The following is a 144,179-nucleotide window of genomic DNA, read 5'->3' as shown; positions in this document are numbered from 1 at the left end:
TGTTTATTTGGTACTGTAACTGGTATTATTAAGGCAGAAGAGGAGATCATGTGCGCTCCGCGCTGCTGCTTGGTCCGGGTATCGTTCGTTCATTTGTTTTTGCTTTCATATATGAAAACGAAAAAAGTAGAAAACAACTCCTTTTTTCGTTTTTTCGTTTTATTTGAAAAACGAAAAAACGAAATTATGACTTGATTTTTGGTTTTCTCGTTTTTGCACGGAAATCAGAGAAACCACTTGATATTCCGATTTCCCCCTGTGGGTGGGGCTAAATCTGATTGGCATGATATGCATTCATTGTTTTTCAAATTAAGAGTTTTCCAAACACTGTATTTGTTAGCCTGTAAAATTAATAGTCTATATGCATGCCATTTGTCACCCAATTATTTGGCTTCACTGACTGAAAAAATCTATTGAAATAGCCTAAATTCAAGCCAGTGTTCACGCACTGACAGTTGTCATTATACAAATTTAAATAATATACATTTATTATTTGTTTTAGATGTTTTTTATTAACTTAAATACTCATGAATAATATATTTTTTATATTTCTATTTGTTATGTATGGCCTGTATGCACATACAGGACTTAGGGGGCAAGATTTAGGGGGCTGGGAGCCCCTGGGCTTGAGTTAATGTTTGGGCCCTACAACATCATGACGGAGTAGCAAATTAGACAAAAATGTAAATATGCTTTGAGGTTCCTAGAACAAGTAATAAGCATGCCTAGGCATAAGGTCAAAGTTTAGTGGTAGGCTAATATTACATCTCATTATAATACAATATAATGCAGGATCATTGTCATATATCTGTCCTCTTATGACAGATTCTTACATTTAGTCAACAAATTCAATCAGAATGCAAAGTCACAGTGTATGGCTACTATGACCAAATGAAAGTCGGTACCAATAAAATAAATTTTTGGATTGACACAGGCTGTTTAGACATGGCATGATGATTTACACTGCAAATTATAAAGCCGCGTTTCCACCGCAATTGCCCGGAACAATTTGTCCCAGGAACTTTTTTCCCAGGAACTTTTTTTGCCCCAGACCGGTAGCTTTCTGCGTTTACATCGCGGTCTAAAGTACCGGGTAAACTGCGCGCGACTGCTCATTGCTTGCTTGTGACGGACAGTAGACTGTAAAAGACAGTAATCAGTTTTGAGCGCCACATTTATAATAAATATGGAAGAGATTCACACTGTGCTGCAGTTGTTTGAGATGTATTGGTTTACTAACCAGGTAATTAACAAAACGGCAGAAAAGAGACGAGCACTGATACTAAAGCGTGTTCAGAAAGCTCGTAATGCTAACGTTAGATCTAAAATTAGACAGCGTATGTTATCAGCTATTGCGGACATTGACCGTGAGAAGGCTGGGACGAACGCGCAGAAAATTTCTCTTCCGCAAATACGCTTAATAAAGCCTGAATCTCGTCGTCGGTCCAGCTGCCTTTTTTATTTTTATTAAATTCCATATTTGCAGACAGACAACTCTTACTGCATGGAACTTCATTACTGCATGAAGCCACGAACTGCAATAGATTCTAAAAATTCCGGTTAAAATAAAATGCTGCGCGGAGTTATCCAATCATAATGCGGCGTGAACACAACCAATCAGCATGTTCAGCGCACAAGCCCCACCCGCGAAAGTTCCTGAACTTTGAAAAAGTACTACCTCGCGAGCAGGGACTTTCGGAGGGGGAAATATCTACCCGGAACTTCATTTAGACCCTGGTTCCTGCGGTGTAAACACACCGAGTACCAGGCCAAAGTTCCTAGTTCCTGGGTAAAGTTCCTGCGGTGGAAACGCGGCTTAATTGCATAAATTATGTTAAGAGATTAATGTTTTAAATGTAAAACAATTGTAGGTAGAATAGAAATATGAAATGATTGAAAAAAAAAATGAAACGTCTATTTTTTAACTATGAAACTAACACCGCCAGGCGCCAGTAGGTGGCGGCAAGTCTCCATCTTAATGAGGGAGTTGAATCCTTTATTCAAACGAGTCGTTTAAAAATCCTAATTCGCTTAACCTAACAAACGACTGTATTTATGAATGGGTAGTCTACATGAATCATTTACTCGTCTAATTCTGTAAAAAATGCAGATATTTTGAGGAACAAAACCATAGAACAAAACGCGTGTTGCTCGGAGGCGCAGCGGTTCTGCTGTTTGTTCTGTTTTCTTGGACGGAGCAAAAAAAGAATGTAGCCTATCTATAAAAGTTACTCAGTAACTTTATTGAACTGTTGTATCATTTCCCATTTGCGATTGTGCAGATGTTCAGAAAATCAGCACTTCTGCTGGTGTGATAACTCACATAGGCAAAAAATTTTTCGTTTTTTTTTTTTTCCATTTTGATGACATATAGGCCTATGCTTATTCTATTGTGGTGGCAGTGGAGAGAGCACTCAAACCCCTCGAGAGCACATCATTTAGTGAACAAATTTATAGAAATAATAATTCTCTCTAAAGCAATGAGACGTGAACATAATATTTTTTTCTAAATGTGCGCTCTTTTGGACTAAAAGCGCTCTTCATTCATTCCTCAATAGAATAGTAAAAATCAGCTTCATTGCACCTAATTTTTTTTTTTTTTTTTTTTTTTTTTTTTTTGTTATCGCGCTGCTCCCCCGGGGAAGAGGCTTATGTCGCCAACCGACGTCTATAGGCCTACAATATGAAATATAGGATCCGATATTGTTCTCGTTTTCTGGCCTAAAAAAATATATTCTGTTTACCATAGTTGTAGTTTTTCGTCCTTACTGTTAATTGACATTAACCCCGCTTACATTTCAAAATGCGGCAATTGCTGCTGTTTTGCACAGTATCCATTTGCGCCACCTGGAGGTCATTTCGCGAAGTAGCCTACTTGAAATGCGACTGGTTTATTTTTTCTGCGGCGAGAATAGGCATTCTGGTTGACTACTGTAGGTGTTTGCCAATGATTGTCTTGAAATGCATCCTCTAAACTGTAGTGAGCAGGAGTATAGGCAAGGCAAAAGTAACCTATATTGCGATGGAATGCAATATAAACAATAAGAAGGGCCTTCTCTCCATTCTGCCTTTTGTTTGATATTTGTGTGATAGTTTAAATTTGTATAATGACAACTTCAATGCGTGAAAATGTTTACATTTAGGCTATTTCAATAGATTTTTTCAGTCAGTGAAGCCAGATAATTGGGCGACAAATAGCATGCATATAAACTATTAATTTTACAGGCTAACAAATACAGTGTTTGGAAAACTCTTAATTTGAAAAATAATGAATGCATTTCATGCCCAATCAGATTTAGCCCCACCCACAGGGGGAAATCGGAATATCAAGTGGTTTCTCTGATTTCCGTGCAAAAACGAGAAAACCAAAAATCAAGTCATAATTTCGTTTTTTCGTTTTTCAAATAAAACGAAAAAACGAAAAAAGGAGTTGTTTTCTACTTTTTTCGTTTTCATATATGAAAGCAAAAACAAATGAACGAACGATACCCGGACCCTGCTTCTCTTGAGCTGAGCGGCGCCAGAGCGATCTCACGCCACAGCGTCAATACACGATTTATGTTTTTGAATTTCGTAAGAAAATTGACCTAATTTGAAATCTGAGACTTTGTTTCATATCAATAGTAACAAAGCACAAAGATTATTGCGATTTATTGGATGGGATGCTCGCTACAATGTTCCATTCATTCATCAACTGAAAACAGCATAGCCCAACGGTTCGTAAAAATCAATTAGAATCGATTAAAATCGAGAAATCAATATTTTTTACCTAGTTCAAGTAGCCTACATTTTTAAAAGTTTCTTCGTCGTCTGTTTTCCTGCGTTTATTTAGCTGATGCTGCTGATTGCCGTAACTGATTCTCTGGTGCTCAGGTGACAGGTCGCAATTTATTTCAATCACACAGTCAGCACGGAGCATTTTAGTCCTACAGGAATATCTGAACCACAGCCAATCAGAGGCAAAGACCCGCCCAATCTCTATCTCTGATTGGTTTAGACCACGATATGATCCAACCATGCGTGCAAGGAGAACAAAATACTCGTTTGTGGAGAGGCAGCGGATGCGATCATGCGAGAACGTTAGGTGCACTGGTGCGACCTAGGAAAAATTCTTGTCGCACTCTTACAAATTTTGGTCGCATGTGCGACCAAATTGGTCGCACTCTAGAGCCCTGGCCTAATAAGAAGCAAATATAGCTGGATTTACAAATGCACATCTTCATTGTTGCATGCAGCACACATATGTCGAAATAAGACATAACCACAACAACCATCGAATTGTCCTGGTTTGAGACTGTTAATAACACAAAATATTCTTTTTATTTTTTTTCGTGTTCGCATTTATGAGGGAATTCTTTTTTTACTGACGTGACAGTTCTCCGTTACGGACATGACCGCTCTGAAAGTGACTTTTACAGATAAATATATAGAAAGCTTGACATGTCTACTTTTTAACAGAATAATTCAAAACGAAAGAAAACAGACTACAGACTCTGCTTCTGTAATCCGTAAATGTGCATTTCTCTCTGGCGCGTTCACTACTGCGAAGATCGCGAGTCAGCATCATCACCTTTATATTTGCAGCCACACTGACAAAGACTTGTTTATTAATAAACAATTAAAATGTCCCCTTGAAATTATTCATAATCATCACTTTTGCCGGTTCTTTGTGGCAGCTTTAAGATACTGTATTGGCAGCGCCACCCTTACATTTTACGTAGGCTACATGAACGCGTCACCACGGCATCAGCACCGAAAACATGATTTTTAAAAAAAATTATTTTAATTTTTTTCAAATCAAAAATCGTGATACGAACCGAATTGTAGGTTTGGTCTATCGTTACAGCCGCAAGATGAGAAAACAGGAGTTTAGTCGTTTATCGTGGAATGGCTATCTGAACATCTTTGCCAAAACCAGTACAAAAGTAATTAATAAATTATCGGGGAGGGTCATGCCTTTTTTCACAATCATTTTGGAGGGTCAAAGAAAAAATTATTGCTGGCGAAGGGAGGGTCAAGTCTTTTTTGACTACAGATCTCAAATCTCCTCCGGTGGCCCCTTAAATAAAAAACGAACAGTCCCTAACGAGCTAAAACGTTTTTTTTGCTATTTTCTCCCATATAAGTTTAGCTTTAATTTAATGTAGATTACATTAACGGAGATGTAGTCTACTTTATTTTCAGCTTACAGTGGTTATAGAGATTAACGTTTGCTATAATGTTGTTTTTGCCTTTTTTGACGTTGTGGTTTTTTAGATATTTAATAATTTTCATCTGCAGACATGTAACGTTATGTTTTTCTTTATGTTTATTAATTCTTGACTGTTTTTTAAATTTATCTATCCTTATCTATTATATAAAAAAAATCAATACAATGATATGTTGTCATTGTTATATTATATACGATTATATTAAATAATAGCTAACGTTACTGTAGTGTAAAACAAAGTGGAAAGATGTGGCTAGCATTCGTAGAGTCCATTCCCCGTGTTTACATCACATACATTAACCGCATTAGTAGTTAGCTGCTGTTTGTTACACAAAATATAGTAATAAAAACACAGTCTTACCGTTTCAAATTCAGGCAAGTCCCTGATTGTTGGAATGGCACCTTTTTCCAAACGTAGCTTCGATGCCAACTTCGCCATATTGCCCCAAATTTGTAAAAGATTATTTTGTGAAATGTTTAGCGCAGACACCGTTGAGCAAGTTGAGATGGTTGTTGGAACAGCGTCATTAAAAATAATTTTCATCCACTTGTCCCTTATAGTTTGGTCAGTTTTGGGTAAAGAAAAAACATTAGAATGTGGATTATGACAGTCAACCACAGAGCACGTGTGCACTACGTTTCTGCATCTTTCTTGACTGAATATGATGGGGAGAGGGGCAGGGCGGGCCTCCTCTGCGGTGTCCATATATGGTATATCCGGCCCCGTCTTGACGTCAAGTCGGGGGAGAAATTGAAATCTCGTATTTGAGTGCGCGTGCACGTTGGCTAGTTTAAGAACCCTGGGGTAAACAAACGCTTCACTTTTGAATATCGGCATCCCGGCCAATGTATAATCGTTAGTCAATCATAACATACATTGATTCTCATGGAAAAGTGAAAATTGCACATTATGACTCCTTTAACAAATTAATACATTTCTGTCCAAATATCAATTCACAAAAATGTCACAAAATTTGGAACCTTGAGACACAGACCTTTCTGACAATGTGTTTTGTCAAGATTAGAAAAGGTTTTGATCATAAATTATGAAATATAATGATGCCCAAAAGGGGAGGAGCCTGATAAAATAATTTAGAGTACCGTTTCTATGGTAACGCAACGTTCAATTATAAAACGGTTTTCACAGGATGAATTCTGAGTTTATAAGCTTTCAAATGATACCTAATTTATGATAACTACTAAAATATGATATAATAAAAAAAGGCGATAAAAAAGATATTATATTTTAGAGGATAATATATATATATATATATATATATATATATATATATTATAATTTTTAGAGGATAATATTATATTATAATTTTTTATTGAAAAATACTAGATTATATGTTTTATTATGAACTTTTAGCATAAAAACAGAAGTTTCAATGATTAAAAGTGGGTGCATCGACTTTTTGTGACAAAGGTCAGACCTCCTGTTATGATGCAGATTTTTTGAGGTGCACTCTTGTCATAAATTCATCAATTACTCTTCCTACATAATTTGTAACACAAAACAGGGGTAGAATATCTATTTAGAAGTTTTAGACCTTTCCAACGATATATAATTTGTCATATTTAGATTAGGATTTAATAGAAATATAGTGAAGTAAAGTTAGGCGTCCCGGTAGCGGGACGGGTGCATTGTGTAATATTTAGGAGGATCTGTTGATAGAAATGCAATATCATATACATAACTATGTTTTCAGTGGTGTATAAAGACCTTACATACAGGCCAGCTGACAGTCTTGCCTGGGCCCGGGACAAGATAATCTTAGATGGGCCCCCCCACGCCCAGATCTCTCCTTTTCCCTTGCTCTTCCTCTCCTGTTCCTCTCCTCTCCCGTGGCGTCTGTCGTTGCTATGCAACAATGAACTTAGGCGCGCCTGTAAAAACGAGCGCGCCGCGTCGCTATTATGAGCTAATATCCAAAATATTTCCATATGTGTCTCTTTCCTCCTTTCTTATCAACAAGTGGATTTACAGCCACCACATCAGCAGCACCGCCGGTCGCCATGTCTCAGCGCTTTTATGAAGAGGACGCAACTGCACGCGCTTCGGGCATGCACGCGCATCAAGTACCTGGTTTGAGAAAGGTACCGGGTACCGAAGTACCGGGTCTTTGACAACACTCATAAACGTTGGCTGCGCTGTTTCTTACCTTGCTCTACGTTGACTTGACTAACGTTAGTTCCAGCTTCACCGTCACCACCTTTTTAAAAATATTTGTTTAGGACATCTCGAAGGCCTCTATTTTCTTCTTCTCTTCTTCTCTTTTCTTTTCTGAGCCACCCCCCCTGTCGGCGGGCCTGCTTACATAATGAACGGTTATGTTTTTATTACCTTAGAATGAGCCATTTCTATCTACATACACCGCGGGTCCCCTTACATTGAAATGTGCCCTTTTGCACCAACATGTTTCCACAGTGGCCCTAAACGGACAACCGCATTTCGTTACTATGTTGTTCTTCGTGCAAAGAAGCTAGCTAAAGTCAGCAAATAAAACACTGACATAATTATGAACAAGTAACAATAATATTCGCAATAACATATCGTTTTACTGAATAATGAATTAAACCTAATTACTTAATTTATCTTTGTAAAGATGCCTCATTGCTGAACTGGCTACTCTCTGCTGTCTCAGACGATGACATCTTTTCCTGTCGGCCACCGTAACTTCTGTTGGTTGCAATTCGCAACCTCACCACTAGATGCCGCTAAAAATCACACACTGCACCTTTAAAACGTCCTCCTCATTATAAAAAAAGCATTAAAAAATCAAACTCCAAAAATGGCTCATTTTGATATTGCGGGATCTGTGACGTCACACATGCAAGTACATTTGCATATGACTGCCTCCAGAGCAAGACATCGACCAATGGTATACATCATTGCACCATATAGGCCCTGCCCATTGGGAGTTCAGTCATTTAACAGCTGACACATGCCTACACGGATGCGAGCATCATGTCGCGCCAAAAGCAAAAAGAACCCATTATAATCATAGGTACTGTGGTATACAGATGAACATTCAGTTTGACATGCATACCAACTTGAATCTGTCGACAACAGGACAAATTGATAAAATTTATTGAAGAAAAGAATGCTTGCTTTTACGTGCCTGGTTCAAACAGCTTGTTTGAATCTCTGCATACTTCAGAAGGATCCCAGAGTCAGAAAAAAGTGGATGGTTTATTTTAACGTTGTCCTGGAGCGGATTATATGTTTGTTCGGATCATTTTGTTTTGTAAGAGAGGCACAGTGTAATCGAGAGTTTGCAAAGAAACTTTTGTTAAAAGATGAAGCAGCCAACTGTAATTGAATCTGACAGCAGCTGCATCACAAACTGCAAGTAAATAATTTCCTAATGCTTTGTCTGTACACTAAATTGTTGTATGGATAATGTTTCCAAAACACTTACTCACTTGTATTAGTGAGTGGGCAGTGATGCTATACAAAGACGTTTACCAATCATAATAGTGCCTGTTTACTGACAGCCAGGCCTTAAAGGAACCACCCCTTAAAACAGTTGAAAAGAGAAAGAGAGAAAATTCAGTAGTTTAAGCAAATTAATTAAACTGAAAAGTAATGGGCATTACAATTTAAAATAAGTAGCTCAAATATTAATTTGGTAATTTATAAAGTAATGAGTTACTTTACTCATTACATCAAAAAAGTAATCTGATTACATAATGCATGTAATGCATTACCCTCAACACTGTACACATATAAACACACAACCTATTATGCTACTGAAAGCATGTTAACTAACTCACTATTTCCAATCTTGTAGAAACTGAGAGAGTGCTCTTTTGTGTGGATTGTAAGTGCTATTAATCGAGCAAGCACTGACAAAGACCCCTGGGGGATTTTAAAGCACTGCATTGAAGAACTGGGACCAGGAGGAGAATGCAAAAGCATCAACTTCATCTGTACAAAGACAGATGATATCGATGCAACAGTCTATAAAAGGTTAGAATTAGAATCTCTTTGCCATTAAAGGTGCAGTAATTTTTACTTGCAGATGTCACTGAAGTAGTTCCCTTTCGAGGGAACTCGCACTGCGTCATTGAAAACGACTCTTTGGGGACGCTCCCTTAGCGTGCGCCTCTGAAGTATGAATGAAACTATTCCAATCCTGATTGGTGTTGCGTCATGACGTAACATGTGACGTCATAACCGGATGCATAAAAGTGACGCCGGCACACACACACATTATCTTTCGCTCTTCAGCAAGCGCTCTCTGTTGTTTGTTTGTGAAAAGAGTTATATATATATAAAATGGCGAGTGAGCAGTTAAAAAAATTTGTGCACCCCTGCCCTATAGATATATCACGGGTGGGGACACACATCCGCTGTGTGTGAACTGTTTGGGAGTGCAGCACACGCGGGCAGCTCTTGAGGGAGCTGCTTGTGGTGATTGTGAAGCACTTCCTATGAGAGTGCTGCGCTCCCGCCTAGGTTTATTCGATGAACACGGCCAGGCTCGCGCTCCCCACGGTTCCGGTCCCGCGTCCGTTGAGGCGGCGAGGCGATTGAGATCGTGTGGTTTGCAAAGGGATCTTGCAGACGAGAATGAGACTGCTGCGGCACCTTCTCATTCTTCGTCTGAAGATTCTGAGGCTCCTGTTGATGCAGCCCCACTGGGGTTGGATGCCATGGTGCTACGCCTGTACGCTTTTCCCCCGATCGCTCTGCTCCCGGGAGTCCTGGAGAGGGTCCGTCAGGAGGGCATCGGTCTACTTCTGGTAGCCCCAATGTGGCCGATCCGAGTATGGTTTTCAGACATAATATCACTCCTGAGAGGTCCGCCATGGCAGATTCCTCTGAGGAGGGATCTGTTGTCTCAGGTGGAAGGCACAATATTCCACCCTCGCCCAGAGCTGTGGAAGCTGTTGGTCTGGCCTCTGAGGGGGCTCAGTACCTAGATGCTGGAATATTAGCTGGAGTGGTTGAGACCATACTCAGCTCCAGGGCTCCGTCCACCAGGAGATTATATGGCCTCAAGTGGAATGTGTTTTCCACTTGGTGTAGAGAACATGAGTTAGATCCAGTTAACTGCCCAGTGGCTTCAGTCCTGGAGTTTCTCTGCGGGTCTCTCCCCTTCCGCACTCAAAGTGTACGTGGCTGCCATTGTGGCTTTCCATGCACCACTGAGTGATGGGCCTGGGGAGGCACCAGCTGGTCATTCGTTTTCTCCGTGGTACTTGGAGGATGAGACCGACAACCAGGTCCAGGGTTCCTGCCTGGGACCTGGCAGTGGTTCTCGAAGGGTTATCCCTGGCACCCGGTTATACCGTCACATGTTACGTCATGACGCAACACCAAGAATAGTTTCATTCATACTTCAGAGGCGTACGCTAAGGGAGCGTCCCCAAAGAGTCGTTTTCAACGACGCAGTGTCTTGTTCCCTTCTCAGGGAACAAGGGTTATAGTCATAACCCGAGACGGTATCCACCAGGACCGGGTTTGGACACCCCTGTTTTGGAGAATGGTGGCTGGATGGTGGACTAATTCAATCTGTAGGGAGTTAGCAAAATGTTACAAACAGCACCCCTTTATACAGATTCTGTTTGTCACAGCTATTTTGTACAAAAAAGATCAGATTAAAAAAACAAACACTTTGTGTCTTTTTAATATTTCTTTTTAGATCTACACGGCTTCCTATCTCAGGAGACAAGGTTTGGAAAATCTTAAACTGTATAGGATATATTTCTTATTATATATTTCAAGTTTTCCTTGAAAGTTTGTATTGAAAGAATTTTATATTCAGATTAAGCCAAACACATACCTTTAGAAAGTTCTGAAAATAATCAAATTTTAAAGTTGCCATTTCATAGGCCACAAAACATAACATAACATAAAATATCCTTGAGTGTAATAAGTACAGTGTTCCAGCTCTGAGCTGAGTTGATGTAAAAAGTTGGTTTTACATATACAGCTAGTTTGAGTACATTCGGTAATGATATACAGCTTGTATAATCAATCATTGTATTACATTTCACACTGGTATTATACATTACATTGACATATTGTTGTTTTTATCATTCTTATAAGGATCAGGAAAAAGTGTGTATACTTCATAGAAATGAACATGCCAAGAAAAGAGTCAAAGAAAAGTTTGAAAATTCTGAAGTCAAGGTAAGTTCTGGTAATATGATTATAATATATTTATATATATGATACGATATATAATCAATTTTGTTTTTTAGAAAAGATTCAGCACTGATGATCATTTTCTTAATGTCTTCACTGTAAGTTCCAATGCCTTCTTCGACCGTAATTTAAATATGGAATCTACTGAAACAGGTAAACTATCCTGTTTACCAAACTACCTCATTCATGTTCAAAAAATCCATACATGAACTAAACACTAAATTGCAGTTAAAGGACTGACCAAAATCACCCCCTTCTGTAGAAATCCCAAAGCTACAGGATTATCTGAGGATTCTTAACCAGAACATTAACAGAGATCTTACCATAGATTATGTCAATGAAGCAAAGGGAGTTTTGTCCTTGATCCAAAGTGTCCAGCTGGATACAGAGCAGAAAACGGTATGGGTCTGAATTGCTGATATACAATTCAGTATATGTCTTCAGAATGCTTCCAATATACATTGTCCTGTAATTCACTGCTGTTGTGTAAATGTGTTTCAGGTTGAAACAAAAGTCAAAGTCTACATGGAAAAGAACCTAAAGAAGGCACTGAATGAATTGGACAGTCGTTTTGACACCATTTATACTGATCTGGAGCAGTTTCTCTCAAAGGGAGTGGATGAATCAGTGCAATTATGCGTTGCATCCACAAAAGCAGTTATAGCCCCTGTAAGTGTGATTGTAATGTGCAAAGTGAATCACAATTTTCTTGCCCTTTTAATGACATTGGTATTTTTGTTTTTGTCAGAATATGGATAAAAGAGGATTCCATAAAATCCTTCAAGCTTTGTGCAAGAACGGTGGATGCTATTGGTCAAAAAATTGGGATGTAATCATAGATCTGAACAGGCAATTGACCAAACACTTGCACGAATATATTAATGAATATTTCAATCAGATTTTTCCGTAAGTTCTATTTTATTTTTCCATTTAACCTGGTAACCGGTAACCATTTTGAGCATAGATGTGAAAATTCAGAACTTAAATGGTTGTAAGTCACGAATGCTTTAAAATACAGACCTAAGGTAGCTCTCTTTTAAAGGTGCATTGTGTAATATTTAGGAGGATCTGTTGACAAAAATGCAATATCATACATAATTATGTTTTCAGTGGTGTATAAAGACCTTACATAATGAACCGTTATGTTTTTATTACCATAGAATGAGCCATTTCTATCTAGATACACCGCGGTTCCCCTTACATTGAAATAGCCATTTTGCGTGGCTAACAACAATGGCCGTTGTTCTTCGTGCAAAGAAGCAAGCTAAAGTCAGCGAGTAAAACACTGACACGATGAACAAGTAACAATAATATTTGCAATAATATATAGTTTTACTGAATAATTAAGTCCTAATTTCTTAATTTATATTTGCAAAGAAACCTCATTGCTTAACTGGCTACTCTCTACTGTCTCAGACGATGACATCTTTTCCTGTCGGCCACCGTAACTTCTGTTGGTTGCCATTCACAACCTCACTGCTAAAAATTACACAGTGCACATTTAAGAAGACACTCAGCAGATAATTGGAGAAGTGAAGAGCATTGTTTTTTCCTGATTGCAAAAATGTGAAACTGATTTATACAACAGTTGAATAAACAAGAAGTTAATATTGAGGGAGTTTTAAACACAAAATTATGAATATTGTTCTTTTTGTTCTATTTTGCTAATGAGCTACAGCAGAACCGTGTAACACAGCGGTGTTTCTTAACTAATTAATTCACGATTTGAATGAACCGGTTGAGTAAATGATTCACTGCTGACAAGCTGTCAATTCCAGATTTCACACAGCGTTAGACAGGACCGAATATATAATTGGGTTTATACCGGTTATTCTTGTATTAGGTTATATCATTACAACAATATTCTGAAAACTGTTTTTAAATGAAACTCTATTATGTTTTCTCTTGGCTTCAGTGTGACTGGAACAACAGGGAAATCAGTGCAAGAACAGATTGACAAGTTCAGTATAATCCAGAGTGACTCTGCTTCTCCTGGATCTCCCATATTACATCACATTCAGAACTTCATCAAAACAGAGGTGAGTTCATTTGTCCTCCTGTGGTCACTCAGGGGTCTTAAAGGGATAGTTCACTTTGAAATTAATTTTTGGTATGTTTTAGCTTACCTCAAGGGCATCCAAGATGTAGGTGTCTTTGTTTCCGCAGTAGTTTCAATTTTGATATTTTTAGGTCAAACCGTTCTTGTCTGTCAGTCATATAATGCAGGTCTATGGTCACTTCCTCAAAGAGCATGCACAGAGAAGTCCAAATTAAACATGATTTAATGACTCGTAAATGTAAGTACACATTGATGGCCTAAGACACGAAACGAGCGGTTTGTGTGAGAAAAGTATTTATATCGTTTTTACCTCTTGTAACGCACAGACCGAAGCGCCCGCGCCCTCAGATCACTTGGACGTGGCTGTGTTTACAAGAGGTAAAAACGATATAAATACTGTTAGTTTTCTCACACAAACCGCTCGTTTCGTGTCTTAGGTCATCAATGTGTACTTACATTTACGAGTCATTAAATCATGTTTAATTTGGACTTCTCTGTGCATGCTCTTTGAGGAAGTGACCATAGACCTGCATTATATGACTGACAGACAAGAACGGTTTGACCTAAAAATATCAAAATTGAAACTACTGCGGAAACAAAGACACCTACATCTTGGATGCCCTTGAGGTAAGCTAAAACATACCAAAAATTAATTTCAAAGTGAACTATCCCTTTAACGTGACCCTGGGTTAGTCTTTACTCCCTCTGAAGTCAGTGTCCTCAATCCTCATTACTGAAGTAAGCAGGGACATTGAATTTTCTTTTTTGTTTTTTAGTGTTTTGACACTTTTCTGACTGTGTTTTTCCCCTATTTTAAAAGGAAATTAATCTGAAGGCATCGCTCAAAAGAGACGTTGTTGATAGAAAGAAGGACATCTACTCCTCAATCCAAACAACCATTGAGAAGGAAATGTCTTCTTGCTATGAACGTAAGCGAGCATTAAAAGTTACATTAAAACACTAACTATTTATATTAATAGTTATGTTGGCTTGCAAAACAATTATTCTAATCACTAGGTCATTGTATATACAGTAAAAGGGAGCATTTGGAAACAATCACTACTAGAGACTTGACTAGAAACACAAGGCCATGATAAAAAAGAGAAACAGTAACAAACGATGTGACTAGTTGGAACACATCAACATTTCCTCTTTCCCCACCACAAAAAAGAGATACATTTTATTATTATCACTGTATTTTAATGTTAAAGAAAAAAAATATTTCATATAGTTTTTTTTTTTAAACTTCAACACACAAACAGGAACAGATACATGCTGAACAAACATGTGGCTTCTGAAGGCAAAGAAGGTGACGATGCACATTTCTGATTAATGGTCTTGGTGTATCGCCATGTTCAAATGTTCGACCAATCAGATTGCTGTGTTTAGACATAATGTTCCCATAATGTCAAGACCATGACCCAGCGTCAAAGATCCACTTCTTGGGGAACCAAATATTTAAGTTTGTAAGGCATAAAAACGTGTACTTGATCAATAAATTCAAGAATGGAGACTCTCCAGCACTGACCCAGTGCTGGCGGGCAATCCTCAATGTTGAGCTCTGATTCACTAAATCATTTAAAGCTGCAGTCCGCAGTTTTTCCTCTTTGTCGCCATCTCTGTTCGAAATCTGCAATTGCAGTCATTCGCGGAATTATCAATTTTACGTGAGTTGTACTTCAACACCCTCGACACGGCACAGCGCGAATGAACACAATGGTTGAGGAGACTGTGAGGCTGTCAGTCACTGCGCCGGTGTGGATATTGTCATTCAGAATCACAGATTATTCTTTTTGGAAGTATGACCAACATAAGAATTTTCACCGGAAAATGTCATCTGAACTAGTAAGAAACATCCACTTTTGTTCTGGTTCTGACATTGCAGTAAATCGCGCTGATTAAATCTAACAATTGCTTATAAGTTATCATATCACGCAAAACCGTGCAAATTATACTTTGTTCTCAAATTGTTAATGTTAACAACGTCAGCATTGCGTGACTACATGTAATGTCCTTCCGATATGTATCCTTGTTTTCGCATGGTCCGGTTGTAGTCTCTTTTTTTCTGTAATGTAACGTTTTTTCCGAACGAAGTCTTTTGCATTTTACAGTGGGTGAATCTGTTGTCACTGGTGATTGTCGTTTGAACCTTTCTGGATCCGCCATCAAATTGATAAGTTTAATTATATCAAGTGCTGTGAGAAAAGGCTATAAATCTCCACCTCCAGCATCCTCACACGCAATATAGCCTACTAGCCGAGACTCCTCCTTTGTGTACAGATGTGACGTAATGACGCAAAGACATGCTCGAATCTCCCGCGGAAATCCACCAGTACCACTGGAATTAAAAACAATAATACAAGCTTACCGTTTTGAATCGAGCTAAGGCAAGCAGATAGTTTTGAACACTGGCTGGTTATGTATTTTCTCAAATATGTATTTTGGATAATTTTTAACCCCAAAAAAGCTACGGACTGCAGCTTTAATAAACATATTCATAAGCCACCAATGCAAAATGGTACAATATTAGCAGTGTTAACAGTTTTATTGTAAACACATTTTCTTGTTCTAATGTGTCCTCATAAGAAAGAAAAACGCGTGTTTCTTATTTTAGAAGCTGCAGCTGTGACTGGAATCGGATCCATGAAGAAAAGGCAGGAACTGCTAATAACCACAGTCGATGAAATAAAACATGACATGTTCAACAAGGCAAAAATTGAAATGCTTAAAAATTTCAACAATTTAAAGGTACTGATATCATATTTATTAAGAAAAACATATACCTATAGTTGTAAAATGACTAAAGTCAAGCAGAATCTTCTCTTGTTTCCGTGTAAAGCTGCAGATAAAGAATGCTCTTGAATCAGAACTAAAGAAATCAATGAAACTCTCACTGTCAAAAACCAGCAATGTCAAATTGATGGGTAAGAAAGAATGTCATCCTATTTTACCACAGAAACAAGAGTTTAAAGTAATCAAATAATATTTTGCGATGTGAAGTGTTGACTAATTAATCTCGATCACTCTCTGATATGTATCTTTAGATGTCTCGAGAGAGATCGAACAGCTGGAGAGACTTGCAGAGCAACTGTCAAACTGAGGTCATCAAGCAACAAAAGGCCCAAAAGGTGAAGAATTAACAGATGAACATACTGTATGTAACACATTTCAGTAAATGTTTTCACTAGTTTTACATTATATAGATCTTATTGCTTTACTCACATTATTGTGTTGGTATTTGTAGTGGTTTTAAAATGATTCACTTTCATCAAATTTCATTTTAGGTGAAAACTGCATGATACACAAACTGTGTGTTGTTGATTTATTGCCCTTTTTTATTACCACTTTTTTTATCGTGGCAGCTTACAGCAATAAATGGTAATGCCATTTAAAAGTACGTGCAGCTGTCCTATTTTCTAGAAACTTTATTGGTGATGCATTTAGATTGGAATGAAGCAAGGGTCTTCTTTCAATTTAGTTTTTGCAATTAAAATGTCTTTATCTTATTTAGCATAAAAGTAAATGCATTTCATCTACTGGTGATTTTTAGGTTAGGAATGTTCATTTAAGGAATGCTTTGGAATACTCTTCTTGTATTAAATCATTAAAATCTTTTACTTTGAATTGAATTGTCAATAAATAATAAAAACAGACATCTACTTTGCATATTATTTATTCATAATGACTGCTTACAAATATAAATGTGAAATGTCTTTAATCATAAATATTTTGCTTAGAAAGCACACAAAATGTGTCCATGAATATAATTTTGTATTTAAATCATTAGTGTTATTACAGCGATATTGGCTTTGATACTTATCATCCACCCATAACATTCAAGCCAAAGCACACCACCTTTGCATTAATGATGTTGAAAATCATCTGGTCCTCACAGTCACAACTGTCAAGATTGATCTCTTCAAACATTCATTATTTGTTGAATGGTTAGCGTTAAATCACATCCACAATGAGCAAATAAGACTACATACTTAGAAAAAAGTTCAATAGGGTTCAGTGTACACTTTTCTTACCCCAGTATGTTTGTCTGGTTTCCAGTCCAAATATCTAAAAATTCTTAAATCAAGATGCATTTACTAGATAAGTAAAATTAGATAAGATATTATGTCTTGTTTTCCGGGGGAATTAATCAAAATTAAGGGAGTTTTTGCTTAAAACAAGCTAAATTATCTGTCCATGTGGTAAGAAAAATAATCTTAATTCAAACAGATTATTTTTCTTACCCCATGGACAGATAATTTTGCTTGTTTTAAGCAAAAACTCACTCAATTTTCATTTATTTCCCTAGAAAACAAGACATATCTTATGGCATTTTACTACTTTAGTAAATGCATCTTGATTTAAGAATTCTTTTAATATTTGGACTGGAAACAAGACGTAAGAAAATCATTTTTTGCAGTGTAGAACTGTCACATTTTGAGTTCTGTGTATGTTTAAGTTTCTCAGTTAGTCTTCTAATCTGTCAATTGCCACTTCAGTTCCCTCTTGAAAGGGAACTCGGACTGCGTCGATGACGCTATGGGGAATGTGAACCCGTGTCTGAAAAGCTATCCAATAACGACAATCAAATTTGACCAGTGACAGCCTATGATTGTGCAGAATGTGAGAGTCTTCCTCTATGAAAACTCTGCTCTCGTCAAAGCCCTCTTCTCCAGGGAAGAGGTACAGGAATCTGGGCCCAGTGGTTCGGGTCCCGCTCTTGCTGAGGCACTGCGGAGACTCGGATCATGGGGTTCCCAGATGGAATTCGCTGATGAGTTTAAGAGAGGTGTTTCTCTTTAACGCCCATCAGAAGCTCGCGAGGGTGAGCTGCTGGACGAGGATGTGTTATCTCTTGCATCCTCTGATCCAGCAGCAAGTGCTCTGCTGGCACCTAGCCCAAGAGAGCAGGAGATGGCTGATGAGGGTGAAGAAGAGGTACAACCTCTTCCAAGTCTGCAGATGATACAACTGTAGTAGGCCTCATCAGCGGCAACAACGAAGCAGGATACAGAGAGGAGGTGGAACAACTGTTAAGCTGGTGCCACAACAACAACTTATCTCTGAATGTAGATAAAACAAAGGAGATGGTTGTTGACTTCCGCAGAAGGTAAGCCGATCACATCCTCTTACTTCTGAGAGTTGTTATGAGACTATAGCTTTGAACTTCAGACATAGGATATTAAAGTGCCATCCCCACGAGGGCTGCCTTAATATCTGGCTTAGGCATGTGTACTAGGATTTTGTTGGAGATGATCTGCTTGAAGCTTTTTTGTCCCGAGTCCCTCAGTCGGGGGGAAAGCTGAGCGTATCTGAGCAGTAATGCAGTAATGCAGAGGTCTCCGCTTTCAGAGCTGTATATTGTTGCTAGAATTTCCCAGCTAGTCTTTAGGTTGGTTATCTAGGCCCCTCAAATACATTTTCAAGTCATAAGGTGAAAATGTCGTTGGCCTCATACCTGAGGCCTCCATTTCCCTTAGGCTTAGTGATTTTCTGGCTACCCACAGCTTTAGTTTATTCACCCTGCACCACTGGGGCTCACTTTAGCACTCCCTCCCATTGGGACGAGTTTTAGTACACTCCCTTAGAGCCGAAGAATGCCATGGGCTGACGCTTTTGATAATTGAAGTTGTAGGCCTTTCTATAGGCCTCCTCAATAGTCAGGTAGCATTAGATTGTACTCCCCTTGTTTAAAGGGTGGATAGCGCTCTAGCTGAGTACACTGTCCATTGGTTATGTAAAGTAGGAAAAAATGGGCCCACAGTATTTCTGTGAGTACACGTATGATATTTGAGTCTAGTTCTGCCAACAAGTATCGCTATCAAGGAATAAATAAGATCATCACGATGTAGGCTCCCTTTGACCCTCCCTGATTCTAGCCAAGAGCCTGGTCAAATATATAATTTACCTAGCTAACCCTTAAGTCTAGTTAGAAGGTTGAAGGACTCTCATGAGGCCTCCCTGCTAGATCATCCCTTATCTAGGGTCCCTTGTTAGAGTGCCCAGCCTCCACAATGTTTTAAAGCACTGTGTAGATACAGGATTGAGTAGAGTTACTCCCCTCTGTAACGAATTAACTCTATGAAATATGAATAATCAATAATAACTGGTTATAATTGATTATGAACATTTGGATCAGTTAATATAATTAACTTAATAGTAAAATTAATATTACAATCAACCCACCTGTTCGTCCCGTGAACACTCAGCGTTGATTGTTTATTAATTCTAAGAAATATTCATTTCTGGGGAAGGGAAATGTCTTTCTTACTGTACAGTAAATTCATTACATTTATATAGCGCTTTTCTAGGCACTCAAAGCGCTTTACATAGAGGGGGGGATCTCCTCAACCACCACCAATGTGCAGCATCCACTTGGATGATGCGACGGCAGCCATATTGCGCCAGAACGCTCACCACACTAGCTTACTGGTGGAGAGGAGACAGTGAAGAAGCCAATCAGTATATGGGGATGATTAGGAGGCCATGGTGGACAGAGGCCAATGGGCAGATTTGGCCAGGATGCCGGGGTTACACCCCTACTCTTTCGAAAGACATCCTGGGATTTTAATGACCACAGAGAGTCAGGACCTCGGTTTAACGTCTCATCCGAAGGACGGTGCTATTTTGACAGTATAGTGTCCCCGTCACTACACTGGGGCTTTAGGACCCACACAGACCACAGGGATAGCACCCCCTGCTGGCCTCACTAACACCTCTTCCAGCAGCAACCTGGTTTTCTCAGAAGGTCTCCCATCCAGGTACTAACCAGGCTCAGCCCTGCTTAGCTTCAGTGGGCAACCAGTCTTGGGCTACAAGGTGATATGGCTGCTGGCAAAGCAGCCATATCACCTTGTATATCACCTTGTATTTGTTAAGCAGGAAGTGGTATTCGGGGGAGGTGCAGGGTGGTTAGAAGGTTGGGTACGTTGTGCCAATGTTCTGTGTTAAAAGATACAGATTTTTTGGAGCCCATGTTCCTCCATGTGGCCGACTCTGTCGATTCTTTTTTTTTTTAAAGGCAACTCAAGACACTGTTATTTAAACAAGCTTTTAGTTGACTGGATTTTATTTGGGGCTTTTAATTTTTTTACATTTTTGATTTTATATTGTTTTATTATTTTGGTTGCACTTTGTAAAGCACTTTGTGATTTTACTAGCCAACTAGTAAATTAGTATTACTATTGTTACTATTAAAGTGTTGTTTGGATTTCATCTTCTGAGTCTTCAGCCTGTTCCTGCGTACATCACAGCGTTACAGGTTTATTGATATTATGCATACTCTGCTCTGTAAGAATCGAAACTTGTTAAGCAGGAAGTGGCATTTGGGGGAGGTGCTGGTGCAGGATTTCAACACTGGAGGTTTTACTGTGCACAATCTTAGCCTAAGGGCAAACACAGAGCTTTAAAAGGACAGATGAAAGAGAAATGCAAACTGTAGTGAGTGAACAACAAAACTACAGCTGATGATGTTCATTATGTTCCTCAAAAAGTGGTGAGAGGTTGTGAAGTAACCTCTTACAAATAAAAAAAACACTTGATAAAGAATCAAGTTTTTTTTTTAAACATATTACACATTGAAGTAAAAATAAATAAATAGAGGTTGCACACAACAAAATGGAATACTGCCAGTAACAGCAAAAATGGATGGTGGTGAAATGAGTGTACAACAGCATGAAGCTACCCCGTCTCCAGACCCAGAATTGTTTCAAAACAACCCAAATAACCACATTAAATTTCATGAAAGTAAAGACATTTTTATTTACACATCAAGCAAAAGAAAAAGAGGGGTATCAGATTCAAAAGCGGGTATTGCCCAAACAAACATACGGTAATCAGTCTAACTTCTTATTAACCAAAGTATAGTATAAGTAAAAGTAAAATTGCTGGGTATTTTTATTAAGCACATAAATGTGACCCTGGACCACAAAACCGGTCATAAGTCGCATGGTACATTTGTGGCAATAGCCAACGATACATTGTATGGGTCAAAATTATCGTTTATCATAATCTTCATGCACGCAATATCAGCCTAAGTGCAAACACAGAGCTTTAAAAGGACAGATAAAAGAGAAATGCAAACAATATGCCAACTAGAGTGAGTCAAAAACAAAACTACAGCTGATGATGCTGAGAGGTTGTGAAGTAACCTCAAATAAAAATAAGCACTTGATAAGGAATCACGTTTTTTTTTTTTACATATTAGGCTACACATTAAAGTAAAACACTAGACTAGGCTACTGCCAGTGACTCTTGTGCATCAAAACTTTACCCAAACGTCATTATGCTTACACTTCAGTAAATGCAAATATATTATTAACTGATAAATTGGATAAAAGATAAAAACTCTCAATCTTTAATAGTTTCAGTTAGAGGTCATATTCTTTCTTAGTATGCTACATTTAGCAATCAGAACAAGTAAATATTCTACTGATTTTAAAAGTATTCTGTGCAATATAGGCTAAAGTGAAATAAAAGGAGAAAAGTGTCCCTCTCTCATATCTTTCTCTTTTCCTTTTATCACAACAAGACACACCTACAGTTGAATCAGATCTCACGTCAGAGTTCTTACTCAGACATTGGACAGCTGAATCGACTGCAGTGTTGAGCCGCACAGACATAAGGTACATTTTCCTTCAAAATATTATGGTCCATTAGGTTAGCTATTCTAAAACGTAGTTAATGTCAAAGACTGTATTTGATCTTATTCACAGGTAAGTTTTTTAAAACAATCCACAGAAATACATTTGACATCATCATCTATAACAGTGTTTCTCAACCAGTGGGTCTCGACATCATTCTATAGGGGTCGCGAGACTTTCTCTGTGTTCTCGGTGTTACAACGGCACACCCAAGTGCGCTTCACAAAAGGCACTTATTGGGTGTGCCGTGGTAACACCGGGGACACAGAGAAAGTCTCGCGACCCCATATAGAATGATGTCGAGACCCACCGGCTACCTTACATGCATGATGCAACCAAATAATTCGTTAGTAAACGCATTGACGGCTGTAAACACCTTAATCGATCCTAATGAGCTCGATCCGAATGAAATATCGATCGGATTGAAAGGGGTTGTTTCCCAGCAAACACATTAGGCTTGTTTGAGATGAGCAAAATCTGCTATATGGGGAGGCTGCAGACCTGGAGCCGGCAGATATACGCCCCTAGCAGTTTTACGCACCAGCAGTTTTAGGACCCTGTTGTTCCTGATGCGTCCAGTAGAGGGATATACTGCGAAATAACATCATTAAATCGACGCTTACACATTAATAACCCGTCTTGACAATTTTGTGTTTTTTGTTAATTTAAATATAAACGTTACAGTGTAGATCTGCACGGATTAAATTTTCTGTAGATATTCAGTTGGGCTTCACTCTCTTCACTCAACCTACAGAAGACTATTTGTTTTTGTGAATTGAAAAATTAAAAATACACATAGTTGGATCAACTAGTGTTATGACAGGTGATGCTATGACCTACTGCAGTTATAGGCCAATTCACCGTAGGTTTTTATATACAGGAGACTGAGTGAAATATGTTTTTGTGAATTTATATAAAGTCACATTTAGATATGAACTATATTTAGCCCATTAGACATGCAGTACCGTGTAATAATATGGATCCTCGATGAAATATCTGCTGTACTATTCTATTGGTCATCATAGCTACAAAACAGTGTCCTACACAACATTTTATGAAGACAAACACAATTTATCCCTTTTCTAAAATTCCATGGGCCATTAAGAAGATAGGGCCTATAGACAATATTGTTGTTCACAAAAAAATATTTATTAACACCATTTATGAATTATGATGACTCCCCTATGGTTTGCCACTCTTCTTTAACTGTTTTTTTTCTTTAACTGCTCATGCTCACTGATGAAACATTTAAAAATGAAACATTAAAAAAGTTAAAAAGGACATCCATGGTGAATTTGACCTTATCCCTGTGTGTGTGTGTGTGTGTGTGTGTGTGTGTGTGTATTTCCTTAAGTAGCTAAAGCAAACACACTTTTATGAGATCCAAGTTAAAGAGAACTTGGTAAAGACAGAGTATGATAAAACCCACATTAAGTGCACATACCCTACATTTGAGTCCAGATCAGTAAGCTATTTTAAGAAAAAATGTATATTAAGATATAAATGAGATAATTAGATCATCTCATTTATATGAAACAACTCAAACCAGAATCTACATTCAAACCATATGGGGAATTTTTTTTATGTGTTTTAACGTATTTGAGTGAGTGTGCAGTTTAACTCTTTACTTAGAGAGAGAGAGAGATTTACATACCTATTATAAATGTGTCTTTTGTGTGTTCACACCATAGACAGTAAAAAAATTTAACATATTTCCATTATCTACTGTAATATTGCTCTATAAACCATGTGGAGTATGTTTTAATGCAAGGAGTAAACAGAGTCTTACCAGAAGAGGCCAAGCTAAAGACAGGCAACAAAAGAAAATTAAAAATTTAATTTTAATTTTAAATTGAGTAGAGAAGATAGGGGAAGCTAAACCTACACGTGGTTAGCTAAGTTTAAGCCAGATAGAACAGAAACCTGTCAAAATACATTATAGACCCATCCATTGATATATATATGAATTGATATCTACCTACCCTGTAGCTCTATCGAGCTAATCGTTTATAAATAATAAATGTTGCATCATTGCTAAAAAACAATAACTTTAGCAGATTATTTAACATACAAATGACAGAATCTATTTTTGTCAGATTTTAATTCTAACGATGTTAAACTTGCTTATACGGTATTATTACTTTGTCTTCTGGGCAAGTTTCATCTTCATAAAGACAGAACCATTCAAAGTAATCCTGATTCTAGAATATTCTCCTCTGATATAAAGTTCGTTTTTTTCTTCCTTTAAGAAAATGTCAGAACCTTTAAACTCAAAGGTTTATAAAACAAATAATATCATTGAGTCTGTTGTAAAGAACCTTACATGTTTTTATATTGACAAAATGTAATATTGCATTTGTGTAACCTAATTCAATCTCTTTGATGTCCGTTTACCCCCCTTGTTTTTTTGTTAAACAGATAATTTAATCCGTGAAGATCTACACTATAACGTTTATATTTAAATTAACAAAAAACACAAAATTGTCAAGTCTATGGACGGGTTATTAAGCGTCGATTTAATGATGTTATTTCGCAGTATATCCCTCTACTGGACGCATCAGGAACAACAGGGTCGTAAAACTGCCGGGGCGTAAAACTGCCAGGGGCGTATATCTGCCGGCTCCAGGTCTGCAGCCTCCCCCTACTCAAAATCTGCGCAGAACCGATCACCGGTGATCAGCGCGAGATGCATGCCGGTTAGAAATGTGTCCGAGAGCGGTCCGCCTTGCTCTTATGTCATGCCGACGTATGTCAAAAAACTCTCGCGACCGCAAGGCGCACCTGTCGGATTCTGCAGTCGCGCGCAGTTGCTCTCCACCGACTGCGCTGCTCAAAAGCACGATGGGAAACGACTTGCTGACGACACAGCTTAATGCTTATTGGTTTAAACAACCTGTTGTATTGTTCTTTTTTAAAATGTTTGATTTTAAAACTCTGATATCATGTTTTATGTGTATAAATTATGTGTATATTCCCAAACTATCTGACAGTGCAACATGTGATGCAATTTTTATTTATTTATTATAAAAACACATGTCTGTATTAAAGAAAAATTCTTTAAAAAACACCTATTTAAAATGGAATTAAATAAGTACTTTGGGTGTCTTGTTCATTATATTTATTTTCATATAAAAGCAACAAAACTTAAATTACATCCAGTTTATTAGCAACACCGTGCACGGGCGTGAATCCCGTGAATCCCGCGATATCCGCCTTTGATCTCACAGGTGTCTGATCCACTGCGAGAACATGTGCGAGAAGCGAGATCTGTCCGGCTTGCCTGCGCTTTTTTCACTCCTCCCCTCACTGCAGCCGCCTACTCTCGACTACATTTCAGGCGAGGCAAGGCGCATCTCAAACAAGCCTATTAACGTTGTGGCAACGTCTGTGGCACCACGTTGCATTTCTGCTATGGCAGAGGTTGCACACAATAAAATAGACTACTACCAGTGACTCTTGTGCATCAAAACTTTACCCAAACATCATTATGCTTACACTTCATAATCAACACCTGCAAGCCTACACTTTGGAGAGTAAAAATGACATAGAAGGTTAGCTAATTCAACTTTATTAAAACTGCAAATGGTAATCAAATTGGCTTTATGCCACAGCTTCACTACTTCCTGAACTTCAGCCAGCCCTTTGTTTCCTGTCTGTCATTATTGGACAAACTGATTAATCCAGGTGTGCCTGGCATCAGTAACAATAATCAGGCACACCTGGATTAATCAGTTTGTCCAATAATGACAGACAGGAAACAAAGGGCTGGCTGAAGTTCAGGAAGTTGTGAAGCTGTGCATAAAGCCTATTGCACTTCCAAAAGTCATACATTTGTCAGAAAAGAAAACAAACATATTATACAGGGAGTGGACTAATGTTAACTAGCATGAGCAGGCATGAAAAAATCTAGCAAAGAAACGAATGAGACGACAAACAAAGGAAAACAGGTGTGCGAGCAGTTACATTCCCCCCCCCCCCCCCCCCCCCCCCCCCCAAAAAAAACAACAACAAGAAGGCTACGCGCCTAAAGGACAAGTTCGGTATTTTACACTTAAAGCCCTGTTAAGATCGTTTCTGATGAAATAGAATGGTTAAGATTGAAATTTGGTGCTACCACAGAAACCGAAAATTCTCGGGCCAGCAGCATGTGTCCAAATTTCAATCTTAACCGTTCTATTTCATCAAAAACGATCTTAAAACAGGGCTTTAAGTGTATAATACCGAACTTGTCCTTTAAGTCGCTGCCCGTTCAAGGTGTGCTGAAATCAATTACTCATCATTAAAGTCATTTTGGCTTCATACTTTTGGCATACAGTTAAATATTTGTCATACCTGACCAGAAGATGTTCAAATAAATGTCATATAAGACAAGGAAGTTGTAGGTTGTTTGAAGAATTACATATCTTATTTAGCTGAGGTAAATTAAACGCAATTCTCACGTGTCCTTGCTCGATGAAGAATGAGACGGCCTAACGGTCAGTTGAAGATTTTCGCGCTTCAGGGCAACCTCAGGGCAACTGTACCTCAGTCTACGTCCAGCGTGACCTTTCCAACGTGATTACGTTATGCCTGGCGCGTCGCAGACCAGCGCAAGACGAACAATTGTGGTTAAAAAGTATATACATTTTTTTTTTTTTGAAAATGATCAATCGTTTCGCTCGATAAGACCCTATTCCTCAGCTGGGATCGTGCAGAGCCCTTTGAAGCTCTTCAAAGCCCTTTGAAACTGTATTGATTTGGACTTCAACAATGGTTACCGTTGAAGTCCATTGTGTGGAGAAAAACATCTTGGAAGGCATTGGGGTGAGTAAATTATAAGGAAATTTTCATTTTGAGGTGAACTAATCCTTTAAAGGGACATTAAGTAAGAATTACTCCCATCTATAGCGGTGAAATTGTATTTTGCATTCAAACGAATTGTGCTCTCCAGCGCCTCACGTTTTCAAATGTGTGTTGCATCTACGGTAGCCGTTATGTACCAAAAAGCTATGACAGGATGTCTTCTAATAGCACTTCGTCGAGTTTTCCTTCGGGTGAACAGGTTTGTTATTTCAAACAAACTTCAAATTGACACAACGAACAAACGAATGTTTGTATTATTTGTATTATTCAATGTGAGGTCACAGTATAAATGATAAATAACAGAAAATATCAGATAACATAAAAATTGAAGTAGACTTAGCTATGCAAACAATGCAAGAACAATCATATAACATATCTATTAAAATATATTTGTATCGAATTTAAACTTACAAACTTTTTTTAGCGCCTTTTCTACTTTACTCTATAGCTGCTATTCATAAAGAGCCTGTTTAACTTTTAACTGTAAATGTTCTTCTGTCTATATAATAAAGTAAACAACCAAGCAATTAAAAAAAAGCTTGCAATTAAGACTGTAACATTGACTTACCTGTCGAGGAGAAATCAGGCAACTTCAGCGTCTCTTTTGAATTCTTTCTCCTGCATTAGCTCTTTCCACCGGAAAGCTCTTTTTCACTCTTGTTTTTTGTATCCTCCGGTCACGTTTCCTTTTACGATCATTTTTGGTCTGTTTTGGCGAAGAGGATTTCTTATCCAGTGGCTCGGCATAGGTATGGTCCGCCATTAAAAATAAAAGTGACAAGCGCCTCTCACTGCTCTGCTCCTCCGTTTCTGCTGCTTTCAGTTAGGTCACGGTGGCTCTGAACAAAACGCGTTGGCGTACTTTTTGTCCCTCTCTGCTATTATAGTTTTTCAAGATGGCGGAACTACATGGAAGCCTCCGTGGACTTACCCGTCCCATGTAAATAAATATAATAAATTCTTCGTTTACAAGGATAAATCAGATAATTGGCAGAGGTATTTGCACCATTGGGGACATATTTATGAATAAAAATATTGATTTTAGATGATAAATTACCTAAAAAGTTTCTTATAGTCTCTTTAAGTAATGGCCCTGAACGGTGGTTCAATGTCAACACTGTGACAACGCTGTAACAACCTTCACCACACAATGTAGTTATAGCAACCTTTTGGCAATGTTGTTAAAACGTTTTTAGAAGGTTGTTGTGCCAACGTTCTGTGTTAAAAGATACAGATTTTTTGGAGACCCTGTCCCTCCGTGTGGCCGACTCTGTCGATTCTTTTTTTTTCAAGGAAACTCAAGACACTGTTATTTAAACAAGCTTTTAGTCTACTAAATTCTATTTTGGGCTTTTAATTTTTTTTAAATTTTTGATTTTATATTGTTTTATTATTTTGGTTGCACTTTGTAAACACTTTGTGATTTTACTATTACTAGTAAATTAGTATTACTATTGTTACTATTAAAGTGTTGTTTGGATTTCACCTTCTGAGTCTTCAGCCTGTTCCTGAGTACACCACAGCGTTACAGGTTTATTGATATTATGCATACTCTGCACTGTAAGAATCGAAACTTGTTAAGCAGGAAGTGGCATTTGGGGGAGGTACAGATACGTGGTATCACATCTAACACAACACTGCTGCCAAACCAAGCAATGAAATTAAGAATACAACAAGAAAGTAATATTTGTGGACACCACAATGTTTAGAACCGAAAGGAGAGGAAAATAAAACTGGGCATGATACTTGCAGCCAAGGTCATGAGTTCCCAGGGAATGCATGACCTGATAAAAATGTCAACTTTGAATGCAAAGCATTGAAATCAATTTGGATAAAATGTCTACCATGAAAATCTCAGTAATTAAATTAAAATATGAAACAAAATGTTCCTACCCTCTACTTTTTGTTTTGACAGGGAACTTACTGAGCTGAGGATTTTTGGTCTGTGAGAGCAGATCTATCAATGGCTTCAAATACCATAAACTTCATTACTTGGAATGTAAATGGACTTAAGCGACACAGAGATCAGAAATTTCAAGAACTACAAAACGTGGATGTTATTTTATTTCAAGAGACGCACATTGGAGGAGGAGATGAAAATATTGTAGAAGACTTTAAAGATGAGTGGCATATTTTCTACACAAAGTTTACCTCTTCCAGCAAGGGATCAGCCATACTAGTGAGGAAAACACTAGATTTCAAATACATAAGTGATGAAAAAGATAACAGTGGAGCTTATGTTGTGTTGAAATGTAAACTGAAAGGTCAGCCGTACACTCTTGTTAGTGTTTATAATCATCACACAGACACAAAAACCCTTGATAAACTTTCAAGGTACCTGCAGTCAATGACCACAGGGCTGCTGGTGATTGGTGGAGATTTCAACACAGTTCTCAATAGATTTATTGACAAAAAATGGAACAATTTGACAATCAACAGTTCTCATAGTAAACTGCTGTTATTTGTAGAGAAGTTCATGAAATCTCTTCAGCTGGTTGATGTCTGGAGAAGAAAGAACCCCATAAAGCAAGATTATACGTTCTACATTAAAGACTCTCCTGTGTCCAGGCTGGATTACTTCTTTGTTCCAGAAGAATGTATGTGGCTTGTCGGAGTTTGTGAAATAAGAGACTCAGGGAAAAGTGAAAACAAAGACCACCGGCCTGTTTCTTTAGAGATCAACATCCCTGCGATGCCTATTCAGAAAGATCCACAGGTACAAACAATCTTCCAATGGCTGAATCTAAAAAAGGATCTTTTGACAGATGAGACTGGTTCATCACTGGGTGAAGAGAGCTCAAATGCAGTCAGTGAGGTTGACATTGTGTCAGCTGTACAATCTCTTCAAGTGTCAGACACACCAAGACCAGATGGCACCCCAGCATCCTCCTATAAAGACAAAATTCAGGATCTAATTTTATACATAAAGATGCTCTATGACAGAATCCACAGCGGTGCGTTTAACTGCTCTGAGACACACTTTAATGAAACTGTGAAGAGTCCACATGATGATAGTCAACACTTTTTTAATGTCGACTACCTCATCATTGCAACTATTCTAGCAAGACGCCTAGATGATGTCATTGAGTCCCTTCCAAAGGGGCGGATACAAAGAGAGTCAGCTGCTGTCATGATCACTCCCAAAACACATCATGCTTTAATAAGTTTGAGCCATATTAAGGATGAGCTAGAACAGCAAAAACGGTCAAACCCGACTCTGAGCCAGGATCTTCTCATTATAGAAAATCTCCTCAGTGATGCAAAAGAACATTTTTCAGTTGAGAAATACAAACTGCTACATCAGGGCTGCCCTTTGACCCCAGGACTCATAATGTTGGCTCTAAAAAGCTATGCCTCACAGTTATTTGGACATTTAGAAAAGTCTGGGGTTTTCATTTTCAAACAAAGTGTGATAGTTTGCTTTCAACCCGAGGACCTAGAAATGGTCAAAGCTACTGTGGAGAACAATACTACTGAAGTATATGAAATAGAGATATTATCCAAAGGAAATGGTGAACTGCTAAAATTAAACTGCCTAGGAATTTATGCTAAGGATGAGGACTGGGACAAAGAATCAGAAGAAAACTGCTCTAAAGCAGATGAAATGGATGATGGGAGTAAGGTGTATCAAGAGAGTGAATATGAGTCTAAAATCTCTGAAGAAGATGAATCAATGGAAGTTGATGTAAGGTGAGGATAATGAATAAAAGGGCATGGGCATTTGGACAAAGAAACCTGAAGTACTCTGAGCACATGAGTTAAAATCCTTCCTAAATTCTGACTTTCCCCATATACATAATATGCTTTAAACATACTTTGATGAAGATTAGGAGATACTGTCATTCCAAAGTGACTCACAGTTCTTGTGTTTTGCTCAGGAACAAAAGTGGTGAGCTGGAGCAGAGAAATGTTCCCAACTCGATTATTAAAGAGGCTCATTCATTGCACCATGAGCCATTTAGGCTATAACTACTATCAACCAGTTAGCAAAAAATAAAATAAATATATATATATATGTATATTTTTTAGTTTACATAATTGGGTCTACTATTTTCCTGTTGATCTCTGTGAAGCTGCTTTGACAATCTGTATTGTATTAAGCACTATCGAAAAAAGGTGACTTAATTGAATTAACTTATGGAAATACAATATGCAGTATCTGTTGATTTGGGACAGTAGTTATATACATATTTGGAGGACATCGTAATTAGTAAAGCTGTACATTTTATAATTAATGATTTTATTTTATTTTTTTATTTATTTACTATAATTAGTAGATCAGCCATTTCTGGACCACTGAAAGAAGAGATGGAAACATTTCATGGGATGAAGAAGAATACACCTCCACTTCTTCCTGTACCATCACAATCTTCATCTTCCTCTGATGGTGAGCAAATATATAAATTATAACAAATATAATTATTAGTTGTAATTAGAACTAAATAGTTGAAAAAAATTGGTTGGTTAGAAAAAACAATAGATCTTTATAAAGAATGTATGTTCTACTTTCCATCCATCCCACAATGACTAGCCAAGGTATAAAAATTAAATATCCTTGTACAGTCTTTGATTGAGGGAAATAATAATAATGAGTGGAATGAATTCTCTGATAGGTACTAAAAGAAAGCGTGATCATAAATCATCCGACTTGAGTATAGAGTCACCGCTGACAACAGGCAAGTAAAACCTGAACCCATCCTCTTACCTGCCACTTGTAACTAATCACTTGGTTGCCTAATAGTCATACATGTATCACATTCATTCATCCATCATTCATCCAAACTGTTTGTCCTAACTGTGTGTTCAAACTGTGTATCACAGGGATGCTGGAGCCTATCCCAGCATCTCAGGCCGTAGTCAAAGAAACACCCTGGACAGATGGCCAGTCCATCACAGGGATAATTCACACAGACAGACAATTTAGAGTCTCCAATTCACCTGTCCTGCAATTATTTTGATTGTGGGTGAAACCGGAGTGCCCGGAGGAAACCCACACCAACACAGAACAGGGAAGCATGTAACCTCGATTCCCTGAAGAGGGAATAGGAATAAAAGTTGATTAAAGCTGTGGGAACGCTCTGCGTGATTAAGTCTTGAAGCACATGTGAAATCAGTCCAATGGTGTGGCAGAACGTCTGAGGCGGTTGACGATATAAACCAGGAAACTATAAAGCCTGCCCTAACAAAGCAGCGCTAGCTTGTGATAGGCTGAAGTAAGTCGCTGACAGGCATGTAGGATTATGGCAGGGCGACGCAACTTCTTGTTCCTTCTTCAAGGAACCGAGGTTATAGTCGATTGACGCTGTGGAAACAAATGTTGTGATGAGAAACTACTGACACAAGAGATTTAGAGGCCGCCATACTCTGACTCTATACTGACCTACTCATAAGCGAGTGAGATAGCCTCAACTACCCAATTGCTCATTATCTGCTTTGATGCTGGGAACCCTTTGTTAGAGGGTCCAAAACATATGAACAGTTGTTACGATTTACACCACAGGGCAGCTCTGTGGACATAACCATCCAGTGCCCTAACTGGACACAGCAATTTATTCTTTTCTGGATCATGAAAGGGAGGAGGACAGAAGAAACATTCCTTAGGAATAAACCTTTAAAGTAGACAGGGATAGTCCTGCAGTGAAAAACTCTTGCAGGAACTCCAGCACTTTACCAAAAGAGCAGTTAACTGGGTCCAGCTGACGATCACTGCACCAAGAAGTGAACATTCTCCACTTCAAGGTGTACAGTTTCTCCGTGGAGGGAGCTCTGGAGTGAAGTATGATCCCAACAACCTCATTTAAGAGACCAGAGTCTATGAGCTGGCCCCGGCCACTAAAGGGGCCATCAAAAGCAGATGAACACTCTCTAGAGCCCCCGGGAGCAGAGTGATTGGGGGAAAGGCGTACAGATGCAGCCTCAACCACGTCTGTACCATGGCATCGAGTCCAAGAGGAGCTGGATGCGTGAGGGAGAATGGGAGTGGACAGTGAGACGTCTCTCGAGACGCAAACAGATCCACTTGGGCCTGGTCGAACACCCTCCATTTTTCTTTACCACCTCGGGGTGGAGCCTCTATTCCCCGGGCCTCAGCCAATCAACCAAACTCAACCAATTGTCGATGTAGTTCATGATGCGAATACCCTGAAGGCGCAGTGGCGCTAAAGCTGCATCCACGCAGTTTGTTAAAGTGCGTGATAAAGCTAGAACAAAGGGAAGAACTTGATATTGGCATGCTTAGCCTCCGAAAGCAAACCTCAGAAACTTCCTGTGATGTGAAAGGATGGAAATGTGAAAGTATGCGTTCTTAACGTCCTGCTTCTCGGCTGGCAAGTCAACATTTAATCTAGTACACCAATCAAATGTAGAGGTTTTCAGTCGGGAAGGATGATTTAGGTTATAGGGCCCTACCTGTATCTTGCACCTGTTTAAAGACTCAGTTTAAAGACTCTATTTGCCCATTGTTTATTTCTAAAGAAACACGACAATGTATAAAAGGCTCCAGCTCCATTACCTTGTATCTTACGTTATGGCCCCGTAGAAGCAGTTTTTGTAAAAATAGGCTAACGATTGCGTCATAACCATGCGACTCTCTGTCGCACAGTAGAGAAATTACCGTATAGACAGGAGGAGAAGCTCGCGGGCAATCGGGTGGACGTGGAGGCATAACATCCGATAAGGTCAAGGGAGAAGCCCATAGAGAGTCATAAAGTTGCTTCTGTTGCTAGCTCATGGACAGCTCCTACTCACGCTCTCCGTCTCTGCAAGATTCGGAAGGGAATGATTCAGATTCCTCTTGGCACAGCTACTAGAAGACTTACAACTCTGCCGTGCAAAAGCAAAAGACCGTAACTTCGTTTTTGGTCGAAAATGAGTTATTGATATTTTTGGCACAATTAAGACCTCCTTTATCATGTGGATAAGTATCTTGAGTCAATTCCGTTGTTTTTTCGAGAAAATAATGATTTGTCTTAACTGTAACTTCCAAAAGCCCATGAGAAACCAAGGCAGAACACCGTAACACCAGTTACGGCTCTTTGGCTTAGTTTTGGAACGCTCATATTGAGTTACGGCACTCTGCCTTTGTTTAGCCGCGCGTCAATATGATGTCACGGTGCTGGCGTTCTATCAAATAATGCTACCTATCAGATTATACGGTGTTCTGCCTTTGTTTTACTCTCCATTAAAATTGAAATTACGATGTAGCCTGTGTATTTTGTACAGCTACCATCCGTCCCTGTAACTTTTGATGTCCTCAGAGCTTTGTCCTGCTCTAATGCAGTCAGAACATTTAGCATGCTCTTAACCCGCTCCATCGACAAACGTGCGATATCGATTGCGAAGGATATATATGCAGAGTTGACAGAAAAATGTTACACATGCCGAATCAGGTCAATACAACAAACAACTAAAGCCCCGCCTCACCCAGTTCGGGTACCGGACCAGTTGAAACAATCATGCATCTAGCTGGTAGAGTGCCAAAACTTCGCCGGCGCCTTCAGCTCCGCCCTGAACACGGTCGAGCCGACACGGGACTAATATCACACAGAGTGATAATAATGAAGGAACAAGGGTATATTGGCGCATACAACATAATGAAGCAAGAAGTGCTGGTGCATAAAAAATCAGAACAGCTGTTAAACGCATGCATACAAAACACAGCGTCCGGAATAAATCCGCGGGACGAGCGAAGTGCACGCACAATAATAGGGCAGACAGCTGAAACCAACGCATACTGAAAAGACGCAGAACACAGAAGGTTGTGCTATAAATGCATTAGTCGTCTAAGTAGTCCAGAACGCGCTCCCTACTGAGTCCTAAGGGGTAAAGCACTGCTTAGGCTACTTTTCGTGAACGGAGCGTGACACCTTCGAACACGAATCTCAGTAAACGCCTGTGAAAGTATGCGTCTTTCAGATCCACCGCTATAAACCAGTCTCGGGGTCGAATATGCGCGAGGATCTGTTTTATCGTGATCATTACATTACATTATAATACGTGTTAAGCAAGTCTTATGCCACTCCACTTGAAGATACTCTTTAGTCTTTACCGCTATGGAGGTATTTTGTCATGTCTAATGTATTAATAAGGCCACCAGAATGCAACCAAAGCACAATAACTAGAAGGCTAGGTAATTTTAAATCATACAAAATAAATGCCACGGTCACTAGATTTTATACAGGTGTTACTATAATGATTTTGTTAATGGTGATCAGTAACCAAATATTGATAATGTGGAAGTTACTGCCTTTTGCCTTGGCATGACTTCTCACTTTTTGCTGACAATACAAAGGCAGAATACAGTTACTTTAAAATAGTGGTCAAAACTCAAGTTTGAGCTCAAAATTTTGTCATGTAGATAATTTCCATTACTTAAACATCTAATTGCCAGATTTTCAGTGTCCTACCTATAATTAATTTAGCGGGACAACTAAAAATCTTTAAAGTCATTTTTCTCAGTTCCACACTCTAGCAAGTTAAGGTCTTTTGCCTTTGTAGGGCAGTACTGTCAGACAGGTTGCTCACGTCACATCTACGTCGTCAAGCTCAGTTTGAGCCTGCGCAGTGCGCTCAGCCATCAGGAAGTGAGTGCTTCTAATTGACTTCACTTTTCTCCGTTGAAGTCTATGGGGTCGCTGTGTCCATTTCTTTTACTGTCTATGATTATTACAAGGAAAAATATTAACACACGAGGGAAATCATTGTGGTGTCCATGAAGATGTGAAAAAATAGGCATAAATCTAGCTTACACATTTACCCAAATTATTATAAGCCTGTTTAACCGAAGCTAATTTGGGTGGGTTTCTCCCATCCCCATATAATGTCACTTCTCTGTGTTTTACGGCCCTGACGAGAACGTCTGTCTCCTCGGCTGTGAACCACTCCTGGCGTGCGCCTTGCAAATCCGCCATTATAATAGCAATCCGCCATGGAACAAGCGCGCCTGCTCTTAAAGGGTATGTGAGAAGACGCTCTGATTGGTTTATTGCACGTTATGCCCAAACCACACCTATGAGTAATGTAGATACGTCAGACCAAGCCATTTTAGATTTGCGTCGGGCGCAAGAGTAATTTATCCTGCCGGTACTTACTTGCGTTTCGCGTTTGATACTTGCGTTTCAGATCGTTAAAATAGGGCCCATACAGTTGCAATGAAGTATAATGGAAATCCATACCATCAATAAGAAGCAAAACAAGCCCAACAAAGCCCAGGGCCAGCGGTCTTAATTCCCGGAGAGTTATTTAATAACAAAAAATACATATCTTTGCACAGTTTAAGACAGCACTCACAGAAAGGTACGTAGCTACGCCGTGAGTTCGACGCAGAAGTATAAATTGGGCTTTACATCTGTTTAATGTAATCTAGTGTACATGGGAAACCATGTCATGACCAAACCTAAGCTACTATCAGAGAAGTAACGTTGGTCGACTTATATCTGTAGTAGTGGTCATGACCTCTGACTACATAGACTGTTTCTGTTGCTCCCTGATAAAAGATACCTGTTGATACCTGTTCAGAAAAAAAACAAGAAAACTGGACTCGTTTTAACAAGCTAGATACAAGGTAATGCCCTGGCAGTGGCATAGCTTTGTTTTAATATTTGATTTGATTACATTAATGTTTAAGTTGAGATTTACAATAAATATTTTATTGCTACTGTGTAAAGGGAATACTGCTGGTATAAAGCAGCTTATTTATTTAAAGTTTTGTCAAACCACATGTTATTGCACTTTTGTGTATATAGCAGTACATTTAAATCAAAAGTGCGCAATACACTACTTTAGAATTCATTATTCACTCTTGCGCGTAACAATGCGATTAATCGCGATTAATCGCAATAAATTCATGCGATTAACCGCAATTAAATTTTTTTATCGTTGCCCAGCACATGTGCTTCATGACGCAATCACCCAGGCGTTCCCACAGTGTTTTGACGCAGCTCGAGGTCCCTTGAAAGGGAAAAAAGATTGTGTGCAACCCCACCCGTGATGTAAGGTGGGCAAGGATGAACACACAGTCTGAACTGCTGCTTGCTCGCCATTCTTATAATGGAGGTAGACCGACAAAACCAAATATGACAAACAATTTCACAGAGGCCGCTTACTGAAGAGACAACCTAATGCTGCTTTATTTGGGCAAGCTTACTTTGTGACATCACTCGTCTCTGACGTTTGCCACACCATTGGATTGATTTCACATGTGCTTCAATACGTTATCACGCAGAGCCTTCCCACAGCATCACTCGACACAGCACGAGTTCCTTTGAAAGGGAACATCATATTTAACATTTTGAGTCAAGCACCTGTGCTGTAAATGCCACTTGACTGAACAATATATATTAGAAGCACTAGTAAAACATGTAAACAATATAAAACAATATGATTAAACATCTGTCACTTATGTTGCGTACATAAATGTTATTAAAGCAGAAACACGGCTGCTCTTTGTCTTCTTTGTTTCACACAGATGAGATCATGGAGAAGGCGAGGCAAATTATGAATAAATTTCCCAAAAACGTAGATCAAATAGATAAAGGCAGCAGGAAGAAGGCAACCATTGGGATTTTTGGAACATCAGGAGAAGGGAAGAGCTCCCTATTAAGTGCAATATTGGGGATAAAGTATCTACTGCCATCTGGTTGTTTTGGTGCCTGTACAGCCGTTGTTACTCAGGTGGAAGCCAATCTGACTGACTCCAACTACACAGCAGAGATTGAACTCTTCTCTAAAGAGGTATCCTCATTTGTATTCATCTGACTATGCTTTTAATCAGAGTTCTTTATACATATGTAAATAATCCGACTGTAGGGAATGGAACAATGCCATATTTTTCACTATATTGTGTTTTGTGTGCCTCTGCAGGAGTGGAAGAAAGAGCTCGAAGATCTTTTCAGAGTTTTGTCAGGTGAAAGTGAGGACAGGAATGATGACTTGTTTGAAATTGCTGTAGAAAAGATCACTGCACTGTATGGAGCTGATGCAGACAGGAAAACATTAGAAGAGCTCCAGAATGATGACAAATTTGCTGAGATTGAAAGGTTCACTAATAAGGAAAGATGCAGTTTCTCAAAAAGTAATGTAAGTTTTAGGAGACTGTTTAATATTTAACATATTAAATGTACAGTATAATGCATTCTTAATTTGCTTTACAGCCAAGTAAAACAAACCAATTTATTATCTCAACAGGTCTCTGAATTTATCAATGATCTTGCAAGTTACATACAACACAGCGAGTCAAGTTTCGGTGACTGGTACTGGCCGCTTGTGAAGAGTGTGACGATCAAGATTCCAGATTGTCGTGAACTTCTGGAGCACATTGTGCTTGTTGATATTCCAGGATCTGGAGACTGCAACAAGATTAGAGATGATCTGTGGAAATCTGTAAATATATTACTATGCTCCTTTAAAAAGACCAGTTGCCAGATTAACCACACAATTAATATATTATAATACTAAGAACAAGTCCCCTAATTCGCGGTTATATTTGAAATCCTGTAGAAACTGACAGAGTGCTCTTCTGTGTGGATTGTAAGTGCTATTAATCGAGCAAGCACTGACAGTGGCCCTTGGGGGATGGTAAAGCACTGTACTGAAGAACTGGGACCAGGAGGAGAATGCAAAAGCATCAACTTCATCTGTACAAAGACTGATGAGATCGATCCAGTAGCCTATATGAGGTATTTTGTGAATATTACATATAGGTAGTAAATGGCTGGGAAGTGCTATAATTCTTGTCTAAATCTAATAATCTTGCATCTTTTATTTAAATATTTCTTTTTAGATGTACACGGCTTCGAATCCCAGAAGACAAGGTGTGCAAAATGCACAGAAATGTACTAGCTGTATTTGTGAAGTATTGCTCCTTTGTTTTAATAGATTAGTTGTAAGCTTGTACTGCTGGTTCTGAGTAAATCTGCTGGTTTTTTGTCGGTGAGAACTTATATCATTATGACTGCAATTTCATGAATGTAATAATTTACTGAGAGGAAAAAGAGATAGTACACAATCAACCACTGAATCAGATTTTACTATAAACCTGTGTACAGCTTATGTGTGCGTGCTTTGTTAATCATTTAGGATGAGAAAAAAGAATGCATACTTCATAGAAATGAACATGCCAAGATGAAGGTCAAAGAAAAGTTTGAAAAATCTAAACTTCAGGTACTACTTTAACTATTTTTTTTATTGTTACATTACTTTAAAAAACTAGATATACACGATGTATATGGTTTTCTTGTAATTTTATTAATATTGCTTTACTTTTTTCTTTTTAGAAAATATTCAGTACTGACAATCAGTTTAAAGTTTTAACTGTAAGTTCCAATGCATTCTTTGATCCCAGTTTAAATCTGGAATCTAGTGAAACAGGTAAACTATCTTCTGTCTATTGCTTTCATTTTACCACTTTATTCATGACCAAAAATAATCATGTCAAACTGTTGCTTGTGTGTTTTTTTTATTAATCTGAAGTTAAAATACTTTATTAAGTGATATAAAGCACTGACCAAATGAGTCCAAATCACATCATTGTCTTTTTTTCTAGAAATCCCTAAGCTGCAGGATGAACTGAGGAGTCTTAACAAGAGCATTCATAAAGAACTGGTCAGAGATTATGTCAGTGAAGCAAAGGGAACTTTGCTCTTAATCCAAAGGGACCAGCTAGATGCAGACAAGAAAATGGTACAATTCAGAATTAGAATGACTAGAATTAGAGTGTATTTAGAATCCTGCCAATATGTATTATTCTGTGATTCACTGCTCTTGTATGGATGTGTTTTAGATGAAAATGAAAGTCATGGAATTTGAGAAGAACCTAGTGACGTCACTAAATGAACTGGGCAAATATTTTGACGGCATTTATAGTGATTTGGACCAGTGTCTCACAAAGGGAGTGGGAGAATCAGTGACATCATGTGTTGATTCCACAAAGCAAATGATAGCAGTGAGTTTGATTAATATGTTTTGCATAATCACTATTTTCTTGTCCTTTTAACATTTTTTTTTTTTTTTTACTCAGAATAGAGATGGAAGTGGGTTCCATAGAATCCTTGGAACTTTGTGCAAGAACTATGGATGCTATCGGTCGAAAAATTGGGCTAAAGTTTTTGACCTGAACAAGACATTGGCCGGACATTTGCATGAATGGATTGATAAAGATTTCAATAAGATATTTCCGTAAGTTTGGTTTCATTATTCAATTTCTAGTCTTAGAATAAAATCTAATGAAAACTTTTTACAATGCTTTTTGTTGATTTTTAGGGCATTAGCATGATGAAGTTAATTTTATCTTTTTAAGTACGTTTAATTAGCATTGCTGTTAATTATATTGTTGGCATTTTGTTTACAAATTATCAAAGGGATAGTTCACCCCAAAATGAAAATTCTGTCAGTAATTACCCTCATGTTGTTCCAACCCCGTAAGACTTTCGTTCATTTTCGGAACATTTTTCTATCTGACCTGAAGCTATAGATGCCTGCAACGTTGAAAGCTCCGGTCTCTGTGTTTAGTGCGAAAGCTCACGTGATTGCCGCCGGCTCGTAATAAAATTTGTGCAGGACAGTCGTGCCGTGCACCAGCTGCTTTGACGATATTATCAAGTTAACTGACTCGTAATGTTTGCAATATCTCACGACCTCCCGAGTGTACAAACTCGCAACGTGTACGCCCGCCTTAATTATTTATTTTATATATATATTTTTGCCTACAGTGTGACTGGAAAAACAGGGATGTCAGCGCAGGAACAGATTGAGAAGTTCAGTATCATCCAAAATGACTCTGCTAACACCACACCTCTCATAAATAACATTCAGAACTTCATTCAAATTGAGGTGAGTTCAATTGTTCTCTTGTTCCTTTTCAGTCTGTCTCTCGACGTAACTGGACCGACGAATATGAATCTGCGTAGAGAGCCAATCTACTTTGAGTGTAACCTTGTTTATGTTTTTTTGTTTTGTTGTTGTTGTTATTTTTGGTTGAATTTTTTTGCTGCTTGAATAGCTACATAATCGAGGTTAAATAAATAAATACTTGTCAGTGGTCACTTTGATATGTGTAGGCTATATATATTAGGGGTGTAAATATTAATCGATTCGTATCGATCCATCGATTATACAGCCAACGATTCGATGCATTGATGCGTCCGCAAGAGTATCGATTAATGTGTTTATTTTGCCGCCTGTCTGTTCGCCTGTCTATTTTCAGCATCCGCTCCGACATACGTACAACCCAGAGCCATAGAGAGAAAGAGTTGCAACACTCCCATAGACCGCCATAGGAACTTTGGAATGCGGAAGTAACGCGTGTCGTGGAGCAGCCAATAGTTCAAACACTGATAGTTTCTCCATTAAACCCCATTCATTTTCAGTGCTTCCGAAGTACGCTCGCTGGTAAATTAATGAAATTACTGTATTTTTTTTTACTTTTACACACATTAGCCGACCTCTCGTCAACAACAACAAATTTTTTTTGCCTTTTATTGAGAATACAGAAACACTACGGTTTCTGTATTCTCAATAAAAGGCAATTTTTTTTTTGTTGTTGATTTATTTGAAACTTAATAGATATATCATGTAAAAATATCTAGTATTGAATCGTATCGAATCGTATCGCGGGAAATTCTGAAGTATCGAAAATAATCGAATCGTTGGCTTAAGAAATCGGTATCGTATCGAATCGTCATTAAGGCTCCGATTTAAACCCCTAATACATATATATATATATATATATACATATACAGTATATGTATATATGTACAACATAATAATAATAATATACAAATTGTTAATTGAAGGAACGTTAGAATTAAAGGGGTAGGAGTAGGCCTACATAAGTTTTACTTCTTCCTACTCCTTTTCGCACATGTAATAGAAGTATGTTAACAGGAAAGAAGGGTACTTTGTTTGCTACTCATCTGTTGTTTTCTTCTCCTATGTTTTTAAACATTGTTTTATTTTTTTATATACTTTCTCTTCCATGTTCGAAATAAAGATTTCAATTCAATAACTAAATGGACCAATGGACATTGGCATGCAATTATTTGCAGCAGCTGCTCTGCCACTCAGTGTGGGTATATAATGAGTAGCAGGTGCAATCTTTAGCTTTTTGCTTCAGAGCAGAGCGTTTGTTGTTCCTGCTTCTGAACAGTTTATTTGTGAAAGAACAGTCACAGGAAGAATCTACACACCAGGCTGTAACAGGCTCTGGTTGTGTTGTCACATCTCTGTGAGCTGCATAAATCAGGGCTGCACTAAATCCCTGTCTGTTCTGAGGTGGCATTCCCCTCTGCGCTTCAGCACCAAAGGGCGTTTTTCCTAAAAGAGCTTGCACGGTTGAGATCATCTTTTCAAGTTGTCAGATTTCAAGCCGTGTGTTTCTGGATGTGGTCGGCTGATGGTCACGATCGTTGCCTCACGTGCCTGGGCATTAAGCACGCTGAGGCTGCGTTCGTGAATGAGACATGTTCTCACAGCGGGAACATGTCCATCACGGTGTTGAGATCTAGACTCCAATACCTCAAGAGAGGTGGAGTCCCCTCACCCCTGATCACAGGTGCCAGGAGAGGTCCACTGTGCCGGGTAGCTGGGGTGACTCAGGATAACGGTGAGGGGAACTTCGGAAGCCCCTTAACATAACGTAACATAATGTAACATAACGTAACAAAGGTGTCAGGTATAGCAGCTCTAGAATAAAGTTATTTTCCAGGTTAGTTTTGATTGATTCACTTCCGTTGCAACTATTAACTTCGGGGCCGCTAACACGACACCGTTTTTAACAGAAAACTCTTAGGTTCTCTCTATGCAAACTTTAAATACACGAACCTGTGAGAACGCTGATGGCGTGCACATGCGTATTAAGAGTTAATTCTATAGGTATGCGTGTTTGATAATATGTGCGCCTTCCCTTAATCTATAATACAGATTTTTTATCGCTTCGGCGTAGCCACGTGAACCAGAATTATCCCGACAACGCTTTATCTGTAGAGAGGTAAGGGATGGGAGGGAGGCCTTCACAGGGGAGGGACTAGTTGATACTTCAGGACTGCGTTGTCATTGCGTCCAGGCGCAGGTCCTTTATCAGATCTGGATACGGCCTGGATCCGGGGGACTGCGGTAAACCTCGGGATAAACAGAGAGACGTGGATAAACTAAACTTCTTATGATGTAACGAGTACATCAGGATTCATGGAAAGTGTTCCCGGTTCTGGCTGACCTAATCTATACGCCGATTTCACGCAGCCGCCATATTGAAATCGAAAGCGAGGCTCCGGTGGGAAGAACCCCGGAAGTACAGATAGACAACAATGCCTTGGACTACCAACCTGAAGCTGCTGCCGCGATTTACACTATTGGATGTTAATATCCAATATAGGATATGTATATAGTTCGTTCCTGCTTCTTTTTTTACGTTCTGAATTATATATAAAAAAATATTTATAAATGAATTTCACTGTATATAGTCTAAAGTATGAAAGAAATGTATGTACATTTTTAGAATAACTAATTTCTACATTAAACACAACAATACGCCATCGCATTCGTGACTCTCCTATGATTACAAGCGACACTTCGGGTTTTCTTCCCACAGGAGCGATTTCAAAATGGCGGCTGCGTGAAATCAGCATATGGAGCCTAACATTGAATTATATAAGTCTTTAGTGTGTTATGTGTATACTAGGTCAAAGAGATGTGTTTTTAGTTTAGCTTTGAACTGAGTGTGTCTGCTTCCTGGAAAATGTTAGGAAGACTGTTCCAAAGTTTTGGTGCTAAATAGGAAAAGGATCTAAAGCCAACAGTCAATTTTGATATTCTAGGTATTATTAACTGGCCGGAAATTTGAGATCGCAATAGACGTGACGGACTATAATGCATTAAAGGGGTCATATAATGGCATTTTTGTACAAGCTAATATGATTCTTTAGGGTCTAAATTAAAACTTTGTAATATACTTTAAATAAAAATTCTCATTAGTATTGTAAGAAAACACTTATTTTACCTGGTCAAAAACAGCTCTGTTTTCAGCACGCCGTTTCAGTGCATATGACTTTAAATGATAATGAGCTTTGCTCACCCCGCCTCTCTGTTCTGTGTACACCGTTTGTAACACAATAACACAATAACCATAACGCGTTGTTCAGTATAAACGTGGGATTATGAATTATATTGAGAACGTCGTACATAGAAAACATGCCGTAATGTACCCTGAGTGTAAACCTTAGCCGCATTCATTGTGAAGTGTGCAGCTAGCGATTTGCAAAGATATAAATATTAATATAAAGTTTAATAAAACGTTACACTCACTTCAGTTCTTCTGGAGATTCAGCAGGAACACGAATATCTGGTACCGATCCTTTATTCGAGCAGCTTCTTAGCAAATCCAGCTTTATACTGATCCTCGTTTATAAAGCAGTCTGGTGTGTGAAATGATTCGCGCAAACATGAGAGCATTGACGTTGCTCGTGGGGAATATTCCCTTCCCTGCCACTGCGTCTTCAGCGGTTCGGATTTGGGAACATTAAAATGACTGCTGTGTTCGTTATTACACCCAAGAACAGAACACCACAATCGCTTAGACGCCATTCTGCTCATAGACAGTGCTCCAGCATATCAACAATGACCGCGCCGGTCCGCGCAGACTATGATTGACAGCTCTCACGAGCGAGGGCGGGTCTGTGTTGGAAACACTCCTGTCAATCAACAATCGTGGGAGGGGCGTCCGTTTTATTGACGTCACAAAAACGAACGGCTCAATTTGAGGCAGGGGAAAACACATAAGGAGATTAAAACAAAAACACTGGATGGATTTTTATCATTATATGATGGTTGTGTACAGGCACTGCCAACACACATTTCAGTACAATCAACTTGTAAAAGTGCATGTACCATTATATGACCCCTTTAAGAGCTCGCGACAGGGCACTCTGTGGCACTCGGGGCCAGATCTCTGGAGACTACATGTGTGATTCCTGGACGGGACGTGGAGATTCTAGGTGACCTACCTCAAGCTGTAGTGAACACCATCACTTCAGCGTGAGTCCCGTCTACGAGACAGTTGTACGCCTTGAAGTGGAACCTTTTCGCTGAATGGTGTTTTCTCACCAAGAAGACCCCCGAACTTGCTTAATCAGAACTGTGCTTTCCTTCTTGTAGCAGGGGTTGGAGAAAAAACTATCTCCCTCCACCCTGAAGGTCTATGCTGCTGCCATCTCAGCCCATCAAGACTTGGTGGAGGGTAAATCAGTTGAGAAGCATGACCTGATCATCAGGTTCCTTAGGGGGGTGAGGAGATTAACTCCACCCAACCCTCCTTCTTTACCCTCTTGGGATTTGTCTCTGTTGTTCAGAGCACTCTAGAATGCCCCATTTGAGCCCTTGCAATCAGGAGACTTGAAAATCTTGTCTCTAAAGCCATTGCCACCGGTTGCACTGGCCTCCATTAAGAGTGTACGGGACCAGCAGGCTTTTTTGGTTGATGAATCATGCCTAGAGTTCAGGCCAGATGATTTTCTCAACCCAATGCGGTATTGTGCCCAAGGATCCCACCACTCCCTTCAGGGACCAGGAGGTGAACCTGCAAGCACTGCCCGTGGAGGAGGCAGACCCAGCCCTGGCTTTGCTGTGTCCCGTACGCGGACTGCGATGGTACATACATAGACCTCAGACCAACTCATCGTCTGTTACAGAGGCCAGCAGAAGGAAAAGGCTGTCTCCAATCAGAGGATGGCAAACTGGTTGGTGGATGCCATCGCCTTGGCTTATGAAGCATAAGGCTCGCCTTGCAAAACAAAAAAATTTAATGCAGGATTTAATGTTTCAAGACTTTTCTTGTGTTTTTCCTCATATGGAAGGAAACCCAACTGAAGAAATTGCTTATTGGAGAGATTGTTACCATGAAGAAGCTGATCTACTCATCAATACAAACAACCATTCAGAGTGAAATGGCTTCTTGCTATGAAGGTAATCTACCATTAAGAGTTAAAATTCATCACAAACTATTTTGATATAAAGTGTACTTTTTATTTAGTACATGACAAAAACATTTTCATTAACTTGCAAAAAGAAGTTTATTAAAGTGTGCTATTAGTATAGTTCTTTTCAGGCCCGGCGTCGTATGGGGGGGGGGGGGGGGGGGGGGACTTTATACCGAGATTTTTAAGATTTTATACCGTCCTCCATGCGGTGCCAACTCACACCAGGAGCATTTCAGAAACAAAGCGACTGGATGCGCGAGACCATGTGATTTGCCTGTCCAATGTGGTTTTTCTTGATTTTTGAGTTTCTACCAAGGATATATTGGTGTGCAATACAATTGGGAGTCCTTAGGGTGTTTATTTAAAAATGTACAGTGTTTTTTTAGTTTTATTTTGTATTTACGGTGCGGCTTCGACGTGGCGTCCGTCGAAAATAGACTTAGCACCTATCTTTAGTGAAGCGGTGCGGAGAGCTTCTGGGATGCTTCTGAAATGCCGCGTTGGTGTAAACACAAGCATTGACTAGAGTGGGCGTGATGAGCTCCGGTAGCCGTGTCGCAGCCGTAGCGCGCCGCAGACTAGTGTTAACTAGTTTAACACTAAATAATTCTTATTTTTTTCAATATGGGGCACAAGAGAAGGCCCCTCAATAGTCAATAATTTCCAGCCAGACCAAGCTGTTTGTTCCCAAACATAATAAACTCGTATCCTCATTTAATTTAAAAAATAGATTTGCTAGCCATCCCTTTACCTCAGTCAAGCACTTATAAAAATGAGTAAAAGATGTACAGCCATCACACTCCAAAGGAAAGTACAGTTGTAAATAATCCGCATACAAGTGATAATTAATATTATGCTGCTTTAAAATGGAACCATGGGGTAACATGTATAATGAGAACAGAGTCGGACCAAGGATTTATCCCTAAGGAACCATCCCAAGAAAAAGTCGTGGATGCAGGGACATAATTTCCAATTTTAACAGAGCATGTCCTGTCATGCAAATAAGAAGAAAGCCACTCAAGGGCTACGCCATTGATTCCTACATAATCTCTGAGGCGTTCTATTAAAACTGCGTGATCTAAAGTATCGAAGGCTGCACTTAAATCTAACATTATTAAGGCAACACTTTTCCCGGAGTCAATACTTAATATTGACAAATACTACAAAATATAATTTGTAATCTTTAATAATGCTGATTCTGTGATATGTTTGGTCCTAAATACAGACTGAAAAATATCCATTATGTTATTTACAATCAAAAAGTCTGTAAGTTGATTATGGACAACTTTCTCTATAAGATCTTATTCATAAAAGGCAATTTCGAAATAGGTCTGAAATTGTTCAAATCCTGTGAATCCAAATTCATAAAAAAAAAAAAAAAGATTGGCTCAATAACAGCATGCTTAAATCCTGATGGTACAGCTCCATAAAATAAACTACTTTTGATAATCGATAATATACTGGAACCAATAGTCTACAACCTCTTTAAACAATCGCTACGGGAGAACGTCATAGTGAGGTTGTCGGTTTTAAATGCAGTAGATATTTTCTAAGAATATCATAAGATACTTGCAATTTATCTTTTAGCCACTTACGCTCTGCATGCCGACAAACCCGCCTCAGATTCCGTGTTACATCATTTAGCCACGGTTGTTTTTTTAACTTTATAACATCTCATTTTAAAAGGCGCAACATTATCCAAGATCTCAGAGCAAACCTGATTAAAAGAATTTACCAACTGCCCATGATCGTGTGTTGGTCCAGAGACACTTTCAACAGGCAGTAACTTGCACTTCATCATGTTATTAAAAATAACAGCCGAGCCTCCACCCCGACGATTACTCCTCAAAGTACTTAAATAGCTACATCCCCTTGGTAAAAGCTCAGCAAGAGGGCTTGTATCAGCATCATTTAACCAAGTTTCAGTAATAAAAATAAAGTCCAGCCCATATGTTACATAATAGTCATTCAGGATGAATGTTTTGTTGACAACCGAGCGTGTTTATCAAAGCCATAAACACTGTGGTCGACTCAACGGACCGAGAGGAAGAAACAGCACTTAGCTTTGTTGCCCCAGCTCGGAGCGCAAATTCGAATACACGCCTCCGCGTCTCGTCTCTCTCCGCATAGTCCAACAATTTCAATTGAATTGTATACTAATATTAGTATGCTAACATACTTAAAAATGTACCCCCGGTTTCAAGGCTGAAGCCTATTTCCAGATGAAAATGCATGTTTGAGCTGTTTTAACTGAAAGCAACTTGCACTGGCATATCTTAAAATATGTCAGTGCAAGTCTCAAAGTTTTTAAAACTTTTTAAAATTATTATAAGGCATGTTTATAAAAGCCACTTAAATATCCTAATTGAACTAAGGCCCAATTCTGGCTTAATCTAAGCCTACCTGTGAAACCAGGGCATTATATTATTTTCTTAAGTATACTTAATAAAATTAACTTGAAGTATACTTCTTTTTTGTAAGGGTTAATAAAAAAAGCACTTTTCATTTATACATTTCATTTATGAAACGCACAGCCAATAATTGATTTATTTTCATGGTTCTTATGTGTTCTTATTTTAGAAGCAGCAGCAATGACTGGAGTCGGATCCATGAAGAGAAGGCAAGAACTGTTAATAAACAGGGTTGATGAGATAAAACAAGACATGTTCAACAAATCCAAAATGGAAGTGCTTAAAAATTTTAAAAACTTAAAGGTATTGATCTCATATTCATAAAAGACAATCATTTATTTAGTTGTACAATATAATACTTTATTTGTACAATCAAATATAATCTTCTCTTGTTTCATTGTAAAGCTGTGCATAATGGATGCTCTTGAAAAAAAAATAAAGCAAGCAATAGAACGCTCACCATCACAAACCGGCAAAATGCGCAGAGAGGGTAAGAGAGAACGTCATCCTATTAAGCAAGAGTTTTAAAAAAAACACAAATCTTTTGCAATGTCAAGTGACTGATTAATCTTAATCGTTGTCATTTCTAGATGTCTCCGGGGATATTGAACAGCTGGACAGACTGTTGGATCAACTTTCTGACTCATGGGAATCAAGCAATAAGAAGCCAAGAGTGTAAAATAAAGTGTAACTTTTTAAGTGTTTTCTTTAGTTTTATAACACATATTTTATTTCTTTACTCAAAATAATTTGTCCATGTAGTTTTATTATTTTCTATATGTTTGTTTGGTGGAAGAAGTATTTTATCTTAAGTTGTTAACTTAACAAATTTCTTGGAACTCTGATTTTTAGGATTGCATGACACATATACATTGTATATTGATTTGTTGCACTGTTTTCATTGTAACTGTTTTACAACAAAACTTGGAAATTACATTTAAAAACTAACTGTAAGAATAAATCAGCTTGCAGGAATTTTAAGGTTACATGATGTAAACTCCATCTCACTTCTCTATTCTGTTTTTCTGTGTTATCTTAAGATTATGAGGATCATGAAAAAGTATGAGCATCCCATTCAGGAAATATCTGTTGTTTTTAGAAAAGTGTGGAACAAAATGTATTCACTTTGCCTTATCTGGTATATTAAGAAACTATGGCCTTGAAACTGGTAAAAACATTTACATTTATGGTAAAAGCAGATAGGAGGCCTTGGTGATAATCTGTCCATTTCTTTTATCCAATTAACTTTGTAATTCTTTGTTCCATGATGCATGAATATGCATTAAACGAACAGTATAAAACGGAATATCTGACAATAAACTTTTAAATAGTTTGACCATAGAACTTTGTGTCTGCAATCATTTCTTCCAGCAGCTGTGCATTCCTAACTGAAAGGATAAAAGGCACCAAGAGAAATAATACAGAAAATGAAGCTGTCCTATTTCCATGAAACTTTATAGTAATACATTTAATGTCCGTATAGACTGTTATGTAATTTCAAGGGCATACAATTATATGAGTATAAAGGTATACAGCAATTGCCTTTTAATGTGGAACATTTTTACATGTTCTAAATTATATACTAAGCTTGTATTTTCTATAAATCACTTATCTTGATGTTCAGTGTTTGTTCAATTACTAATACTGTAAATGTGCAGGTATTCTGTACTCATACATTTAGCTAATTTAACAGAAATTGACTGTAAATTTGCTATTTTTAAGTACTTAATTAGAGATTGGTCAAAGTTGTGAAATTGGATCTGTACAAATAACAATTAAAACTAAATTTACAAACATTTGTATTGAATTTATGTACTTACTGAATTTTTATACATAATTCCATAGTTATTTTACACAGGAAAAACTATATCTGGGAAACGCACCCCAGATAAGCTCAGTCCACCTTTGGAGCATTGTTTTTGTGCTTATAATCACACTCAGCAGGATGCAAGTACAGCACACTTCATTAAATAAACTCAAAACTTGACAGAGTCAGACTAGGGAACAGAACTCAAGAACAGAACAACAAACATACAACATCAAGAACTCACAAAGACTGAACTAGACACAGGGCTTAAATACACAGGCAAACAAGCTAAACAATATAACAAGGGGGCGTGGTTAATCAGAGACACCTGGGGAAACTAATAGACATTAAACATAACGGGAACTGTTAAACATGGGACGAGACAGGGGAACCATTGAAGTGCGTCTTCCAGAGCTGACGTAGACATGGTGTGAACAGTCTCTGACTGGGCCGGCCTGACGTGAAGAAGCTCAGACATCTTAAGGAGCGGATTCTAGACGCTCCTCAATAAACAGTCCAGGGGATGGTGGAGCGGAGGCCTGAGGCAAAGTTTTGTGGAACACAAAAGAAGATACTTTGAAAAATATTTTTGTCAAAAAGGTTTAATGAAGTTCAGCTACTAAAATATAGGTTACATCTCTGTAAAGCTGTTTTGAAACTATAAGTACTGTGAAAAGTTCTTTTTGAACAAACAAACATGACTTGACTTGACAATAATTTTAATTACTACGTCCTTTGTAGAACCGTTTGCCCCGTAGGCCAAATGGAAATGATCCAAACTGAACTGGGGTGAGTTTCCCTAAAAGCATCGTTAGCCAATTACAGTCGCAAGTTCCGTCATTATCATTATCAGTTTAACGAGTTTGTGTTTCCCGAAACCATAGCTCAAACGAACATTCACAAGCAGCATCAATCACAAAGTTGTGTGGTTGGAACAACAGCTCTCGACCTGTGGTTTGAAGCATAGTTTCTTGTTTGCACACCATGTGGACTGAATAAATTCTTGAGCAAAATAAGCAAGCTGTCATTCAGTAAAATCGGTATCTTTTATTTGGAATGCATTAAAATGTCATTTACGTCTTTTAGTTTGTCAAGACATTTAAAGCACCTTTTTTGAAGAGTGTGCATGTGCGTATGTGCTCTAGTATTTAAGAACAAGCCTCTGATTTAATTTGAAAATTCTAAATAACTGAGAAAAATGAGAAATAGTCCTCAGATGCCATGTCCGTAATTTATAGCAAAACATCTAGCATTAAGTCAATCTCAAACTGATTCATTAAAATAAATCATTAGGGGGTGACCAATTTGTGACAATATGGTTTCGAGAAACAGTCTTGACTAGCTTCTTGATTTCTTCACCGATGTATCATACTATGGTAGTGAAGCAGCGAGTTACACCGCTGTACGGGAAATGCACATCTAGATGGATGTTTGCATATCAGACACTTTTTCAAAGGTAAAGGTGTCAGGTCTGTTATCATTTAAATGGTGTTACATTATGAGACTGTGTTATCTGAAACAATGATATTTTCAGGACAAAGTTTTTTGTGTGTGTGTGATTAAAGCAATATATACCACTGAATAATTATTCACATTTAAAAGTATTACCATTGGCATATGGGGTTGATGAGGTCAATTGCAGTTTTTCCATTTTTTCCCTTCTTTATTTAATTTTACAAATGAATTTATAACTTCTTAATATTTCAGATATTTTTGAGGATGGTTACTCAACCAAACTAGTCGGTTCTGTTTTGACTGATATTACGAACATCATCAGCAGTCAGGGACGTCCAGTCATATTTAATATTTAAGCCATGTGCCCTGTTAATTTTTGCCTGGAGCCGAAGCTTTTCATCGACCTTCTCAACAATAAAATTATTAATATAACCCTCCCTCCAATGCATATAAGGCCCTTTTGGTGACTTCGAGATGATATATAATCTTTCTGCCTCCAAAAATCATCAATTGCGTCCTGTGAAATGTCTCCTATACTGTGACAGCTGCCATAGCGCCTGTCACCAAATGTTGACAGTTTGTCGAGTGAGTGGAGGGGGCGTGGCTAAGCCATAGGTGAATCTGGATCCGCCATCAAATTGATAAGTTTAATTATATCAAGTGCAGTGAGAAAAGGCTATAAATCTCCACCTCCAACATCCTCACAGGCAATACAGCCTAGCCGAGACTCCTTCTTTATGTGTATGTGAGGTAATGACGCAAAGACATGCTCGAATCTCCCGCGGAAATCCACCACTGGAATTAAAAACATTACAAGCTTACCGCTTTGAATCGAGCTAAGCCAAGCAGATAGTTTTGAACACTGGCTGGTTATGTTTTTTTTTTTTTTTTTTTTTTTTGGATAATTTGTAACCCCAAAAAGCTACGGACTGCAGCTTTAACTTTAAGCATCATAATAATTATGATTTCTTATATATTTGCAGTATATATTATTTAAAGCTTTTCACATTTTACAGAACTAAGCATCATAATTATTTGAAGGAAATTTTACATTTTATCTCAGGGTAATGTGTGGGACAGTAGACTGTCGTCGATTCAGCTGTCAAGTTGAGCAGAGTAGATTTCTGACCTTGTATCTTCTTGGGTGTTGTCAGGATTATGTTTTGTTCAGTGTGTTCTATACCCTCCTCCGGAGCCCCCGCCTTCCCCGTCTCCTTTGTCATGTGCTCTTTATACAACAGCCACACCAGGGCCGTGCACAGACCTTTTGAGGGGCATGTGCTGAAACTGAAAAAGGGCACCCCCTCCCTTTTTTTTTATATATCAAGATTATTTAGTAAGCCTACATTAAAGGAGGAAATGGTCTCATCTTCATGACAAATTCAATTAAAAAAATAGTCTCAAAAGCTTTAGATTTATTCACTATTAATAACCGTAATAATAATAATATAGATAATATAGATATACAGGGTTTCGGGGCTTCTTTAAACCTAATTACAACAGCAACCTTCTGTGAGCCATGCTTGAAGATGTTTATGACTTCACTGTGATCCACTGGGATGTCCCTCTCTATGGCTATGGGGAGAAGGTCTGAGAGTCTCTTCGGAGTTGGTTCTTAATTAACCTCATTTTGGAAAAGGATCTCTCCACAGTTGCAGTTGATGGCAAAAACCTGATACTGTGGAGGATCAGGAATGTTGGTCTCTTGAAGGTCTCTTTATTCACTACACTTCCCATAAAATAAGCCAGCAATGAAATTTTTTTTTAAATAGTGTGAAAAGTACAGTTGCAGTGAAAAGCATTTCTGAAGGATCATGTGACACTGCAGAGTACTGAACTAAAGATGGTAAAAATTCAGCTTTGGCCACAGAAATAAATTACATTTTAAAATATATTCAAATAGAAAACAGTTATTTTAAATTGTAAAAATATTTCACAATATTACTGGTTTTGCTTATTTTGGATAAAATAAATTAAGCCTTGAAATTAATTAAATCATGAATTACATTCTGCATGATAAAATATAAAGATTTCACAGTGATCTTCTGTAATGTTTTTTTTTTTTTTTTTTTTAGTTACTACTACAACATTACTGTAGTAAAACCATGTTTAACTACATTTATACATGTGAGGACGACCGGAGAGTAGGTATAGAATACTGTAGATTCAAAAATTAGATAGCGAATACGTGCATATTAATTGACTTGAATTAACCATAATTTAATATTATTACCATAACATTAAATGTTAAATGATTAAATGTTAATAAATTAAGTGTTTTAGCAATCATAAATCAGAGAACACATTTCTTAGGGTGTATTCACACCAGGAAAGTCCGATAGTTCACTTGCTTTGGTCCCGACCAAATATATATATATATATTTTTTTTGGTACGGTTCGCTTTCACACTGCTCTTTTTGCAAGTGAACCAAAATTTGTCAACAAAACCACACGTGTGCTAAGGTCGTCCATTCATTGGACAAGGATTCTCAAGTAGGGAAATCAGGAAGTGCAAAAAAGGCTCAGCATGGAGATATTTCGTACTGCAATATTTGTTATTTTACTAATTTTGTGTTGTTCTGTACAAACGCAATATGAAGAAACTGCGCAGAAGACGGATAAGGTATAAAGTTTTGATTCATAGAGAGGGGCTTTGTTCACACATTTAAATAATGAGAATCTTATTGAATATAGGCTACTGCTAACAAGTGCTGTCAATGTTAACGCTTGCGATTTAAGTTTGTCCAGTTTAATGCAGCGTCATCCTTGTATTGTAACTATCGTTCCCTTTCGTTGTCACTCCGAGTTCCGTCGGATGACGACGAATGGGGGTTTCGCTTAGAAAGCCTATCGACTTCGAGTATACAAAAACGAGCCAATGGCAAAGAAATGCCATGGGTCTGCGGAATTTGCCTAGTGTAACTCCGCCTCACCTCGTGGGAATTTAAGGAGAACGCTCCAGCAAATAGGCATGTTTTTTCGCTTCGGAGCCAAGAGTATCTCTTCACTCCACAGCCATTTCTGACTTCACTCTACGAGACGAGCCACTCTCTCCGGTGTTGGTGTGACGGCGATCTGCAGCGAGTTCACATTGCCTGCTGATCTATGCAGTGATCTGCCAATGAGTGTGTTTCTCCCTGCTCGCTTCAACATCGCAGAGTTTTTTTCTCCTGTCATAAAAGAGCTCGCACGCGGCACGTCTTTTTAAAGACGGCTCGCCTGTGCATTTCTAGTTGCGGTCGACTCATTTCCGATTTTGATGGGCACATTCTCTGCTCTGCGTGCTTGGGCTTGATCACGCTAGAGCAGCGTTTGTGGATGACTCACGTTCTCCCCGCGGGAACGTGACCATCGTGTCATTACGGTCGAGACTCAATGATCTCGTTAGAGAGAGAGTCCCCTCATCCAGACCCCGATCTAACACTCTCCACGTGAGGTGCTACTTCGGCTGGTGGCCAGGGTGACCTGAGGGTGTGAGTGTGGAACAAATCCGCCGACTGTTAAGAGACCCCCGTGGAACGTTCGTCCTTCCCTGGTCTCCTCTGTCAGGACGCGGTCTATGGCTGTACCCCCACACCGGGCCGCTATGCCGTCCACGTCTGGGTCAGCCATACCGCCTCGCTGCCCCACCGACGGGAAGTCTGCGGTTCGCATGACCCCGCTGGTACAGTCCTTGGGAGCCTGGCTAGAGCTTCCCAACCTGTCCCGCTGGGTCGCGCGAACGATCAGGCTCGGCTACGCGATTCAGTTCGCGCGGTCTCCTCCCCGCTTCAGGGGAGTCCGCTCCACTATGGTCGGTGGCAATGCCCCTATCATGAGAGCGGAGGTTGCCACCCTGCTGGCGAAGGGTGCGATCGAGACTGTCCCTCCAGCCGAAATGAGGACCGGCTTCTACAGCCCTTACTTCATTGTCCCGAAGAAAACCGGTGGGTTACGGCCAATCCTGGACCTGCGCGTTCTGAACCGCTCCCTTCATAGGCTGCCGTTCAAGATGCTCACCGCCAAACGCATTTTCGAATGTGTGCGGCACCAGGATTGGTTTGCAGCGATCGACCTGAAGGACGCCTATTTTCATGTCTCCATCCTCCCTCGACACAGACCGTTCCTGCGGTTTGCTTTCGAGGGGCAGGCATATCAGTACGCAGTTCTCCCATTCGGGCTAGCCCTGTCTCCTCGCGTCTTCACGAAGGTCGTCGAGGCAGCCCTTGTTCCCCTCCGGGAACACGGGGTTCGCATTCTGAATTATCTCAACGACTGGCTAATTCTAGCTCACTCTCGAGATCAGCTTTGCGAACACAGGGACTTGGTGCTCCGCCAGGTAGCCCGTCTGGGCCTTCGGGTCAACTGGGAGAAGAGCAAACTTTGCCCTGTGCAGAGGATCTCTATTCTCGGTATGGAGATCGACTCGGTCGCCATGTCCGCGCAGCTTACGAGCGAGCGCGCTTAGTCACTCCTGACTTGCCTGAGACAGTTCGAGGGCAAGAGTGCGGTTCCACTGAAACTTTTTCAGAGGCTCCTGGGGCAAATGGCATCTGCAGCCGTGGCAACACCGCTCGGATTGCTTCATATGAGACCGCTTCAGCTTTGGCTTCGCGACCGAGTCCCGAGGTGGGCATGGCAACACGGCACTCTCCGAGTACCAGTTACTCCGACCTGCCGTCAGACCTTCACCCCGTGGTCGAACCTCAGTTTTCTACGGGCCGGAGTGCCCCTGGAACGAGCTTCCCGGTATGTTGTTGTAACGACAGATGCCTCTGCCACGGGCTGGGGTGCCATGTGCAATGGACGTGCTGCCGCGGGCTCCTGGACAGGACCCCACCGCCTATGGCACATCAATTGCCTCGAGTTGCTGGCTGTACGTCTTGCTCTGCGCCGCTTCCGGGCCGTGCTCAAGAATCAACACGTACTAGTCCGATCAGACAATACCGCCAGTGTAGCGTACATCAACCATCAAGGTGGTCTACGCTCCCGCCGTATGTCGCAACTCGCCCGCCACCTCCTCATATGGAGTCAGAAGCATCTGAGGTCGCTTCGTGCCATTTATATCCCCGGAGCCCTGAACTGTGCAGCCGACGAGCTCTCACGGCTTCAGCCCCTCCCGGAAGATTGGCGACTACATCCCCAGTCGGTTCAGCTGATTTGGGACCAGTTCGGGGACGCACAGATAGATCTGTTTGCCTCTCACGACTCGACCCATTGTGCCCTGTATTATTCCCTGGCCGAGGGCACGCTCGGCACGGATGCACTGGCGCACAGCTGGCCGCGGGGCCGCAAATATGCGTTTCCCCCAGTGAGCCTTCTTGCGCAGACCCTGCGCAAGGTCAGGGAGGACGAGGAGCAAGTCACTCTGGTCGCGCCGTACTGGCCCACCCGGACCTGGTTCTCCGAACTCATACTCCTCGCGACAGCACCTCCTTGGCCGATTCCCCTGAGGAAGGACCTCCTTTCTCAGGGACGGGGCACCCTATGGCACCCTTGTCCCGATCTTTGGAACCTCCACGTGTGGCTCCTGGACGGGACGAGGCAGGTTTGAGTACCCTACCACCAGCGGTGGTGGCTACCATCACTTCCGCTAGAGCGTCGTCCACGAGACACGTCTATGCGTTGAAGTGGAACCTCTTCGTCAACTGGTGCTCTTCTCACCGAGAAGACCCCCGGAGATGTTCGATCAGTGTCGTGCTTTCCTTTCTTTAAGAAGGGTTGGAGCGAAGGCTGTCTCCCTCCACAGCCTCCAAGGTCTATGTCGCCGCCATTGCCGCACATCATGACCCAATAGAAGGTAAGTCAGTGGGGAAGCACGACCTGATCGTCAGGTTCCTGAGAGGAGCGAGGAGACTGAATCCTCCTCGCCCTCCTCTCGTACCCTCTTGGGACCTCGCAGTGGTCTTAACTGCCCTGCGCAGCGCTCCCTTTGAGCCTTTGCAGTCGGTCGAGCTTAACTTCCTGTCAATGAAGACAGTGCTTCTGACTGCATTGGCCTCCATCAAGAGGGTAGGGGACCTGCACGCATTCTCCGTTGACGAAGCGTGCTTGGAATTCGGGCCGGCTTACTCTCACGTGATCCTGAGACCCCGGCCTGGATATGTGCCCAAGGTTCCTACCACTCCCTTCTTGGACCAGGTGGTGAACCTGCAAGCGCTGCCCCCGGAGGAGGCAGACCCAGCCTTGGCACTGCGCTGTCCAGTACGTGCTCTTCACATCTATGTAGACAGAACGCAGTGTTTCAGGACCTCAGACCAGCTCTTTGTCTGTTATGGTGGGAAGCTGAAGGGAAAGGCTCTCTCCAAGCAAAGGTTGTCTCACTGGATAGTGGACCCCATTGCTTTGGCATACCAGCAGCAAGGTCGACCGTGCCCCCTTGGTGTGACCGCCCACTCCACCCGGAGTGTGGCGTCCTCTCGGGCTTTAGCGCATGGCGCCTCGCTAACAGACATCTGCAGAGCTGCAGGCTGGGCGACACCTAACACATTCGCCAGATTCTACAATCTCCGAGTGGAGCCAGTGTCCTCTCATGTACTCGCTTCAACCAGCTAGTGCCGGACCCGCTCAGGTGTCTTCGCTTGCTTGCCATTCCACTCCGCGGACTGGATACGTGCGATATTCTCCTCAGGTGAGCTTCCCCGAAAGCCCTGAGTTCCTCCAGCACTGCTGACGCTGGCGCCAGTGTCTATTGCCTGTGCGTCGGCTAGGTGCCTTCCGTGTGCATGGTACCTCCTCTGAGCTACCCCCACATGTGTATTTCCATTGTAAGCCTCTCTGAGCATGTGTCTTTCCCTTGGCAAGCCACCTTGCCACCCCTGGGGTTGAAATATTCCACCTGCGGCTGGACACCCCAGTGATTCCCCATATGCATCCCTCGGGTCATATGTGTATTCTTAAGTCCCCCCCCTCTGGGTTGGCAGTAATTGCATATTCCCCCAAATCTGGGATATGCTCCCCAGTGTACCTTGGTATTCCTGTGCTAAATAGGAGTCCTTCGTCCGTGCTAGTCTCACAACAGGGATCTCAGATTTACGCAGAGCACTGGAAGACAGCTGAGAAGGTGGCGTGATTAGACTGGTATCCCCATTCGTCGTCATCCGACGGAACTCGGAGTGACAACGAAAGGGAACGTCTCGGTCACGGATGTAACCCTCGTTCCCTGAGTAGGGAACGGAGACGTTCCGTCTTCCTGCCACTTTCCGCTGTACCGCGGGGATCGCCTCAGCTCAGTCTTGGCTCCTCAGCGAAGAAACATGCCTATTTGTTGGAGCGTTCTCCTTAAATACCCACGAGGTGAGGCGGAGTTACGCTAAGCAAATTCCGCAGACCCATGGCATTTCTTTGCCATTGGCTCGTTTTTTGTATACTCGAAGTCGATAGGCTTTCTAAGCGAAACCCCCATTCTTCGTCATCCGACGGAACGTATCCGTTCCCTACTCAGGGAACGAGGGTTACTTCCGTAACCGTTACATTATATGAACTGCAAAAGCTTTTTTTGCATCTATGCGCGATTAGACTAAAGAGAACGCGCTGTATGTGAATGTCCTGATACACACACTCATTTATTCATTCCATTCCAATGACGCACACACGGCGCGCAGAAAGAGCGCAACAGTATCATGTGGCCAGACAGCGCGCCGGAATGGAATTCTCTTTCGCACTTAAATAACAATAACACAAACCATTATGCCAAAATCTCCGACTACGGAAGCCTTTTAACTCAAAGGCGCAGTGCTTTCTTGCAATTGGGTCGGTTTATGTTCACACCGTAAACGAACCGTACCAGAGTTCGTTTGGAACCGTACCGAGACCACCTCTTCAGCTGGGTCTCGGTTCGGTTGTTTGGTCCGCACCCGAGTTCGATTGCTGTATTCACACCTGCCCAAAAGGTCCGCACCAAGGGGGGAAACGAACTAGAGTTCGATTCAATCGAACCAAACAAGGCAGGTGTGAATACACCCTTAGAAATATATGTTACCTAGGCGACGAGGATCACTTTGTAGTTCCAGTACGAACAGCGCGGGGGCGCACCTGTGCTTATGATTCTCCTATGGAAACGGCGCCGGCGGCATCATTACATTTTCATCAACAGCTTACCAACTAGATTGTTATAGCTATATATAGGCGCTCAGTTTTTCCTGTTGTAAAATACATTTGGTCAAAATCGCATTTTTATAAAAAATGAAATGCTACTGTATGCACAGGCTATTTAAGTGTAGGCTATGTATTGGCTATAACTATGGCAAATGCTAGCATAGCCCTCTCTCTCAGGTCCCACATGTCTCAGACATCAAATAAATAAAATATGCGCTTTTATAGACAACGTGTTTAGTACTTATTCAAACAACAAGATCTTTGTTTACCCTTGCAAAACTTCGTTCAGCTGCTGTCTGCTGTGCGGCCGCTGCGGAGATTCAGTTCATTCAGTCAAGATAGAGGGGGCGGAGTTATCAGCTTTACTGACCGTTTGAGAATCGAACAAGATTTACACAAGCTCTTTTTAAGATCTTTCATTGGCTAAATATGTTTAAAACAGACAGATAGACTTAAAGGGTGACCAATAGCATTCATTTAAAAAACAAAAACAAAAAAAAACACCACCACCAAAAAAAAGGGCACTTCGGCAAAAAAGAACATGTGCTCTGCACAGGTTGAGCCCTACCTGTGCACGTGCCTGAGCCACACATTACAGGTGTGGACTTATTGGTGCGTTAAGCAAATGGAAAGAGAAATTTTCCTTTGTAAATTTAATTGAATTTATATTGCACAGAATAATTGTAAAATCAGTGGCATACATACTCTGGATGTGTACAGTAGCCTATATTTGCTCGTGTTTCATTTATCCATAATTTTTAATAATAAAGCTTATTAACCTTTTACACTTTATAATTATTTTCTTAAGAAGTCTAAATAACTGTGACATAATTTTCTTCAGCTTCACTATTAATGATTAAATTCTGAACATAGTCTTCTGAATGGAAAAGGAACTGGTTTAGAGGGAAATTAAGGTGAAAGCACATGAAGTGAAAGCAAATAGTGCTCTTTGTGTCTGTTTGCCCTGAAGGCGGATCAGGGATAATCAAACTTGTTGAATGAATGCATTCGTTCCTCCTTTGCATGTTGCCTTTTACATCTCTGTATCTGATTCACTTTTGGGTGTTGTCAGGATTATATTTTGTTCCTGTTCCCTTTCATAGTATACCAGGCCTCATACACACAAACACACACACATAAACATAAGGTGTAAAATGTAAATATTTTTGAATGATAAATTCAAAAAGCTGTTTTAGTAGAAAAGTTGTAAACCTCATGTAAAGAGATATTGATGGAAAAGTTACCTCTCAATTGAGCATAACTCGTTATATTTACATTTCTACAGCTGTCACAAATTATTTAATGTTATTTGTTTTGTTTTATTTTGACCATGTAAAAGGGAAACAAACCGAAGTCATCACTAAGTAGAAAGGTGGTGGATAAGAAGAAGGAAATGTATTCATCAATCTTAACAATGATTCAGGAAAACATGTCTGCTGGCTATAAAAGTATCAGCATTTATTTTTTCAGTCAGAAGCCCAATAGATCATAGACTATTATTATTATCATTATTACTGTATTATTATAATCAACACAAACTGAATGATTGTTTCAAAAAAAGAAAGAAAAAATCCTTTAGCCTGATCTGGTTTTACAGGGAAAAAATATTCACACTGCAATAGAGTTGTGTAAAGATTTGTTTCATATTTAATAATCTAATTTAATACTAACATGAATTGTCTCACCGAGAGACATTGTAACTATTCACATATTATTTGCAACAGTATACTGTAAAAAAAATCAGTTGCTGCATTACATTTTTAAGTACAATCAAATTGGCTGCATGTTATTTCAACTTAAATTATATTAAACCGACTTGAGTCGAAATGAAAGTAAAATTATTTTGATATGCTTAAATAATGGAAAAACATGTTACCATGCTTATTAATCATATCACAACCTGCATAGCAAAGAGAATTTTTTTATTGTAGCGTTTGCATGTCTCCATGTTAAAGATGAATGCTAATACTTATTTCAGAAGCCACAAATGCAAAAGGAGATGGATCCTTGAAAAAAATGCAGAGCATTCTGACATACACAATTGAAAATTGTTATTACAAAACTGGCAAAACCACTCTGACAGGTAAGTATAAGCTTTATATTAAATCACATTACAAAATATTAAATCAGTGATTTAGTAATGTTCCAAGCTTATTTTGAATAGGCTATCCCTCTGAAGCTAAGCACGATCGAGACTGGGTAGTACATTGATAAGAAACCCCCTACACTAAGGCATTGTCTGGTCTGCACATTTTTTAGGTCTAACATGCTCAGTTCAGTTCAAGGAAATTTCTGTTAAATGTACAATATGTAAGAATTTTGTAATAAAATATCCAAAAATCACTTGCACAGTGTGATATATTTCCTGCAGTTGTGTACTTACAATATCCCAAAAGTCTCCAAAGATTTTTTTATTACAGAAAAATTCCAATTTTAAATAAGTGGCCTTCCCGGAAAAAAATGTCGCCTGTCAATGACGCAATATCCGCGCTATCCTCAGTTTCCGTTCATACTACCATAGCCATGACGTAACCATGGCGACAGACGTAGACAACTGCGTAGTGCGTAACGTTTAGCGGCACGCAGTTCTTGTTTCTTTCAAACATATGGCAAGCAGACTTTGGGACAAACAAGGAGAACAAAAATGAGGATCAATATCAGCGTGGCGTTTTTGAGATGCGTGGCGACTAACTTGGACTTGACAGAGCTTCACGAGTCACGATTTACAGCTTTATTAGACAGGTGAGCAAATGTACATAAAACAAATCAATGTTATATAACGTTAGCTCAACATGATGAAATGTTAGAATATGGTCAGTATGTTATTCTAATGTTGATCTAGCTTACTGCTAGTTTCGTATAGCAAACGAACTAACACGTAACATTATAACTTTCAACACACATTTAAATGCCGTTTTAGTGTGATAGTATAACGTTAGACCAAGTGAAGCAGCGCTGCGTTACCTCACAAGTTTAATTCGTCTAATACACTGACCTGTGTGAGTAATCCAGCACTTGCGGGTAGTTCGGTAAAATTAAATGTCCTTATTCCTTTATATCCGCGGGACTCGCATGTGATATCTGTCTCTTTAGCAATCGCGACCTGCTTCACATTAAAAAACATGAATGTTTGCACTCATCCATAAACATTATTAGATCCATCAGCTTGTCAGCAAGTCCCATCATTCAGCATCATCTACCTACACCTTTGTTATTGTTGGAAACTGCGCCCTCTTGTGGCGAAAGAATCTTACATATTGTGCCTTTAATGAGCTGATGATCTGAATCAGGTGTTTTATGGGAGACATACAAAATGTGCCCATGCAGGGATGGGTGACCATGACTATAAGGAACACTCTGAATATCTCTGTATCACTGTTTCATATTGGTAAATCCTCTGTTTGACTAAATTAAATACAAAAAAAACAAACAGAATCACTTTGCCTTTAGGTACTACCATGTCAGTTGTACAACCCAATTTCCAGAAAAGTTCAGGAATCAAGAATCTGTGATTTATCTTTAACCTTTCTTCAACTGAAAAAAAGCACAAAAATGTTTCCCAATGTTTTCACTGACCAACAGAATTGTATTTTGTAAATATATCATTTATTTTATTTTGATGGCTGCACAAAGTTATGAACGAGGCACGTGTCAAATCACCTTTCCTTTAAATGGGAATTGGGAATTGGCAGCTAATGTCAAAAAAATCAATATCAAATTGATGGGTAAGAGAGAATGTCATCCTATTTTACCACAGAAACAAGAGTTTAAACAATCCTTTGCTATGTGAAGTGTTTAATCTCAACGACCACTCCCTAATATGTAACATCTGTCTTTATATGTCTCAATAGAGATCGAACAGCTGGAAAGACTTGCAGAGCAACTGTAAAAATGAGGTCATCAAGCAACAAAAGGCCCTAGAGGAGCAGAATTAACAGATGAACATATGTAACACTTTTCAGTAAATGTTTTTCATTAGTTTTACATTATATCTTATTGCTTTACTTACATTAATGTGTTGGTATTCGTTTTTGAAATGGTTTACTTTTATCAAAATTGTGTTTTATTTTAGGGTGAAAAGTAAAAACTGCACGATACACAAACTGTGTATTGATTTTTTTTTTAGCGTGACAATTTACAGCAAGAAATGGAAATGCCATTTAAAAGCTTGGTGAAGCGGTCCCATTTTCTAGAACCTTTATGGGTGATTTGTTTAGATGGGAATGAAACAATGGTCTTTTTTATGCACTTGTACAAAACAGATCTGTTTTTTTTTATAGGCCTATTGTTAGTGTAAATAATTTAGTTTTAGTTTTTATCTCATGTACATCTTTGAAATTTCTTCATTTTATTTAGCATGAATGTAAATGCATTTCATACATTTTAAATACTAAATCTTTTAGCATTACTGTACACAATTTCACCACTGACCTGAGCACAAGCAGAAATGCTGAAACGGCATTCACAGACAGAGCTCGCCTCATTCACAGCACTCAATTCAAACAGAAAGAGCTGTGGTGACTTGGTAACAACAGAAAAATAAACATCCTCTGTAGATATTTCATTTTCATTTCTTGTTTTGTATTTGTATAATTGCAAATGAGTTGTTACATAAACAAGGTGTTACGATGCGGCTGAAGCAGAGGCAGAACCAGGATCCACGTGCAGTAGTGTCTTTATTTAAATAAACTAGAACCTAAACAAATACAGACTCAGGAACAGGACAGCCAACATTCAAAATTACAACATTAAGAACTCATAAAGACTGAACAAGACACAGGGCTTAAATACATACTGGACTAACAACGAGACAAGGGACACCTGTGAACATTTAAACAATCAACCAATGACAACATGACACAACAGACAGGGGAACACAAGGCAAGATCACATGACTAAAACAGGGGATCACATGACAGACAAGAACCAGGAACAAGAAACAAAACCCAAACCGTGACATAGCCCCCCCCCCTCTATGGGCGGCTCCCGACGCCCATCAAAACAAAACCAAAAACACAAGTTCAGGAGGGTGGTGAGTGGAGGCGGTCTTGGGGGAGGGACGGAGGGCCAGGCTCACACTGGGACCAGGAACCAGGACACAGGGATGGCGAGCCTGGGCCACGGAGCATGGGTGGACCTGGCTCGTGAGCGACCAGGACGGAGCAGGAAGCGCAGGCGGCGGCCGGGGCAGTGAAGAGCCCTCGGGCGGCCACGGCGGTGAAGACCCTTCGGGCGGCCATGACGGAGAAGACCCTTCGGGCGGCCAGGGCGGAGCAAACAGTCCATCGGGCGGCCAGGGCGGTGAAGACCCTTCGGGTGGCCACGGTGGTGAAGACCCTTCGGGCGGCCACGGCGGTGCGGACCCTTCGGGCGGCCAGGGCGGTGAAGACCCTTCGGGTGGCCACGCCGGTGAAGACTCTTCGGGTGGCCACGGTGGTGAAGACCCTTCGGGCGGCCACGGCGGTGCGGACCCTTCGGGCGGCCATGGCGGTGCGGACCCTTCGGGTGGCCATGGCGGTGCGGATCCTTCGGGTGGCCATGGCGATGGAGGCCCTTCGGGCGGCCATGGCGGAGCCCTATGGCCCCCCCCAAAAAATTTAATGGGGAGAGTGACAGAGTCATTACTAGTCTCTGGGCTGGACGGAACCAGCGGTGAAGGGGTCTCTGGGCTGGACGGAACCAGCGGTGAAGGGGTCTCTGGGCTGGACGGGACGTGAACAGTCTCTGGCTGGGCAGACGGGACGTGACGCTCAGTCTCTGGCTGGGCAGACGGGACGTGACGCTCAGTCTCTGGCTGGGCAGACGGGACGTGAAGCTCAGTCTCTGGCTGGGCAGACGGGACGTGAAGCTCAGTCTCTGGCTGGGCAGACGGGACGTGAAGCTCAGTCTCTGGCTGGGCAGACGGGACGTGAAGCTCAGTCTCTGGCTGGGCAGACGGGACGTGAAGCTCAGTCTCTGGCTGGGCAGACGGGACGTGAAGCTCAGTCTCTGGCTGGGCAGACGGGACGTGAAGCTCAGTCTCTGGCTGGGCAGACGGGACGTGAAGCTCAGTCTCTGGCTGGGCAGACGTGACGTGGACGGCGGTCTCTGGCTGGACGGCGGTCTCTGGCTGGACGGCGGTCTCTGGCTGGACGGCGGTCTCTGGCTGGACGGCGGTCTCTGGCTGGACGGCGGTCTCTGGCTGGACGGCGGTCTCTGGCTGGACGGCGGTCTCTGACTGGAGGGGCATGGGAGTGATGGTTCTCTTGGTAGCACGAGCTGACATCAGCGGGGGGTCAGCCACACTGGAAATAAGTCCTGGATGGCCATAGACCGATCCGATGGCTGGGTTGATGGTTGGCGCGACGTGGGGAAACTCAGGCTCTGCAAGTGCCGAACCGCCCAAGGAAAGGGCCAGATCAACAAACCCTTTCAGGGTCCAGCCACTATGATCATCCGGCATAACTTGAGCGATGTGCCAATCCAGCCCGCTACAAAACAGGTCCACGAGCTGGGCGTCATTTAGCGCTCCCAGATGACAACACGCCAAAAAGTCCCTCACATACCTCTCCAAGGGCTGGCCATCTTGAGACAGAGATGATAGAAATTTCCCTAAGGCCTGATTGCTAACAACTGCTGGATCCATTGGCGATGAGTTCTTCTGTTACGATGCGGCTGAAGCAGAGGCAGAACCAGGATCCACGTGCAGTAGTGTCTTTATTTAAATAAACTAGAACCTAAACAAATACAGACTCAGGAACAGGACAGCCAACATTCAAAATTACAACATTAAGAACTCATAAAGACTGAACAAGACACAGGGCTTAAATACATACTGGACTAACAACGAGACAAGGGACACCTGTGAACATTTAAACAACGAGACAAGGGACACCTGTGAACATTTAAACAATCAACCAATGACAACATGACACAACAGACAGGGGAACACAAGGCAAGATCACATGACTAAAACAGGGGATCACATGACAGACAAGAACCAGGAACAAGAAACAAAACCCAAACCGTGACACAAGGTATGCAAAGAGTGCTGTAGAAAGTAAAACCCACTGATGCTTTTAGTGCTTTGGACTGTAATCTTCTTGTATTAAATAATTAAAAAAATATCTAATTGAAATTTCTATTTTGATTCAAGTATCAATAAATAGTAAAAACATAATTATGTAATGTTTATTTATAATGATTGCTTACAAATATAAATGTGAAATGTCTATTCATTCCAAAAATGTTAAATTTGCTTTCACTTCATGTGATTTTACCTTAATTTTCCGCTAAACCTGTTCCTATTCTTTTTAGATAGGAAATTGATATGGAAAGTAGGAATAGTGTGTATGCTATAGGAATAGTGTGTATACTGATTCTTACAATTATTCTGTGCAGTATAATTTCAAATGACTTTTACAAACGAGACATTTTGTCTTTCCATTTGCTTAACGCACCAATAAGTCCACACCTGTAATGTGTGGCTGTTGTATAAAGAGTGCATGACAAAGGAGACGGGGAAGGCGGGGGCTCCGGAGGAGGGTATAGATAGAACACTCAACACACTGAACAAAACATAATCCTGACAACAACCAAGAAGATACAAGGTCAGAAATCTACTCTGCTCAACTTGACAGAGCTGAATCGACAACAGTCTACTGTCCCACACATTATCCTGAGATAAAAGGTCAATTTTCCTTCAAATAAGTATGATGCTTAAGTGAGCTAAAATTCTAGTTTGCGTCCAAAATGTATTTTGTCCTTTTTTTGAAAATAAATAAATAGTATTGTTGTTTTAATTGTTGTTTAATTTATCTTACAAACATTTGACTAAGCAAGAAAGGCACCCATGAAGAGAGAAAAAGCCATTATTAAAACTGAAGTGTTGTGATATTTATTTATTTATTTTTTCTGCAACGTGATGTCATGAGAATTCCTATGTTCATAAAGTGTGGGTCTTCCACACATACAATTAGACATATTTTTTTGTTGTTGTTGACAAAATGATTATGTCCAGGCATGGGGGTTGGGATTCATATAAATAAATCAGTTAAATGGTAGAAAAAAAAAACTATTCCAATATATTTATGAAAGATTTGTAAATATCATCTGTTTCTATAGCTGTAAATAGCATACGTAATATTTACATTTTACATATCGTCAATGTGGCCATATTGTCAGCATCTATTCAAAAATCAGCCCACTCTCAAGAAAGTGCGTATCTATACCACGAATATTATTTATCGTGCCATTTATACGCCAAAAATAGTTTTTGCGTGCACATTATACGCACTTTATGGTAAATGGTAAATGGCGTGTAATAGCCTACGCACGCTCTCCACACCCCTAATCCTAACAAAGGGGTTTACAGTGCGTAGCATATGCACACAAAAAAAACATTTTTGCCGTATACAGTAAATGGCACGAGAAATTAAATTCATGGTATAGATACGCACTTTCATGAGATCATGTTGTCAAAAATACCAAAAAAAAGTATGTTTTGTCCCTGTAAATGTATAGGCCTCCTTCTGTGGTAAAGAACACAGTAGGTTACTGTGGTGTCTGAGATCAGGACTTTTATGTTGAAGTGTGGTTTTGCCTGATCTTGACATGTCTTGTCTCACCTTGTGTTTTAAACCAGTGGGTGCAGTTCTCAGAGTAATATGACATGTTGTGCTCTGTCTCAACTGCCAGTATCCACTTTTGTGTCCTTAAACACTATTTTTGGGGGGTTGACAGCTTATGAAAACTTAGTTCTGGGTTTTAGCTTTTTTGCATGGTTTTTAGATTATGGCGCGTGTCGCTCTGTCTCTATTGTGGGTGTAACAGATACATGATAACCTGTCTAACAAGTATCAGATAATACCATACTCACGACTCAATATTACAAAGACAAATAATACAACAAGGAAACAATTTTTTTTGGCACACCAGAATGTTTAAAACTCAGTCTCAGTAATTCTCTCAGAATGCAAAACAAAAAAGTTCCTACCCTCCATCACCCTTTGTTTTGACAGGGACCTTCTGTGAGAGCAGATCTGTCGATGGCTACACAGACAATACATTTTGTCACCTGGAATGTTAATGGACTTAAACAAAGGCGAGATGAAAAATTTCAAAAACTACAAAATGCGGACGTTGTTTTCTTCCAAGAGACACATATTGGAAAACGAGATGAACATATTATTGAAGGTCTTAGAAATGAGTGGCATGTTTTCTACACAAAGTTTACCTCCCAAAAGGGAACAGCCATACTAGTCAAGAAAAGACTAGATTTCAAATGTATAAGTGATGAAAAAGATAACTGTGGAGTTTATGTTGTGTTGAAATGTACACTGGAAGGTCAGCTGTACACTCTGGTTAGTGTTTATAACCATGAAACAGACACAAAAACCCTTGATAAACTGTCACGTTACCTGCAGTCAATGACCACAGGGCTGCTGGTGATTGGTGGAGATTTCAACACGGTTCTCAATCCATTTATCGACAAAGACAATTCAAAAGGGGTGACAGACAGGCCAAACCACAGAAAGCTGCGCTGTTGTGTGAATAAGTTCATGAAATCTCTTCAGCTAACAGACATCTGGAGAAGAAAGAACCCTGTAAAGCAGGAGTATACATTCCACAGTCAAGTTGCGTCCAGGCTGGATTACTTTTTTGTTCCAGAAGAATGTATGTGGCGAGTCAGAAGTTGTGAAATCAGAGACTCAGAGATGCGTGACCATCGTCCTGTGTACTTGGAGATCAACAATGTTTCCACAACCCTTTTTCAGAAAGATCCACAGATACAATCAATTTCCCAAAGGCTGGATCTAAAAAAGGATCTTTTTACAGGTGAGACTGGTTCATCACTGGGTGAAGAGAGCTCAAATGCAGTCAGTGAGGTTGACATTGTGTCAGCTGTACAATCTCTTCAAGTGTCAGACACACCAAGACCAGACGGCATCCCAGTTTCCTTCTATAAAGACAACATTCAGGATCTAATTCCATACATTAAGATGCTCTATGACAGAATCCACAGCGGTGCGTTTAACTGCTCTGAGACACACTTTAATGAAACTGTGAAAAGTCCACATGATGATAGTCAACACTTTTTTAACGTTGACTACCTCATCATTGCAACTATTCTAGCAAGACGTCTAGATGATTTCTTGGAGTCTCAGTCAAAGGGTCTTGTACCAAAAAATTCAGCTCCTGTCATGATCACTCCCAAAACCTTCTGTGCTGAGATGAGGTTGTCTTGTATTAAGGATAAAATAGAAGAGCAAAAACGGCCAAACCCAAATCTGTGTCAAGATTTCCTCATTGTGAAAAACCTTCTCAGAGATGCTCCAGAAGCAGACACTGAATCTGTAGAAGCTTCAACTGAGAGAGACAAACTGCTGGATCAGGGCTGCCCTTTGACCCCAGTTCTCATTACACTGGCTCTGACATGCTTTGCTTCCGCATTAGCTGGGCATTTAAAACAGAATGATATTGTCGTTTTCAAAGAAAGTGTAATACTTTGTATCCAACTTGAGGACCTTGAGGAAGTAATTACAGCTGTAAAGAGCAGAGATAAAGAAGTGTATTACATTTCGGAATTATCCATAGAAGAAGAATCAGAAGCCTCTAAAAAATACATTTTGGAGTATGGAAGGTGAGGATCGTGAATATGACCAAGATCTCATTTGCAGATTTTTAAATTAATATATACATAGATATGTCTTGCATTCAGTGTAGAAATTTTGCTTGTGCCATAAATTGTATAAACAGAGGTAGTTAAAGTCCTTGTAAAGGCAATTTAAAAAAAAAATTCTAAACACATTATAAATGTTAGAAATGTATTGCTAAAATATATTACAAAGACTGTGAACTGTGAAGTACTGAATTGTGGAGTTAGACCGTTAAACAGTTTTTCACCATTGCTATTTTCCGGATTTTCTGGGCGGGGCTAAAACAGGGCTCGATGACGCACTGGAGCCCTTGAGCTCCTGGACACGCCCCTACTTGATGACGCACTGAGGCCACTGAGGCTGGCCGCTCCTAACAATATAATAGAGCACATTCACATCAGTTTGCCGCTCAATCGCGAGTTACTGTCAGTACTATTATTAGTAACACAGCCTACAGATTGCTAGCTACTAGCTATGCCTTCGTCACGGAAATGCGTTCTACCTGGATGCGATCACCGGATCACGTACAAAACAGATCGGTGTCCTTGTTTAAATTTCCGAAAAACGATTACATCAAGAAGAAGTGGATTAATTTTGTGAAGAGCCAACCTTGATGGAGAGCTGAGAATCACCGCCAAAACCCGCCTCTGTAAGTAATCATTTTACACGGGATAGTTTTATAAACTTTCGTCGGAGATAACTGTCTGGGATTCACTGATAATCCGCTGTTACTGGTGAATGGGGCCGAACCGACTCCCGCCTCAGCCTTCATCCTCCCGTCGCGCGGACAACTGGTGCCATTCGGCAGTGCGTGCCCACCGTGCGAGCATCCATTCCGGCTGTAGAGTTGAGTGTGGCGAGTCGACGACGGCAGCTTTCCCGCGAGTGGGCGTGGTTTCAGCGCAGCCAGTGGACACGCCCCCAGCGTTTGAGAGCAGAGATTACTGCTCATTTTTTCAAGATTTTGATAGCTTATTTTATGTACTTGCTGGCTTTTTTTATCATTCAAATTTGGCTGGGTGGCTAATAACACATTTTTCTGTGGTGTGACAAACTCAAAACACATACTTAATTTTGACTTTACAGGGACTTCAAACCTATATGGGGAAAAAATACCTGTGAATTGGTTTTGTGTATTTTGTCAGAATTTCATCAATCCCATGACTTTCAGATGATTTGTTTGGTTTACTTTTCAATTTACTATAAAATTAAGCATATATTTATTTTTCAATCAGAGCTAAACATAATTATTTCCCCCTTCACTAGACAGATCATGTATGCAGTTGTTACCTTGCAAGACTCAGATGAGGTGATGGTGGTCGCATCAAACTGGTTGAGCCCAGACAAGAAACAAAGTTACTGGCCCCCATTCAGATCAACGGAGAAGTGCATGGAAGCTGTTAAGAACAGACTTAAACCTGAAACAGGAGGAAAAACATGGGAGAAAATAAAAAATGGATTTAATAAACAATATGGTAAGGGTCACTCTTTTAAAATAATCGTTTAAATGTAGGATTTTTTTTTTTTTTTTAGTTCTCAAATGGTATAATACAATTAAATAATTATCTTATTGCAGTCTTTTTTGATGAGGCAAAAGAGGGGCAAAAAGAAATTACAGAACAGAAAGAACAGTACGTAACAGATACTTGCACTTTGTTTCCAAAAACAAAATTTGTTTAAAATGTTTGACCTATTAAAAGATCAAATAATTAATTTGTACTGTTTTGTTAAAGTATTGTTTGTTTTCAAATAAAGATTTCTTCTATCATCCCAAAGATTCACTGGAAAAGGCCTACTAAAAAGACAAAGACCTGAAAGCACTCAAAGAATTCCTGATGGTGAGTCAACTTCTTTTGCCATAATAACAATTTTTTTCTTTTCTCTTTTTTTGTAATTGCACAACTCATTTTACACAACAGATAAGGATGATATCCTCCAAATGCTGAGAGACATCAAGAGCACAGTTCAGGAAAACTCTTCTATGTTAAAGAAACTACTGAAAGACAATCCGGCTTCTGAAGCCCCCAGCAGCAGTACCAGCTTACCCACGAGAGATGTTAAAACAAGCCTAAATCTGCCTCTTAGAACCATTGAAGATGTGCTCAGGACTGAAAAGGAGCTCAGTAATACAACGAAACGCCAAAAATATGTGAGTCAACACAGCATTTCAAGAAAGGGATAATGTACACTCAGTTGTAATGCAATAATGATAGCACATTATCCTGCTTGTATCACGGCTACTTAATAAATAAATAAATAAATAAATAAATAAATAAATAAATAAATAAATAAATGTGCATTAAATACAGTGTTATAATATTTCTGCAGATGCATTATTAATCTGCATTATTGTTGATTTCTTTTGATAAATTAGCATAACACAGATTACTATTTCATGTTCTGTCTCACCCATCTCTGGTTCTTTTGTTCAACTTTAGTTGGTGCAAATGAGCTATATTCTACACACACAGTTTCATTAAAAAAAATATTTGACTACTCAATGCTGTGTTTGACCAATAAGTCATATTGAAGTATTTCAAGACATGTAATAATAATAAACAACACTTAATAAAATATTTAAAATATTTTTGGTAACACTTTATTTTGATGGTCCCTTTTGAATATTTTGTTGACTATTAGTAACTTTGCAACTAAATGTCAACTAACTCTCATTAGTAATTATCACTACTAATTATAATATTAGTAGACTCTCTGCTTAATGTCTGCTAACTCTTTATTGTGATGGTCCAACAGGCATCCTACTGACCATAAGTAACTTTGCAAGTACATGTCAACTTATTTTAACCCTAACCCTACCAGTCTACTAATACTCTACTAACACTCTGAGAGTTAGTTGACATTTAGGTGCAATGTTACTTAAAGGGACGTGTTAAAGGGACCACCAAAATAAAGTGAAACTGCATTTTCTTTACAGGTACAATATCTGTCAAGGCTTGGAGGTTTTGGGCCCAAGGATGTGATTAAGAATATTATGAAGCAAGTCCTAACAGATGATCTGGCTAAGGAGTTCAACTGGCAGGGGAGAGGAGATAAAAAGCCCTTCTCTAAGCGTATTTTAACAGATGTAATCCGAGGTAAACTCACTGCTGCATGAACACTTCCACATACTAAGAAAGTTTGTATTTTACTTAGCCTAAGTTTTGTCTGTATTTGTAAATTCAATCACTTGGTGACCTCTGTGATGTCTGCAAATTTGATCCTAAGAGTGTAAGAGCAGTTATGAGTTTGAAGGACTACCATTCAACATGTTTCCAATTCATTCTTCGAGTTTCTTATTTCAGATGCTGCATCAAAACAAAGTGTAATGAGGGTAGACTGTGAAACTGAAATAAAAAAATATCTCTGGCACTGAATTGATCAAATTGGTCAGAAGAGATCAAGAGTTTGAGGAGGTAAGTAATAATGATATTATGAGCAAGTGATATGTAATATTGTCATACTTCATAGGTCGATCTTCTATGATTGTTTAGTCAAGACATCAATGTTAAGAAACTCACCTTCAGTTGTTTATTGATCATTGTATAATACTTTGTATAAACACCTCCTTCCCCTGCAGGTGTGACTTCAGAAGTTTCTTCAGAGAGTTGACTTCAGAAACTTCCTTGACTTACAGTGCCTTCCAGTCAGAGATTGGAATGCCTTTTCTTTATGACTTTTCTTGATGAGTTTTGGAACATTAACTCATATGTCATGTAAGCTTAACTGCTTACAGATTAAACATTCATTTTGTATAAAACTATAGGCTATGTGTACTAGCATGACATTGTGTGCTCCAAATATTGGTTCTGGTGATAAAATGCTTACAATGTTTCTGTTTTGTTTTTTAAAGCTAACTCTAATTTCTCCTTAGCTAACTGAGGAAATAATTACATACTGGAGAATCTGTTTGACTGTGGTATATCTGCATGCATGGACAGGTTTTCAGGTGTATAATAGTAGTGGTTTTAGAATGTATGTACAGCAATAACAAATAACTCAAATGCATTCAATTTTTAAATAGTTTTTAATCTTTTGGCTATTTCTGTCTTTTTCATTGGTACATCAATAAGAAAAAGACAGAATTTTATTCAGTGTATTTGCATATAATATTCACCCTGATTTTGCCTTTTTTTCTTACAAAGATGCCAAACATGTGACTATTGGATGACGTTACAGTCCTCAGGGGAATCTTCAACTGATGATGTACAAATTCGCAGACTGTACAAATACTTAACTTTTTTCTTATAATCAACAGGTTGGAGTAACATTGTACTGTAATATTAAAGTGTAAAAATCAAGTGTACTTCTTTGCTATGTCATTCATCCCTCATTATAGTTCAACGCCTAATATAAGATCAGTATCTCTTATAAAGAGTTTCAGTATACTTCACAATAAATGAAATAGACTATTATATTTTTTCAGCACGCACAGAAGATGAATAGCTGCCATACACAATGCTGACAAATGCCTGATCAGTTTTATATGCTGAATTAGTTAAATGAATATGACCTTATCTTTTGATGGTGTGTCTTTAGTTCTTTTTTTGTGTGCATATTCTAGGGTTTGTATTTTTGAAAGCAAAATATGCTGATTACAAATATCATTATTAAAAATACATACTGAGTTACTAAAACAATATTTGTCATAAAAGAAACTTGTTTGTTCACAGTTTGAACTTTGCTTCCATTTGTTTAAAGTCCCCCTGTAGTCAATAATTTTATCCTTAACTAAAATAAATTTCTTCCCTTAAAACAAAACCTACTGTTTGTATAAATTTATGTTTCAACAGCTGAACTGGTTTTTGATTTAATCAAAATTGTTTTAAAACAATATCTATAACACTTGACTGATAATGTATTAAAAAATGGCAATTTTGCAATTCTCTTTAATGGCGTACAAATTACATGCCTCTCTATTATGATTGTTTCTGTTTTATGACAAGCATTAATACATGGCTGTGTGTGTGACCACAATGGCCACAAAATGCAAACTACTTTTCCATTGTACTTGAATACATATTGAGCTGCATAATCCCATTGTATTGTTGGATCCAGACTTGAGTTGACTTTTGATAATTATTATAAATGAGTGGTGATGGCGCAGTGGATAAGACACATGCCTTTAGTGTGAGAGACCCGCGTTCGAATCCACTGTGAGACACCAATGTGTCCCTCAGCAAGACACTTAACCCCTAGTTGCTCCAGATGCGCGTGTGACCTCTGACATATATAGCAATTGTAAGTCGCTTTGGATAAAAGCATCAGCTAAATGAAATGAAATGGCAGTTTTTAAATGTGTTTTCTGTCATAAAAATGTAGAAACCAATGCTATATTGATCAAACCATGCAGTGTTTTTACTAAAAATACCAGAGTAAGAGCTATGCTAAAAATTTACAAGGGTTTAACTGTTACGCTCTGTTTTATTAGCAAAGATCTGGGCAACAACTGTAGGGACATTTTACTATTATGTCAAGAGACCCCTGAATACCACCAATATTTATTGCGATAACAAACTATGTCATTTCATGCATATTTTGCATGAACTACTTACAATTGTCAATGATTCTTATGTATTTTACGTATGTGTCAAAAAACTCAACTAGCAAACAACACCCATTAAGAGAATCTCTAGGTAGTAAAGGATACTGCATCATTCGACTCACTTGACTATATGTTAAAGGTTTTTGAGCAGTGAAGCATAACAGTAATGCTGAGGCGTACAGTATAAGTATATGTTCTTTGTTTGCTTCAGACTATAAGGGCAAACAGGGAAAGGGAAGACAAACAATATGCAAACTTGTGTTTCCTGATTAACACTTGCATTTATGTTTACAACAAGATAAATCAAGCGTTCTCTTCTGAACAACTAAATAAAGATCTAAATCATAAAAAAGTTAGAAAGAAAAGAACAAATCAATTAGGAAAAACTGCTGGCCACAATTCACGAATTATACCACACATACACATCCTGTAAGCTGACATATGTACCACATCCTGTATTTAGGGTGCAAAAGACATTGTTGTGTTTGTGTATGAAACGGGCAAATAAAATTATGTAGAGAGTTAGGAATGAGATGCCTAGAAAGATAGTCAGAAATCTGATAAAATGTACGATAAAAAAGGGAAACGTGTATTACCATTTAATTACCTTCGCAAACAGTACATTGATACAGGAAACAGGAAATGCATTGACGCAGGTAGTATTACACATGTAATTGCGTGCGTAAGATTAGGCCAATTGTGTTTCAGCACCTCACACACTGACTGCATAAGAGGAAGTGTTTTGTAGCTCACTATCTTTAATCTTGAAAGAAGAGCACACAAACATCTCGACGAGCAGCAGGAAGAAAAAAGCAGCTCTTCAAATCCAATCTTTAAGATACACCTATAACCTTTCCTAGAGGCACATACACAGACGAAGGATAGGGTAAGCTTTACCTGTGATTGTACATTCTGATCCACAGATTTCCCAGATGAAATTATGGCATAGAGTGGTGTATTTAGCTTTTTCCTCTGCAAGAAATAGTAATATAAGAAACACCCGCATGATTTTGTCCCAGTCTGTTCATTGCCGTTTAGTAAGAATCCATTAGGTGTGTAAAGACCACCCATTGGCCCAATGACGGATTCCAACGGTGTGGGCGAAGGTATAATGTGTGTATGTCTTTTCAGCGCTCCAGTGAAGTTCACTTTATTAGGGCCCAAGCCTTGAAAAGGCGAAGGCCCTATTGTTTTCCTTAGGATTATTAGGGCCCAAGCCCAAAGGGCGAAGGCCCTATTGTTTTCCTTAGGATTATTAGGGCCCAAGCCTTGAAAAGGCGAAGGCCCTATTGTTTTCCTTAGGATTATTATTATTATTATTATTATTATTATTATTATTATTATTATTATTATTTTATCGACTATTCGGGCACTTTTGGGGCTCTTAACGTGCACGAAAACTCTTGAAACTTTGCACACTGGTCAGAACCCGCGGCCATCAGGGCCGGGCTGAAGCTGGTACCCGGGCGTGGCAGGGGGGCTCGACAGCGCCCCCTGGAACGGGGTCCGAAAACTTGGTCCATAAATCAAACACGCTTCCATGTAATAATATGAAACTCGGTACACATATAGATCTCATCGGTTCATATATCCTTTGTACTTTTACTTTTTACCCCAGCCCAACAGGAAGTCGGCTATTATGGTTTGTTTGGAAGCGTATGCCCCTGGAATTCGATATACTCCTCCTAGAGAATTCAACCAATCGCAAGGAAACTCGGTCAGCATGATGTCAAGACATTGAGGATGAAAAATTGCCAGGGGATTTTTCATATCTCGAACGGTTTGGCCGTGGCGAGGAAACAAATTTATGGCGAATAATGGAAACAGGAAGTGTGTTATAACTTCTGCATACATTAACTGATCTTGATGAAACTTCAACAGTATGTTCGCTGTAAGAGGCCGATCACATGGATGTGACTATTGTGAGTCAAAGTTATAGCGCCACCAACTGGCAGCAGGAAGTGTGTCACTTTCTAAATGCTTTTGACAAAAGTGGGGGGGTTAGTTTTATCTACAGTTACAAAACTCAGCGTGTATATTCTTCTCCTCAAGCCAAACAACTTTCTAATTTAAAGTAATTAGCTCCGACCCTCAGAAAGTCAGATATTGTGGTTTGAATAGGGTCATTTTCTCTCTCTCTCTCTCTGAGCCAATATGGCAAGCCGCTTTAACATTTAATCATTTTAACCTACTAGTCTCTATTTTCATGCTACTAGTACTTATTTTTAGATACTAGTATCTATTCCATTAAGTACTGGTACTTATTCATTAGCGACTAGTGCTTATTCTTTAGTACTAGTGCCTATTCTTTAGATACTAGTGCTTATTCTTTAGATATTCTTTTGAATACGTATTAGTAGCTAATGAATAAGTACTGGTATCTATTTAATAGGTACTAGTATCTAATGACTTAGTACTAGTATTTATTGAATAAATACTAGTATCTATTAATAGGTACTAGTATCTAAAAGGTCATTTTCTCTTTCTCTCTCTCTGAGCCAATATGGCAAGCCGTTTTAACATTTAATCATTTTAACCTACTAGTCTCTATTTTCATGCTACTAGTACTTATTTTTTAGATACTAGTATCTATTCCATTAAGTACTAGTACTTATTCATTAGCGACTAGTGCTTATTCTGTTTAGAATATTCAAAGTGCTTATTTAATTTTTTTGCTTATTTATATTTTCAGAGCAGAAAATCCGATTTTTCTGCTTATTCAATATTGCATCTAAAAATGTAAGTGACTTGACGTGTGTGTGTGTGTGTGTGTGTGTGAGAGAGAGAGAGAGATGTGTCTGTTACAGTGACAAGAGTTTAACCCTTTAAGGCCTTGTCTTTTTGGATATATATTTTTTTTATTAAAAAAAATGTGCATACAACCCATATATTTTAAATGTATTGTTTGCTTTAAATTAAATTAAGATTGTATGTTTGGTAATTGAACCTAAATAAATTTTAAATTAATGTGCTATATTTCAGATCAATATATTTGTTTTCCTTCATTTTAATCAACACTAACTTTATTCTCATCTGAATTATAAAGAATTTATTTCTGTATAAAATAAAAAATCCCGAATAATCCAGACCAACCAGAGCGCACTATTTCTACAACATCATCAGTGCTGAAGCGAAACTACCAGAGCCGTTCGGCAGATAGCAAGCAGATATTTTGTGTCACGTCGTGCACAATAACCCTAAAGGCACCAGGGTGGCGGTGCCACCGGCTTTATATATATATATATAAATATATATATATATATATATATATATATATATATATATATATATATATATATAAATATAGCTGCGAGCAGCGATGAAGGGCCCAAGCCGGCGGCACCGCCACCCTGGTGCCTTTAGGTAACTAAAGGCACCGGGGTTGCGGTGCCACCGGCTTGGGCCCGTAATCGCTGCTCGCAGCTATATATATTTTTTTTTTTCTCCTCTTTTATTTTTCTTACGACTATTCGGGCACTTTTGGGGCCCTTAACGTGCCCGAAAACTCTTGAAACTTTGCACGCGGGTCAGAACCCGCGGCCATCAGGGCCGGGCTGAAGCTGGTACCCGGGCGTGGCAGGGGGGCTCGACAGCGCCCCCTGGAACGGGGTCCGAAAACTTGGTCCAAAAATCAAACACGCTTGCATGTAAGAATATGAAACTCGGTACACATATAGATCTCATCAGTTCATATATACTTCATACTCTTACTTTTTACCCCAGCCCAACAGGAAGTCGGCTATTTAGGGTTGTTTGTAAAACGCATGCAATGGAATTTAAAGTACTTCTCCTAGAGAATTCAAAGAAATGCCACGAAACTCGGTCAGCATGAAGTCAAGACATTGAGGATGAAAAATTGCGAGGGGATTTTTGATATCTCGAACGGTTTGGCCGTGGCGAGGAAACGAAATTATGGCGAGAAACGTGAAACAGGAAGTGTGTTATAACTTCTGCATACATTAACTGATCTTAATGAAACTTCAGCAGTGTGTTCGCTGTAAGAGGGCGATCACATGGATGTGACTATTGTGAGTCAAAGTTATAGCGCCACCAACTGGCAGCAGGAAGTGTGTCACTTTCAAAATGCTTCGAAATCACCCTCTTATTTTAACCCAATTTGCTTCAAACTTCATCTGTATAATGTAAACACACGCCAGATGTAGACCTGTGAATGGATTCTTGATATCTTTGATACTGTTGCCGTGGAAACACATCAAACTTTAAAATTCTTTTTTGATGCTTTTGAGACTCTTAGCATGCTTGAAATTGCATGAAACTCGACAGACACGTCACATTTATTAGCCAGTAGACATGTGCAAAGTTTCAGAAACGGGCGTGGTGCAGGGACTCAGTAGCGCCACCTTTTGACAAAAGTGAGATGGTTAGTTTCATAGTTTTACCTGCAATCTTATAACTCGGTAGGCATATTGTTCAGATCAAGCCGGACAACTTTCTAATTTACAGATTTTGGTTCCGAACAACAGGAAGTCAGATATTTTGGTTTGAATGTGGATGCTTTGGAGTAATCTCTGTCCCTCTCTCCCTCTCTCTGCGTACCTCTGTGTCTGTGGGGGGAGGGGGATGTGTCTGTTTGAGTGACAATGCTTTTAATTATTGTTGATACAGGTTTCGAGGGCTTTTGGGGCCCTTAACATCCTCTAAAACTCTTGAAACTTTGCACACGGGTCAGAACCCGCGGCCATCAGGGCCGGACTGAAGCTGGTACCCGGGCGTGGCAGGGCGGACCGACAGCGCCCCCTGGACTGGGATTCGAACACTTGTCCATAAATCAAAGACACTTGCATGTAATAATATGAAACTCGGTACACTTATAGATCTCATTGGGATGAACAACTTTCGTGCTCTAAGTTTTACGACATCCCAACAGGAAGCCGGCTATCATGGTTTGTTTGGAAACGCATACCCCTGAAATTATATTTAATTCTCCTTGGGAATTGATCGGATTTCAAGCAAACTCGGTCAGCATGAAGTCAAGACATTGAGGATGCTAAATTCCGGAGGGATTTTTGATATCTCGAACGGTTTGGTCGTGGCGAGGAAATTAATTTTATGACTAAAAAAGGACACATAAAGTGTGTTATAACTTAGCTCGTTTTACCTACAGTTACAAAACTTGCCACGCATATTGTTCTCATCAAGCCGATCAATTTTCTAATTTAAAGTCATTAGCTCTGAGCAACAGAAAGTCAGATATTGTAGTTTGAATGGATTTATTGTCCCCCTGCCATTCTCTGTGTGTTTGTGTGTGTGTGTGTGTGTGTCTGTGTGGGGAGGGAAGGGGAGGGGAGGGGAGTGGAGGGGAGGGGAGTGGAGGGAGGGTTGGTGTCTGTGTTTATGTGTGTGTGTGTGGCTGGTATGATTTTTCCTGCATTAAAGGATAAAGAAATCTCTAAGTCCTTGTCTTTTTGCATAACAATTTTGTATTTCTTTTTAAATGACAAAATATGCATATAACCCCCATCTTTTAAATGTATAGTTTGCTTTAAATAAAAGTAAGATTGTATTGGTAATTGAAGCTGAATGAATTTAAAATTCATGTGCTATATTTCAATATATTTGTTTTCCTTAAAATTTTAAAACACTAACCTCATTCTCATCTGAATTACACATATTTTTTTTTCTGTATAAAATAATACTCTGACTAAAAACACATTTGATGTTTATTTTTTAATCAATGTAGAATGTGTATCTTAAAGGGGTCATATAATGGTACATGCACTTTTACAAGTTGATTGTACTCAAATGTGTGTTGGCAGTGTCTGTACACAGCCATCATATAATGATAAAAATCCATCCAGTGGTTTTGTTTTAATCTCCTTATATGTTTTCCCCTGCCTCAAATCAAGCCGTTCGAGCCTGTGACGTCACAAGCTCGCACGCCCCTCCCACGATTGTTGATTGACAGCCGCGTTTCAACACAGACCCGCCCTCGCTCGTGAGCTAGCTGTCAATCATAGTCCGCGTGGACCGGCGCGGTCATTGTTGATATGCTGGAGCTCACAGCGCTGAGAGATCCAGGGAAGAAAACATTTGAATTCGCCACTGAAGTAATGACATCGCTGCGAGATCTAGTGAGAAGCATTCACATTTCTCCGTTATTAACCGTAGATCTCTATTAGATCAAACAGCGCTGACGTGGACACCAGGAGAAATAGTGTGCCGTGAATGAACTAGTAATACTTTACGTCCACAGACCAGCAACATTCACCATGGATTTAATATAGTAACACTAAATGTAACCAGTTTGGCTGGAATAGTGAAATGAAATGCTTTCAAGTACTTCACACATCTTTTTCCAGCACTTCAAAACTCAAATATTATATAAATAAATATATGAAGAGTTCAGATGCAAAAGCCATTTGAAATTTTCTTCTAGAATTATCATTTTTATGAAGCTTGTATATTTAAGTTCAGTAATTTCACTCAAATGACAATTAATAGGTAATCTTCATTGCCATTTAAGTGAAATTACTGAACTTAAATATACAAGCTTGATAAAAATGATAATTCTAGGAGAAAATTTCAAATGGCTTTTGCATCTGAACTCTTCATATATTTAAATGTTATTTTTAATGTGATTACCAAAACATTATTTGTTCATCCTTCAAAGATGACACCCATTTATAAACCTGAAAGTTTCAAGATGTAGGAAAACTCACACTTATTTAAAAAATATTTTTTCTTTTAACAAATAGGAAATTTCTCTGGCATTTCTTACTTTTTGCTGTATCGAAAACGTACCGAACCGTGACTTTAAAACCGAGGTACGTACCGAACCGTGATTTTTGTGTACCGTTACACCCCTACAGGTAAAATAAGTGTTTTCTTACAATATTTAATTTTTAATTAAAGTATATTACAAACTTTTAATTTAGACCCTAAAGAATCATATTAGCTTGTACAAAAATGGCATTATATGACCCCTTTAAAAATAAACAGATTAGTGCTCTGTTTGAGGACAATCCTGTGTGGGGAGGTGGCAGGGGGATTTCTCTTTTGGGTGAGATTTAATTTAAATTATTGTTTTTCAAGGTAGCATTCTAATCAGGTAAAGCAAGTAATATTCTCTGTATCTTTATATAAATATACACACACATATATATATATATGTATATATATATCACTCTTCGAGTGATAGTTTAGTTTAAACACCAACTCATACATAGGGCCATACTGCCCTCTTGTGTCCAAAATTATATACATATTTGGTATGTGACTGAGGACCGAGAGCTTTTAAATACGGACGTCCACATGGACATTGATAATGGTGGCGCTTGCAGAGCGCTCGAGGGAATTCCTATGGAAGTAGGAATGAACTAAAAAACGTTCGCTCTTCTGCTCGCTCATCGCCGTGGACGCGCACCACTATGAATGCCCGTGCAGCCGTTAGTTTCATTTCAAAATTAGCGCCTTTGGCGCCTCTGGGGCTGATTGCTTGAATTGTGAGTTCAATAGCCTATTAGTCTTCATGGAAAACACTTCATCAAAAGAGTGTAATGATTCTATTCGCGTTTGGTGTGAACGCAGCATAATGAAGAGGCTGCGATGTCAAGATTGCAATGCTGCGCTGAATTGTGTGTGTGTGTGTGTGTGTGCGCGCACGAGAGAGAGAGAGGGAGGGGTGCGCGGGCGCGATCGAACGGTGTGTGTTATGAATGCCCGTGCAGCCGTTAGTTTCATTTCAAAAATAGCGTCTTTTCTGGGGCCGATTGCTTGAATTGTGAGTTCAATAGCCTATTATTCTTCATGGAAAACACTTCAACAAAAGAGTATAATGACAGATTGGCTTAAATAGGCGCTTTTACACAAAATATTCCTTCATCATCTATTCAGTCTAAATAGCGATAAATTTCGCTCTATTCACGTTTGGTGTGAACGCAGCATAATGAACAGGCTGCGATGTCAAGATTGCAATGCTGGAGTGTGTGTGTGTGCGCGCAGGAGAGAGAGGGTGAGAGATAGAGAGAGAGATCTTTTGCTTTTAAACTGTGTGTGTGTGTCTGTCTGTGTCTGTGTGTATATATATATATATATATCTTTTTTTTTTTCTCTCCAAAATATTCATATAACCCATATCTTTTAAGTGTATGGTTTGCTTTAAATTAAATTAAGATTGTATGTTTGGTAATTGAACCTAAATGAATTTAAAATTAACGTGCTATATTTGAGATCAATACAATCAATGTTTTCCTTCATTTTAATCAACACTAACTTTATTCTCATCTGAATTATAAATAATTTATTTCTCTATAAAATAAAAAATCCTGAATAATCCAGACCAACTAGAGTGCACTTTTCCTACAACATCATCAGTGCTGAAGCGAAACTACCAGAGCCGTTCGGCAGATTTTCATTCTTGTGTGCTTATTTCATGTGTCCGTTAAATCCATGAGACCGTCTGTAGGGCGTTTCATTTTTCATTTTAGGTTTCAGAAGGTTGCTCATGCATACATTGTGGTTGATATGTGCCCTCGATGCGCACTTTTGCAGAGCCCACACTGATGCAAGTTCTACAGCACACTTCTTTTCGACAGTCAAAGCGGGGTTACGTTTATGCACGACGTGCACAATAACCCTAAAGGCACCGGGGTGGCGGTGCCGCCGGCTTCTTTTATATATATATATATATATATATATATATATATATAAATATAGCTGCGAGCAGCGATGAAGGGCCAAAGCCGGCGGCACCGCCACCCCGGTGCCTTTAGGTAACTAAAGGCACCGGGGTTGCGGTGCCACCGGCTTGGGCCCGCAATCGCTGCTCGCAGCTATATTTTATTATTCTTCTTATTATTTTTCTGCTACCTTTTGGACACTTTTGGAGGCCTTAACATGCTCAAAAACTCCTGAAACTTTGCACACATGTCAGAACCCGCGGCCATCAGGGCCGGGCTGAAGATGGTACCCGGGCGTGGCAGGGGGGCTCGACAGCGCCCCCTGGAACGGGGTCCGAAAACATGGTCCATAAATCAAACACGCTTGCATGTAATAATATGAAACTCGGTACACATGTAGATCTCCTCGTTTCATATATACTTCACACTCTTACTTTTTACCCCAGCCCAACAGGAAGTCGGCTATTTAGGGTTGTTGGTAAAACACACGCAATGGAATGTGAAATACTCCTCCTAGAGAATTCAAACAAACGGCACGAAACTCGGTCAGCATGAAGTCAAGACATTGAGGATGAAAGTTTGCGAGGGGATTTTTGATATCTCGAACGGTTTGGCCGTGGCGAGGAAACAAAATTATGGCGAGAAACGTGAAACAGGAAGTGTGTCATAACTACTGCATACATTAACTGATCTTGATGAAACTTCAACAGTGTGTTCGTTGTAAGAGGCCGATCTCATGGATGTGACTATTGTGAGTCAAAATTATAGCGCCACCAACTGGCAGCAGGAAGTGTGTCACTTCCTAAATGCTTTGAAATCACCCTCTTATTTTTACCCGATTTGCTTCAAACTTTATGTGTATAATGTAAACACACGCCAGATGTAGACCTGTGAAAGGATTATTGATATCTTAGATACTGTTGCCGTGGCAACACATCAAACTTTAATATTCTTGTTTGATGCTTTTGAGACTCTTAGCATGCTTGAAATTGCATGAAACTCGACAGACACAGGTATGCATATGGTTCAGATCAAGCCGGACAACTTTCTAATTAACTGTCATTAGCTCAGACCAAGAGGAAGTCAGATATTTTGGTTTGAATGTGGATGTTTCTGAGAATTTTCTCTCCCTCTCCCTCTGACAGAGAGAATGCACCCTGCCATTCGTGTGTGTCTGTGTGGGGAGGGGGGGAGGGGCTCTTTTAGTTTAAACACAAAATTATACATAGGGCCATACTGCCCTCTTGTGTCCAAAATTATATTTATATATACATTATACATATATTTGGTATGTGACTGAGGACCGAGAGCTTTTAAATACGGGACATTGATAATGGCCACGTGCAGAGCGCTCGAGGGAATTCCTATGGAAGTAGGAATGAACTAAAAAACGTTCGCTCTGTTCTGCTCGCTCGTCGCCATGGACGCGCACCATTATGAATGCCAGTGCAGCCGCATACTTTTTAGTGTCACTTTAAAATTAGTGCAATAACGGGGCCGATTGCTTGAATTGTGAGTTCAATAGTCTATTATTTTTCACGGAAAACACAACAACAAAAGAGTACAAGGATAGATTCGCTGAAATAGGGGCTTTTACATAAAATAGCCTATTCCGTCATCATCTTTTCAGTCAGCTCTTCACTCTCGTGATTAATGAAATTTGACTCCTGTTGCTGATATTTGCTGCAACTTTCGTTCCGCTCACAATTTAGTAAGCAAACACGCTTCAAATGTGTTTTTATTTTATTTTTGTGTATATATATGTGTGTGTATATATATGTGTGTATATATATATATATATATATATATATATATATATATATAGCTTATGTTTCAAATATGAGTTAATTAACAATCGTTGGAAAGAATGATACTTTTAATATCACTAAACCGTCATTAGGTGTCGCCAGGCGACCGTCTTAATGAGCGAGTCATTGATTCATTCGTTCAAACGATTCGTTCGAACGGCTGAGTCATTCATGAATGAGACAGATTATGGATTGGTCGTTGAATCTTTGAGTCAACCGATTCGTTCAAAATGCTGAATCATTCAGTAATGAGAACGCGTTGCTGTGAGATGCGCGATGGTTCTGCTGTGATCTTTGTTTAACTATTTTCGCTGCTGAAACAGAAAAAAAAGTCAATATTGCATCTAAAATGTAAGTGATTTGACGTGTGTGTGTGTGTGTGTGTGTGTGTGTGTGTGTGTGTGTGTGTGTGTGTGATTGTGTCTGTTACAGTGATTGTTTAACCCTTGTTAAAGTTTAGGCCTTGTCTTTTTGGATATATATCTTTTTATATAAAAAAAAATAGCATACAACCCATGTATTTTAAATGTATTGTTTGCTTTAAATTACATTGAGATTTGTATGTTTGGTAATTGAACCTGAATGAATTATAAATGAATGTGCTATATTTCAGATCATATATTTGTTTTCCTTAAAATTTGAACTAACACTAACTTTATTCTCATCTGAATGATAGATTATTTATTTCTGTATAAAATAAAAACACATTTGATTTTTCTTTTTTAATCAATGTAGAATGTGTAACTGAAAAAATAAACAGATTAGGGCTCTGATCGAGGACAATAATGTCAAAAAAAGAATCAGGGCATGTCTCATATCTTTCTAAAATGTAATTATACACCATTTATTTTTATATAAAATTATACAAATATTAGAACTAAAACCATTTTATTCCTTTTTTTCAATTTAAGAATTATTTTTAAGTTTAAAAACAGCCAGAATGGTTGTTTAGTCAAAAATAATAATAATCCAAATCATATATAGTGCTATACTGCCCTCTTGTGTTCAAAATCAGGTAGGCCTATTGAATTTATATATATTTATATATTAGGGATGTTACTATGGGAATATTTTCCCACCGGTTAATCAACGTGTGATTGTGTAAACAAATTGTGTAAACCTCCCGCTGGGGGGTTTAAAAACACTAACTTGAAAGCGAAAGTATAATATGGACGTCCGCACGGACATTGAAATGGTGGCGCTCGAATGAATTCCTATGGAAGTAGAAATTAACTAAACGTTCGCTCTGTTCTGCTCGCTCGTCGCCATGGACGCGCACCATTATGAATGCCAGTGCAGCCGCATACTTCTTAGTGTCACTAAAATTAGTGCAATTTCGGGGGCCGATTGCTTGAATTCTGAGTTCAATAGTCTATTATTTTTCACGGAAAACACAACAATAAAAGAGTACAATGACAGATTCGCTTAAATAGGCGTTTTTACATAAAATAGCCTATTCCGTCATCATCTTTTCAGTCAGCTCTTCACTCTCGTGATTAATGAAATTTGACTCCTGTTGCTGATATTTGCTGCAACTTTCGTTCAGCTCACAATTTAGTAAGAAAACACGTTTCAAATGTGTTTTTATTTTATTTTTGTGTATGTGTGTGTATATGTATGTATATATATAAATATAGCTTATGTTTCAAATATGAGTTAATTAACAATCGTTGGAAAGAATGATACTTTTAAACATAACACTAAACCGTCATTAGGTGTCGCCAGGCGACCGTCTTAATGAGCGAGTCATTGATTCATTCGTTTGAACGACTGAGTCATTCATGAATGAGATAGATGTTTATGGATTGATTGGTCATTGAATCTTTGAGTCAACCGATTCGTTCAAAATGCTGAATCATTCAGTAATGAGAATGCGTTGCTGTGAGATGCGCGATGGTTCTGCTGTGATCTTTGTTTAACTATTTTCGCTGCTGAAACAGAAAAAAAGTCAATATTGCATGTAAAATGTAAGTGATTTGACTTGTGTGTGTGTGTGTGTGTGATTGTGTGTGTGATTGTGTCTGTTACAGTGATAAGAGTTTAACCCTTGTTAAACTTTAGGCCTTGTCTTTTTGGATATATATCTTTTTATATTAAAAAATAGTCATACAACCCATATATTTTAAACGTATTGTTTGCTTTAAATTACATTAAGATTGTATGTTTGGTAATTGAACCTGAATGAATTTTAAATGAATGTGCTATATTTCAGATCATATATTTGTTTTCCTTAAAATTTGAACTAACACTAACTTTATTCTCATCTGGATGATAGATTATTTATTTCTGTATAAAATAAAAACACATTTGATTTTTCTTTTTTAATCAATGTAGAATGTGTAACTGAAAAAATAAACAGATTAGGGCTCTTTTTGATGACAAGAAATGAAAACCAATGCGATATGATGAATGTCCAAAAGATGGCTCCCACAGACTGTTTTTAAATAGGATTGTTTGATATTTTTTGCTTTTAAACTGTGTGTGTGTGTGTGTGTAAGAGATTTTGGTTGGGTGACAGTTGTAGTTTACAGTTTGACAAGAGTTTATAGTTTGACAAAAGCACAATGTTGTGTTTTATTGCGAGTGTACACAAATATAAGTAAACACTTTGCAGTTTGAATAATGTCCTGTATGAACAAAAGGACGGAGTATGTCTTTATGTCTACATTGTTCAATTACGCCACACACACACACACACACACACACACACACACACACACACACACAAACACTATTTTTCTAATCAGATCAGGCAAGTAATATTCTGTCTTGTCTCTTAAAAAAACAATATATATATATGTATATATATATATATATATATATATATATGTGTGTGTGTGTGTGTATATATATAAATATAGCTGCGAGCAGCGATGAAAGGGCCAAAGCCGGCGGCACCGCCACCCCGGTTATAGCGCCACCAACTGGCAGCAGGAAGTCTGTCACTTTCAAAAAGCTTTGAAATCAGCTGATTGCTTCAAACTTCACTACTATGATGTAAACACACGGCAGATGTAGACCTGGATGTAGACCTGACCTTTCAGAAGGTTGCTCTCGCATACTTTGTGGTTGACATGTGCCCTCAATGCACACTTTTGCAGAGCCCACACTGATACAAGCTCTACAGCACACTTCTTTTCGACAGTCAAAGCAGGGTTACGTTTTTGCACGTCGTGCACAATAACCCTAAAGGCACCAGGGTGGCGGTGCCACCGGCTTTATATATATATATATATATATATATATATAAATATAGCTGCGAGCAGCGATGAAGGGCCAAAGCCGGTGGTACCGCCACCCCGGTGCCTTTAGGTAACTAAAGGCACCGGGGTTGCGGTGCCACCGGCTTGGGCCCGTAATCGCTGCTCGCAGCTATATTTTATTATTATTATTCTTATTATTTTTCTGCTACCTTTTGGACACTTTTGGAGGCCTTAACATGCTCAAAAACTCCTGAAACTTTGCACACTGGTCAGAACCCGCGGCCATCAGGGCCGGGCTGAAGATGGTACCCGGGCGTGGCAGGGGGGCTCGACAGCGCCCCCTGGAACGGGGTCCGAAAACATGGTCCATAAATCAAACACGCTTGCATGTAATAATATGAAACTCGGTACACATGTAGATCTCCTCGTTTCATATATACTTCACACTCTTACTTTTTACCCCAGCCCAACAGGAAATCGGCTATTTAGGGTTGTTGGTAAAACACACGCAATGGAATGTGAAATACTCCTCCTAGAGAATTCAAACAAACGGCACGAAACTCGGTCAGCATGAAGTCAAGACATTGAGGATGAAAGTTTGCGAGGGGATTTTTGATATCTCGAACGGTTTGGCCGTGGCGAGGAAACAAAATTATGGCGAGAAACGTGAAACAGGAAGTGTGTCATAACTACTGCATACATTAACTGATCTTGATGAAACTTCACCAGTGTGTTCGTTGTAAGAGCCCGATCACATGGATGTGACTATTGTGAGTCAAAGTTATAGCGCCACCAACTGGCAGAAGGAAGTGTGTCACTTCCTAAATGCTTTGAAATCACCCTCTTATTTTTACCCGATTTGCTTCAAACTTCACTACTATAATGTAAACACACGGCAGATGTAGACCTGTGAATGGATTCTTGATATCTTAGATACTGTTGTCGTGGCAACGCATCAAACTTTAATATTCTTTTTTTATGCTTTTGAGACTCTTAGCATGCCTGAAATTGCTTAAAATTGCATGAAACTCGACAGACACATCTCATTTATTAGCCAGTAGACATGTGCAAAGTTTCAGAAACGGGCGTGTTGAGGGCTCAGTAGCGCCACCTTTTGTCAAAAGTGGGGGGATTAATTTTATCTACAGTAATAAAAATCGGTATGTGTATTGTTCTCCTCCAGCCAGACAAGTTTCTAATTTACACTCAATAGCTCCAACCAACAGGAAGTCAGATATTTTGGTTTGAAAATTGTCATTTTATGTCTCTCTCTCTCTCTGAGCCTACGTCTCTGTGTGTGTGTGTGTCTGTGAGTGTGGGGAGGGGGAGGGGGGCTAGATTAACCATTTGACTGCTGTGTTGTTTGGCCTGCATTAAAAAAGAAAATAAATGTCTTACGCCTTGTATTTTTTAAATAAGTTGTATTAATAAGTAAAGGCATATAACCAGTTGAATTGTAGTGCATTGAAAATAGTTTTATATAATTAGTTTATTAATTAAATTAACTTGGTCCATAAACTTCGTCAGAAAATTTGGTCCATAAATCAAACACACTTGCATGTAATATTATGAAACTCGGTATATAGATCTCATCGGGCCAAACAACTTTAAGCCAGCCCAACAGGAAGTGGGCTATTTTTGTCTTAATGTGGATGTTTTGCAAAACCAGGCTCTACATTTTTACCCACTCCTCTTAAGTGGTTTATTTTATTCCCACCAAACTTTTTCAACATGATGAAAATACATTAAAGAAGCATAATTGTGAATATCTATTGAATATCTCTAATTGTTTTGCTATGGCGAGGGATTAAAATCATGTAAAAAAAAAATAAACACTAAAAGCCTCATATCTTCTAAAAATTTAATTATACACCATTTATTTCTAGATAAAATTATACAAATATCACAACTAAACCCATTTTATTCTTGTTTTCAATTTAAGAGTAATGTACAAGTTTAAAAACAGCCAGGATGCACTATTCAGTTAAAAAAATAAATATATCAAATAATACATAGGGCTATACTGCCCTCTTGTGTTCAAAATCAGGTAGGCCTATTGTATTTAAATATATTAGGTAGCCTATGTGACTCCGAGAATATTTTCTCACCGGTTATTTGACGTGTAAAACGTGTTAAATCGCTAAGTTAAAAGTGAAAGTAAAGTAAGGACGTCCGCACGGACATTTATAGTGGTGGCGCTCACAGTGCGCTCGAATGAATTTCTATGGAAGTAGAAATGAAAAAACATTCGCTCTGTTTTGCTCGCTCGTCGCCATGGACGCGCACCGTTATGAATTCCAGTGCAGCCGCATACTTTTTAGTGTCACTAAAATTAGCGCCATATCGGGGACCGATTGCTTCCGGTTTTCAGGGAAAAGACAACAACAAAAGAGTAAATGACAGATTCGCTTATATAGGCGCTTTTACACAAAATATTCCGTCATAATTTTTCCAGTCAGCTCTTCACTCTCGTGATTAATGAATTTTGACTCCTGTTGCTGATCTTTGCTGCAACTTTCGTTCTGCTCACAATTTAGTAAGCAAATACGTTCAAGTTTTAATTGTAGTGACTAAATGATTTTATTATACACACACCAAATTGACGGTGGGGGGCCATGGTATATTTAAATCTGCCAATTGTAATATCTGCTGGGCACCCCTAGTCTAGTCTTATTAAATGTATGCTTCATCTTTCATTTTTAATTTGTAAATTTGATCAATAAATTCAATTATTTAGAATAATAAGACACTATATGGCTGTTACTCTAGGTAGGGGTGATCAAATTAAATCGTTTACACTGAAAAATAACAATGCATTAAATAATGTGAGATTGTTTTAAATATGAGTTGGAAAGAATGATACTTTTAAACATAACACTAAACCGTCATTAGGTGTCGCCAGGCGACCGTCTTAATGAGTGAGTCATTGATTCATTCGTTCAAATGATTCGTTCGAACGACTGAGTCATTCATGAATGAGACAATACATGTTTATGGATTGGTCATTGAATCTTTGAGTCAATCGATTCGTTCAAAATGCTGAATCATTGTGTCTCTTACAGCGACAAGAGTTTAACCCTTGTTCAAGTTTAAGGCCTTGTCTTTTTGGATATATATCTTTTTTTTAAATTCCAAAATATGCATACAACCCATATATTTTAAATGTATCCTTTGCTTTAAATTAAATTAAGATTGTATGTTTGGTAATTTAACCTGAGATGAATGTGCTATATTTCAGATCAATATATTTGTTTTCCTTAAAATTTGAACTAACACTAACTTTATTCTCATCTGAATTATAAATAACTTATTCCTGTATAAAATAAAAACACATTAGAATTTTCTTTTTTAATCAATGTAGAATGTGTAATTGAAAAATAAACAGATTAGGGCTCTGAGGACAATAAATGAAAATCAATGCGATATGGTGAATGTCCAAAAGATGGCTCCCACAGACTGTTTTAAATGGGGTTGGATAAATATTTTTTGCTTTTAGACAGTGTGTGCGTGTGATTTTAGTTGGGTGACAGTTGTAGGTTACAGTTTGACAAGAGTTTATAGTTTGACAAAAGCACTTTGTTGTGTTTTATTGCGAGTGTACACAAATATAAGTAAACACTTTGCAGTTTGAATGATGTCCTCTATGAACAAAATGACGGAGTATGTTTTTATGTGTAACAGTTCAATCGCACCCGCACCCGCACCCGCACCTCACCCACACACACACACAGACACACAGACACACACACACACACACACACACACACACACACACACACACACACACACACACACACATATTGAAACCTGAGTGAAGTACAAAGCCCATAATGAAGAATAGTTTAGCATCCAAATACATCGCAAATGTTGAAACAGTTTGATTCTAATGAGAGAGTTACGTGAGCCAAACACCACCTACTTTCACTTTCGCTTTCAATTATTTCGGTTATTTCTTAATTATAGTTTTTTTTTATTCTTGTTCTGTTCTGAATATCATTAAATTTAAAGAATTGCTTGTGTAATATTTTGAGTGTATCATCAAAACAGATTAATTCTCTCGGTTTAGTGATTCCCTAGTTATTTTTTTATTGTTTTCATTGTTCTAATCCGGTAAGGCAAGTGATATATATATATATATATATATTTTTTTTTTTTTATATATATATATAATTTATATATATATATATATATATATATATATATATAAATATAGCTGCGAGCAGCGATGAAGGGCCAAAGCCGGCGGCACCGCCACCCCGGTGCCTTTAGGTAACTAAAGGAACCCGGGTTGCGGTGCCACCGGCTTGGGCCCGTAATCGCTGCTCGCAGCTATATTTTTTTTTTTTTTTTTCTCCTCTTTTATTTTTCTTACGACTATTCGGGCACTTTTGGGGCTCTTAACGTGCACGAAAACTCTTGAAACTTTGCACGCGGGTCAGAACCCGCGGCCATCAGGGTCGGGGTGAAGATGGTACCCGGGCGTGGCAGGGGGGCTCGACAGCGCCCCCTGGAACGGGGTCCGAAAACTTGGTCCATAAATCAAACACGCTTGTATGTAAGAATATGAAACTCGGTACACATATAGATCTCATCGGTTCATATATACTTCATGCTCTTACTTTTTACCCCAGCCCAACAGGAAGTCGGCTATTTAGGGTTGTTTGTAAAACGCATGCAATGGAATTTAAAGTACTTCTCCTAGAGAATTCAAAGAAATGCCTCGAAACTCGGTCAGCATGAAGTCAAGACATTGAGGATGAAAAATTGCGAGGGGATTTTTGATATCTCGAACGGTTTGGCCGTGGCGGGGAAACGAAATTATGGCGAGAAACGTGAAACAGGAAGTGTGTTATAACTTCTGCATACATTAACTGATCTTGATGAAACTTCACCAGTGTGTTCGCTGTAAGAGGCCGATCACATGGATGTGACTATTGTGAGTCAAAGTTATAGCGCCACCAACTGGCAGCAGGAAGTGTGTCACTTTCAAAATGCTTCGAAATCACCCTCTTATTTTAACCCAATTTGCTTCAAACTTCATCTGTATAATGTAAACATACGCCAGATGTAGACCTGTGAATGGATTCTTGATATCTTTGATACTGTTGCCGTGGCAACACATCAAACTTTAAAATTCTTTTTTGATGCTTTTGAGACTCTTAGCATGCTTGAAATTGCATGAAACTCGACAGACATGTCACATATATTAGCCAGTAGACATGTGCAAAGTTTCAGGAACGGGCGTGGTGCAGGGACTCAGTAGCGCCACCTTTTGACAAAAGTGAGAGGGTTAGTTTCATAGTTTTACCTGCAATCTTAAAACTCGGTAGGCATATTGTTCAGATCAAGCCGGACAACTTTCTAATTTACAGTTTTTGGTTCCGAACAACAGGAAGTCAGATATTTTGGTTTGAATGGGATGTTTTGGAGTAATCTCTGTCCCTCTCTCTGCATACCTCTGTGTCTGTGGGGGGAGGGGGATGTGTCTGTTTGAGTGACAAAGCTTTTAATTATTGTTGATCAAGGTTTCGGGGGCTTTTGGGGCCCTTAACATCCTCTAAAACTCTTGAAACTTTGCACACGGGTCAGAACCCGTGGCCATCAGGGCCGGACTGAAGCTGGTACCCGGGCGTGGCAGGGCGGACCGACAGCGCCCCCTGGACTGGGATTCGAACACTTGTCCATAAATCAAAGACACTTGCATGTAATAATATGAAACTCGGTACACTTATAGATCTCATTGGGTTAAACAACTTTCGTGCTCTAAGTTTTACGACATCCCAACAGGAAGCCGGCTATCATGGTTTGTTTGGAAACGCATACCCCTGAAATTCTATTTAATTCTCCTTGGGAATTGATCGGATTTCAAGCAAACTCGGTCAGCATGACGTCAAGACATTGATGATGCTAAATTCCGGAGGGATTTTTGATATCTCGAACGGTTTGGCCGTGGCGAGGAAATTAATTTTATGACTAAAAAAGGACACATAAAGTGTGTTATAACTTTGCTCGTTTTACCTACAGTTACAAAACTTGCCACGCATATTGTTCTCATCAAGCCAATCGACTTTCTAATTTAAAGTCATTAGCTCAGAGCAACAGAAAGTCAGATATTGTAGTTTGAATGGATTTCTTGTCCCCCTGCCATTCTGTTTGTGTGTGTGTCTGTGTGGGGAGGGGAGCAGAGGGGAGGGGAGGGAGGGAGGGTTGGTGTCTGTGTTTATGTGTGTGTGTGTGTGTGTGTGGCTGGCTGTATGATTTTTCCTGCATTAAAGGATAAATAAATCTCTAAGTCCTTGTCTTTTCGCATAACAATTTTTGTATTTTTTTTTAAATGACAAAATATGCATCACTCCTCTTAAGTGGTTTATTTTATTCCCACCAAACTTTTTCAACATGATGAAAATACATTAAAGAAGCATAATTGTGAATATCTATTGAATATCTCTAATTGTTTTGCTATGGCGAGGGATTAAAGTCATGTAAAAAAAAAAAAAAAACACTAAAAGCTTCATATCTTCTAAAAATGTAATTATACACCATTTATTTCTAGATAAAATTATACAAATATCAGAACTAAACCCATTTTATTCTTGTTTTCAATTTAAGAATAATGTACAAGTTTAAAAACAGCCAGGATGCACTATTCAGTTAAAAAATAAATATATCAAATAATACATAGGGCTATACTGCCCTCTTGTGTTCAAAATCAGGTAGGCCTGTTGTATTTAAATATAGGTAGCTGCTATGTGACTCCGAGAATTTTTTCTCACCGGTTATTTGACGTGTAACACCGGGGGCTTTTATATCGCTAAGTTAAAAGTGAAAGTAAAGTAAGGACATTTATAGTGGTGGCGCTCGCAGTGCGCTCGAATGAATTTCTATGGAAGTAGAAATGAAAAAACGTTCGCTCTGTTTTGCTCGCTCGTCGCCATGGATGCGCACTGTAATGAATGCCACTGCAGCCGCATACTTTTTAGTGTCACTTTAAAATTAGTGCAATATCGGGGGCCAATTGCTTGAATTGTGAGTTCAATAGTCTATTATTTTTCACGGAAAACACAACAACAAAAGAGTACAATGACAGATTCGCTTAAATAGGCGCTTTTACATAAAATAGCCTATTCCGTCATCATCTTTTCAGTCAGCACTTCACTCTCGTGATTAATGAAATTTATTGCTGATATTTGCTGCAACTTTCGTTCCGCTCACAATTTAGTAAGCAAACACGCTTCAAATGTGTTTTTATTTTATTTTTGTGTATATATATATATGTGTGTGTATATATATATATATAGCTTATGTTTCAAATATGAGTTAATTAACAATCGTTTGAAAGAATGATACTTTTAAACATATCACTAAACCGTCATTAGGTGTCGCCAGGCGACCGTCTTAATGAGCGAGTCATTGATTCATTTGTTCGAACGATTCGTTCGAACGGCTGAGTCATTCATGAATGAGACAGATTATGGATTGGTCATTGAATCTTTGAGTCAACCGATTCGTTCAAAATGCTGAATCATTCAGTAATGAGAACGCGTTGCTGTGAGATGCTCGATGGTTCTGCTGTGATCTTTGTTTAACTATTTTCGCTGCTGAAACAGAAAAAAGTCAATATTGCATCTAAAATGTAAGTGATTTGACTTGTGTGTGTCTGTGTCTGTGTCTGTGTCTGTGTGTGTGTGTGTGTGTGTGTGTGTGTGTATGATTGTGTCTGTTACAGTGATTGTTTAACCCTTGTTAAAGTTTAGGCCTTGTCTTTTTGGATATATATCTTTTTATATAAAAAAAATAGGCATACAACCCATATATTTTAAATGTATTGTTTGCTTTAAATTACATTAAGATTTGTATGTTTGGTAATTGAACCTGAATGAATTTTAAATGAATGTGCTATATTTCAGAGTTTTCCTTAAAATTTGAACTAACTTTATTCTCATCTGAATGATAGACTATTTATTTTTGTATAAAATAAAAAAGAGATTTTGGTTGGGTGACAGTTGTAGTTTACAGTTTGACAAAAGCACAATGTTGTGTTTTATTGCGATTGTACACAAATATAAGTAAACACTTTGCAGTTTGAATAATGTCCTGTATGAACAAAAGGACGGAGTATGTTTTAATGTCTACATTGTTCAATCACGTTTCACACACACACACACACATACACACACACAAACTTTTTTCTAATCAGATCAGGCAAGTAATATTCTGTCTTGGCACACTTGATTTAACTTTCAATCTTGTGTACTTATTTCATGTGTCCATTAAGTCCATGAGACCGTAGGGTGTCTCATTTTTCATTTTAGGTTTCAGAAGGTTGCTCACGCATATGATATGTGCCCTCAATGCACACTTTTGCAGAGCCCACACCAATGCAAGCTCTACAGTACACATCTTCTCAACAGTCAAAGCGGGGTTAAGTTATTGCCCGTCATGCACAGTAACCCTAAAGGCACCAGGGTGGCGGTGCCACCGGCTTGTTTATATATATATATATATATATATATATATATATATATATATATATATATATATATATAAATATAGCTGCGAGCAGCGATGAAGGGCCAAAGCCGGTGGCACCGCCACTCCGGTGCCTTTAGGTAACTAAAGGCACCGGGGTTGCGGTGCCACCGGCTTGGGCCCGTAATCGCTGCTCGCAGCTATATTTAGAATTTGGTTTTAATATTACTTTAGCTCTACGCTTAATCTGACTCCAATTTCAAATGATAATACAAATTTAGATTGTGTTTCTTATTAAAAAATAATCATAAATATTGATTTAGATCTTTGATTATTCTGGGTATCCCATACTTTCAATTATTCGTTCATTAAATGACCCGGCGTCGTGAATGTACACTCACGATCACAAACTATAGTGAAAAACTATTCAGTTCTGAAATAGTCAGAGGATGCAGTGCTATCTATTTTACCCTTAAAGATATCATGACATTTTCACTTTCCGAGGTTTTTTAACATTAATATGAGTTCCCCTTCCACTGGTCCCCCAGTGGCTAGAAATTTAAATCGGTGTAAACCGAGCTTTGGCTATCTTCCTCTGCCTTTGAGAAAATGAAAGCTCAGACAGGCTGATCTATCTCCTCCGTCATACGTCATACGGAGGAGATTCAAGATCAGCCTGTCTGAGCTTTCAAGGTAACCTCCCCTTTCTCTGCTTTGCCCGCCCAGAGAATTTCACACGCCCATGAGAAAATGAGCTAAGTTTTTGAGTTTTTCCTCGAGATATCATGGCTTGCAAACGAGCGAAGCATGACAGTTGATCAGTGTTCGGATGTACAAATGAACACAAAAGTATTTTTTAGTTCCTTCATCCGAGCCTCTGAAGAAAGACTTTTCTCTGGAAATGCGCCGACACAACTTCCCAAAGTTTTGTATGGTCCAAACATTTCACCGTTTCCTCAACTTGGGCCAATACAGAGCTGGCCTCGATGAACGTCTGAAAATAAATCGATCGAGCTACCAAGCAACAATTTCTGATGTGTAGCCTAGCTGTTCAAGTTCAGACAGGTGATCTCTCAAAATAATCGTTCAATACTGTTTATGCATCAGTGCCCGTGACTAAAATATCAACTTCACATCGTTTCTTTTAGTAGGATGAAAATAATCTTATTTAAATTGTGAACAAATTATATACAGAAAGCAGCCAAAGAACAATCTTTCCACACAGCGCGAGTTTATCTGGACAACTCGTTATGAAATCAATGACGCACGGCACGTTACACTGCACAACGAAGCTCTTACTGTATGTACATCATCGTGTTTGCATTGGTGAAACCTTAGAGAGAGTGCAGAAACTGCGTCATCTGCTTGCTCATCACAGCAACATTTTATGTGATGGGAATAGATCTAAATACTTTAAAAACTTATCACGATTCGTTAATCTCGATAGCTGTAATAGTAAAAATGTATAATAGCTGTAGTAAAAGTATTCGAGAGAGTTTCAAGTGTAATATGTAGCTATTGCATATGCAAGCATGTCAGCCAATCACAGCAGTGGCCACGGTTACACTGAATCCCACAGCAGACACGCCCCTTCAAACAGAGCGTTCAAATTGGAGGCTAAAATCAGGCTAGGAAAAATGCCTTTTATTTCTAAATTATGACTATTTTTGATCTAAAAAACATACTAACATTATAAGGGCAACCCAGGAAACATTATAAAATAATAAAATAACCCCATGTCATGGGTCCTTTAAGATGCCGCTCAATGCTGACTCATAACAAAAGGTGTAATTTTTAATAGTAGCAAGATGCAACGTAAGTCAGTGATAGACAGAAATCAGAAGGTCTCCTTAATGATGTGCTCCATGCTCCATTCATTAGTGCCTCCAGTGTGATCTATCCTGGAAGAGATTTGCTGAAACACCAGACTACACATTAATCCATACTAGAAAAATGATTACAGAATAATGCAGAATAAATCAAATATAACATTTTATTTGCCAGGTAAAAATGTATCATGCCAATTACACAGGTAAATGATTAAAAGCCAATTCAGAAAATAAGAAATACATAACATCAATTGCTCAAAGATGACTCTAAGAGTAAGAAATGCATTCCTAAAAAAAACACAATGGTGTGTGAGTGTGTTCCGACGGGAAAACCCTGACACAGCATTGCATGGGGGTTTTCTGGTTATAGGTTCCCAAAGACTGCTCTGCCACTTATATACCCACCAGAACAAAAGGCTCTTGTTTTTTTTTTAGTTGTTTAGGGTCAATTCATGTACCCCAGAGGGTAACACCTGGTTTCGGTGGAGAGGAGAGAATTATCAGATATCTTGAAAAGACACCACCCAAAGAGGAGAACAGGATTCACCTAAGTATTCAATCTTTCTCATAATACCAATGACTGCAATGAAATTAAGGCTACGTCTACATTAATCCAGATACATTTGTAAATGGCATTTTCGTTTAAAAACGCTCTCTGTCCACACTAGCGTTTTCAGGCGTTTTCCGACGTTTCAGTGTGGATGAGAAACTTTTAAATTCACCTTACTGCGCATGCGTGAAACCTCACAAAAGCTCACTGAGATGATACAGATGGAAAAATAAATAATAAAGTTATCGGTCAATTCTTCTAACAGGATAATTTTATTTAGCAAAGTATCTCACCATTTACTGATGCGTCCAGCTCACACTCAGTCACCATATGTTTGGTCTAAAACGCAACTGCTCTCCTGTATTGCCTCAGGACAGCAAATGTGAGTACATTTTCTGTCATCTTTGGACTGTGATATGAAGAGTGAGCAAAGTAAGATATTTTAGCAACAGTGTAAAAGTGAATAGCACATAACAGGCACAATACCGGTAAACATGAATATCTATTGGTACAACATGGATCACATGACTAAACTTAAGTCATCGTTTTCAAATACCTCCGGCTTCACAGTCCACACTACAACGCGAAAACGGTGTTTACAAATTTATCCGCTTTGGAGAGCGTATTCCAAAAGAAACGTTTTCATTGACTTAAAACGCAGTGTGGACGGAAGGCCAAAATATACGTTCAAATGAAAACGTATTAGTGTGGAAATGGCCTAAGACCATTTCACCAATCGCACTGAGACATTTAAAATGATACCATGCAAACATGGAAGGGAAAAACAATAGATTCAAAAGATACATCATATGTGATATGTAGACATTCTCAGTGAACTTTTAGTGACTTGACTTGAATCAGGGGGAAAGGAAGGGAGGAGGGAGAGGGGGATGCAGAGATAAGGAAGGAGACAATTTTGGACAAGACAATGTCCTGTGCTCTTTCTTTGAGATCTTCTGCAGGGTGCATTTTATTGCTTTATTGCAGGGTGAGTTTTATCTCAGCTTCTGGTGGTACCAGGGTATACCGACCAGTCACCATAGAGTGGGCCGTGAGGGTGCATAGCAGGACCGAATTTGGTCCACTGAATGTGAGAATAACTCACCCCACCCGGGTAGGCATGGTTATTATCTGGACCGTAGGCATAGGGAGGTACGATAGTGACCAGAATAAGTTAGCCCTGAGATAATAGTCTAGAGAGAGGATATTATACAGCATGTCTTTTTGAGTCTGACAAAAAGGGGCAAGGAATTGAGAGTTCTAGACGTACTTATGTTTGAGGTTGAAAACACCCAGGGGGGATGCAGCACATATGACCTGAAGTTTGATGAAGTAATTAAAAAAAATGTGAACACGTATAGAAAACATTCAATCAAGTTTAAATTAAATGTATTATTTCTACACACTAAAACAAAAGGAAAATCTGGAGTTGCAAATAGACAAAACAAACTGAAATGGCACATTTCATCTCAGTTCATTGACTAAACAGACCTGAATCATTTACCTTTGTCTTTGAAGCATAGTCTTTAGTTTTTCATCTCCATTTGGCCTAAAGGGCAAATAGAAGGCAAATAGAATGCAAATAGAATGCAAATATAACGCAAACAGAATGCAAATAGAACACACACACACACACACACAATAAATTTAGTACAATATGAAATGTACATTTATAAAAAATTACTTAATTGTCCTAATTAAACTAAGGCCTAATCCTGGCTTAATCTAAGCCCTGTCTGTGAAACCAGGCCTTAAAGTCAGAGCTCAACTTGATAGCTGAATGGACAGCAATGTCTTGCTCTTGTTCCACAGGCATTATCCTGAAAAATACAACACTTTTCCTCAAATTATTATAGTTCTTAAATTTGGCTAAAATTTGAAAACCTAATGTCTATTAAAATTAAAATTAAAAATCTGATTTAGGATTAAGTTAACGGTGTAATAAAATAAATAAATGTAAGCTAAAAAATGTATAATGTTTGATAATGAAACAATGTTGAAGCAAAACATTTTAGAGTCATCACAGGTCTCCCTTTTAGCTGTAAGTTGAATAAAGAATCTCTGCAGTATAACTGGATACAATCTATGAATAATAGATGAAGGCTAAATAATGTTTCTGAAATAAAAAGCAGCATGTTAACAGTGGGGTAATAGGTTGGTAAAAAAATTATGTAGACCATGTGCTTGATCCGAGTGTTTTTTCCCCTCCAGGACTTTCCATCTATCTCACAATGGCTAGACGTCGACGAGGTATGAAAATTTCTCAAAAAAATGTGATTGTGTGTTTGCTTTACAGTCAGTGATAATATAGGAAATATAATGAGTATAATTAATTCTCTCACAGGTACTAAAAGAAAGCGTGATCATGAATTGTCTGACTCGAGCAGAGAGTCACCGCTGACAGGCAAGTAAAATCTGAATCTGTCAACCCTTAATCTGGCACTACTAGAGTAACTAAGGTCTGCCCACATTTTCTTTATTTAATGTGTGCTTTAAATAATCCCCATTGTGATTCTCTTCTTCATTGTGCAGATATGAAGATCATGTTGAAGGCAAAGCAAATCATGAAAAGAGTCACTGATAACTTAGTCCACACAGTCATTATGCACAGAGACATCATGTCAAAGATAAATAAAATGAATAATGTCATCAGGAAGAAAGCAACCATTGGGATTTTTGGAAAAACAGGTGAAGGGAAGAGCTCCCTATTAAGTGTAGTACTGGGGGAAAAGGATCTACTGCCATCTGGTTGTTATGGTGCCTGTACAGCCGTTGTTACTCAGGTGGAAGCCAATCTGACTGACTCCAAATACACAGCAGAGATTGAACTCTTCTCTAAAGAGGTTTCTTCATTTATCTTACCATTTAATGCAATTTTTTAATAATTATGCAAATAAATCAGACTGAGGGAAGAACATAACGCCTTATTTTCTCTATTGTACCTCTGCAGGAGTGGGAGGAAGAGCTCAAAGATCTTTTCACAGTTTTATCAGAGGCGAGGAGTGAGGACTGTGAGGAGGACCAGAATGATGACTTGATCACAGCTGCTGAAGAAAAGATCACTGCACTGTATGGAGCTGATGCAGATAAGAAAACATTAGAAGAGCTCAAGAAAGATGCCAAATTTGCTGAGATTGAAACATTTTTGTCCACCAGTGAGAACCCAAAAACAATCTCAAAAAGTGATGTAAGTTTCTAGGACACTAATTATATCTAAAATTGTAATGTTTCATAAAACAACAACAACAACAACAACAACATAACAACTGTAACAAACAACAACAACAATAATACTACTACTAATAATAACAATAATAATGCATTTTGAATGTGTTTGTCAGTGAAGTTAACATTACTTATTTTCTCAACAGGTCACAGAATTTTCCAATGATGTTGCATGTTACATACTTCACAGTCAGTCCAGTCCTGGTGGCTGGTACTGGCCACTTGTAAAGAGTGTGACAATCAAGATTCCAGGTTGTCACGAACTCCTGGAACACATTGTGCTTGTTGATATCCCTGGGACGGGAGACTGCAATAAGACTAGAAATGATCTGTGGAAATCTGTAAATATATTACCACACTTTAAAATAAAAAATATATATACCAAGTATACATTATATAAACACACAATTATACATTATGCTACTAATGGCAGCATGTCATCTAACTCACTGTTTCAAATCCTGTAGAAACTAACAGAATGCTCTTCTGTGTGGATTGTAAGTGATATCAAGCGAGCAACCACTGACAAAGACCCCTGGGGGATTTTAAAGCACTGCACTGAAGAACTGGGACCAGGAGGAGAATGCAAAAGAATCAACTTTATCTGTACAAAGACAGATGATATCAATCCATCAGCCTATATAAGGTCAGACTTAGAATCTCTTTGGCTGCGTTTACACTTGGCATTAACATGCAACCTATATGCGGATGTTGTCCACATACACATTGAAAAGACAAGTGTAAACGCACTTCTGATTGGAATGTTATCCGATCAGCGTGTCCAGGGGGCTGTTCCATAAATGAAGCTTAGAAAAGCGGGGATTAAACTCCAAAACGGGACTTGAATGAGCCTAACAAATAAGTTGGGGCTAAAGTGGTTCCATAAAAGGTAATTGAAGTTCACGCAATCTCACTTATTTGATCCAGGTTTATCTAGTCTAGATAATTGCGTGTGCACGCGTTTCTGAAGCAGCCCTAGAGGTCGATCGTGCATGGATCAAATCGATCCACCATCAAACAGCGTATATTTTGTGCTGTTTAATGCGTTTGTGACATGTTTCCCCCCCCCTCAGTGCAAACATTAAATTTTACAGTTATATTCTCCATCTGTAAATGTTAGAAAGTCGTGCAAATGTATCCATTTTGCTGCTAATCTTCATATTGAACGAGCGCTGCTGCGCGCATGCGCGCCAAATAGGAGCGCAATAATTCTGACTAAAATATACATTTTGCTTGGAAAATTAATATGCGATATTTTATAACACTAGAAATATCTTCTAATTATAATAATTTCTCTTTAGGATGTTGGATACGTTGCAGTGAACTTCTAGCTCATTACACTCATATATTTTATACTTCTAATTAAAAAAAAAGAAATTGAACAGAAGTAGCCTAACTCAGGGAAGATTTTTTTAAAGAAACTAAATATATAAAGATACAAAATATAGTTTTGGGTATAGGACCTATGCTACTTTATAAAGATGATATATACTTATTTAGAATGCTGAGAATTACAGCTTTTTATGCAATAATTTTTTTGAGAAAGCAAGAATCCCCAGTTTTAAATGAGTGGTTAGATTTAGTTTCTAAAGTACATTATGGAGAGGATAACATTAAATTAAGAACAAATGTATACATTTTGAAAAGATATGTGCAACTCTAAAATCAAAAAATATTCCATAAAATAAAGGAATATATATTGGCCTACATTAACTACATTTTTATGTAACCTTCCCTTTTATTTCTAGTTATTTGTTATTTTATTTATTTACTTATTTAATATTGAATATTTGATATTTAAATAATATTACTTGAATAACTATTAGGAATTATGTGTCATTCATTATAAGAGTTTGATATATGTGAATGTTATATTTTTATTAATATGTATTTATTGTTTTATTTATATGTATGTGTTGGTATTATCACAAAAGAAAAAAAAGTAGAAGGAAAAATAAGGAATATTTATTGGGGGGAAATATGATGTCTTTAAAGGAACTGTCCATTTGTATAATTGTGTTAAATGTGTTTGAATTGAAAGACATAATAAAGTACATTATATATATATATATATATATATATATATATATATATATATATATATATATATATATATATATATATATATATATATATATATATATATATATAAGAGACAGTGTAGAGAAAGAATTCTCTGATAACCGAGGCACTCCTTAATTAAAATGTCTTTATTACAAAAATGGCATGTCCTAAACGGACAACTTTAAAACGCCTTATATATGTGTCTATAATATATTGTCTATATTGTAGCCTTATTTAAGTTGATTTTCTGTATACTGTGTATTTATAAAGTCCAATAATGGTATTAGAGACTGTCAGTGGTAATATCATTGTGTTCTTGTAGGTCAGTGTTGATCTGTGTAACAACTGAGGCTTAGCCTGACAGTTAGCCTGCCCTGGACCAGGCTAGTTTCCCAGCATAAGTTGCCAGGGTCACTGAGTTTGAACTTTTTTAAGTTTGATTTATGAAACCGAATCTACCAAAAATAAGCCTGACTAACCGAAATAAGCCTGGCTTATACTCTAATCTTGGTTTATGGAACAGCCCCCAGGTTCGGAGGTAGTCGAGGACGCATTGTTATCGGATCTCAGTGTAATGTAAACGCAATCCAGCCATTGTGTCTGCATTCGCAGGCAGGCAGGCAGGCAGGGTTAAAGTGTTTAACACTAAAGTCAGTGTTAAAAGTCAGGTAACATTAACACTACGTAACATTGACGAGAACCGACAAGGACTGACCAGAGGGAAACTATACAGATAGGCCTACAAATGAACACTAACGAGGTGAGGACAGGTGACACGGATGATGATGATGATGATGAACAGGTGTGTAATGAGGGAGTGAGTTCAGGTGTGAAGACAAGAGGGATTCTGGGAAGTAGTTAAGACCTAGACAGAATGGTGCAGACAAATGCCCTGTCCCAAATGGAACCCTAAGCACTCGCGGTCTTCCTCTGAGTCCGCACTTTCGCGACGTAACGCCGCTTTGAATGTCGGGAAGAAGTCTGCTGTGGAGTCCGCATCAGCGCGGGCTCGGCAAAAGTGCGCATCAAGGGCGCAAATCGACCGCAGAGGGGGCGCTCGCGAGCACCCTTCTGAGATCTAAAAATGACAAATGGGACACACTGCGGTCTCACGGACTTAACGGACACGCGCACGCGGCAGCCATTGTAAGTCCACAAGACCGAAAGTGCACATGAAGTGTGCCATTTGGGATTGGGCCACACTCATCGGCCCTGTCCCAAATGGCACACTTCATGTGCACTTTCGGTCTTGTGGACTTACAATGGCTGCCGCGTGCGCGTGTCCGTTAAGTCCGTGAGACCGCAGTGTGTCCCATTTGTCATTTTTAGATCTCAGAAGGGTGCTCGCGAGCGCCCCCTCTGCGGTCGATTTGCGCCCTTGATGCGCACTTTTGCCGAGCCCGCGCTGATGCGGACTCCACAGCAGACTTCTTCCCGACATTCAAAGCGGCGTTACGTCGGGAAAGTGCGGACTCAGAGGAAGACCGCGAGTGCTTAGGGTTCCATTTGGGACAGGGCCATAGACACACAGTCAGTCATGAGATCTTAATAAAGAGCTGCACGCATGCTTTGCAGAGGAATAATCGGACTTTTTTAATGTTTTAAATGTTGAATGTGACTTGTTTAACATGATCAACCCAGTTATTTTTGTATGATCAACTCTGGAAGTATTCCTTTGTTAATTTTTTTTTATTTGATCTAAGGCTGGAGATTGCACAGGAAAGTAAAGTGAGTGAGTGAAAGCAATTGGTACATAGTTTAATTGGTATCATCTTTACTCTTAAACTGGTGTCGTGCCACAGACCTAATTTAAATATTATGCAGGAAACAGAAATCCGATCGGTTATCCAGATACAGAGGCTTAATGTAAACAAATGTAAACGAACCATGTCATGATTGGCTAATGATCCGACCTGCTTGATCGGATCACAGTGATTGCATGTTAATGCCAAGTGTAAACGCAGCCTTTGTCATTAAAGGTGCTGTAAGCAATAACATATTATATTTTAAATTTTATGCATAAAATGTTCCTACAATATGTCCAGATATCACTGAAACAGGTATCACTGATAAATTAGTCTCTGTGACAGATACCTTATGTAAATAGCAAAAAATAATCTAAGAGTGGGTCACAATTTGTGCCAACCAGTTTACTTATTCAGGTTTTTTGTATTGCTGACATGCCTTTGGTGATTGGTCTTATTCAGTCTAAGTTGTTGATGGGCATTTGCAAAATGGTTTACATTACATACAGCTCTCTCTTTCATATAAATCTTCTTTCAAAACACTTTGACTTTTAATCTGTCTTTTTAGATGTGAAAGGCTTACCCTAGACCAGAACCAAGAAGACAAGGTTTGGAAAATTTAATTATAGCAGCATATATTTTTTCCTTCTGTTTCCCATTGATATGATGTTATGTTCCCATTGATAAGAATTGCATTAAAGGGATGGTTCGGAGTAATTTCAACCTTGGGTCCTTTGCACCATGACCTCGAGCAAAACACCCGCCCAGAAGCTTTTTCCCCTTGTTTGAACATTATTAAAGTTAGAGGTTATTTAGAGATATCAGCCGAATGGCTTAGTGCAGGTTCTGTATTCATAAAACGAGGCATTGGAAAGTTTGTAAGTACATCAGGAGTTTATTTAAATAACACTTGCCTGATGGCTTATGCTACCGCTAACCCAGACGTCGAGGTCACTTCCGTGATTTGGGAAAAGCCCGTAAAAGTCCTGGCAGAAAGCGTGCATAAGGATGTAGTGTAACGACGCCAAGTAAAACATTTTTTTTTTTAAAGTTTTATAAATGCTTGTATTTTCAGATCAACACTTAAAAAGTATTTAGAATATCATCCAGTTATCAATAAATTTCTATGGAGTGTTATATTCACTAGCTTTTCCCTTACACTTGTGAGTTTTGCAAAGAACTTTTACAGGCTTTTCCCAAATCACGAAAGTGACCTTGAGCTCTAATTTTAATAATGTTCGACCAAGGGAAAAAAAGCTTCTGGTAGGGTGTTTAGCTCAAGAAGTGTCGAGAATAACCTGTGCTCTACAATGTGAAGGTAGGCTACAGCCAGGGGCAATACAGTATGAAGCAGTTTTTGTTTTCGACGCGCTGTACGCAGTAAACCAATGACAACAGACTGAGCTGTCTGGCCAATCAGAGCAGAGTAGCTCATGGAAAGGAGGGATTTAGAGAGATTTCTTTCATCTGACGAGTCTTTTGAGAATCATTGAAAATGTGGTGATGTGCAAATGTATATTATGAGGAAATGAAACCGTGCAAATGTATATTATGAGGAAATGACCTTTGATGCATGTAAACCTGTTGTAGGAGACTCCAAAACAACATTAGGAAACTTTAAAATAGCATAATAGTGGCACTTTAAGAGGAAAAGGTGAATCTGTTATAAAGTGCACAAGTTTTACATAAATATTGGTATATTTTAATAGAAACTTTTGAAGATAAATAAAAGGGGCATTGAAATTCCACATTGTCACAAACTGCTCCGAGACACAAAGGTTGAGGATCCAAATGCAGTTTATTTGAGTAATCCAGAATCATAATCAAACACAGGCAAAGGGTCGAGCACAGTAGGCTAAGGCAGTCCAAAAAACAAGCAGGGGTCAGAGGCAAAAAGGGAAGCCAAGAAATAGGCAAAAATCCAAGAGACAATGAAACCAGGGAGAATGCTCAGAAATGCAGTATAAACACTAAACAAGACTTCGCAGATAATGAATGAGAAAACCAGGCTTATATGGGGTGAGTTAAACAAGATAATGAGACACAGGCAGCCATCTTGTCCAAAGACACAGGCATGGCGGCGGCCATCTTGTCCAAGGATTCATGGGTTGGAGTCGATGTGGGAAGTGCCCACACACTCAAAATCGCCGTGGCGACTATGATGAGTGCTGTCTTTTCCAGAACTGACTCGGGCTCAGCAGGCACGACGTGAAAAAGCTCAGGCTCAGCAGGCACAACGTGAAGAAGCTCAGGCTCGGCAGGCAGGACGTGAAGAAGCTCAGGCTTGGCAGGCATGACGTGAAGAAGCTCAGGCTCGGCAGGCATGACGTGAAGAGGCAGACATGGGCATGCTGATGATTGTGGTGGGCCAAGCTCCGTGGCCACTGGATCTTGGAGTGTGATGCCCCTCCCCAAAAAATATTTAGGGGACACGTCCTCCTCAACAGTGTAGGATGAACCACTCAAAAGCAGGGCATAATCCAAAAAGTCACTGAACGACCCTCAAGGAGCATCGTGGATTAACTTGTCCTTGAGCAGATGGTTAAGCCGTAACAGAAAAAGTCGATGAGAGCACAATCTGGCAGTTCAGAAACATTTGCAATGTCCAGGAAAATATGTGCTCTTCAAGGGTGCGGTTACCTCTGCGCAGGCGGACTAACTCAACAGCTGGATCCATATTGGCGAAGTCTTCTATCACAAACTGCTCTGAGACACAGACACAAAGGTTGAGGATCCAAATGCAGTTTATTTGAGTAATCCAGAATCATAATCAAACACCAGTAAAGGGTCAAACACAGGAAGGCAGTCCAAACAAACAGGCAGGGGTCAGAGGTAAAAAAAAAAAAGAATCCAAAAAACAGGAAAAGAACCAAGAGTCAATGAAACCAGGGAGAATGCTCAGAAATGCAGTAAACAAAACTTCACAGATAATGAATGAGAAAACCAGGCTTATATGTGGTGAGATAAACAAGATAATGAGACACAGGTGAATGTGATAATGGATGAAGAGTCCGGGCAGTAAGTTATGGGAAATGTAGTTTGTGAGGGAATGACAATAGTCTGATGTGGAGTGCCCTCTGGAGGCTCTCAAGGGCACTCCAGCTGGTGACCTTTACACACAGATACTATTTATATATATTAAAGTGCCTTATAAAATTAAAAAATATTTAAAAATATATTTAGAAATATTTAATAAAAATTAAGTTAATTTTATATAATAATTAATAATTCAATTAATTTCATTTTTTAAATGTCCATTTATTATTCTATAAAAAATAACTCAAAATATTATCTGAGCTTACTCACGTTGTCGATAATGCTGTTTTTACTTCTCCACTAATTTTCAGTATTATATGCAGTTTTAATATTCAGCCATTTAAACTGATTTCATATTTGACCTATACTATTAACCCCATATAGCCCCTATAAAAACATGTTTTAAAAAAATATATTTTTCAGGTACAGAAAAAAGTGTGCATACTTCATAGAAATGACCATGCCAAGACAAGGGTGAAAGAAAAGTTTGAAAATTCTGAAATCAAGGTACCATCATTTTTGATAAATTCTAATTATGCCTGATTCTCTTCTTATTTAATTACTTGTATGTATATATATATATTATTTATGTTTTTTTTTTTTTAGAAAAGATTCAGCAGTGTTTTTCTTCAAGTATTTACTGTAAGCTCCAATGCATTCTTCGACATCAGTTTCAATCTGAAATCTATCGAAACAGGTAAAAACTCCTTTTTACTAGGGCAAAAAATCCATACATGAAGTAAAAGCCTGTTTTGTAATTAATTGCATATTTTAAATCAATCTGAAATTTAAGTATTTTACAAGCAAGACCAATCACTGACCAAATGAGTCCATATCACACTCTTCTGTAGAAATCCCAAGGCTGCAGGATGATCTGAGGATTCTTAATAAGAACATTAACAGAGAGCTGACCAGAGATTATGTCAATGAAGCAAAGGGAGTTTTGTCCTTGATCCAAAGTGTCCAGCTGGATTCAGACAAGAAAACGGTATGTAGCAAAATTCTTGTCATTTTACATGCAGATGTTTTCAGAATGATGCCTGTATCTATTATGTAATTCACTACGGTTGTATGAATGTGTTTTAGGCTGAAATGAAAGTCAGTATCCGCAAAACAATTGAAGAGAACCTAACGAAGGCACTACATGAACTGGACAATCGTTTTGAGACCATTTATAATGATCTGGAGCAGTGTCTCTCAAAGGGAGTGGAAGATTCAGTGCAATCATGTGTTACTTCCACAAAGGCATTAATAGCACCTGTGAGTGTGATTTAAACTCTATCTCGGCCGACTTTCAACATGCTTTGTATTGTTACAATGTCAGTAGTATATGTAAATTAATAATATTTACTCTTTCTCTGTTACCTGGACCGAGAAATTCCTGTTTATTTCACAACAAAGGTCCACCAGATGACGTGTTTTACTTTTGCCAGCTCCAGCTTTAAATACACAGAGAATGTGCAATTGAGTATGATAACCATCGGTCTGGTCAGAAATGACTTTGACATTAATATATTATTAAATAATCCAGGTGCTTTTACAAGCATACAAATTAAAATAACATCATTAAAAGAAAATAATACTGGTAATTCTTCTGCAGGATCATTAATTTACTGATTACAGATAAATTACAACGTAAACTGTAACATTTAATTAAAGTATTTAGCAGAGATCGCGTTACACATTTAATTATACGTCAAGTGATCACTCTTGAATCACTACATATCCGCTTACGAGCCTCGCCACTCTTGTCTGTCTCCTCTGTCAGGACGCGGCTTATGACCATGCCCCCACACCGGGATGCTCCACCTCGCACGTCCGGGCCCATTCCACCTCGCTGCCCCATCGTGGGTACGTCTGTGGTTCACATGACCCCGCTGGTTAAGTTTTTGGAGCTTCCCAATCTGTCCTGCTGGCTCGTGAGAACCATCAGGCTCTGCTATGCGATTCAGTTTGCACGGTCTCCTCCCCGCTTCCGGGGAATCCGCTATACCCTTCACAGGCTTCTATTCAAGATGTTGACAGCCTAACGCATTTTCGAATGTGGTCATCCGTTGGATTGGTTTGCAGCAATCGACCTGAAGGACGCGTACTCTCATGTCTCCATTCTTCTTCGACACATACCGTTTCTTAGGTTTGCTTTAGAGGTGCAGGCATACCAGTACACGGTTCTCCCATTCGGGTTAGCCCTGTCCCCTCGCGTCTTCAGTCTTCAGTCTTAAGTCGTCAAGGCAGCCCTTGTGTCACTCCGGCAACACAGGGTTCGCATCCTGAACTATCTCGACGACTGGCTGCTCCTAGCTCACTCTCAAGACCAGGTTTGTGAACACAGGGATCTGGTGCTCCGGGACTTTGACTATTTGGGCCTTCGGGTCAACTGGGAAAAGAGCAAACTATCCCCCGTGCAGAGGATCTCTTTTCTCGGTATGGTCGACTCGGTCGCCATGTGCGTGCAGCTTACGAGCGACCGCACGCAGTCACTGCTGAATTGCCTGAGTCAATTCTAGAGCAAGAGTGTGGTTCCACTGAAGTTTTTTCAGAGGCTCTTGGGGGACATGACGTCCGCAGCGGCAGCCCCGCTCGGACTGATTCATATGAGGCCGCTTCAGCACTGGATTCGCAATCGAGTCCCGAGATGGGCATGGTAACCAGGCACGCCCCGAGTACCAGTACCAGTACCAGTTACTGCCGTCAGACCTTCACCCCATGGTCGAACCTTTCCTTTCTACGGGACCTCCATGTATGGCTTCTGGACGGAACGCGGCAGGTTTGAGTACCCTACCAACTCCGGTGGTGGCTACCATCACTTCTGCTAGGGCCATGTCTACTCGACATGTCTATGCGTTGAAGTGGAACCTCTTCATCACCTGGTGTTCTTCTCGCCAAGAAGACCCCAGAAAATGCCCGATCAGTGTCATGCTTTCCTTCCTGGAAGATGGGTTGGAGCCAAGGCTGTCTTCCTCCACCCTCAAAGTGTATGTTGCCGGTATCGCCGCACATTACGATACAGTTGAAGGTACGTCTGTGGGGAAGCATGACCTTGTCATCAGGTTCCTTAGAGGAGCGTGGAGACTAAATCCTCATCACTTTCCTATTGTACCCTCTTGGGACCTCGCAGTGGTGTTATCTGCCCTGCACAGAGCTCCCTTTGAGCTATTGCGATCAGTGGAGCTTAAAATACGGTCTATGAAGACAGCTCTCCTGGTTGCTTTGGCCTCCCATCAAGAGGGTAGGGGACCTGCAGGCATTTTCGGTTGACGAAGCGTGCCTGGAATTCGGGCCACGTGATCCTGAGACCCCGGCCTGGATACGTGGCCAAGGTTCCCACCACTCCTTTCAGGGATCAGGTGGTGAACCTGCAATCGTGCCCTCGGAGGAGGCAGACCCAGCCTTGGCACTGCTCTGTCCAGCACGCACCCTCCGTGCTTACGTAGACAGAACGCAGTGTTTCAGGACCTCAGACCAGCTCTTTGTCTGTTATGGTGGGAAGCTGAAGGGAAAGGCTCTCTCCAAGCAAAGGTTGTCTCACTGGATAGTGGATGCCATTGCTTTGGCATACCAGCAGTGTGGCTTCCACACCCAGAGTTTGGCTTCCTCTTGGACTCTAGCGCACGACGCCTCACTGATAGACATCTGCAGAGCTGCAGGCTGGGTGACACCCAAGACAATTGCGAGATTCTACAATCTCCGAGTGGAGCCAGTGTCCTCTCTAATGTACTCGCCCCCAGTGGCCAGTAACAGGACCCGCTCATCGCTTGCTCGCCATTCCACTCCTCGGACAGGATACGTGTGATATTTCACTCACTGTTCCTCCTACACTGATGATGCCGTCACCAGAGTGCATGCCCGGTTGGTCAGCCCTGATTGCGAACCCCAGCGTGTAGATTTAAGGTCTGCATTGCAATACAGAATCTATAGTGGCTCGGATCTCGCGTTTGCCAAGGCAGCGTGTAGATTACTGGTCTACTCTGCAATAAAGATTCTGTGACTGGGATCTCGCATTTGTCGAGGCAGTGCGTAGATTTAAGGTCTGCATTGCAATACAGAATCTATAGTGGCTCGGATCTCGCGTTTGCCGAGGCAGCGTGTAGATTACGGGTCTACTCTGCAATAAAGATTCCGTGACTGGGATCTGGCGTTTGCCGAGGCAGCGGGTAGATTTAAGGTTTGCATTGCAATACAGAATCTATAGTGACTCGAATCTACGCAGCGCGTAGATTACGGGTCTACAATAAAAGGGACACAATCTGTGAAATAATACTGTTTGAGTGCGAGGCATTCACAGTCAGTTCCTGAGGGTGCTGGCAGTGTTCATTGAGAAATATCTCGACGCGTAGGTCTAAATAAACCGCTGTCGGATGTTTCAGCCTCGCACCTGTTGACTTTCCTCTCGAGGGATGAAAGCCAAATATATTGTTATGGCTCGATTCTCGCGTTTGCTGAGGCAGCGTGTAGATTACGAGACTGTAAATAATATTAAAACAGTATGGTGTTTATGGCTGCATTTAATTCTGAGGAATTAAAATGATGAGCAGCGAACGTCGAAAATCGTTTAAAATTTTTCCCTGCCGGTCCTCCGCTTCAGGGTATCGAAAACAAGACGAAAATAGCAGGGCTGTCCCCCCCGTGGAGGGATGAGCGAGAATCGCTCCTCTGCGGAGGCCTCAGGAAATCGATGTTTGTATCCAGCGTCAAACACGCTTCGGGACACATCGGTTTTCAGCGAATGCACGCAACAGTGTCCGCCACAAAGGCTTGCGGCCAGGCAGTGTGCGCGTCCGCACATCGGAAACTGTTTTCGATTTATTCCCTGCCGGTTTTCCGCTTCAGGGTGTCGAAAACGAAACCGAAAGAGCCTCCCATCTGGGAGCCCTCAGGAAAACGATGTCTGTATCCCGCCCTAAGTGCGCTTCGGGACAGATCGGTTTCCAGCGAACGCACGCTGCTCTGTCTGCCCCACAGGCTTGCGGCCAGGCAGCGCTCGCGTCCGCACATCGATAATCGTCTCGCCCAAACCCTGCCGGAGAGCCGCTTCAGGGTATCGAGAACGAATCTCGAACGATACACGAAGCCAGTCTTGAGAGGCTGGTTCCCTTGGGGTACAGACTGCAGTTCAGTTTCCACCCACCAAAGTTCAACTGGGTGATCTGGACTGTAGTCGACCCAAAGCAGGGTCGGGTATTGGAACAAGAAGTAAACTCCCTACTGGTAAAGGAGGCTATAGAACGTATTCCTCCGCCAGACAGGGAGTCCGGGTTTTACAGCCGCTCAGGGCCGTAGCTAGAGGATTCGGGGCCCCCTGAAAAAATATTGATGTGGGCCCCCACCACCCTCCACCAATATCATATACTGTACAATAGATGAACATGGAGGCCCACCCACATAACAGAAGATGGTGATGTTGTTGTAAAACCTTTATTTTAAAAGTTAAATGTTTATATAAAAATTACAACTAATAAAAACTAACAAAAAAGCAAGAAATTGTTAAATAATAATAAAACCAATTTTTAAAAAGTAATAATTTTTTTCCCCATCAGTCTGTTATAATTCATAAATCAAAAAGTAAACATTTAGAAATTGACAAGAATGCAGTCTAATTAAAAAAATAAAACCATTCATTGTCTTATTTTTTTATAAAGATAATATGGAACTGGTAATATTATTAAATAAAGCGAATACATTTATTAGGGCTGCACGATTTGGGCCAAAATGATAATCACGATTATTTTGATCAATATTGAGATCACGATTAATTATCACGATTATTTGTTGATTTTAACCAAAACAAATTTTGTCACATAGGCTAATTATAACTGCTTTCACGTCCATATTGTGCTACGTTCCTGCTAATGTACAACTATGTGCATCAAAATAAAATAGGTCCTCTTATTCACTAGAATTCAGTGCATCTCCTTAAAGAATAAATAAAAATAAAGAAAACAATAAAGAAAATGTAGCAAAACTTCAACAGGGCACTATTTTACATTGTGTAAATATATTTTAGGAAGCAAAATGTAAACTTGCATTGTACCTGCATAATGGATGTGAATAAAACGTGCAAAATATACAATCAATAAAAAACAAATATTCCATAACAGAATGTAACCAAATGAGAACATTTCAAGGCAGAACTACACTATGGAAGTTCGATTAATGGATGAAATTCAGAGTCATTGTTATTTGACGCTTAAGAAATGTAAAATGTTGTGGTACAGTGTCAGTGATTTAGTTGTGAAGTCTTACTGCATAACTTGAATCTATTTAATCCTCCATATGAAAGTTTATGTGCTCGAATTATTTCTATTTATTAAACAATAGTTCAAAACAAGACGTTTGTAGTAGGATATGATTATTGGAGTCCATTAATCGAACTTCCACATGCCTCTTATATAGTAATTATATATTACTATGTAGTATGTACCAATTTACTAATGCTCACACGACGGTCTCTCACGCGCACTGTCACTCGGTCTCTCTCGCGCGCAGACACAATCAGTATCTCTCGCGCGCTGGCGCTCGCACGCAGACACACTCGGTATCTCTCGCGCACTTTCGAGCGCGCACTTGGACACTCGCTCGCGCGCAGATACTCGGTCTCTCTCGCGCACTCTCTCAGATAGTGGTTTACAGAGCGCTAGATTGGCTTTGCAAAAAAAAAAAAACTTTGGAGCAAGCATTCTGTGAACGGAATGAGGCATTTTAAATATTGCTCGATCGCGCGAATTTGATCGTGGGAAGCCAAAATCGTGATCGTGATTAAAATTCGATTAATCGTGCAGCCCTAACATTTATTCATCCAAGTGCAGTGTGTTGTATTCGTGTTTTCTCGATGTTTTAAATATCATCAGCCGGCAGGTCAGATGCATAATGCAATGCGTCGTGACTTGTGTAATTTTTTTAAAACTCTAGTTATAATAGTGTAAAAAGACAGGAATTTAGACCACGTAATCATTCGGTCGATTGCGGCGCGCACCGATAATAACAAATGACTGTACACGGCAGACTGTAGACGGAAGTTTTCTAATTCCCAGCGAAATAACAATAACCGGTCTTTAAGAACGTCTTGATCGACTGGGATACAACCACTCTCCTTGCCTCCCTCTCCGTCTTTTCATGGCATTTCTGGTACCTGATTTATGTTTTCTTTTCCCCGACATTTTTCAGTCAGTCAGTCTCCTGCTCTTCCACCAAGTTCATCGTTAACTTCAGGCTGCCGCCTCAACTCTGATTGGTTCTGTTCACGAGCTGGGGTGGGACTTACAATTTTATTGGGTCCATCTGATGTTTGTCACTGACTCTGACTGAATAATTAATAAATACTTAGGTCGGACTAAACCATTTTTATGGAGGTAAGAGAAGCAGATATTTGGACAAATATTTACCCAAATTGCACGTTTTTGTGGTTTTCATTTAAATCTCAGGCATACAACTAATGTAAATATTAGAATTATTCATACTACAGGGGCCTAAATAGTATAACTGCTGGATTTTGTGGGGCCCCCTGGGCAGCGGGGGCCCCTATAATTGTCAACACCTTTCACCCCACTAGCGACGGCCCTGCAGCCGCTACTTCATAGTTCCCAAGAAGGATGGGGGGTTGCGTCCAATAATAGATCTCAGGCACTTGAATCGGTCTCTGAGGAGATTCAGGTTCAAGATGCTCACAATCACAGCCATCGTGAGTCAGATCCAGTTCGAGGACTGGTTCGTCACGATAGATCTGAAGGACGCATACTTCCATATTTCCATCCTTCCATGTCACAGGAAGTTCCTGAGGTTCGCTTTCGGGGGCGAAGCGTACCAATATCGGGTTCTTCCCTTCGGCCTAGCTCTCTCCCCTCGCACCTTCACCAAGTGCATGGATGCAGCGCTGGCTCCGCTGAGACTCCAGGGCATCCGTGTACTCAATTATATCGACGACTGGCTAATATTGGCCAAGTCGTGCGAGATGGCAGTTCGGCATCGAGATGTCGTTCTGGCCCATATCAGGTGCCTGGGGCTCAGACTCAACACGAAGAAGAGTGTGTTGACACCCCCCCCAGAGGACTACGTTCCTGGGAATTATATGGGACTCCACGGCGATGCGGGCACAAATGTCTCCCGCACGCGTGGAGTCCATACGGGCGATGGTCTCCAGAGCGAAGCTAGGCCACAACCTCACTGTGAAGCAGTTTCAGAGATTGCTGGGGCTCATGGCAGCAGCGTCCAGCGTCATACCTTTTGGACACATGAGACCCCTACAGTGGTGGTTGAGAGCCAAAGGGTTTTTCCCGAGGGGAAATCCGTTCCGTATGATCAGGGTTTGAACACCATTTGTATTTATTTTATTGTCAATCAGAAAAAAGATAGAAGAGGATTCCATAAAACCCTTCAAGCTTTGTGTAAGAATCACGGGTGCTTTATGCCAAGAAAAATGGATCAAGACCTAGATCTGAATAAGAAATTGGTGAAACCCCTGCATGAATCCATTGATGAAGATTTCAATTTGATATTTCCGTAAGTTCTGTTTTCTTATTTTATTGTCTTCCTTTGTTTAGTTGAAAAAATATATATAATGAAAACACTTTACAATGTATGGTCAATGTTTAGCGCATCAGCATAAGAAGTTACAGATATGTATACAACAGTTATAGTTTCAGTCCTTGAATCTGATTGGGCAAGTGGCATTCAAAGTGTGCCAATATAGGACTAGTGTCACAGGGAAATTTTCACTGCTTGTATCACTCTGCTTGTCTCTGTTGGCACATTATTCTACAAAGAATGTAAGTCTGTGTAATGGTGGGGATTATTCAGTAATTTCAATAGAGGTACAAGCAACCATTCATTCAACCTATCCATGCAAAAATGCTGATCCATTCAGGAATGAATCAAGTAGCTAAAACTATTTGAAATGTAGTCCTTAACCAGTAAAAAGCATGAAATGACTGGGGTGTCACAGGATTCCTTTGTGTAATTCTTTTATCGCATTATGTCTGAAGGAAGACAACAATACTCTAAAAAAGTTTACAAAAAAATATCTTTGTTTTCTCTTGGCTTTAGTGTGAGTGGAAAAACAGGAAGGTCAGTGCAGGAACAGATTGACAAATTCAGTATCATCCAGAATGACTCTGCTAACCCTGGACCTCCCACATTACGTCACATTCAGAACTTCATCAAAATAGAGGTAAGTTCAGTTGTCCTCTTGTGGGCACTCAGGGGGCTTAATCTGAACCTGGTCCTCTATTAATTCTACTAAAGTCTATGTGAATCCTTGTTCCTTATAAACTGTTTTTGCTACTATACTTTTAAAAGGATAGTTCACCCAAAATTTTTTATTAATTTTCTCACCCTAATGTCATTCCAAACCCGTATGAGTTCCGTACTTCTGTAGACCATGAAAGAGAATATTTTGAGGGTTTTTTTTCATACAGTGGTTGTCAATGGTTACCCAACTGTTTGGTCACCAACATTATTCAAAATATCTTTGTGTTGAGGTTCAGTGTGGGTGGAAGGAAGAAGACAGTGGTCAGCGTGACTGGGACTCACGATTTATTCAAATAAAAGCAGAAAACAAAAGAAAGGTGCACACTTGCACGTTCACTGTGTCACCTGGGTGACACAGCACAACAATCAACAAAAACACGATCGACAAAAAGCTTGCAGGCTGGATTTCCCTTTTTCCTCAGCAGCACGCCGTGCCTTGAACGGTGAGAATCTCTTTTGGGATTCCCACCCGGGAGATTAATTGAAACAGTGCACCCGCGACGCTTTTAGCGGAGATACTGCGGAGTGGCACTGCTTCAGGGTACCGCATTGCATAATCCACCAGGACTAAAGCAAAGTGGTGCCCTCGTGCAGACTGTTCTCATGGCCCGATGAGGTCCATGCCAATTCGTTCGAAGGGGACCTGCATTAAGGGAAGTGGGCACAAAGGTGCATTTGGGTTGGCCGGGGGATTCACTAACTGACATTCACGACAAGAGGCGGACCACTTGCGCACATTCTCGTGAATGCCCGGCCAGAAGAACCGGGCCATGAGATGGTTTAGTGTAGCCGTTTGTCCTAATTGCCCGGTCATTGGATTACAGTGAGCTGTCTGGAAAAGCATTTCCCGGCGGCTTTTTGGTACCAATAACTGAGTTGTATCCTGCTTTGACTGGGTGTCTTGGGTCACCCGATACAACTTATCTTTTAAGTTTGTAAAATAGAGATAGGAGAGCGGTTGGTCTGGGTGGAGCAGCTGGCCGTCGATAGAGCGGACCTGATCAAAGGCATGTTTCAGCGTTTCATCCTGGGACTGCTCCTGGGGAAAATCATCGCGCTCTGTGAGGATGGTTCTCTCCAGAGCGCTCTCTTCCCCTGGAACAGCTCCCAGAGGTCCCGGCTCAGCTTCTCCCACCTGAGCAACTGCCGCCTTCCTCTTGTCTCTTTTTGGCCAATAGGCATCCGCACAAAAATACCCTAATCATTTATTAAAGGCTGTCCAATTGGTCCCCAAAATTAGCAGATGCCTGAAGTGCGGGTTAACTGCCACCTCTACTCTATGTTTTTGTCCCCTAAATTGAATGTCCACGGGCAATATCGGATAGTTTACCACCTCCCTGTGCACACACCATACCTTAACCATGCGGCTATTATCCAATGCCCTAGGTTGAATCAGGCTTTGATGAATGGAGGTTTGGTTACACCCTGAATCCACCAAAGCCTGAAACGTATCCCCCTTGATACTCACTGGTATCTGGTACAGGCCAGCTTGATCGGAGGCAGCCTGTGGTGCGTCGGGGACCCGGATCAGTATCCCCACCTCCATCACCGGACACGATCAATGAAGTGCAACAGGCCGGCCCAGGCAGAGAGCAGTGGCGCGGCTGAAAAGGTGAAGTGGCCGATGGTCGAGCCCGCCCCCCGGGGAGGGGCCCTGGGCGTTGGAGCAGGATCCGCCGGGGTCCCCGTTCTCCACCTCGGCACCGGCCGGGGCGTAAGCCCCCCACGAGACCTGGGAGGGGGACAGGCTTAGAGAGGGGACTGGAGAGAGAGGGGGAAAAGAGAAAGAGAGAGAGAGAGAGAGAGAGAGAGAGAGAGAGAGAGAGAGAGAGAGAGAGAGAGAGAGAGAGAGAGAGAGAGAGAGAGAGAGAGAGAGAGAGAGAAGCAGATGGCAGGGGTTCGCCAACCCCTGGGCACGCCACCATCTGGTCCTCCGCCAGTTGGATGACCTGGCTCAGCGACGTTATCCCCGGGCCTCGGCAGACCTCTCAAAAAGATCCAGGAAGGCCTCCGGATCGTCCTGGGAGCCCCTTTTATTGAGAGTTAGGGGCAGGGCTGAGGCCGTAGCTGGAGAGGGGGCGGCCCAAATCTCCTGGTCCATCCAGCTCCGGTCTTCCTGCTGACCTCGGAGGAGCATCTTGAAACACTGGTCCTGCTTCTTCCTTTACGGCCAGCAGGGCTCGATGTTGTTCTTGGTGAAGACCCGCGAGCGATTGAATGATGTCCGCAAATGGCGTTCCTGGCTGGGTCTGCATGATTGCGGCGGCGATCTTCTCCCTTCCCGGGTTTCGGCACCAGTTTGATGAGGTTCAGTGTGGGTGGAAGGAAGAAGACAGGGGTCGGCGTGACCGGGACTCACGATTTATTCAAATAAAAGCAGAAAACAAAAGAAAGGTGCACACTTGCGCGTTCACCGTGTCACCTGGGTGACACAGCACAACAATCAACAAAAACACGATCGACAAAAAGCTTGCAGGCTGGATTTCCCCTTTTCCTCAGCAGCACGTGAGTTCCCAGTCCAACTCTCTCTCTCACTCTCACTCTCACTCTCACTGTAAATGTTGACAGAATTTTCATTTTTGGGTGAACTATCCCTTTAACCCTCTGGGATCGGCAATCACGCCGGCACGATCGCTTTTTTTCTTATCAGTGCAAAAGAGACTCAAAATACTCGGTTGATTTCGATCTTACATATAAGTGTTATATATCATTAGATCCTGTTAAGTGTCTATTTTTTATGGATACTCACAATAAAAACAAAGTGTTGTGCTTTTCGTCAAATAAAGAAAAACAAACATGATGTGAGTTCTGCGTTCTCTCTGTCAGTGAAGTCCATTCTGAAACGCGTCGGAAAATTAACTGTAACTCCGCGAATACTTGTCATACAGGCACGAGACATATGTCTTTATAAAGCTTGCATTCTCTTCTTTTACATGAAGTAATTTATTTAAAAAAACAAATATTCTCAGTTTATGTAATCCGTTTGAAACGAAGGAGATGTCCAGTTTTTTCTTCTCCCTTCATTATCTTTAAGACTACCAAGTAAATAACCTCTGTGTAGGGAGGCCAACCAGTTGGTGTGGAAAAGGGAAATGACGTGCTGTACAAAAAGTTGACACAAAATCCAAAAATGGTGTTTAATTGAATGGTGCTAAAATATTTACAGTGCAGGATAAAACAATAATAAATAAAAACTGTACAAAAAGAAAACAAAACAGCAACAATGTGCTAATTTTGGCTAAACCAAATGGCCCAAGTTCGCAGCACTGCTCAGTGAGGAGTCTACAATCAGAACTGAAATCCTTCTTCTTCTTCTTCTTTTGTGTTTTTTGGCGGTTGGCAAACCAGCTTGAGGTGCATTTCTGCCACCTACTGGGATGGAGTGTGAAGCCTCGATGAACGAAAAAAAAAAAAAAAAACGATATCCTTCTAATCAAATCTACAACCATTAACAGAGAAAGAGTTTAACAACAAATGAAATGGCAAAAACAACTGTTTCTAAATCCTCTTTGACATCACACCAAAATGGTAGCTTCCACAGGAAATGATGTGGCTGTTGCTTTAAAAAGCACTTTAACCTAGATTATGGGTTTGGTTGTACAGGGTTTGAATCGGAAGTTTAACTGCAATAAGGTTTGTGGAAAAATAAAGGTAAATTATCCTATGAATTATTGTGCGTTCTGGCATTCTGTTCTTTTAGAAAAATAATGACAAACTTTAAAAAAAACTATAAAGAGTTGAAAACTATAACAAAACACAGCAGTAACAAACTTAAACTGAACAAAACAAAAACTACATAACACCTTCCTGATGTGTACACAGCTATTAATTTTGCAGGCAATGCACAGTACCAGTGAAATGGGTGTATGTTTGTAAGTCCAAGTTCATAGAGTCACCAGGTTAACCTGTGTCTCTCTACATTTGAATTGATTAAAAATAATAGTCAGGTTCAGGTCTGCTGACTGATCCAATAAAGTTGACACTGCCCTAACATCATCTTTGTAAAGCTGCATTACATTGTGACAGGTCCATAAACCACTGAATGCTGAAATGTACTGAACAAACTGTTCATGTAATGCAGTGACTGGTGTAATCGGGTATACCTTGATTAAAAACTAATTCTAAGACTTTTCTGACTTTTTCCCTCCTTCTAAAAGGAAACCAAACTGAAGGCATCGCTAAACAGGGAAATTGTTGAAATAAAGAAAGACATCCATTTGTCAATTAAAAAAACTATTGAGGATGAAATGACTTCCTGCTATGACAGTAAGTGTGTGTGTTAACTGTAACTGTGTTTGTACATAGTTGTGTGTGGGTTAAAATCTGTTTTGGTATTTTCACTGTGAGGTATATGGCATAGTGGTTAAAGATATGGGTTGGTAAAACCCATAATGGGCAATCCATGAGCTGATACATAATCTCAGGTTGCAACTGGGGATATTGTCCCTGAAAAAAAAGTTAACTGTTAAGTTGCACTGGATTTTATTAAATTAAATTGATTTTCAGGTCAAAATGTTATCAATGATTTTTTTTTACAGTTTTATTATAAACACATTTATTGTGCTGATGTGTCTCCATGTCAAATAAAATTAATACTGAATGTTCCTTATTTTAGAAGCTGCAAAGATGCATGGGAAAAAATCCATGCAGAAAAGGCAAGAACTGTTAATAACCACAGTTGATACGATAAAACAAGACATGTTCAACAAGGCAAAAATGAAAGTGCTTAAAAAGTTCAATAACTTAAAGGTACTAATCTCACTTTCATCCTGACAAACATGTTTTAGGACATATATAAAATTATTGAAACTAAATCATCTTTTGTTTCTTTGTGTAGCTGTACATAAAGGATGCTCTTCAATCAGGAGTAAAGAGATCAATGGAAATGTCACTGTCAAAAAACAGCAAAATCAGAATTATGGGTAAGAGAGAATGTCATCCTATTAAACCAAACAAGAGGCTTGTTCAGTGTTCTATTGACTGATTCTTAATCACTACACTCGTTATCACTACATAAATCACTACACAAATGTTTATGACATAGGTTGAATATCTTTTTTCTAGATGTTTCCAAAGAGGCTGAACAACTGGAGAGCCTGTCAGAGCAACTGTCAGAGTAGGTCATCAAGCAATACAATTCCAAGAAAACGTCTCTGTAACTGTAACCCTTGTTCCCTGAGAAGAGAACGAGACGCTGTGTCGTATGAAGACACTTTGGGGAACGCCCTCGGTGCGCAAGCGTCTGAAGCACGTGTTTAACTAGTCTAATCTTGATTGGTGCTGCGTCATGACGTAACATTTGACGTGGCATGTAACGGGCGTACACGGAAGCTACAAAGGGATGCCGGCACACAATATAGTTAGCTTCTGATAGGTCAAAGCAAGTTGCTCTCAGGCATACCAGCATCTCATTCCCTTCTCAGGGAGCAAGGGTTACAGTCGTAACCTGAGACATTCCCTTTCGAGGGAACTCACACTGCGTCGTATGACGACATTTTGGGGAATTAAATACCCACTGCGCCACACCGACTAATGCCTGTCCTAGTGTGAAACTGTCCTGGCACAACTTACAATTAATGCACATGTGAACCCGGCGTAGAAGGAAGATGCAGACTGTAAAACCTCATAAAAGTATGTAGGGTAGCCCAGCCCACAGCATCACATATGTCTTGCAGGGAGCCCCCCGAATGGATGGCTGTAGAAGACTTAATGCTTCTAGTAGAATGAGCCCTTGTGGCCAGAGGTGAAAGAATGCCCTGCAGCTGGTAGGCCAAAGAAATTGCCACAAAAATCCATTTACTGATTGTTTCCTTGGAGGCCGAAGATCCCTTCTTGGGTCACCCAAAGCACACTAATAACTGGTCTGACTTCCTCCATCAAGAAGACATCTGTACATAAATCTCTAAGGCCCACACAGGGCAGAGGAAGTGAAGTCTCTCTTGTTCCGCCGACACATGCTGTGAAGGATGGAAGGCCTGTGAAAACATAGACTGTGCTACATTGGAAGTCACTTTAGGCATGTAGCCTGGTCTAGGATGAAAGATAGCTTTCATCTTCCCATGAGCAAATTCTAGGCAGGGAGGAGACATAGAAAGAGCTTGATGGTCCCCAACTCTCTTAAGGGACATAATAGCCAGCAAGAAAGACATCTTAAGCATCAGATTTTTCTCAGATGCTCCAATGGTTTGAAGGGGGCCAGGGATAACCCCTCGAGAACCACCGCCAGATCCCAGGCATGAGCTGCAGGCCTCATCCTCCACGCCCCACGAAGGAACCGTACTGACAACTGGTGCCTCCCCAGTGGTCCATCTCTTAACGGAGCGTGGAAAGCTGCTATTGCTGCCACGTACACCTTAAGTGTGGGCGGGGGAAGAGCAGTAGAGAAGCTATCTTGGAGGAACTCCAGCACTGAAGCCAGTTAACTGGTTCCAACCCATGCTCTCTACACCAAGAGGTAAATATATTAAATGTCATGTCGTACAGTCTCCTCATGGATGGAGCTCTAGAGTTGAGTATAGTCTCAACAACTCTGGCTGAAAGAGCAGCCTCTATGTACTTAACCCCCTCAGGGCCATACCCACAATTTTCATAACTCCGGTCTGGAGTGATGTATTGTGTCCCTGGCCTGGGAAAGCAGGTCCCTTCTTAAGAGAATCTGCCACAGAAGCCCTGCCAGAAGTGATATTAGATTTTAGAACCATACCCAGGCTGGCCAAAATGGGGCTAGCAAAAGCAGACTGACCCAGTCCCAATGGACCCTCTCTAGAACTCCTGGGAGCAGAGCGATTGGGGGAAATGCACACAGGCGCACATACATTGCTCTGAGAGACAACAGTTTCCTCTGGGACCACAGGAGGATCTGATGGGCCAGTCTGCAAAGAGGCCACAATCTCAGACCCCCCTAGTGATTTATATAGGAGACTGAGACCACCGACATGTTGTCTGTTCGAATAAAACGTGGTGGCCCCTGAGGTCCTGGAGGAAGCTCCTCAGAGCTCTGTATACAGCCAACATCGAGTCCTCCATTTCCCCCACATCGACGCTGAGCACATCCACATCCACATCCTCAGATGCAGACAGCTTGAGCATTGGTCTCCTCCCCTGGTTGGAAGAAGCCACATAGCCAGCGACATCAGACATGACCCAAGCAGTGTGTGTCCCCGTCCGTGATGTATCTGGGACAGGGATGCACACACCACTTGAACTGCTTTTCACTTGCCATTTCACTTTTTTTATATATATATAATTTTTTTCATTTTCACTTTCTAAACAGAGAAACTCCTGACTAGAGATGCACAACACAAAATAGACAGACAGTTTCACATAGAGCGCTTGCTGAAGAGCAGAAGCTAACTCTGTTGTGTGCTGGCGTCCCTGTTGCTTCCGTGTACACAGTCACATGCCATGTCATGATGCAGCACCAATCAAGATCGGACTAGTTTCACATGTGCTTCAAATGCTTGCACACTGTCGTCATACGGCGCAGGGCGAGTTCCCTTGAAAGGGAAGAGTACAATTCACATAGGAGACACATTGAAAAAAAATTCTGTATGCTTTCAGTAGTTTAAAAACAATTTATTAATTTAGATTCTTGTTTTGATTGAAAATGTTGATCTTAAGCTGTTTTTAAATTGAAAGTTAACATTTAAATTACTTTCTTCAGATTTTTCATGTTACTGACTCCTTAACATAATTGCTTTGTTCAAATCTTCATTTGTAATTTGCTTTGAATAACAGTATCTGCTAAATGAATAAATGTAAATGTAAAGGCTTGGTTTAGTCCAGTTGTCAAGAAACTTTATTTGTGATGCATTTAGATAGAACGCAATCAACACTGATTGTAATGTAGCAAATTAGCTCAATTATATATATATATATAATTAAAATATTTAAAATTACTTATAATTACTTATAATTCGTTATATATATAAGTATTTATACATATTATAAGTAATTATACATATTTTAATTAATTTTAGAATTGACTGTATTGAATTAATAGTACAATTATTTAATCAGTTCATCCAATGAACAGGAAGCATAATCAATTATCAATTCTATCAAATAAATGATCTTCCTGGTCAAGAAAGAATAAACTTTTCCAACTAAAGTACTAAAGTAAATAAAGTACTAGCAGGGTAATAGCATATAGCTAGATCACGATATTTAAGTGACTTCGATTTGTGAGCGGCAAAACGCAGAGACAGTAAAGCGTTGATGGTTTAATAAACTAAACTACGACTACACACACAACTAAACTAAGCAAAGATTGTAATCAAGTAAGTAAAGAAAAGTGAAGAAAGAGAGAGGGAAGAGAAGAGAATGGAAAGATTACAATCAGTTAACCACAACATACGAGAAACATCAAAGAATCAGGGTCACCTTAAAGGGGCACAATAACTTATAAACGCATCTAATGGCTGCGAACGGGTACTTGCATTGACTTCAGTTGCTGAACAAGTCCAGATGCGTTAGATTCATGAGATTCTTGATGATTTTGCCAGCAGTGCGCTGAAAGTGTTCGTTTAAATTTGAAGACATTAAAGCAGACACACTGTCAATTTTTTTTACTTCCAGACCAAGAAAATGTTACATCAAGTTCAAAAGAACAATGTTGTAATCATGAGTAAACAAGGCAGAAACAAATATGCATGGGTGGTAACGCTTTAGATTACAGCCCGGAGAGTACTGCGTAATTAAAGCGATTTTACAGCGTAACCTTCGGTAATTATAGTGTACCTATAACGTACTTACAATATAAGTACAATATAAGAACAATATTTTAAGTTTGGGTAATAAAGGGGTACCAACCTAGCCTGGTTCTACCAGACTCTCGTACATTTCATTTGTACAGAGAGTCTGGCCTCGCTCCATTGAGAAACGTTTACTTCCTTGTAGGCGGGTTCTCTGTTAAAGTTCAAAACTATTGGATCTGCCCAGCGTCACTCAGGATCTGCCATAGCCAATCGCTAACGTGTGGTCGTGACGTATGTCATGCGCCGAAACCGGCTGGAAAGAACAAGTCCGAATTCCATATTCATAAATCTAAATATCTAAATGCTAAACCTCTCTTTCTTATATTTGTGAAAGAATTTTAAAAATACCTCTTTTCAATTAAGTTGTCTGAGAACAAAAAAAGCCTTAAAAACATTATCTGTTTGTAATTATTTTCCTTTTTTTCAGTGTCATGTAATTCTCTTAACTTGTTCATGTTTATTTTATATTATCCCCCTACTGTTTTATTTTTGTTTTGTTTTTATTATTATTTTTTGTTTGTTTTTGTATTATGTTTTCTGTTATTACTTGTGTATTGTTTTAAGCAATAAAAAAAAACAAGTCCGAATGATCAGAGGATTATGTTTAGAATAAGATGTCTGTCAACGAGAGCTGCATGTTTTGTTCATCGAATTTAAGAGTTCAAGGAACAATTCTAAATTCTAAATGTATATTTGACACTAATGACAGTGATGTATTCAATCAACTGTCGAAGCTGGGTGTAATCATTAACAATACGCCGCTGCGGTCGTTTCGGATCTGCCGCAAATGCTGTGACACAGTGATCATCGTGCACGCCGAGCTGCCCAGCACCAACTCCTAACCTTTCTGCCTCCCTCACTTGGTCCTCCATTAGTGCAACAAGAAGAGACGACAACAACTATCGGCTTTGCATCCTATCGTTCGCCTTAGCTAACTCATTCACCACTAGCGGAGTGAGCTGGAAAATTAAACTTTTCCCGAATCATGGCCACCAACAACACTTAGCAAACATTGATCTTGCTCGGGCTTTAACTTCTGGATATTCGGCAGTTTTGCAACAACGGACCGAATAGATTTTCTCACGTCTTTCTCCGCTGCCATTACTGAACTCCAACTCAAACTGACGCGCTACATCAACGTCATCGTTCTCAGCCACTCCCTCTGTTCGCTGATTGGACCGGTAAAAAAATTATTTCTGGAAACCAAAGTCTACAGCACAATCCCAGACGTAGTACTGAAGGAAAATAAAATTGAGCGGAAGTGCGTAGGAGGGCGGAGCCAGGCTAGTACCAACCAGGAGAATTAAAAAAATATTTATACTGTAAGTAAGGGGTACTTATTATACTATTATGATATAACAATCTTACATTTGGGAGCAATTTAGCAACACTGTAAAAAAAAAAATCGTAAAAAAACGGTCAAATGACTGGCAGCTACGGCTGCCAAACAAAAACCGTAAAATTAACGTAAAATATCTTAAATACAATAAAGTGCAATACCTATAATTTTACGGAATTTTTTATTTAAATTTTTACAGAAAAACACTGTTATTTTACAGGTTTTTCCTTGTTTGAATTAAGATATTTTACTTTAATTTTACGGTTTTTGTTTGGCAGCCGTAGCTGCCAGTCATTTGACCGTTTTTTTAATTATTATTTTTTTACAGTATAAAACTGTTATTTTATGGATTTTTCCTAGATTATGATGACCAAACACCTTCAATAAAGGGACGGTACTAAAAGTTCTACTGAGAAACACTGTTATTTTACAGGAATTTCCTAATTTATTACAATCAAACACCTTCAATAAAGTTATGACACTAATAGTTTTATGAAGAAACACTGTTATTTTACAGGTATTTCCTAAATTATTACAATCAAAAACATTCAATAAAGTGATGGCACTAATAGTTTTATGCAGAAACACTGATATTTTACAGGTATTTCCTAATTTATTACAATCAAAAACATTCAATAAAGTTATGGCACTAATAGTTTTATGAAGAAACACTGTTATTTTACAGGTATTTCCTAATTTATTACAATCAAACACCTTCAATAAAGTTATGGCACTAATAGTTTTATGAAGAAACACTGTTATTTTACAGGTATTTCCTAATTTATTACAATCAAACACCTTCAATAAAGTTATGGCACTAATAGTTTTATGAAGAAACAGTTATTTTACAGGTATTTCCTAATTTATTACAATCAAACACCTTCAATAAAGTTATGGCACTAATAGTTTTATGAAGAAACACTGTTATTTTACAGGTATTTCCTAATTTATTACAAACAAAAACATTCAATAAAGTTATGGCACTAAAGGTTCTAATGACAAACACTGTTCTTTAACAGACCTTTGCCAAATTATAACGTTCAAACACATTCAATAAATTGTCAAGACGTGCTCAAGATTGTAAATTAACAGTTTTATTTTGGAAGACAAAATAAGTCTGTAAAAAAAAAAAAATGTATAAAAGGGATTAAAATCATCTCCGTAAACAATCTAAATAAAATGGAATGATTCAGTTGATAAATTACAGTAGTATATATATATATATATTAAATTAAATACAACATACTAGAAGTTATCAGTAGAGCAGTTTCATCAAATTCTCAAACTTTAGGATTAAAGTGAAATTTTCGAAACATACTGAACACAAAACTGATACATTTACAAGATTTCACACCACTATTGATTTTAAACATTAAACAATTTAAATGTAAAGGAACACCACTTTTTTTGGAAATAGGATCATTTTCCGACTCCCCTAGAGTTACACAGTTTTACCGTTTTCGAATCCATTCAGCCGATCTCCGGGTCTGGCGGTAGCACTTTTAGCATAGCTTAGCATAGATCATTGAATCTGATTAGACCGTTAGCATCTCTCTCAAAAAAATGACCAAAGAGTTTCTATATTTTTCCTATTTAAAACTTGCCTCTTCTGTAGTTACATCGGACCAACGGAAAATGAAAAGTTGTGATTTTCTAGGCCGATATGGCTAGGAACTATACTCTCATTCCTGCGTAATAATCAAGGAGCTTTGCTGCCGTACCATGGGTGAGCAGACGCAATGATATTACACAGCGCCTGAAACTTAGTGCTGGTCACGTTGGAAGTTATATAGCTGGGGACTATTTTCAGGTACCGCGTAATATCAGGTGATGACCCATGCACGGCAGCAAAGTTCCTTGATTATTACGCAGGAATGAGAGGCTATTTACTAGGCCGATTTGACTAGTAACTATAAACTTTGCATTTTCCGTAGATCTTAGTACACGATGTAACTACAGTTTACAAGTTTTAAATAGGAAAAATATAGAAACTTTGGTCATTTTTTTGAGAGAGATGCTAACGGTCTAATCAGATTCAATGATCTATGCTAAGCTATGCTAAAAGTGCTACCGCCAGACCCGGAGATCGGCTGAGTGGATTTAAAAACGGTAAAACTGTGTAACTCTAGGGGAGTCGGAGAATGAGCCTATTTCCAAAAAAAGTGGAGTGTTCCTTTACATTTTTAGTATTCAGATGTAAATTAACATTATAAACCAATTCTTCCCAAACAGCTCTTCAGAGCCCCCAGGAGGAACTGGAAAACTAAAAATATTATTTTTCTAAGCGTCTTGTCAGTTAGGGTTACTATCATGATGAGGTCATGATTTCACATTTGAAAAGGGTGGTGAAAAAAACTAATTGTTCTGTTTTTGGCTTGCATTTTCCAAATCGGTTTTATATATTGTTTTCCACAATATTCTCCTGACCCCTGGGGGCCCCGCATAGTTCTGATAATAAATATTATACTGTCTTTTAGTTCAGAATCCTACCTATTTAAGTGTATTAATAAGTTAAATCAAAACATACAACAAAAGTGTACCAGATGTGACAGATACAGCAAATAAAGAACAATCCTGCAACTGCCAGTAATCAGCTCCTTGGTGCATCTGGGAAGAAAAAAAGGACACACTATGATTCTCTCAAAATGGATGATTTAAATTATTTTTGTTTCCTTTAAACAAGTTTAATAAATTGTATTTAAATTGTTTGTTTGTTTTCTTTTCTGTCTGGTATCTAAAACGTTTGTCTGATGTGACCAAAAATGCATCACCAAAAGAAGGCATTTCTTTCTTTTTGCTGTATCGAAAATGTACCGAACCGTGACACCACTGTATCGTATAGAACCGAACCGTGAATTTTGTGAACCGTTACACCCCTAATATCTAGTTTTAAAATGAGTCACGGTGACTTGCCATCCTAGGTCACATTACCATAAATATAAAATGACCATATGATAAAATTACTCAATTTACCATCACATGTACCCTTTGCTAAAGCATTTGTGGAAGGGCCCTTTGTGAAGGGATTCAGTTTTTTGCTTTTTGTTGGAACACCCCTACAAATGGCATTCAAGGGTGCAAAAACACAGTTTGGAATTCACCCAGTGGCCCCTCCAGGAGCCGAGTTAGACTCCCCTGTTTAGTTTAATAGTAAATGTATTAAAGGGATACTCCACTTTTTTTGGAAATAGGCTCATTTTACAACTCCCCCAGAGTTAAACTGTTGAGTTTTACCGTTTTTGAATCCATTAAGCCGATCTCCGGTTCTGGCGGTACCACTTTTAGCATAGCTTAGCATACATCATTGGAGTGGACAAGACCATTAGCATTTCTAAAAAAAAAAAATGACCAAAGAGTTTCGATATTTTTCCTATTTAAAACTTGACTCTTCTGTAGTTACATCGTGCACTAAGACCGACGGAAAATGTAAAGTTGCGATTTTCTAGGCTGATATGGCTAGGAACTATACTCTCATTCCTGTGTAATAATCAAGAAACGTCACTGCCGTACCATGAGTGCAGCAGGCGTAATGATATGACGCAGAGCCTGAAAATAGTTCCGTTGTGTTGACGGAAGGTGGCCTATTTTCAAGCGCTGCGTCATATCATTACGCCTGCTGCTCTCATGGTACGGCAGTGAAGTTTCTTGATTATTACGCAGGAATGAGAGTATAGTTCCTAGCCATATCAGCCTAGAAAATCGCAACTTTACATTTTCCGTCGGTCTTAGTGCACGATGTAACTACAGAAGAGTCAAGTTTTAAATAGGAAAAATATCGAAACTCTTTGGTCATTTTTTTTTTTAGAAATGCTAATGGTCTTGTCCACTCCAATGATGTATGCTAAGCTATGCTAAAAGTGGTACCGCCAGAGCCGGAGATCGGCTGAATGGATTCAAAAACTGTAAAACTCAACAGTTTAACTCTAGGGGGAGTTGTAAAATGAGCCTATTTCCAAAAAAAGTGGAGTATCCCTTTAAATCACATGTACGGTTTATAAATGGTAGCTAAAAGAAAGTAAACGGATTCCCCCTTCATTTACTCTCCCTAATACTGTCCTAAAGGTATATGATTTTCTTTCTTCAGATGAACACAAATTTTTGAAAAAATAAACTAGACTTTTAGAAAAATGATCCATCTCTTGTGTTCTTGTGTCGAATAATGCAAGTGAATAGACACCAAAATGCTGAAGGTCAAAAAGTCCAAACACACATCTTGACAATAATCCAAGAGCATTGTAAGCTCACGATAAGTGCAGAAAACACAGCTGGCTGTTTGTAGTTTCTGAAGCATGCACTTGCATTATACTGGCTTACAATAATGGATCTTTTTTTTTTAAATCTGTGTGGAAAGAAAGTCAGATATACATCTGGGATGGCACGAGGGAGAAAAAAATATTATTTTTATTTTGGAGTGCATTGTGCTAGAGGTCTTCACGGGTCCACTTGGATCCGAAAACCCGAGGTCCGACCCGAGACCCGAGCGGGTTCGGGTCCAAAACTCCGACGAGTGTCTCGGACACGGGTCGGGTTCGGTATTAGTGGCCTCGGGTCTCGGGTAATTTAAAATAAATATGCCTTTTCCAAATGGACCCGAGAAGACCCGAAATCTTTTAAACTATGTTGGGCATTTAAGAAAATTGCAGTATTTAAAACAACTCTATGACACCGTTCTCTCACTTTTTCTAAGTGAGAGAGCGAATCCGCGCTTAACGTGCAAATGGGCTATAAGCATAAGCACGGTTGCCTCTGCATTTATTTACTCAGTTGCTCGCTCCACATAAACCAACCCCTCCCTTTGCCAAGAAGAACTAGTGCGCCATCATGTGGATGGATGTTTGACTAAATGCAAGTATTTGAATTGTCGTTTAGCCAGGCCTGTCAATCAATTTTAAAAATATGCGACACTGTCAGAAAAGCATGGAGGCGATAACAGAAATTGCGAAAAATGTCAGGGAAAACGAATGGTGGTTCTAATCATCGTATGGACCGGTAAATAACATTATGCCAAATTTTATAGGACGTAATGGGGTACAGTGATGTGTGATTGACATTTTAGCACTTCAGCGCGCTTACACTTGCGCGTCTATGTTAAGTGCATTTTTGAGAAACGCAGGGCTGCAGGCTGTGCACAATGTAAATGCCGTTTACTTTCGCGTCCAGTCGGGTTCTAAAGGAAATGGCGTCAGGTCGGGTCGGACTCGGGTATAGTTTTATCGGGTCTGTCTCGGGTCGGGTTTTTCTTTTAAAAAAAATTATTTATGCACGTCGGGTTCGGGTAAGGAGTGATTCGGGTCGGGTACAGTTTTTAGGACCCGAGAAGACCTCTACATTGTGCCTTTAAAATTGACTACGGTTTTATATACTGCAGTGGATACTTACTAGTGATGGACTTCTGTTGGTGCCTGTTCTGCTCCATAAACATTGTTCCAATGCTTGATCTAAAAAAAAAATAAAAAAAGTGTTAATGTGTGTTGTTAACAGACTATTGATCTGGGTGACATAGGACCATTTTAATGTGTTCCTTAAAGGTGGGGTATGTGATTTTCTTTTTTGACCATTTTTTCAAAATCACTTGAAATCCTATTCCTAACCCACTTACAGCCACTGAGTTAGAAGCACTGAAATGAAAATTAAGCAATTTAATCATCTGTGGAACGGGCAGGACTCGAAAAACTCCAGCCAATCATTTCCAAGACCACCTAGAATCATTGGACAGTAAGATCGTCAATCAAACGGTCGTACCACACCCCCCTCCCCCCCTCGAGCGAGTCAGGGCCAGCGTTAGAGGAAAGAAGGTAGGACCTTTTAAGTTGTGTATTTTCAAAATCTGCCAGCCGTTTTGCAAATCACATACCCCACCTTTAAAGGATTAGTTCACCTCAAAATGAAAATTTCCTAATAATTTACTCAACCCAATGCCATCCAAGATGTTCATGTCTTTCTTTCTTCAGTGTAAAAGAAATTAAGTTTGAGGAAAACCGATCATTTCGCTGGATAAGACCCTATTCCTCAGCTGGGATCGTACAGAGCCTTTGAAGCACGTCAAAGCCCTTTGAAACTGCATTGATTTGGACTTCAACATGTTGGTTGCGATTGAAGTCCATTGTGTGGAGAGAAATCCTGAATTTTTCCTCAAAAAAAATTATTTCTTTTACACTGAAGAAAGAACATCTTGGATGGCATTTGGGTGAGTAAATTATCAGGAAATTTTCATTTTGAGGTGAACTAATCCTTTAAGTGTTATATAAATATGGAGAACCCTTACTAAAATTAACCATGTTTTGCTACACTAACCAAATGGTAATACATTATTGTAATCAATCCACCATAAAAACATGGTTTCTACACTTTTACTATAATAAAAACCATGGTTAATTTAGCAAAGGACCATGGGAACATGTCCTTAAAACAGCTCATACAAAAAATTGTTCTCTCATTATTTTCTCACCCTCAAGTTGTTCCAGAACTGTATGAATTTCTTATGTAGAACCTTAATTAAGATATCTTGAAAAATGCCTTCATTTTTTTTTTTTTCATATAATGGGTTCCAATGTTGTTTTATTGCCAACCTTGTGTTTCACAGAAATCATACAGGTCTGAAAATACTTTCATTTAAAATACTTTTACATTTAATTTTTGGTCAGCTAGACCTGTAAATTCAAGAAGATAGGTAAAATATTGTCAGGAGGCTTTGAATCAGTGTGCCTTTCAGCAGAGTTTAACGTTACATGTTTCTGCCTCTATTTCATGTGTATTTTACTATGGCAATACTCACGCATCTGAAGATCGTGTGGCTGGATAATATTTGTTCCCAAAATTCCTGGATCATGAGGGAAACACACACATACACAGGAATATTAGCTATTTGTTTTTACTTACTAACAGAGACATTTACAAAAGCTTGCAAAATTTTACTCACCAGCTCCAAAACATATTATGATGACTCACTTTGACTGATCGGTAGCTGCTAGGCCTAACTTATATCCCGCGATCAACAGTAGATTCAAAAATTCTTCTAGAGTCAAGGAGTGTGGTTCGAGTTCCTCTCTGTCTAAAAAGACAATGTTCTCATTTCACTCATTGTAAAGCTCACTATGCGGAGTATAAAAATCTAACGTTAAATCAGCTGACAATATTTACACATGCTAGCAACACATAAGTTAACATTAGCCTAATACATTGAAATATGTAATTGCGTCTAGATTCTCAATTTAACACACTATATTTTGATGTAAGTTAACGTTAGCAGATTTTTTTCATAATAAAGTTATTTAACGTTAACTTTAAACTTACCTTCCGCAGATTGCATTATGTCCGTTAGCTGCTACACGTTGTTAAAATTCGTTGTCCATATTCCGTGTTTGTTCTTCATTTACATCACGCAACTCGCTCAAAATAAAAATTTAGCAGTTCGATGTAAAACAATCCATGTTTAAACAATGTAAAAGCCACAGAACCGTAGTAACGTACTGAAGATCACGAGCAGCAGCAACACACACTCACTCACTCCAACTGAACTGACGTATATTCAAACTTGAACTGTAAAGGCGCGCATAGTTGTCATTGGCCAGATTCCATGGATGACACTCAGAATAACCAATCATGCTCAAAAACACTCGGAGAGACAGCCAATAGTGTGGTAACATTGCAATTACAGGAAAAGAAGTCATGTTTTAAAAGAAAGAATAGAAAAAAATATACACGTGCTATTCATCTAGTTGTATTTAGGCTGGCAATTAATATTTAATCAATTGGTTAAATTGTGTTTTCATTTAAGTGCATGATTAAAAATTAAATTTATGGTAACATATACCATAGACTATAACAAAATATATATTACGTCTGCTTTGCTAAACAGCAATTTAACAGAGTAAAAAGATAGTATATTAAACAGAGAAAACACTGCATATGTATTCATAAAAAATGATGTATGTAGACCTAGGCTATATGAAAATCTAATGGATTGGTATCATGGTGACATCTGACATTAGAGTTACATTCATGTGACCCATATGACCCTTTTGCACTTTAACAAATTCTTGACCTTTCCTATAAGAAACACTCTTATGCCTGCCTAATAATGTCAACTTGCTTTTTCACCCTGTGTGGTACTGTTACACAACCTATTGGTTAATGGTTAATCCTCTGTCCAACGCAACACTTGTTTGCTAACATTGGCATAATTATATACATGTTTTACCTGAAAGCAACTTCTAAGGCACATTTTTAAAAGCTAATCACATGCCATGCCCTAATTGAACTAAGGCCTAATCCTGGCTTAATCTAAATCTTACGGGTTTAATGTTAACCCTAACCCTATCCCTTGTCTACAGACTTTTATTTAACAGCATGGAAACTCCAAGGTGTTGACTGCAGTGGTTATGCCATTATCGTTGATACTGGACAAAGATCTTCTCAATGTCTTTGTAATGTATTTTAGCAAAGAGTGTTTGTATGGATTGTCCCTAAGATAGAGCTATTGGTGCATTCAAGTCATGTCATAAAGATTGTATGAGTTGAACGCACATGAATGCCACCTGATGAAAATATGAGTAGGAAGCTGATGATTTTCTTTAAGCCCCAATCTTTAAGAGTTATGAGTGTGTCAGTGAGAAACATTGTGGAATACCAATACTTAGGCCTATGGGTATTTAGCAGTGACATTATCAGGCTTTTCTATTTACAATGAAGTAAGCTAATGCCTGCACAAAATATGATAGCATTATAATATAACAATATATGTAATGATAAAGTTTACAGTGGCTTCATAAATTAATTTAAAATAGAAAAAAATAAATAGTAAAACCTCATGCATACAAACTTCCCAGGAGGACTTAAATGCACCATATGTTCCATCAAAAACCCCGTTGGGCTGCTGTCTTACCAGCAAGGTCAGTTTAACAATAGCTAATTGTGCAGTTTGCTTGCATTATTGCATTTCAATGTAATAATAGTAGCCTACTTAAATGGCACATGTAGCACTTTAGCATTTTAGCACTTCCAGTTCCATCGTCCCGAAATCAATGGGTTTTTGTAATGGGTTTTTTGGTTAAGTGGATGACATAATGACATGTGGTGAACACAAGTTCAATTCACTTTCACGTTTTATTCTACGGCATAAAATAGGCTAAACCAGTACCCTACTCTTGATTTTCTGAAGCTGTGATGTGTCTTGAAAAAGGCTAACAAGTGTCGGGGGACATTAATGTCTTTAACAACCAAGCTTACACCCTGGTCCTTTACAGGTGTTGTTTACATACCCTTATGTTTCTTCCAGGAACTCTGATTTCAATAGTAGGCTATAGCTACAAAGACATGCACAAACTGAGGAAATCCATAGGATTGAATGTGTGTGTTTTCCACCCTATATATATATCTATATATATATCCTATTTTCTCCATGTGCTTTTTTTGCTAGTTTCAGATGTGTTGACCAGTATTTGTCTTCTGCCTCACTCTCATACACGTATTACCATAAGGCCTAATTTCTATAACAAATGCATTCAGATTAGATAACGTAATAACCAATACACTTTAAAAATATAGTGTCATATGAGTGTGTTTTTGAATGTGGATGATGTTTTTTGGGAAATTCAAGTTTGTAAAGATTTTCTGATCTCTGTTTACAATTTTTTCTGTAAAACAATTTGTAACTGTTGTTAAAAGAGCTATACATTTGACGTAATATAATGAAAATATCAAACGTTTACTTAATTTCTAAAATGTGAAAAACTTTCTAGATCAAAACATTGTAACTTAATAATGGTAACCCACTCTTAACGTTTTATTTTTTCCAGTAGGATATAATTCGAATTCAGTCAGTGGTGAATCTGCCGCTGCGCCGGCGGTGTTTCACACATCACACACTGGCCGAAACACACGTGCAACGCACGCGTCTTCTGCAACAAGAGAGCAAACGCGGTTTTTTGCATCGACATTCTAGAGTTTTCCACCAGTTTCTTGTGTATTTTACCAAGTGGATACGAAGGTAAGAAACATATTATAAATCGTCTAATTCTATATAATGCTAGAACCGGTGACGGTGGTTTCAAATCATCTCCTTTTGGCTTTGCATTGTGTTAGTAGTTTAGATTAAACGTACATATTACTTGGTTTATCAACGATTTTAACGCAGTGATAATATTTATTGTTGTGCTAATTTGTTGCTGCGTTTCAACTTGCATACAGACTAATTAAATGTTGTTGTTTTTTTGTCTCGCTGGCTAGGTGAGGATATTAACTAGGCCTAAGTTACTCATCACTCTTCAGAACACATCGTGCCTAGACGACAACGACGACGAAAACAACAGCCTAGTATGTCACATCTCACACATGCAAACTTAGCTTGAGGCTATGAGTGGGCTACAATGGCATATGTTATGCAAAAGTTTACATGCCACTTATGTGGTATGTACCTGAAAAGTATAAAAAGCTATGTTGATCATCAGATTTTGCATAGTCATGAAGCAAATATAGATTTTCCATGTTGCTTTTCAGACTGCAAACAAAAATTCATTAAGTACACTGCTTTAAAAGCTCATGTCTATCGCTCCCACAACAGCCATGTTACACAGTTAGATGACACACAAAGGTCATTTGTATGTGATGATGTAAATTGTAAGAAGCACTGCATAGATCTCAGAGATCTTATTGCACACCTCAAGGTACATTTGAGTAAGCATGAGTTAGTACATTGCCCATTCACCAATTGTAACAAGGCATTTAAAGTAAAGTCGTCATTTACATCCCATGTTTCAAGAACACATAAACATGAAACTGATGCTAATTCTAGAGTCACACACTCTGAGCCATCTGTGTCTTCTCAAATCGATCTCAATCAAACGGATCTCAATCAAACTGAAATTGACCAAAGTGAAAATCAGTCTCAGGTTACTGATATTAGGTCTTTGTACATGAGAAATCTATGCCTGTTTTTCATGCAACTCCAGGCAAAATATCTTGTTCCATCATCAACAACTCAAATGATTGCTGCAGAGATAAATGGTTTGAATGACATTTGTCATCAATACACAATAGACAAGATTAAAGAGACACTAAGAGTAAATCCAAACATGTCAGATACTGAGATTCATTCAGTTTTTCAGAGTCTTCAGGAAACCGATTTGCATGCTGCATGTAGCTGTCAACTTTCTACTGAATATACCAGAAGGCAGTATTTTCAGAAGAACTTTGCCTATGTGCAGCCACAAGATGTTTACTTGGGTACCAATGAACATAGAAGAGACTGTTATGCACAATATATACCCTTGCCTGACACTTTAAGAGCTATTCTAAAAGATCCTGTTGTGTGGCAAGAGTGTGTTGAGTCTCAGAATCGTCTGGTTTCTGATGGCATCTTAATGGATGTTTGTGATGGCTCAGTCTTTAAATCCAAAGAGCTATTTCTGCAAGCAGGTGACATGATCTTAAAACTGATCTTGTATCAGGACGCTTTTGAAGTGGTCAACCCACTTGGGTCATCAAGAAAAAAACATAAGCTTCTTGGAGTATACTTCACACTTGCTGACTTTGAGCCATTCCATCGTTCCAGTATTGACAATATGCAGTTAGTACTGTTGTGCAAAGAGACAGACTTCAAATACTTTGGTCAGGACACAGTGTTTTCTAGAATGTTGTCAGACCTGAGACAGCTCGAAGAACACGGAATTGTTACCACATCTGGTCATGTGGTTCGAGCAACACTATTATCTATTGTAGGAGACAATTTGGGGTCACACTGCATTGGTGGCTACACACAGAATTTCAGCACTTCCAAATACTTCTGCAGGTACTGTGAGGTGCAAAGAGACCAACTTGAGAATGTAAGTCAGTGTTTTCCTGTACGAACAGTTGATACCTACAAAGAAGCAGTGCAGTTAATGCAGCAGAGTAATGTTGATGAAGTTAAAGGAATATACTGTGACTCAGTCTTTAACTCACTGAAACATTTCCATGTGTGTCAGCCAGGCCTTCCTCCATGCATAGGGCATGATTTGTTTGAGGGAGTTGTAGCTTATGACTTAGCTATTTACCTGCGCTACTTCATAAAGGTTAAGCACTGGTTCACATACACTCAGCTAAACAGACGTATCACACAATTTGCCTACAAGGACTCTGATTGCAACTCATGTCCTGCTCCGGTGAGTGAAAAAGCCAAGACAATAGGTGGTCAAGCAGCTGAGAACTGGTGTCTCCTTAGACTTCTGCCTGTCATTATTGGGGACAAAGTTGATCCTCATGACCCAGTGTGGCAACTAGTGATCGCTTTGAAAGAACTTGTTGAACTAGTGTGTGCTCCCTCAATCACCACAGCCCAGATTGCTTACCTCAACATTGTTGTGTCTGAATATCTAGAAACAAGGAAAGCAGTGTTTCCTTCTGATCGTTTAAAACCCAAGCACCACTATCTTCTCCATTACGCATCATTGATCCTCAAACTTGGCCCCCTAATACGACTATGGACAATGAGGTTTGAGAGTAAACACTCCTACTTCAAGAGGTGTGTAAGAAGAACCCAAAACTTTAAGAATGTATGCCAGTCACTCGCAAACCAGCACCAACTGCTCCAAGCGACCCTCAGCTCAAACTCCTTTTTTGCACCAGTGCTGAGGGCAAAAAACTCAACTCCATATCATGCTCACCTGTATAGTGATGCAGTGCGCAATGCAGTTCAAGCCCACATGGTTACAGAACCAGATTCTGTATCCCATGAGGTTAACTTTAAGGGAACCCTTTACAAAAAGGGATCTTTTCTCTGCCTAAAACGGGAGTCTGATGAGTCAATCAAGTTTGGTCAGATTGAGCTTGCTTTGATCAAACAGGAGAAAGAGGTGTGCTTTTTGGTGTCACCTTACACTTCAATGTATTTAGCAGAGTATGGACTTTATGAAGTCAAACAAGCAGATGAGGATATGCACTGCATAAATGCAGAGCACTGCATGGATTTCTACCCATTGCCTCTGTACAGTCTGAACAGACGTAACGTCATATCTCTTAGGCACAGTGTTGTTAATTAGGGTTGAGGTCCATTTATTTTCAGTGTTAGTCTGATATTCACTAAAACAATAACCCATTTTTTCTCCTCCTTGCAGTCATGGATGAATGGGTGAGCAACCTAACCTTATCCCTCAGTTCCATATTCAGCCAGGAGGATGTTATAAAGCGAGTGGTGGAGGTTATTAAAGACCTTGGAGTTTCTTCAGCTGAGGACCTGAAGTTTTTGGAGGCAGATGACCTCGCAGGAGTCCTTAGGCCAATAGAAACAAGAAAAGTCATTGCCCACTTTAAATGTAAGTAAATTAATAATCCATGAGCAACTTAGAACGTTTCAGTTTCATATTGTGTATAAAGTTCTAAGCAGCATGTATGACAAGTTTAAGAGACTTACAGAATACATGAATCCATGTCTCTTACTCGTTCTACTTGATCTATCTAGTTATCTAAAATTTTCAAAGTCTGAGACCATTTAATGTGTAATTTCAACAAGATTATGATTCTCACAAGCCCGAAAAATAAGGCAATTTTATGCGAATCATATTGCCTGATATGAATGTGTCTGTGTTGTTTTGGTTTATCCTCAGTGATGGGAATGTTGAATGATTCCTCCTCACAAGCTACTACTCCAATTGAAGAGTCAAGCACTGGTGAAGATTCATTCATTAGTGACATTGATGATTGCATCACCAGCAATAACTCCACACTAAAAACCACTGCTGCAAGGAGCTCAGCTTTGGTCATGTCAAAGAGAAGTCAAACCTTACCCAGTGTCTCAAGTCAAGCCTCACCCAGTGTCTCAAGTCAAGCCTCACCCAGTGTCTCAAGTCAAGCCTCACCCAGTGTCTCAAGTCAAGCCTCACCCAGTGTCTCAAGTCAAGCCTCACCCAGTGTCTCAAGTCAAGCCTCACCCAGTGTCTCAAGTCAAGCCTCACCCAGTGTCTCAAGTCGAGCATTATTTTCTGCATCAGAGAGTGGGTCCTCCCCTTTAGCCAGGGAAAATAATAGCTGGCATTACAGCTTTGATTTACCATGGAGTAAGTTGCCCTCAAGTACAAGACAGGTATTAGATAATGAGCAGAGGCCATCTGCAGCACAGAGAAGAGAGATTGTAAGGATTGTGGTGGCTGAAGTTGTCACGGTGTGCAAGAAACCTGGAAAGAGGCACATTGCTGAAATAGCAAGGAAGATGGTAATTCACTACCCCAAATCCTTTCGAGATGAGATCGAGGGCCAGGTTGTCGGCACTGGGTACGACTCCCTTGTGAAACAGTTAATGTCTCGTGTCGATAATTTCAGACGACTCCAAGCTCCTACCAAGAAAAGGTTTTCTGAAAGTGGCAGCCCTGAGAACGTAAAGAAAGAGCGTAAAGATGCATATGGCTGCATTAATCCTGACCCAGAGCTTCCTACTGGTGAAACAAAACAACTGCAAGAGCAAAAACAAGAAGAGCTAATAAATATGTATAAAAACAAAG

The 144,179-nt window shown here is 39.4% G+C and overlaps 2 protein-coding genes across 2 annotated transcripts in view; both read left to right on the top strand.

Moving 5' to 3' along the window:
• The window catches only part of LOC130102333 (nuclear GTPase SLIP-GC-like), a 36,254-nt gene extending 19,650 nt beyond the window's left edge, over positions 1 to 16,604 (top strand). The window contains exons 5-16 of the mRNA XM_056268341.1: positions 9,007 to 9,185; positions 10,864 to 10,894; positions 11,271 to 11,354; positions 11,426 to 11,522; positions 11,632 to 11,768; positions 11,871 to 12,038; positions 12,118 to 12,275; positions 13,285 to 13,408; positions 14,249 to 14,357; positions 16,043 to 16,176; positions 16,268 to 16,352; positions 16,473 to 16,604. Coding sequence (XP_056124316.1) covers positions 9,007 to 9,185; positions 10,864 to 10,894; positions 11,271 to 11,354; positions 11,426 to 11,522; positions 11,632 to 11,768; positions 11,871 to 12,038; positions 12,118 to 12,275; positions 13,285 to 13,408; positions 14,249 to 14,357; positions 16,043 to 16,176; positions 16,268 to 16,352; positions 16,473 to 16,528 — 1,362 coding nt within the window. The 3' untranslated portion in view covers positions 16,529 to 16,604. The remainder of the gene's footprint in view (positions 1 to 9,006; positions 9,186 to 10,863; positions 10,895 to 11,270; positions 11,355 to 11,425; positions 11,523 to 11,631; positions 11,769 to 11,870; positions 12,039 to 12,117; positions 12,276 to 13,284; positions 13,409 to 14,248; positions 14,358 to 16,042; positions 16,177 to 16,267; positions 16,353 to 16,472) is intronic.
• A 12,196-nt stretch (positions 16,605 to 28,800) lies between these two features.
• Positions 28,801 to 124,949, top strand: LOC130102323 (nuclear GTPase SLIP-GC-like). The gene is made up of 18 exons (XM_056268318.1): positions 28,801 to 30,599; positions 31,184 to 31,296; positions 31,523 to 31,585; positions 37,375 to 37,640; positions 37,770 to 37,985; positions 38,094 to 38,288; positions 103,993 to 104,171; positions 107,903 to 107,942; positions 110,794 to 110,877; positions 110,977 to 111,067; positions 111,222 to 111,358; positions 111,457 to 111,630; positions 118,709 to 118,866; positions 119,410 to 119,533; positions 123,771 to 123,879; positions 124,229 to 124,362; positions 124,451 to 124,535; positions 124,678 to 124,949. Exons 1-18 carry the CDS (start codon positions 28,873 to 28,875, stop codon positions 124,731 to 124,733), a joined length of 3,951 nt encoding a protein of 1,316 aa, XP_056124293.1. The 5' UTR covers positions 28,801 to 28,872; the 3' UTR covers positions 124,734 to 124,949.
• Positions 124,950 to 144,179: the final 19,230 nt, after the last annotated feature.

The sequence above is a fragment of the Rhinichthys klamathensis genome, unplaced genomic scaffold (assembly GCF_029890125.1).
Source record: "Rhinichthys klamathensis goyatoka isolate OS25496 unplaced genomic scaffold, OSU_Roscu_1.1 h1tg000271l_1, whole genome shotgun sequence".
Lineage (NCBI taxonomy): Eukaryota > Metazoa > Chordata > Actinopteri > Cypriniformes > Leuciscidae > Rhinichthys > Rhinichthys klamathensis.
Note: the sequence above shows the minus strand (reverse complement) of the source record. Positions and strands in the feature narration are given on the sequence as shown.

What these genes read in the sequence shown, in the direction of transcription:
- LOC130102323 (XM_056268318.1), top strand. Translation starts at nt 28,873, where the DNA reads ATGGCTTCAAATACCATAAACTTCATTACTTGGAATGTAAATGGACTT. An exon ending in AATCCATCAGCCTATATAAG is followed by an intron (nt 104,172 to 107,902) that starts GTCAGACTTAGA and finishes CTGTCTTTTTAG; the next exon opens with ATGTGAAAGGCTTACCCTAG. An exon ending in CAAAGGCATTAATAGCACCT is followed by an intron (nt 111,631 to 118,708) that starts GTGAGTGTGATT and finishes ATTGTCAATCAG; the next exon opens with AAAAAAGATAGAAGAGGATT.